Below are 136611 nucleotides of genomic sequence, written 5' to 3'. Positions count from 1 at the left end.
TATTATTATTTAGGTATTTTGTAGTTATTTTATAGTTATTTTTTTTGTTGTTATTATGTGTTTTTTTTTTAATTATACAGTTGTTTTTTAGTTTATGTATTTTTAATTATGGTATATATTTTTAATTTATTCCAGACAGTTTTTTTTGTATATATGTGCATTCGTTTTGTTATTTTTATATTATTTTTTAGTTATTTTTAAGTGATTTTTATAATATTTTTCTATTCAACAGTTATTTTTTTATTCATGTGTATTTTTTATGGTATATATTTTTAGTTTATTCCTGACAATTTTTTTTGTTGCATGTGTGTTGCTTTATAGATGTAAATACATGTATTTAGTTTATTTTTGACATATTTTCTAAAAATACAATGATAAGTTTTTTTTTTTAATTGACATGTGTAGTAGTAAATATTGACATATTAGTTATATATTGTCCATTATATTATATATTACACACTACAACAAATGTCACTTTTATTGGCGCATTTGGCCAAATGTGCCTGCAAAAGTTAACGGGATAAAGTGCCTATGGCAAAATCAAAAATTTTGAGCAAAAATTCTGTCGGCGCAATAATGCACCGATATAAGCTACCTATATCGGCACAGTTCATGAAATGCGTCAGTAAAAGTCTTGGAATTAAGCGCCTTCAAACCATTCCAATGGTTTAACAACCTTTTGTCGGAGCAATTATACACTGGCAAAAGGTTAAAAAAAAACATAGGGGGAATTTTCTCGCGTGGAAACATAGGTTGGGGGAAAATTTTTACCGGCGCAAGTCTGTGCTGGCAAAAGGTCACCAATTTTTTTTTTGACTTTTTAGCGGGGAAATTATATGCGTCGGCAAAAGTTCCAAAGAAAGAGGAAAAAATTTCGCGTGGGGAATAGGTTAGTGGGAAGACTTTTGTCGGCGTAGATATGTGCCAGCAAAAGTGTTTCAAAACGGTTCATTTTTAGGTTAATTTTTTTTTTGCCAGCGCATTATTTACTTTATCAGCGCAGCAAAATGAGCCAGTAAAAGTTCTTTAATTTATAAGGGCAGAAGCCCCCTTCCCCTTCGCCATTCTTCTTCTTCTTCTTCACCACCATTTCTAACACCAAACACCACCATCTCCACCACCAAACACCACCATCTTTCCTTCTTATCTCTCTCTCTCTCTCTCTCTCTCTCTCTCTCTCTCTCTCTCTCTCTCTCTCTCTCTTAAAATTTTGTCTCTCCCGTCGGCACCAGCGCACCACCACCAGTCCACCTTTGCCGGCACCACCGCAGCCCCACCGCAATCCCATTTCAGAAGTTAATTTAATTATTTTTTGTATTTTTAACTCCTGTTTGTAAATAAATACTTAAGTTTATTAATTTTTAGTGGTACTAATACCTAACTTATATTTCTAGAACTATGTAGGTACTTGGCCGTTAAATATTAAGTTATTATCCACGTGTCATTTTCTTATTGGTATATTTAAACTATTTTTTAAAAAAAAATAAAAATTTAATGACTTAGACCAATCAGAGATTTTCACGTGATAATTTACTTAACACTACAGTCAGGTAATTACAGAAGTTCCAAAATTATAATTTTAGTATTATTACCGCTAAAAATTAAACTTGGATATTTATTTGCAACTGGGAGTTAAACTTAAGTATTTATGCCGTAAATTACTAAAAAAAATAATGATTTTAAAGCACAAAATTAAAATTAGTCAAGAGTATAACATTACCAAGCACACAAATTTTTCAAAAAAATAAATGAATTTTTCAAATCATGCTATCTACCTACTTTCAAATTGATTCATATTAAGCAAATTGACTCACAACAATAAAAACTAAAAATTAAAAATTAGAAGACATAAAACTTCAAAACAAAAAAACTAAAAAATAAAAATTTAAGACACCCCCCAAACTAAAGTGACACATTGTTCCCAATGTGACATTAAAGAAAAATGAAAGGAAACTCACTTGAGCGCCACATCAATAAGCGGTTGACGCCCATAATACGCGTCATGTAGGACAACTTGAAAATTATTATTGTTCTTGCCTTCAAGCTTGGCAAGCGATGAGTTTGAACCAAAGTCAGCGCCAACAACATAGATGATAATGAGCTTGGAGAGAAGTCTTTCGTAGCTCGTAGAGGATATAATATGGTGTTGATGAAATATATGGATCCATTGGTGGTTTATTAGTCAATGTCATTGATGAAGTCGAATCAATGATGTCATGTGTTTCCTCATCCTCCAATGTCAAAGTATCTACTCTTTCATCTAACAACCCTTCCTCTTGTTGCGCACTCTCCACTTGGCTATCCATAACCTTACTTGTGATTTCATATTCAATGAGTTCCTGATCATGGATGGATTTATTCTATTTCATGATTTCATTCACTACACGATGTTCATTATTTATCAAGTAAGAATCTGATGTCGGTAAATTTTGAGTTAATAGCACTTCAAAAGGATCTTGATTTTCAATTGTAGGCTCATTATCTTCCTTGTATTCAACTAATGACCCTTCTTCATTGTACCAATAACTCTCATAACTTCCATTATTGGAGTTATTACATTCTGAATCATGATCCAATATTCAATTATCATATAAGGATTTCACCATGTCTATTAAGCGATTAATCTCTCCTGAAAGTGATTGTAGAAGTGATAGTAGTTTATCCTCTTTTTCAGTTTGTTGGGGTGAGTTTGGGCAATAAGGTGAGTATTGGTGACTCCAACCCTGAAGTGATGGATCACAATGCCACTCGTAATCAAAATCTGCCATATTATTCAACAGATTTATTACATCATAGCCTCTCATTAATAGAGGCGCTCCAGTGACCTCTGTTCCATAATCAACCCGACTTCTTGTTTCATCATTAAGTCTATTATAAAAGAGCCAAGTAAAACACCCACTTGAGAAAGTGGGATAACATCTCTCTCCAAGCTCTTTAAATTTCCTCCAAGTAGAATAAAATGACTCATTCTGTTGTTGGACAAAATCCTCAAGATATATCATCTGGATTTACGTTGCAGGTCAAGCTCATCAATAAAACATTAGTAAAATTAAAAAAAAAAAAAACTAAATTAATTAGTACTAAAAATAAGAATTTGAAACAACAAAATTAGTACTAAAACTGAGAAAAAAACTCAAATTAGAACAAAATTTAACTTATAATAATATTAACTAATAATTCCCGCCAATGGCGCTAAAAACTTATTGTTGTATTTTTGCACACGCAAGTGTGCATATTGTAACAAGTAGTAAACTCACCAAGAGTGAGGTCGATCCCACGAGGATTGTAGTTAAGTACTTTAAAATTAAATCTTTACTTCTATTTGGCGATATAAAATTTAAGAGAAGATTAAAACTAGAAAATAGTAAAAGCAGTAAAAGAAGAAGCAATTAAACTATTAAAGGAAATTAACAGTGAATAATTGTTAGGGCTTTCGATTTCAATTACATCTATTGATTATGGCCTAATATGATTATCTTCCTATTACCAATTTCTATGCAATAGCAGGTTTACTAAGGTAATTTATAGTCTTCTCATATATATATAAATCTCAATTACATGCAAAATTTCTACTCTCGTGATAAATTAAACATGCAACATGCATTAAACACAGAAACCCTATAAGTTATCTAAACCATACGTGTACTCTTGTCCTATATTGAAATTCAGTTCTATTTCACTATAGCATAATTGACACTCACTTCTCTGATCTCGCATCAAAATCATAGACAGTTAAGTGATCAGGCAATATTAAAAGCAATTAAGTACGAATGAAATAGAATATATAGAAACTGAGGGAAAATAAACCATATTAAAACCATAAAACAATGTCAACAATATCCACCTAAATCCTAATTAAGTGTTTAGCTAATCATGTTCATGGAAGCAAAATCACACATGTTAACTAAAGAAAAGAAAAGAAAATAGAGAAGAAAAGAATGTTGAAAATTCTCTGAAGATTAATGCCTCCAATATTGCAGTTGATCTCTGAAATTCGTACTCCGTCTTTTGCAATTTATTTCCTCCCCCAAATCGCTTGACGAAATCAATTGAAGTTCTCTCCTTACATAGCAATTGAGCGACTAAAAAGATAGAAAATTGCACATGCTAACCATCCTATTCAACTTTGAATTAGGAAGCCACAAAACCCACGTTGAGAAAAGATATGTTTTTGGCTGTTGTATAGGGGTGGGCTGCGACGCCCACTTTGCTGGGCCGTGGCCCGTGTAGCCTTTTCCTACGTCTTCAAGGCAAGCTTCGTCACGTGCACGACATGCTCCATGTGCACTCTTATCCTTTTATGCAATCTTTTATCTTTTTCCTTATCATTTTCTTCTGATATTTTTTTAATCTTCTTTTATTTTAAATCTTCAAAAATAAAATATAACAGCGTAGAATTGCTCCAAACATGAGTAAAATTAAATTAAAAATAAATTAATCTAAAATTGTTAATAAAAATAACCTAACACTTTTTGTCTTCTTATATTAAAATTTTTCGCATATTGGTTATTGTTTTGCGTTGTTACAGATTTTTAATAATTAGTACTGTTTTGCTTTTATACTCATCATTTTCAGACCAGATTTGCTAATTATGGCACTAGTTTTGAGTTAATTATGCTTTGAATGATTTTTAACTTCGTTGAGTTTTGTGCTTTGTTTTGCTTTCTTAGTTTGTTGCTACTAGCCAAAGGATAATACCTTTAGCTAGATTTTCTTTGGTTTAGTTGGAATTTCGTTCTCTTTTTATTAATGTAGTTATTTTGGGTTTAATTCAATTATATATGTGTTTAAATCGGATTTACTTCCTATTAATTTTAATTCAAAGATTGTCTTTTTTAATACTTGTTATTTTTTGGTGTTGTTTTTTGGTTTTCAGATAGCATTTCAGTATTACAAGCTAAAACTTTGGCTCTCTTGGTAGGACTCAATTGGGCTCATTCGTGTGGAATCTCAATTAGAGAGGTTTATTCAGATTCGCTTTCTTTGGTGACAACTATCAACAAAGGAAGGGTGTTCTTTATAGCTTTATTGTCTAAATTTTTGGGGACAATTTTGTCACATGTGGCTCGCGATAAGAACTTTACAACTCATGATTTGGCAAAGCATGCCATTCTATTAGACGATGACCCCAACTATTATTATTATTATTATTATTATTATTATTATTATTATTATTATTATTATTATTATTATTATTATTCAAAAAATAAATAATCCTAATGTTAAATAGGAAATATTAACGAATCAATTATATGACAGAGACCAATCATTTGTTTTTTTCATGCAAATGGAAGAGTAGAGCCCTCAATTATTTTTCTTTTTTTGTTTTCTGTTCTCATTCATGATCATGATATTCACAGAAAAATTAAACTTAGTACTGAAATTTTCATAAGATAGCATATGCATGCATTATGGACTAGATTATAACTACTAATTAATTCAAATTAAAAAGAATAATCATAAACTATATATACTTGTTACGTTTTGAATGTAATTAAGAAACTCACGTAAGTCATTAGTAATTAAATAAATGTTACGCGTGTAATTATTTTTTTTAAAAAAAAAATCTCGTAAAGTATATATTAATCTAATAATTTTCTTTTTCTTTTTCTTCTTTTTCTAACATATGGATTATATTATTGCTTAAAAAAATTGGAAAAATATCTTCTAAGACTCAGTTTGATTAAAGAAAAGTAGTAGCTGTATACATATGTGACGAAAAATTGTGTTCAATATTTGATTGTTATTTATGTATTTATATTAATTTGATATATTTATGCCTTCATTATTTAATTAATGAATGAACAAAATATAAAGGGAGAGTGATGTTTTATATTAATCCAACAAGAATTTTTATGGAAAAAAAAAAAGTTCAAGGGACAAAACTTTAGGAGGCTCATAATTAGAGAGAGACAAATCATAATTCTACTATTGAAAAATAAAGAAATAATTAAGATGATAATTAAGCTAAATTAATTTAAGGGGAAAAAAGAAAAAGAAAAAGAAAAAATAGGAGAACCAGTAAAAACCCAGCCATTATTACTACCACTTGCATATATATACACACAAAATATAAACAAGACACTATACCACTTGTAATCACAAAGGAACAATGTATTACAATGAGTGGCCATAAATATTATTCATCAACTTTATATGGGTTTCACACCCCTTAATTGTCATTTTCAAAATTGTACGGAATGATAATGCAGACTACAATAATTAAAAAACTTTAAGAAATAATTATTTACCGTAATTTACAATATGAACTATTGGCCACAAAATCATCATGGACCATAAAAAATGGCATACCTATTATTATTAGTGTATATATTTGAGAGTCATATATACATACTTTAAGGTGACAAATTAATAGCAATAATAGTAAAATTATTTTGCTTTGTAAAATGACAAAGTGATAAGAAATTATTTGAAAATATGAGTTGGACTTTTTGATATGGTATGAAATTGGAATGAGCATGATTATGCACGAAAAAATATGAGCTTAAAGGTACGACACGGAATGATGCTACACATTAGCACGACACGACACGATAAATATGAATTTGACACGATACACGTAAGCACAAATATATTAACCCAAAAAGTACGACACGAGACAAACCTAAAAACCACGACACCATACATTAAAAAACTCTAGAATTTTATAATAATAATAATAATAATAATAATAATAATAATAATAATAATAATTGATATGTATGTGTCAATTCTAAATGAGATAAAATAATAATAAAATTTAAATATAATATAGAATATTATAATTTTATAATTATAATTACTAAAAAATATAAAACTAAAATTTTATATTAAATTATTTATAAAGTATGACATAAAAATTTGAGTATTTATAAGTAAATATTTAAATTATAATAATTCTAATAATTTTTAATATAATTATCCATAAAATATTGTTGAAAAAATATATAAATATGTTTAAAATTATGAAAAATACATTATTGAGTCCAAATATGAAAATGAATTGACCCGTTTAAGAAAAACAGACTTGCAAGAGTAAAGTACGGTACGAATCTGAGTACGATACAAAAATATTCAGCCTACGAGCCATGTTGGGCTTATCCTTTTAAAATGTTAGCACGACATAGCACGACTCATATTTTTTATAGCACGACACGATACGACTTATATATATAAAAAACATGGTATAACGTGGACGAGCCATGCACGAATTTACAACACTGGACCGAGGATGAGACTAGTAAAGAACGTAATAAACAAGTAGCTAGTATGGCCAAACATGATTGTCTGATCTAATAATTAAATATGCATGTCAAAAAGATCCATTAAGTTGGAGCAGGTTGGAGCTCCGATCCGACAGATCACATCTGATCTAAAACATTCGGACACTTATTGGATCTTGGATCAGATCCGTTCTGCCCCGCCTAATTTTTTTTAGGATCGGATATGATCCGACCCGATTTCAATTTATTTTTTTAAAAAAAAACTTAATTCAAGACTCGGACCCCAGACACAGATCCCTTGGGACCTGGACCCGGACCAAGGACCCGGGACCTAGACCCAGACCCAGACCCGGACCCGGGACCGGGACCCAGGACCCGAACTCGGACCCAGACCGGGATCGGGACTCGGACCCGGTGTTGGAAATATTTTACCAGGATCTAGATTTACTACCATGTATGTTTCATTAACATCCTAATATGAATTCTAAAACAATGAAATAAACACATGTAAAGTTTAGGAAACCTTACATTAGGTGCAGCGGAATATAATGACTCCTTCCGTTCAAATCTCTAGCCCTTGATTCCTTTCTGTAGCAGAACATAATCAAGATCTGAACCTGGATCTTTTTCTCTCCTTCCTTTGATGCTGATTCTCCTTCTTGTTGGTTGGATTCTACACAATCTTCCACACTATGATTGAGATACCACTTGATGTGTGTGGGCACTACTCTATCACATAGGGATTTCGAAACAAAGAAGAAGAAGAAAGAGAGAGAGAGGTGGCGGCTCAGGAATTTTCTCTGAAAGGAATGAGATGCAATTGTATTGTGTTTCCTGAAGCCATTACTTTCTATTTATAGAATACCACATAGGGTTAGGGTTGAATTACTTGGCATTAAAATAATGAAAAAATGAAATGATAAAACCTATGCATGTGGCCGGCCAAGGTTTATGGAAAAAGGCCTCACTTTTGTAACTTTCCTGTTTTATCATTTCTGTTTCCCATTTTCTCAAAAATTGCTAGTTTTCACATTCAACCATTTAAATGTCAATTTTAACTATTTAATAACTATAATTAATTATTAAATAATATTGTCATTTATTATATTTATTAATTAGACTAACCAAAGTGTCTTAATTAATAAATATACACTATAAACTCTTTCTTTACAGTTTCGCCCTTAATAAGTGATAAATTCATAAACTAGACATAGTCTAACTTTAAAATTATAGTTAATTAATTGAGTCTTAGAAGCAGTATGGTCTCAACTAGTATGGGGACCATGGGCCTATATAACTGAGCTTCCAATAAGTCGAACTGAATTTACCAAGTAAATTCCCTAACTTATTAATTCCTTATTGAATCCACATGTAAAGCCCGCTTAGTTTAATTTGGAAATTAGCAGTTAATCATGATTATTTATGAAAATTATTTATAGCTATTTAAATAATTTATTATACTGTTATTTATGGAATTCAGAAATGCATGGTTATGTTATTCAGTAGTTTTCATATTTTGCATTTCCGGTGCCCGGTATTTTGGAACTCGGCGTTTGGCTCAGTAGAAATCACAATTTAGTATGTTAGTAATTTGGGACAGGTTTTAGACATTGGGAATTTCGGGAATGGCCGGGAATTTAGAATTTCCCAAAAATACCCCTTTAGTATGATTTATGTGGTTTTAAGGTGGAGGGGCAAAATGGTCTTTTTGCCCCATTAGTATTTTGTCTTTTGGTTTTTATGAAATGGAAAATAAATGTTTATTTGATTATTTGTTGGCTGAAATGAGTATATGTTAAGTGGCTTTATTCATTAATTCATTTTTTTACAAAAGATTACACTTAAATTTTCAAACTCTCTCTCTCTCTTTTCCTCTCTCTCTCTCGGCTGTGCATGTGGGTGCAAAGGGCTGGATTTTTGCTCTGATTTTCAAGTGAATTCTCATCCAAATCTAAGCATTCTTCAAGCTAGGTTAGCTTCTCTTGTTTTCTCTTGAAATTTGTTGAAATTTTGATGAAGATATGATGATTCATGCATGATTGTTAGTTGCTGTTGCTGCTGTAACGCCCGCATTTTATAATAATAAAACTCGGAAATTTATTTTAATAATTTATATATTAATAAACATGCGGATCGGGATCCCGAGTATCAAAATACTAGTTTAAAATATTTTACTAATATGTACATATACATTTTTTTTTTAAAGTTTAGCGGACATGCATTTCCAAAATACAGACTCAAAATAATATAAGATCGAAACCCTCCGGGTTGCACTGCCGCGATATGTACAATCATGCCGAGTTCCACCTCACTGTTCCTCCAGCTTTGCTTTTCCTTTACCTACACAAGGTAGCAAACTGATGAGTCAACAGACTCAGTAAGATATGCAAGAATTAAATAAAAGTAACACGTGACCAGCTTCATGGTTAAGCTGCCCTGAGCTTAACAACGAAGCTCACCAAATGATTAAGAACGTTCTTAAGGGTAGTACGACTACTATACCAAATGCACTAAAGTACCAACTCCGTACTTGTGTTGGTAGAGCCCTGATTGTACTCCCGAGAATTACTAAGTGTTGTACCACGAACACGACGTACCCTGGGTACTCGTGTTGGTAACACCGTACTTATAATAACATCCAAAACAAGCATAAACATTCGTATATATATTCTTACGCTATCTTACCTCGTTCCGTGCTCAAGTGTGCCGGTCAGCCTGAGTGGAAGTGCAGCTCGACGTATAACAGGGCCCTAAACCATAATATTCAAAAACCGATGAGAGACTCGCCAAAATACTTATCGGGAATATAAAATGCAAACTAAGCTTAACCCTATCGATGAAAAGGATGACAATGCCCTAAAATACCTAAAACGGGAAAAATTAAGGTTCGGGAAAAAGCCCCAACCGGCAGGCCGGTTCCCAACCGGAAGTCCGGTTCCTGGGACCAACCGGTCGACCGGTTGACACAGGCTCCCAGGAACCGGAATTCCGGTTCTGGTCTGGGAACCAAAATTCCAACCCCACAACCTCAATTCATCCCCAAATTTTCCAATACTTTCCAGAATACCTGTACACACTAAAATATACCAGTTCCCAGCAACAAATCTCAACAATTCAATCAAATTTCAAAAGCACCATTGAAGACCTAACTTAGGTTTTCTAAGCTCTAGCTTGAATAATTCATAACCTAAGGCTTAAATCCAGCTTAAAACAGTAGAAATAACCATTATTCAACTTCACAATTGAATCCAAACTGAATATACATATACAGCCCCTAAATTCAACCTAATTTCACCTAGCTTAACTCAAAATTCAACTAAAACTTCAATAAAAAGTTAAGAGGGTTTACCTTGATTCAAAATATTCAAAGCCTAGCTGAGATTAGAGAATTTGAGCAGAGAAACAATCTTCTCCTTGCTGGGGTGATGGTTCGAAAGAAAGAGAGGGAGAATTGAGGATTTTCTTGAAATTTTCTAACTTCTTTTCACCATAAACCTTGCTCAAGCATTTACTTTTTAATTCTACATAATCTATGGCTGCTTCTAGTGTCTACTACAAGCCAAAATAAGAGAAGAAAAGACCTAAATGCCCCTTAGCCCAAGTAAAATAATTATAACTCCTCAAGGGCAAAATGGTCAAATACTAATCCCCGAAAATTCTAACGCCTCTACCATTTAACGATAATACCCCAATAATAATCTAAATTATAAAATGCAACTCTCTAGGCCCAACGTCGCTTTCCACAGCTTCCGAACACAATCACAGAAATTAGGTAATTAAATATAAAATAGCATAAAAACATATATGATATATATATAAAATATATTTCTAAAATATGCATTCCATAATTATTAATACATAAACCTTAAATAATTAATAATACAAAGTACTATTCATAGGCGGTCTTTACAATTATCCCCCCGTTAAAAGGATTTCGCCCCCGAAATCTACCTGAATAACTCAGGATACTGGGCCCTCATATCAGATTCCAATTCCCAAGTGGCTTCCTCCACTTTACTGTTTCTCCAAAGTACCTTGACTAATGATATGGTTTTGGTTCGGAGAACCTTTTCCTTCTTATCCAGAATTTGCACTGGTTGTTCGTCATATGATAAGTCAGGTTGCAATTCCAATGCTTCGTAACTCAAAACATGCATTGGATCAGACTTCGTAACTCAAAACATGCATTGGATCAGACACATACTTCCTCAGCATGGAGATATGAAATACATTATGCACTGCTGATAATGCTGGAGGTAAGGCTAACCTATAAGCAACTTGCCCAACTCTTTCCAGAATTTCAAAAGGTCCAATGAACCTAGGGCTCAATTTACCTTTCTTTCCGAAACGTCTAACTCCCTTCATCGGGGATACTCGTAAAAAGACATGATCACCAGGTTGGAATGTAACATCCCGTCGCTTGGGGTCTGCATAACTTTTCTGCCTGCTTTGAGAAGTAAGCATTCGAGCTTTGATCTTGTCTATTGCTTCATTCGTTTTCTGGACTAATTCAGGGCCCAAGTATTTCTGTTCTCCTGTTTCGTCCCAATGAATTGGGGAACGACATTTCCTTCCATAGAGCAGCTCATAGGGAGCCATTCCTATGGTACTTTGATAGCTATTATTATAGGAGAATTCAATCAGAGGCAAATACTTACTCCATGACCCTCCAAAGTCCATAACACAAGCTCGTAACAAGTCTTCAAGTATCTGGATGGTTCGTTCAGATTGACCATCTGTTTGAGGATGAAAGGCTGTGCTGAACTTTAAATTAGTTCCCATAGCCTTTTGCAAACTCATCCAAAACTTTGAGGTAAATTTAGGGTCCCTATCTGAAACGATTGACTTCGGTACCCCATGAAGACGAACAATTTCTTTTACATACAAATCAGCATACTGATCCACTGAATAGGTTACCTTAACAGGTAAGAAATGTGCTGACTTTGTAAAACGATCCACCACAACCCAAACTGAATCGTACATTCCTGTGGTTCTAGGCAAACCAACCACAAAATCCATTGCAATGTCTTCCCACTTCCATTCTGGAAGTGTTAATGGCTGAAGTAACCCCGCTGGTCGCTGATGTTCAGCTTTGATTTGCTGACAGGTTAAACATTTAGTGACATAATCCACTACATCCCTCTTCATCCCGTACCACCAGAAATAGGGCTTCAAATCTTGATACATTTTGGTGGTTCCTGGATGTAATGAGTAAGGGGTAGTATGAGCTTCTTCTAAAATTTCTTTCTTAAGCTCATTAAAATCAGGGACACACACTCGTGCCTTAAATAACAGCATCCCATTGTCAGCAATGGAGAAGTCCTTAGCTTTGCCCGCTAAGACATCTTCTCGAATCTTAGTCAATTCTGAATCTTCTAACTGAGCCATTCTGATTCTTTCCAACAAATCTGACTGAAGTGTCAGATTAAATAATTCCTCAATCACCAACTCAATGTTTGCTCTAGTCATTTCCGAGGCTAGCTGTGAGGAAATCATAACCATGTTGGCTATTTGATCAGGTCCTTTTCTACTTAAGGCATCAGCCACAACATTTGCCTTTCCAGGATGATACAAGATTTCACAGTCATAGTCTTTTACTAATTCTAACCACCTTCTCTGTCTCATATTCAAATCCTTCTGAGTGAAGAAATACTTGAGACTCTTGTGGTCAGTATAGATCTCACACCTTTCACCATACAAGTAGTGTCGCCAAATTTTTAAGGCGAACACCACTGCTGCAAGTTCTAGGTCGTGAGTTGGGTAACGCTGCTCATAATCTTTCAGTTGCCGAGAAGCATAAGCTATGACTTTATCTGCTTGCATCAACACACAGCCTAAACCCTGGCTAGAAGCATCACAATACACCACAAACTTTTCTTGATCAGAAGGCAAGGCTAGAACAGGAGCTGTAATCAATCGTTGCTTCAGCTCTTGAAAACTCTTTTCACACTTATCTGACCATATAAATCGCTGATTCTTCCTAGTTAACTCAGATAACGGCATGGCAATTTTGGAAAATCCTTCCACAAAACGCCGATAATAACCCGCTAAACCGAGAAAACTTCGAATTTCAGTGACTGTTTTAGGTCTAGGCCAATTCTTCACCGCTTCAATCTTTCCTGGATCAACCATAATTCCATCTTTTCCAACAATATGCCCCAGAAAAGACACTTGTGACAGCCAAAACTCACATTTTTTGAACTTTGCATAGAGTTTATGATCTCTAAGTCGCTGCAGAACCATTCGAAGATGTTGCTCATGCTCTGCTTCTGACCGAGAGTACACAAGAATATCATTGATAAATACAATTACAAAATTATCGAGGAAATCCTTGAATACCCTATTCATGAGATCCATAAAAGTTGCCGGAGCATTTGTTAACCCAAAAGACATAACCAAGAATTCATAGTGACCATACCTGGTTCGAAAAGCTGTCTTCGGAATATCCTCTTCTCGAATTCTCAATTGATGATACCCAGACCTCAAGTCAATTTTAGAGAATACAGTCTTGCCCTGAAGTTGGTCAAACAAATCGTCAATTCTGGGCAGAGGATACTTGTTCTTAATGGTTAACTTATTCAGCTCCCGGTAATCGATACACATACGAAGAGTTCCATCTTTCTTCTTCACGAATAGCACAGGGGCTCCCCAAGGTGACACACTAGGCCGAGTAAATCCTAGATCCAACATCCCTTGGAGTTGTATCTTTAGTTCTTTTAATTCAGCAGGTGCCATTCGGTAGGGTGCCTTCGAAACAGGTTCTGCTTCAGGAATTAAATCAATGATGAAATCTATCTCCCGCTGAGGTGGTAATCCCGGCAATTCCTCTGGAAATACATCCAGGAATTCCTTAACCATTTTAACTTCTTCTGGTCCAAGTAACACAAGTTTACTGGAATCCACTACCACTGCCAGAAATCCAACACATCCATCTCGTAATAAATCCCTAGCTTTCAGTGCTGAGATTCTAGGGACACGAGAACCTTGAACCGAACCAACAAAAACAAAAGGTTCCTCATTTTCCGGTTCAAAAGTCACCATTTTCCGTTTACAATCAATACTAGCAGAGTATTTGGACAGAAAGTCCATACCAAGTATAATATCGAATTCGGCCAATGGTAACTCCACGAGATCAGCATTCAACTCTCTATCTTCAATTCGAATTATTACTGATCTAATCCACTTTCTTGAAATGATCAATTCCCCATTAGGCAACAGGGTTCCAAACCCCGTCTCGAGAATCTCACTAGGTCTAACAAACTGATCTAAAAGTCTTGATGATACATAGGACCGAGTAGCACCCGAATCAAATAAAACAGTATAAACAAAACCATTGATTAGAAGCTGACCTGCAACTACTGAAGGACTGGCAGCAGCATCTGCCTGAGTTATAGCAAAGACACGAGCAGGTGCAGGTACAGGTTTGACCTCGGGCTTTGGTTCCTCTTTCTTCAACTGAGGACAGTCTTTCCTGAGATGTCCCACCGAACCACACTGAAAACAGGCTCTCCGGTTACAAGCCCCGGGATGATGCTTCTTGCAACGCGGGCACTCAGGATAAGAATAAGTCTGACGTCCTCCTCTATTCTGGTTTCCTCGAAACCTTTTACCTTGCCCTGAACTTCCTGAAGGTGGAAAAGTTCTTTTCTTCTGTTCAAAGGTAGAACCCCCACTCTCTTTCTCAGGACCCGACATAGGGAGAGTAGTAGCCCCACCAACACCAGAAGACTCTCGGGTTTCCCGTAAAAATTTGACTGCTCCTTCAGCTCGAAGAGCCTTATCAACCATTTCTGCATAGGTTGTGGTATCACTTGTTGTAATAACCAAGTCATGTCTGATTTTGGCATTCAGCCCAGCCAAATATTTTTCTTTCTTGCTGAAATCTGTTGGTACAATTCCGGAGGCTAATTTAGCCAAGCGATCAAACTTGGTGGTATACTCAGTTACTGACATACCCTCACTTTGTACCAACTCAATAAATTCCTTCCGCTTTGCACTGCGGACCGCCTCATTGTAATATTTGGCGTTAAACAATTCCCGGAACTCTTCCCAGGTCATTCTAGTCACATCCCTAGTGAGGGATACCATTTCCCACCAAATCAGGGCATCCTCCTGAAATTGGAACGTGGCACATGCCACCCTATCATTTCCGGCTACTCCCATAAAGTTCAATATTTTCTCAATAACAGTCAACCACTGCTCCGCCTTTAAAACATCAGGGCCTCCCAGAAATACTGGAGGCGCTTGTTTTCTGAACCTCTCATACAAAGGCTCCATGCGGTTACCAGCAACATGTTGCTCAGCTGGCACCGCAGGGACTGCAGGAACTGCAACGGCCGGTTGCAGGGGAGGCTCAACAGGGGCATCCCGTTGCCTGAGTCGCCGGATCTCTTCTTCTTGTTGCTCAATTCTAGTTTGCATTTCAGCAAACCTTTGTTCCCAATCAACAGGGGCCTGAGGTGGATTCTCCTGTCCACCTCTCGGAATTCGACCGCGGCCTCTACCGCGTCCACGGGGGTTTTGGGGATTTCTACCACCCCGACCACCTCCAGTCTCAACCAATTCACCCTGCCTTCTAACGTTTCGCTGGTCGTCCATTATTTAGGACTTAGCCTGCGAACCCACAAGGCACGTAGGTTAGACAGTGGTCAAATATTTCAGGACCGCAATTAATATTTATTTAATCATATACACAACACCACATATCTTAAAACAGTTTGCAAAAAGAAATAAAGCTTACGGAACCGTGAGTTGAACTCGACACTGGCCTTGATTGTACATATCTTGACGGTCATCAGTGAACAACCCGGTGGCTCTGATACCAAACTGTAACGCCCGCATTTTATAATAATAAAACTCGGAAATTTATTTTAATAATTTATATATTAATAAACATGCGGATCGGGATCCCGAGTATCAAAATACTAGTTTAAAATATTTTACTAATATGTACATATACATTTTTTTTTTAAAGTTTAGCGGACATGCATTTCCAAAATACAGACTCAAAATAATATAAGATCGAAACCCTCCGGGTTGCACTGCCGCGATATGTACAATCATGCCGAGTTCCACCTCACTGTTCCTCCAGCTTTGCTTTTCCTTTACCTACACAAGGTAGCAAACTGATGAGTCAACAGACTCAGTAAGATATGCAAGAATTAAATAAAAGTAACACGTGACCAGCTTCATGGTTAAGCTGCCCTGAGCTTAACAACGAAGCTCACCAAATGATTAAGAACGTTCTTAAGGGTAGTACGACTACTATACCAAATGCACTAAAGTACCAACTCCGTACTTGTGTTGGTAGAGCCCTGATTGTACTCCCGAGAATTACTAAGTGTTGTACCACGAACACGACGTACCCTGGGTACTCGTGTTGGTAACACCGTACTTATAATAACATCCAAAACAAGCATAAACATTCGTATATATATTCTTACGCTATCTTACCTCGTTCCGTGCTCAAGTGTGCCGGTCAGCCTGAGTGGAAGTGCAGCTCGACGTATAACAGGGCCCTAAACCATAATATTCAAAAACCGATGAGAGACTCGCCAAAATACTTATCGGGAATATAAAATGCAAACTAAGCTTAACCCTATCGATGAAAAGGATGACAATGCCCTAAAATACCTAAAACGGGAAAAATTAGGGTTCAGGAAAAAGCCCCAACCGGCAGGCCGGTTCCCAACCGGAAGTCCGGTTCCTGGGACCAACCGGTCGACCGGTTGACACAGGCTCCCAGGAACCGGAATTCCGGTTCTGGTCTGGGAACCAAAATTCCAACCCCACACTCTCAATTCATCCCCAAATTTTCCAATACTTTCCAGAATACCTGTACACACTAAAATATACCAGTTCCCAGCAACAAATCTCAACAATTCAATCAAATTTCAAAAGCACCATTGAAGACCTAACTTAGGTTTTCTAAGCTCTAGCTTGAATAATTCATAACCTAAGGCTTAAATCCAGCTTAAAACAGTAGAAATAACCATTATTCAACTTCACAATTGAATCCAAACTGAATATACATATACAGCCCCTAAATTCAACCTAATTTCACCTAGCTTAACTCAAAATTCAACTAAAACTTCAATAAAAAGTTAAGAGGGTTTACCTTGATTCAAAATATTCAAAGCCTAGCTGAGATTAGAGAATTTGAGCAGAGAAACAATCTTCTCCTTGCTGGGGTGATGGTTCGAAAGAAAGAGAGGGAGAATTGAGGATTTTCTTGAAATTTTCTAACTTCTTTTCACCATAAACCTTGCTCAAGCATTTACTTTTTAATTCTACATAATCTATGGCTGCTTCTAGTGTCTACTACAAGCCAAAATAAGAGAAGAAAAGACCTAAATGCCCCTTAGCCCAAGTAAAATAATTATAACTCCTCAAGGGCAAAATGGTCAAATACTAATCCCCGAAAATTCTAACGCCTCTACCATTTAACGATAATACCCCAATAATAATCTAAATTATAAAATGCAACTCTCTAGGCCCAACGTCGCTTTCCACAGCTTCCGAACACAATCACAGAAATTAGGTAATTAAATATAAAATAGCATAAAAACATATATGATATATATATAAAATATATTTCTAAAATATGCATTCCATAATTATTAATACATAAACCTTAAATAATTAATAATACAAAGTACTATTCATAGGCGGTCTTTACAGCTGCTGTGATTTTGTTGTTAATTTATGTGGTTTAAAGCATGTTTAATTGAAGTTAAATGAGCTGTTTTGAAGCATGTTAGTTAGGTTGTGTAAAGCTTTGAGTTTTCTATGCAAAATATGTGATTTTTGAGAGAAAAGGTTATATTTTGTTGCTGTGATGTTGTGGAAGTTTGCTTGTGTTTCCAGAGGTGATTTTAAGCTTGATTATGTAGAATTAAGTTGGTTTGATTGCATGCTAGGTGGTTTTGCTCAAGTTTGAGTTTAGAACTCAAAGCTTGAGCTTTAATGGCACTTTTTGTATCTGAGGTTTCTTGGTGGTTTTGGTGCCTTAGAAATGTTGTTTGGGATATATGGAATAGGTCTGGAAGGTTTGAATCAATTTGGGGTTGATTTGAGCAAGATATGAAAATTTGATGTTGCTGCCTGCGAGGAACCGGAATTCCGGTTGTGCATCCGGAATTCCGGATGGGGGTCCTGAATTTCCCAGAACCGAAATTCCGGTTGGGCAACCGGTCTACCGGTTGGGGAATTTTCAGAACCCGTGTTTTTCCTCGTTTTTATGTTTTTAGGGGTATTGTCATGCTTTTTATTGATAGGGAAACTTTTAGTTCCTAGTTTAAGTCCCCGGGAAGTGATTTAGCGTGTCACTTATAGTGTTGTGATTTTTATGGTTTAGGAGCCTGTAATCCGCCGCTCAGCTAAAAGTTCCAGTCAGGTTGACCGGCACACCTGAATTCGGAATCCAGGTAAGATTAGTATAACAGTATGCATATGTAGATTACATGTTTAGCGTGCATGTAGGAAGCCTGTTAGATTACATTAGTTATGTATATTGGCTTCGAACCATCCAACCCTGTCACGTCGGTACAGGCTGGAGTATGACCAGTAGCCGGAGTATGACCGGTTTGACCGATCAGGCTGACACTTGGTTGGTGGTTCCATACTATTGACGTATCCCGTCGGTACAGGCTGGAGTATGACCAGCAGCCGGAGTATGACCGGTTCGACCGATCAGGAGGATATAGTAACACGTCGGTACAGGCTGGAGTATGACCAGCAGCCGGAGTATGACCGGTTCGACCGATCAGGTTGTTACGTGTCAATAGTACCGTCTCTATGAACGTTCAGAACTCAGTACCATGTTGGACATGGCAGTAGTGGCTCAGTACCGTGTTGGACACGGCAGTAGCGGGACTCAGTATCGTGTTGGACACGGCAGTTAGAGTTATGTATGCGTATTATTATGCTTTTCTTACTGAGTCTGTCGACTCACAGATCTACGTTTATGTGTAGGTAAAGGCAAGGCTAAAGCTGATGGGCCGTGAGCGAGCTTGTGAATATTGTACATGTCGGGGCGGTTAGGCCTGGAGCGTACGATCATCGGGACAGCGAGGCTGATTTTTATAACTGGTCGTTAGACAACTTTTATTTTATGTATCAGTTAATCAGTTAAATCTTTTCGTAAATGATTTTATAATCGGGATCCCGAGTCTTTTGTAATATTATTATTTAAGTTTAATTAAAAAGCAAAATTTTAATTAATCACGTTTTTCCATAAACCTCGTTGATTAGCAACGAGTTGCACATCATGTTTAAAAAGCACGTAATACGCCTATGTTAGTTAGGGTGTTACAATTTGGTATCAGAGCCGCCAGGTTGTCTTCCGAAGATCGTCACGACATGTACAATCATCATCAGCAGTTAGCTCGTTTCACGGTTCAGTAAGCCTTTATTGCTTTAGTAGTTTATTTTATTCAGTTATGAAAAAGAAAAGCCTGTTAGGAAGCATGTTAGTAGCCTGATAGTAGAATAGGCGCATGTTTCGTTTTTAATTTCCAAATTAAGCGGCATTAGTAAGCTCTCCTTGAATACGACCTGATATGCCAACTCTTGGTTTCGCAGGCGGTTCTAACTAGATGGACGCCAGGCGTACTACCAGGAGTCAGGGCAACTCCGTAGGGTCGAACCAAGGACAGGGAGCTCAGTTTCCCCCACCTGTTAGGGGCCGAGGTAGAGGTCCCCGAGGCAGGGCTCGTGGTCGGGGTGTTGAGAACCCACCACAGGCTGCCCAGGCTCCCCCAGCCGATCAGGGAGCCCAGAATTGGGAGTTACGGTTTGCGAAGATGCAAGCCCAGATCGAAGAGCAAGACCTCGAGATTCAGAGGTTGAGACAGCAGGGTGCTCCCGGCAGCCCTGTGCCGTAGTTCCAAAGGTGACACCTGCCCCCCGCCGCCTGTGCCGAGATAGTGGTGGCGGCCCATAGGTTGGAACCTTTGTACGAACGGTTCCGGAAGCAAGCACCTCCGGTTTTCCTGGGAGGTCCGGACGTGATGAAGGCCGAGCAGTGGCTGCCGGTGATCACCAAGATTTTGAACTTCATGGGTGTCACCGGCAACGACAGAGTGGTGTGCGCCACATTCCAGTTCCAGGAGGACGATCCACTAGAGAAAGAAGAAATGCTATTAATCCAGATGAATACATAGTGTATCTTCAAGAACATGAGGATGGCATTGGAATGATGGAAGATGATCCAATCAATTTGTTGGAAGTTATTTTACCAGGAACTTAGATCTACTCACAAGTATGTTGATTTAACAACCTAAATATGAACTTCTAAAACGATATGAAATTAAACACATAAGAGTATCAGAAATCTTACAGTGATTGCAGCGGAATATATATGTCTCCTCCCACTCAGATCTCTAACCCTTGATTCCTTTCTGTAGCAGAGTATAATCAAGATCTGAGCCCGAAAGTCCTTCTTTGTTGTCTCTGAAATCTACACAGCCTTCCTCACTATGATTGAGGTATTACTTGATGTGTGTGGGCACTACTCTAGCACTCATACATTTCGAAACAGTGAAGGTATAGAGAGAGAGAGGGTGGCGGCTCAGAGAGAATTTTCTGAGAGAAAATTCTTTCAGAATAATGCTGTGAAAAGGTTGTACAGTTGTGTTAAACTCTGAAGCCTTTGCCTTCTATTTATAGAGGACCACCAAGGGCTATGATTGACATTTTGAACTGAGAAAATCAAGGGGAAAAGGAAGGTAAAGGGGCCGGCCTAGGCAATGTGGAAACAAGGCTTGCCTCTTTTCCAACTTTCCTTTTCCTACACTTGATAGTTTCTCTTTTTGTGAAATGTTGCCAATTCCATTGTTCAACCATATTAATGATAAATCTAATTACTTAATAATTAAAAATAATTATCAAATAATATATTATCATTTATTTTATTAATAATGAAACTAATTAAAGTTTCCTAATTAATAAATATGCCCTTCAAAATCTCTATTTACTGTTTTGCCCTTAATGAGTGCTAAATTCTCAAACTGACAAGTCTATCTTGAGAATTTTTAATTGATTAATTAAAATCAATTAAATGAGTCCTACAAGTAATATCATCTCAACTAGTGAGGGGACCATGGGTCTATATATCCGAGCTTCCAATAAGCAGATCTTGAATTTACCACTTAAATTCACTGACTTATTAATTCTTCGTTGAATCCACACATAGAACTCAGAATTGCACTCTCAGTATATAGAATGCTCTATATGTTCCACCATATAGACACATTATTATTTATCCATTGTTATAATCCTAATGTGATCAATGATCCTCTATATGGATGATCTACACTGTAAAGGGACTTAGATTACCGTAACACCCTACAATGTATTTTATCCTTAAAACACTTAACCCTGTATAAATGGTATTTCAACTAAGTGAAATGAGTACTCAATCATTTATCTCATTTGGTTAAGCTCGAAGGAAATCACCCTTTGCTTACTATTCGCCATATAGAAGCTATAGACTCCATATTTATGTTAGCGCTCCCACTCAATCGCACTACCGTGTTCCCAAAATGTATGTATTGCCCAGACTAAAGTTTTAGGCTTAACTAACAAATCAAAGAACACGAATAACACTCTTGAAATTAAGCCTAACCATATCAGGATTTAGATCATGTGATCTAGGATCAACTTCTGATATTGAATTGAATAGATGTTTACGGTAAGTTTCAAAATCTAATTCAAAGTTCAATATCGGTCCATTCCAATGCATACTCCATGCATCCAACCCGAGCTTTACTTTAACCTATGTTCTGGAAAGAACATAACATTTCTCCAAATGTAAGTAAACTCTGTTGTAGATTGTCATATCAGTGAAACCCAGTGTTCTGATAAATCTAGGAATACTTTATTCACATAGTCATGTTTATTTTCCACTGTGTTGACAACACAATAAACATGTTCAAGTATGTGAAAGGGGTTTGGATGAATTTATAAATCAAATAGACAAGCAATTGATTAAGTGAACCAAAACATACACAAGTGAATGAAAAATTACTTCTGTTACTTTATTGATATAGAATAATCTGGATTACATTGAAACAGAGTTTTATTTAGGGCATAAAACCCAACACAATTTTCATCAGGCCATGAAAAGTTCTAACTCTCAAAAGTGGAATGATGCCATGAATGAAGAGAATAAGTCTATGCAAGACAATAAAGTTTGGGAAATTGTCCCATTACCAGAAGGTGTAAAACCAATTGGTTGTAAATGGATATTTAAAACCAAGAGGGATGAAAATGGTAATGTGGTGAGGTTTAAGGCACGTCTTGTAGCAAAAGGCTATACTCAGAAAGAAGGCATTGATTATAAAGAGACTTTCTCTCTGGTTTCATCGAAAGACTCTTTTAGGATAATAATGGCACTTGTTGCTCACTTTGATCTTGAGTTACATCAGATGGATGTTAAAACAGTGTTTCTCAATGGAGACATTGATGAGACAATTTATATGGAGCAACCAGAAAACTTTGTGGTTGGTGACCCAAAGAATATGGTTTGCAAATTAAAGAAATCCATCTATGGACTCAAGCAAGCTTCCCGTCAATGGTACCACAAATTTCATCAAGTGGTTCTCTTATTTGGTTTTGAGATGAATGCTGTTGATGATTGTGTGTATCATAAGTTTAGTGGGAGTAAGTGTATATTTCTGGTTCTATATGTCGATGACATATTGCTTGCCACTAATGATATAGGCTTATTGCACGAAACCAAGAGATTTCTATCGAAGCATTTTGAGATGAAAGATCTTGGTGACGCCTCTTTTGTTTTAGGAATTCAAATACATCGAGACCGTTCTCGAGGTATTCTTGGATTATCACAAAAGGGCTATATCGATAAAGTACTCAAACGGTTTGGCATGCAAGATTGTAGACCAGGTGATACCCCTGTCGTTAAAGGAGACAAATTTTATCTTAAACAATGCCCTAAAGGAAGCCTTGAAATTCAAGAAATGCAAAAGAATCCCTACGCTTCGGCTGTTGGGAGTCTAATGTATGCTCAAGTTTGTACGCGTCCGGATATAGCGTACATTGTTGGGGTGTTAGGCAGATACTTAAGCAATCCAGGAATTGATCACTGGAAAGCAGCCAAAAAGGTTATGAGATATTTGAAGAGAACAAGAGAGTACATGCTCACATATAGGAGGTCAGATCACTTTGAGATCATTGGGTACTCTGACTCTGACTTTGCGGGATGCCAAGATAGTAGGAGATCCACTTCGGGCTACATATATCTGTTAGGTGGTGGAGCTATATCATGGAGGAGTGCAAAACAAACACTCATAGCTTCATCCACCATGGCAGCAGAATTTGTTGCGTGTTATGAGGCATCCAACCATGGTATATGGCTGAGAAACTTTGTCACTGGGCTGCGTATTGTGGATGGAATTGAAAGACCACTTAAGTTGTATTGTGACAATAAGTCAGCTGTATTGTATTCCAACAACAATAGGAGCTCGACGAAGTCAAAACACATTGACATCAAGTTCCTTGTTGTAAAAGAAAGGGTACAAAGTGGGCAGATTTGTATAGAACACTTAGGTACAAACTCCATGATTGCAGACCCCCTTACTAAGGGTTTGCCACCCAAGGTCTTTCACGAGCACACTGCTCGTATGTGTGTTTTAGATTATGAGGATATCTAGATTCAGTGGGAGTTTGTCTTTAGTGTGTTTTATTTGTTTTATGAAACATGTGTATTTGGATATTTTTCTGATCAGAAATTATCTTATTCAGTTTATTTCTCTTTGTACATTTAAGCTAAAGTTTTGATCTCCATAAAGTAAAGTAGGACCAATTGAAAATTGACATGAATAGATCACCATGCATGTAATTTTCATACCACATTATCATGATTGATCTATGTCATTTGGCTATGTTGATATATGTGACCATTGATGGGTTTAGTTGTGATTGATACAACGAAAATCGCTTTGATCCTATGTTGATATAGTTAATGGACGAGATTGCACATGCCTATGGTTATGATGACAAAGTTATGAGCTCAATAAGATTAACACATTTATATGTATACATATGTGACCCAGTGGGAGATTGTTAGAAATAATTGGGGTCACAATTGTATATATAAAATGTGTGTTGGATCATCAAATAAATAAGTCAAATTTATGTGGTCTATTTTGGAATAAAGTTTATGACTTAAGGGCATGATTGTCATGATTTTAATATGTGGATACCAATTAGACAATTTCTATATTGATGAGGGGCCAAATAGAAATAGTCAAAAATATTGCCAACAGGTTTGTCTGTTGGTAATATAACGGGTAATGGTCCCCATTTGCATCGTATCTTTTCACTCTTGTATCCCCATCACCAAGAGCAAAAGTTTACAGAGAAAGGTTTTGATGCAAATTGGAAGATCATACCAATTAAAGGTCATTACAAAGTCGATTCTATGGACTCCGGTACGCTTCCGCTAATCTATATTCTATTGTTTGATTCTCTTGAATTAATTAGGGCTAAATTAAGTTTTACAGTATTCTTAACATTATATTCTTCAACTAAATGACCCATAGCCACCAGTTGTGAAGAATACATTATTTTCATCTCAAATAATAAGGAGTTTTTTCAATATTATACCTAAAATTGATTTTATTTAGAAGAATACTTTTAAGAAAATTATTTGCACAAATATCGTTGTGGCATGTCAGCATACATACCGAAATTCAAAATAATTACCGAAAATGGAAAAAATTGGAAAAATCTCATTTCTAGAAATTTTTTATTTCTCGGGAGAGTTGAAAAAAACAACTATTTAGTTGCTTTTGATGTGAATAAGATATCAATTGATTACTTTTCTGTTAAAAAATTTATTTAAGAATTTTACACATATATAAATAATAAAATAACAATTTTAATATGTGAGAAACATATATTTTTCTATCTCCAAAAAAAGGACAGCTAATATTAAAAGAAACTTTTTGTTTCCTTTTTATATTTTTAAGCTATATTATATTATTTTATTGTATAAAATATTTTGATGTTATCTTTTTTTAAATGCAACTCATGTGATGTTTTAGATACTATTTAATTTATTTACAAATTATTTTATAAACTTATTAAAATAATTTTATAAAAGAATAAATTTATTTTTATTTAATCTTGTAATGTTTAAATATAAAAATAGTGATGTCAATGTCATCAAAAAAGTTCCAGGGTTAACAGTATGTATATGTAATTTTGTTTAAACTTAATATTTGACTTTCTTTTAATTGTAACTTATATGATATTTAAGATACTATTTGGTTTATTTACAAGGTATTTTATAAATCTATCAAAATAGTTTTATAAAAATAATTTTATTTATAATTTAATCTTATGACATCTAAAGATAAAATAAGAAAATACTTCTTAGTAACTATTGGAGAACATTGTCCCACATGGATTAAATGTAAAAGTATTGAGCCATATATAAAGAACATGGACTACTCCACTCATTTTCAATTGGTTTTGAGATGGAACTCTATGATTCTCAACATGGTATCAGCAGAGCCATATCCCTAGCGGGGTTTTGATCCACACCTATCCAGATGGTTAGCCAGCCGCACAAGATCCAGACGGTGCAAAGACGCCTGAGATCCGAACAAAAATAAGCGAGCAAATGGCATGGCCTGTGATAAGGTGATTCAAGATTGGTGAGCAAAAATAGCCACCATCTTGAGGGGGGATATTGGAGAATATTGTCCCACATGGATTAAATGTAAAAGTATTGAGTCATATTAAAATGATCATCTTAAAAAAATTGATTGCAATAGTATAACTCTTAAAACCAAAATAATTATTTGTGTAGTAAAAAATAAATTTTTTAAAATTTGTAAAAGAAAAAAGAGAGAGAAATGAGTATATGAAGTTTTTTTTTTAGAGAATAAGTATATGAAGTTGGAAATTTATTTTAAAAGTTTTTAAAAAATATAAATAAAATAAAATAAGAGAGATATTTAGATGTTATGTCATTAAAAGAAAAAGTAACAAAATAATTAATAAAGTGAGGTTGATGTTTGAATGAAAAAAGCTTAAGAAATAAAATTTAAAAAAAAAAAACAAGAAGGGAGTCTCAACTTTTTGTCTAGGTAAAAGCGTACCAATTTTATTAAAAAGGTTTCGGTAGTGGCAGTATTAAATTATTGAAGGTCATTTAGGTAAATATTTTAAAAAATGTATGTATTGTGAGTCACACTTATCAATAACAATCAACTAAAAATCTTCTAATTAAAATTAAATAAAAACACCTAAATTATTCAAACTAAAATAATAAAGAATGACTTGACAAATTCTGTTCAAAATTCTTAACATTAAATTTGGAATTGATCATTGTGAATTGAGAAAATTAAATTTTGATATTTCCTTCTCTATTTGGTTTAATATAAATGGTATTTATTTATTATCTAGTCATCATTCCATCATTCTGCAAACAAAATAACTCATTAATTAAATTAACATAAATTATAAATAATAAACATAACTTTTCTTTATTTCATCATAATAAAATTTATTTATTTTACATATGATTCATATAACATTTCCATTACAATCCAAATGATTACAAAAATAAAAGATAATATAATTAATCATCCCAAATATAGAAAACATATACTCTCTCTCATATATATAGATATATGTGATCAGTTAATTATAAAACTGACCATACATAAATATATAATTATATAATAAAGCATAATACATGAGTCCCAATTATTAATTAAGCTTATTAATTGGCCACAACTCCATTTGTAGTAGTAGTTTTCCTTGGTTGAATAGTAACAGGCAAGCCACCTTTCATCCCAATAGTAAACAAAAACAAAATCTGAGGAACTCTTTCCTTATCTTCAAGACTAATCTCAAACCTCTCAATCAAAGAAGCAGCAATATATTTCATTTGAATATAACCAATGTCTATTCCAACACACATTCTTGGTCCACCATTGAATATAGGATACTTATAAGGATTCTCAGGCTTAAACACTAAACCACCACTGATATCGTCTTGCCCTAGCCACCTCTCGGGCCTAAACTCGCAACAATTCTCGCCCCAAAGCTTCTCCATTCTCGCCATTGCATAGGCATTGTAAATCACAACCGAACCCTTCTCAACAAATGTCCCATCTGGGAAAACATCGTCCCCTGAGCAACTCCTAGAAGTTGTAGGGGCGGGTGGGTAGAGTCTCATGGACTCAGAGATCGCGGCATGCAGATACTGCATGTCGCGAATCTCTTCATATGTGTAGGCAAATTTTTGTCTGTTTTCTGGCTCTCTTCGAGCCCGAATGGACTCGAGTTCTTTCAGGATGTTTGTTTGGATTTCTGGTCTTGTGGCTAAGAGCCAGAAGAACCATGTTAGGGCTGAGACTGTGGTGTCTTGGGCCGCAAGGATGACTCCGATCGTCATGTTACGATGAAACTCGGCGGAGTAGTAGTTTCCTTCGTTGTCGTGCATGGCCATTAATCGGTCAAGGAGATCGGGTGTTCGATCTTTGTTTTGTTTGGTACTTTTTTTGCTTTCTTTGATTCTTGTTTTTACTATGTTGTCTACAAATCCTTGTAGTGTTATGATTGCTTTTTTGAGACGTTTTTCTGAGCCAATGTTGAGAAACCTCTTGGTTTTCCACCAAAATGATGGGTACATGCACCTATATAATAATTAATAATTATTTATATTAATAGCAAAATTATATATGTAAGAATTAATATTTAATTGTATCACTAGCAAGAAATACACTATAAAAATCTTATTTTATTATATTAACATCCAATTTTAATAATATTTTATTTAAATAAATATCAAAAAATATTTTAATAATATATAGTTTTTATTTTTGTCTTTAATTAATATATACCTGAGAGTGCTAATTTTGGTGGCATCTTCATAAGCTCTCAAGAACTCATAACCAATGACACTTCCTTCACCCTCAAGACAACCAAGTTCGAACCCGAAAGCCACTTTGAACACATTATCGAATCCAAATCTCTCCAAAACATGTTCAAAGTCGAAAACTTCACCCGTTTTGGAAAGTGTTTCCAAAAGGGGAACCAACTTGGTTTTGAGCTCGAGAGCTACATTGTCCATCATGAAATTTCTATAAGACTTGGTGTTGAGCGCATGGTTGGCAACCTTTCGGTTAACCTTCCAGACTTCTCCGTCAGAGGTAAACAGTCCTCCGCCGAAGAAGTCCAAGAAGTAGGTGTTGAAAACATCCCCTTTCGGGTAGTTTTCAAAGTTTTCCTTCAATATGTGCTCCACACAAGAAGGGTTGGCCGTCATGACACCCTGAAGTCCTCCAGGAAGGCGGAGGACAACAGTGTTGGTGGGCGAGCTTAGGATTTTTTCGGTGGCCCATTCCAAAAATCTATGGCTATTTTTCATTAGCTGCGGTAGGACTCCAAAAAGGGTGTAGATTTTGGTGCCAGTTTTGTTAATATTTTTGGAGGTTGTGGGCTTGTAGTAGAAGAAGATGAATATTATAGAGAGAGAAAGTAAGAGTAATTGGAGAGAGATGGAAAACTCCATAGATGGAAAAAGAGAGATTAGTGAAGAGCTCATGATGATGATGATGAGTGTTGTTTGTATAATTGCAATGAATTTGGTTTCTTTTATAGAAGGAAATAAGCCTATAATATAATAAATGAAAAAGCCCTAATATAATAATAGAGTTACTATTGCATTATTATTATTTTAGTTTTATAATAAGGTTGTAATAAAATAGTAAAATACAGGCTGTTGTTATTTTAACAATGTTTCTCTAAATAATTTTTTTTCACCAAATATTTTTACATAGCGTCTTTAATTTTAAATTTTTAAGTACTAATTAATGTGATAATTTATAATTGATTATTAGCCAATTTTATATTATTTTTATTAAATAAAATTTTATGGAACCACTTTTTTTGTTTTTTTTTCAAAGTTGAAAGAGAATAGTTTAACAGATGCTCTGATGCACCTGTTTCAACATCTAAAAAAATATTTTAATTTTTTTTTTCATATGTGTATGTTATAGTTATTGAAGACATTTTGTAAAATTTTGAGAAATATAAAATAATTTTTTTAAAAAAAATCATATTCACATACGTTATAGTTATTTTTAAAAATTTTCAAAATTTCAGCATACATGACCATATGAGAAAAAATTAGGCTGATTTTTTTTAGATACCAAAACAGACAGAAGTGTATAAAATTTTATTTTTATTTAAGAAGAATTGACCCTAAAACACCTTCTTATAAAGTAATGAGCTCTAAAAAAAAAAAGAGAAAGAGAGAAAGAATACACTTTAATAGTAGCAATAGACAAAACAAACAGTTTAGGACAATAAAATACATTAGCAACGCTCAAAAGAGCAAAATTACAATCAATATAATGAAATACTATATCTTAAAAAACTATCTAAATATAATTGTTGATCTTAATTACACAGTTAGACTCAAAATGAACTGCTGCATTTTGTATATTTTTTTGAAAATAAGCGTATTAATGCATTAAATAACACAAGATAATTAGATCTCACGGTCATTACAAAGCAGGTTCTCCGGCACAGAGGAGACCAGAATACAGCCATACATCTGGTGGGTAGACGCCCACTTAGCCACATTATGAGCAACATAGTTACAAGATCTACTAACATTCATAAAGTTACAACTAATAAAAGAAGAAGAGGACTAGTACAAAAAGAGACATAGTTCTCAAGTGCCCAATGAGACTCGAAACATAATACAAAGGGAAACATAGTTACAAGCTGCATTTTGTATAAGGCCAAGGCTTTTACAATAATTTCAAAAAAGAAATAATAACCCCACTGAATATCAAATATAAGAGGCAAATATTGAACTATCTAAGGCAATAATTGTATGGAACCATTATTAAGATGGATCAATAATAATATTTCAAAACGTGCTTAATTAATTAAAAAAATCTTATTTAAAATTAATTTTGAATAAGTCTAAATTTAATTATGTTGATTAGATATATGAATAATTTAGAGGGAAATTTTTAAAAGTATTTTTTTTTATTTATAATTTTATAGTCTAAAATTTTTTAATTATAAAATTACGCTTGTAAAGTTTTAAAATTATAAAAATATACTTTGCTCAGTAAAAAGTAAAAAAATAACAAAAAATCAACATCACGACAACTATAAATTAATTATAAAACAATTTATAAAAAATAACCAAAAAAATAACATTATAATAGCTATAAAACAACCAAAAAATAGTTTATTAGTTTTATTGAAGAAATATTTTTATAAATAAAAAAATTCAAAGGGTAAAGTTAAAAAAAATTCTGGGTTAATGTATCTTTGTAATTTTTTTTTTTAAATTCGGAGTAATTTAACGTGTTTAAAATAAGATTCAAAAGCCTACGTATTTTATTTTTATACGCTTCAACGAATTATTATTTTAAATTTTATTTTTGACACTTAAATTATTTGCCATTTTTAAAAAACTAATAGAATGTCTACTATAACTAAAATTTAAATAATCACATACCAAAAATTTTATGGAACCATTATTTGACTATAAAACTCTCCTAGATGTAGAAATAGATAAGAAGTCTACTAACAAATAATATGTGAATCAATGATAAGGTAGTCATTCTTTTATATTTGTTTACTTAATTATTAAAATTAGAAAATGGAGAACTTGATTAAATAAGAGATAAAATAAAAGGAATACTTCTTCTACCAATTTTTTAAGAAATGTCATTAATGGCACGTTTACTGTACTGTATTCAGAATTGGAATAAATTAATAGAGAAATGTAACGGAATAAATAAAAAATAATCGGAATCAATATTTGTAATATGTTATTTACTAAATTTTTTTGGAAATAGAATAGGTGTAATTTATCTTGTTTACTTTATTAGAAAACGTAATCGGAATGCTTAAATTGACTAAATTGTTCTTTTGAGTTAAACTATATTATATAGTAGTTATATTGTAATATATATTTTAAATGATAAAATTGTCATTATATATTTAATATAAAATAATAAAATAAAAAATAATTAAAATCCATTACCCTTAATAGCATTTCTTACAAAATTGGTGGGGGAAGTTTTCCCTTTCTTTTCTCTCTTATTTAATTAAGTTCTCATTTTCCTAATTTTAATAATATAAGTAAATAAATGTAATGTAATGATTACCTTACCGTTGATTCCTATTACTTATTAGTAAATATGCCATTAGGGTAATAGATTTTATTTATTTTTATTTTATTTTTTAATATTAAATATATAATGATAATTTTATCTTTTAAAATATATCTATACAAAATAATTACCATATATTATAGTTTAACTCAAAAGGACAATTTAGTCAATTTAAGCATTCAAATTACATTTTCTAATAAAGTAAACAAAATAAATCATTATTATTCCATTTCTAAATATTTTTAGTAAATAACATATTAAAATATTGATTCCGATCATTCTTTAATATTTATTTTATTATATTTCTCTATTAATTTATTCTAATTCTGAATATTGTATACTAATCATGCCATTAATTAGGACTTTTAAGAAATGTACTATAAATTTATTCAAATTAAATCCTATAAAAAAATAATTTATAATAAATAATAACCTATATATATGACATCACCAGACACCACTAACACCAATTATAATTTTTTTTTTGTTTGTGCTTTCTGAAAAGATCATGATGTTGGTCCCTTAATTTATTTCTTTGTCCTCGTATGTTCATTATCATGATTTTGATAACTAAATGCACTTAATAATAATTTAATTCAACTACTTGCATCTATCGGTGATAATTTATATTTGCGGGTCATGTTCGTATCGTGTAAAGATCCATAAATAATATATATATGCTCTACTCGAACACGACCCGTTTAATAATCGTGTCAGAAAATGAAACCCGAACACAATCTTTTTATAAATAGGTTGACACGACACGATCCGTGTAACCCGTTTATATACATATATTGTTTAAACATATCAACCAATAACATGTTTATGAAGTATTCAACATGTTTATAACTCATTTATGACATGTTAAAGTACTAAAATAACTTTAAACACATCATTAACAAGTTAGTTTCGTGTTAGCCATATCAACCCGAACACGATCTGTTTATTAAACGGGTTAGACAAGTCAACCCGAACACGACCCAAACCCATTTAAGGCAAACCCAAACCCGCTAACTCTCATGCGAATTTTGAGTCATGTTATCGTGTTTGACCCGTTTTTCCGGCCCTACCTTTAGTTATTAAATTTAAATCATAGGAAGAAAATTTGTAAGAAGTAATATAATTTAAAGCATTGTTATCGAGTACTAATAGTATGTCTTATGATTAGTTAGTAAATTTTTTTAAAAATTATTATATTACGATAAATTATATGAAATTCGATACTTAATTATAATAATAATAATAATATTACATATTCTTACAAATAATAGTAATATTTGTAAGAAGTTTTTTTCTTTTTTATAGTTTAAGAGCCAATACTTTTTAGAACTCACAAGTATGGGAGTGGGGTTTTAAACTCTTTTTCTAGCAACAAATTTTTGGAGGCCTTGTGAGCTAATGTAAAAAAATATAAAATTGGAAGGCCTCTTGGGCTGCGGGGCCTTCGGCAACGACCTAAGTATAGGTCAAAAAGTCATCTTATATTATTTTGTTTGTGTGTATTATACATTTTTAGTAAAGTAATATCTTAATATGTAAATTATTTTTTTTTTTCACTAATAGACATTGATTATACAAATTAATAGGGTAATTTTTTTCTAAATATATTTAAGTGTTAATAAATAAGTTAGATATATTTTTGAAAAATGTCATTGTCAAAGCTAATAATGGGTGTTAATAAATAATTTACATGTTAGGACTAGATCTAAGCAGGACCGACTATAAGTAGTGTTAATAAATAACTTACATGTTAGGACTAGATCTAAGCAGGACTGGCTATAAGTAAAGACGGGTTAGGCCTACAACTAAGGCCCAAGGGACCTAATAAAAAAAATACTTTTTTAAAAGATATATATTTGGTTAATAATTTTTAAAAATACAATTTATTCTTATAATAAGGACTAATTTTTTTCTAAGGTCCATTTCAACTTAGGGTTGGCTCTGAATCTAAGTACATACATTGATCTTAAACTCATGTTAAATTATTAAAATTAATTTATTGAATCAAAAACATACCTTGTTCCATTATGTTTGATATGAAATGAGATTATAGGTATATAGTCTTTCACAATATGGTTGTGATTATAGCTTCTATTAATGTAAGATTGTAGTTTTGTTAGTGCAACTATAAATTTTTAGTGGAATAATTTACAATTAATAAATAATAAATAATAAGAGTTAGTGAAAATAATTAGCAATTTTGTATTTTGTCTCTGAACTTTTTACATTAAAAATTAAAGTTGTGCCTTTATGCTATATTGTTTGTTGTTAATAATATCCTTCGAAATATAAATTTTTGCAGTAATATGATCCTTTCATTATCATACTCTGCTCAATTTTATCGTAAAATAATTGATCATAAAATAAAATGTCAATTTTCTAGTTCTTTAAGAGCCCTTAATCTTCAACTTTGCACTGTTTTTCTTCCCTATTATCAACTTTAGAACTTCTAAACCACAACTACCATCTCACTCACTCTAATCCCCCTCTAGAAGAAATTATGGTAAAAGTGTAATTCTCCTTTACATTCATGCTATCAATCCTCTAAATTTACATTGCCTTAGTTTCGGTAAATGTGAACATATTATGACAAGAGGACCACAATATAGAAATTGTAATTTGTTGACAGAGGTTTTTATCAACAAATCAAAGAAGATTATAAATAAACAAGATGAACACAAGGTAATGCCAATCAAAGTAAACTATTTGTAGAAAGAAATTTAACAATAATGAACAACGAGTTTTTATAGTGGTCACCTTTTTTTAGTGGTGATAGGTTAGTTCATTTAGATTGTTATTGGTCTCAATACTAAAGAATAGTTCTCCAAGAGTTCAGTTCTCAAGTGAATTTTAAAGTGAAAGAGCGAGATGTGTATGTATATCCCTAATTACAACTGATTTCATAATCTTTATATAGATTTATATGATAGGGCTTAACGTTTCTTAACCCGATACATCTTTTTTTTCCTAACTAGAGTTAAGTTAAGTTTAAAATAACATTTCAAAATAAATATCTTTCAAAAAATGATAACTTGTAGATATTCGCGTAACATCTCTGATGCCACGTGCCACGAATGCCTACAGTTGTCTTGTTGGACTTTGAAGGTCGACATGGTATGGATAATTGTGGGTTTCTCTGGTGTGTAGCATTGAGGGTCACCCTGATGTGGAGCATTGAGTGTCCTGGAGTGGAGCACTGAGCGTCAGTCTAGTGGTGAGTTCTAAGGGTTCGAGGTGCGTGTGGTGGAACACTTTGGTCCTAGGTGCGTACAGTGGAGCACTTTAGTCTTCATATTGCCATTTTTGTGAAATCAAGGCATAACACAAGTGTTCAAGTGGTATTGTTAACAAGCAGTATATCATAGAATGCACAATTTAGTAGTGTAAAAAGTTTAGGAGGAAAAAAATTACATATTTTTAATTAAATTATTAGAACTTAAAATTATGGTTCCATATTCTCCCCATAACTAGCTCGATAACACAAGTAGAATTTTGGTATTAAATGATAATAATTAAAAATAATAAAGTAGAATTTTTAATCTCACAATATATTATTTGAGAATTAATATTTAAAATGTTAAATAAAATAATATTGATATGATATATATATTTACATTAGACTAATTAAGATTTTTGCCCCTCGAATTTGACATGTACCAAATCATGCCCTCTGAACTTTTAAGGTCGTTAAAAATACCTCCTGAACAATTGAGATTGTTATATTTAAGAACTTTTGTCCAATTTTAGTAAAAAAAAGAGTCTAACATGGATGAAAGTTCATGGAGCATGATTTAGTACATGTCAAAGTTCGAGGAACATGATTTGGTAGATATCAAAATCTGGGGAGCATGATTTAGTATATAAACAATTATTGAAATAGTAAAATTGAATGAAATTAGACAGAAGTCCTTAAATCTAACAATCCCAATAGTTCAGGGAGAATTTTTAACGGCCAGAAAAGTTTATGAGACATGATTTGATACATGTTAAAGTTTAAGTGGCAAAAATCTTAATTAACATTTACATTAATACGATCATATATATTTAATGTTGTGGTATATTGTATACTATTAGAGGTGTTCATCAAACCGCTCAAACTGCCCGCACCGCACCGCACCACACCGTAAAAAAAATGCGGTTTGAAATGTTTTACGGTGCGGTCGCGGTTTGAATTTTTTCTAAACCGCGCGGTGCGGTGCGGTGCGGTTTGCGGTTTTGAATTGTTAATATGCGGTTTAAACCGCACCGCATCGCATATTATAAAAATATCAAATTTTTATATTTATTTAGGTTCAATACGTGAAAGCCTAACCTAATAGCCCACTAATTATTGTATGGTTGAAACTTGATTTTTTTTTTTCCATATTTATTTTCAAGCCTTATGGTATTTTTGACAAGTGTTACTCAAACTTTGTTGTATTTGTCATAGTTTAATTATTTAGTATAGTCCAAACCGCATAAATTGCACCACACCGCACTATTTTTTACGGTGCGGTTTTTGTAGTTTTTTAGTTTCGTGGTGCGGGTGTGGTTTGAGAAATTAAAAAAACTGCATATGCGGGTTAGTTTGAAAAAATAGTCAAAAACCGCACCACCCGGACCGCGAACACCCTGATATACTATGCAAAATAATACGATAATGGTCGAACAAATAATATTTTATGAAAATAAAATCATTAGGCTCAAAAGCGAACCGCAGTCCAAATGAATAGGGTAGTACACGAATAGGCCCATATATACCACTCATGTCATGACGGCCCATATCCCTCCCATCGAAGATTCGTATTTTCCTTTGGCGTGACTGGGAAAGATGATCCTTGTGTCATTGTGACAAAGAGATAATCTCCCATGCTCTTTTCAAATGCAAACACCCCGGACGAGTTTAGAAGAATTCTACTTTTCATCTCGACGAAATACTTTCAAAACATATGAACCTAAAGGAACTTTTTTACATGTCTCAAATATGTGGACCTCTGTACAGCTTTTGTTTTTTTTATTATTTAAGCGTTTATATATTACATCAGCATAATCTGGGATTCGAACCCAGGACCTCCAATACACACGCACCCCCTATGACCACTTGAGCTAGCCTCAAGTGGTTAACCTCTGTACAACTTGAACAATGTGGAATTATCCTTTGAAGCATTTTGAGTGAAAGAAACAAGAAAAGGCATGGTACTAAGTTTAAACCGCCTGACATTCTTCTCTACTTTGCAATTACCTACTTGGAAAAATACCATGTTGCTTGAGTCGTGAAGCCTTTTGCATCTTCCTTTCATGCATTGTCTTCAAAGGCTGCTACGTAGGATCCACATTATTGGCATGTTTACTATATATATTGAGATTGATTTTCTCTAAGTGGTTAAAGGATTGTAATTTTCAAAAGTGCTTGTTTTTTATTTTCATTATTTGTTAACGAATGTTTCTCTTTTAGTATTCGATTTTCCTAAAGCATAGATCTCTCGTGTTTATGAATATGTTAATAATGTTGCTCATCTATTAGCTAAGTTTGTTATTTCGATAAATGCTAAATGTTCATAGTTGGAAGAAATATCTCCTTTGCTTATTGTATTATGACTCCTCATTTAATATAATAAGCATTTTATCTAAAATATATATATATTAAACTCTCTTAACTATCATTTTACTTGCATTTAACACTTTAAGCTCAAATTTTGACAGCAAAATCTTCCAAATTATTAAACTGTTAGCAAATTTAATGTGTCATCTATTTTTTACAATTAATTGTCAACATAGATTATTTATGTATAAATACTTGTACACGTAGTACATTTATATTGGTACACTTAGGATTATTATTTAAAAAATATAAAAATTATTTCATATTTTATAATATTCTTTTAAAATATTTTATTTGATTTTAAAATAAAACTTGAAAATAAGCGGTTTAGGGTAGCAGTAAATCAGATGACTTTTTAAATTTTTTACTGATTCAATAATTTAGAAAATTTGAGCTTAAGAAATTCAATGTAAGTGAAGTTAGAAGAATTTAGCCGCTAAAAATTCTCTTTATATATAAAAAGTCAACAGTTTATTTATTTTTAGTAAAAAGTCAACAACTTATTGAAGTGGTAATTTTGAGAGAGAAAATGGACTCCACGCAGCTAATGGAAGACGAAGACGAAGACCATGAGCATGAGCATGACCATGGAAGGAAGATGGAGTGGGCAGGAAGTGAAACCCACTTGGGAGGAATACCTCGAAAGATTGCCTTCATGGCAATCGGTTCACTCTCAAAGCTACTCGCTTCTTCTCTCAATTCCACCTCTGTTCAAAATCCCCAAACCCTTCTTCATCTTGTTCGATCTCGCCCTCCAGGGGTTCCTCTAATCACTGTTGCCAATCACATCTCCGTCTTGGATGATCCTCTGATCTGGGGTTTCCCTGGATTTCCTTCCATGGATTCCAATCTCGGTCGTTGGGTATTGGCTGCTAAAGATATCTGCTTTACCAATAACTTCTCCTCCTACTTTTTTCGAATTGGTATGTCCATTAATTTCTCTTATTTGTTTCTTTAAAGTTTTGTGCTTTATTCAATATTTATCAAATGGGTTTTTTCTGTATTGATTTGAATGGATTCAGATTGTTGGGTTATTGTAAATTGTGAAAATTTGGTTACTTTGGTTGTATTTTTATGTTGTTTTCTTAATCCTACAATGTTATCTTTAGCAACTATTGGAACATAGTAAAGAGTTTTTGTTTGGTTAGATTGGAGCCCAACAAGCTCCATTGATAAGAACAAGATGTTAGATTTTTGCTATTGGAAGATATTAGCTAGTCATGATACAAATATAGTCAGCATTGTGATATTAGCTTTGACAAGCTTGGATAATAGATACAGATTGGTTTTTAGAGTTATAAGAAAATTTGAACTTATATGGAATATTCAAACTTTAAACTTTACTTCTTATCATTAGAATCTTTCCCCCCTTTTCTATGCTTGTGCTTGATTTTTTGTTCAATAAATGTTTAGCCTTTCTAAATTCTTTAAAGATGTTGTGAATTCTGATAGGGAAGTGCATACCTATCACAAGGGGTGGTGGCATTTATCAAGAACACATGAATGAAGCTCTTGAAAAATTAGATACTGGAGCATGGGTGGGTATTCACTTCTATTCTCATATTTCAGAGAAAGTCATCACTAATCTCTTACTCTTTTTATTAAAAAGTAAGTTGGCCAAGTGTAGGCTAGGCTCTTATTGATAGTGATTTGCTTACTTGAGTCCTTTCTTGATCATAGACACTTAGCTCGGGCTTAGAATCTAGTTATCAATAATGTGTTTCAAAGTTATATTTTCGTGTATCGTAAGTTGCTTTAAGCATATCTTACCTGAACTGTAAAGGTTGAACTTATCACAAAAATGCATACTAGAAGATTAATTCTTGACCGAAATTTCTGTCCAAATCCTTCCTTGTCAAAGTCTCCTTTTCTTTGCATATGTAAATCCTTTGTTAAACATTTGTGCAGAATTAACTAAGGCTCTGTAATAAGAGGGAGAGAAGATAGAAGAGGAGAGTTACCTGGTCAAGGGAAGAAAGGGAGAGAGAAAGTGGAGCCCTCTTCTCTTGATCTTATAATTGGTATGTGAGGAATGTTAGAAGACCGAAATCTTTATGCTTGTTTAGTGAGAGGGAAAGTTGATGGGGTTTTTATTTCTATATCAGTTTTTAATCAAACTCCACTTGTGTGGATATTTCTCTTTAAGAAAATGGCTCAAATGAAGGGCTTGATATCTGGTCATTCTAGTTATTCTGTTGTTTAAACTTTAGACATTATTAGCTTACTATAGTTTAGAAAAAAGAAAATTGTGTGTCAATGCAAAAGAGTCTTATTCCAGCTCTTCTATTGGGCATGCAGTTGCATATATTTCCAGAAGGGATAGTTTCCCAAGAAGATGCGCCTATAAGACGATTGAAATGGGGAACGGCCAGTCTCATTGTTCGTGCAAAAATAAAGCCAATAGTTTTGCCAATTTTCCATCGCGGGTTTGAACAGGTTGGTATTTCTTTCTTTTTCCTTAAAATTATTTTCCCAGGCCATTCCTTGTTCATCAGTAGCAGAAATTAGATTACATTGCAACATTGTTTGATACAAACCATTCTGAATTGTTTTTAGATCAAGTGTCAAAGTAATTAGCAAGTTTTTACTCACATTTTACCATTTGTAGTTTGTGCCATTTTACCAATTAGGTTCACTGTTCCTTGAAGTTGGTTTCAGTATATTATGAATCTGTTGATGTGAGATTTATTAGGAGTAGGCCTAGCTAACCTTAACCCAAGCCCAACCGCGATATATATTTAGAAAGAAAGACATGATTAGAAAAGAAAAAATAGTAAGTTATTCATAATGATGTTAATTTGGATAGGAAATATTATCCTAAATTTTTCAATGGGATCAAGTTTATACTATATATGTGGATTAAAATTAATTTTTGTCAATGTTCTCTCTAATTACTTTACTATCATGTGCATTCTAATTAAACTTTGAGATTTACACAGAATATGCGTGTTTTTGCCCTCTTAAACATGATTTGTTTCGTTGGCTTGTTCATGGCGTATTCGCTTGATGTTTCATTGTTTTACCTTTTGTTAAAATTTACAGGTAATGCCTCAAAGTGCTCCTTATGGAAGAAGACCTCTTTTACCATTATGTAATAAGAAGATTAAAATCATTGTAGGAGAGCCAATCGAATTCAACCTTCCGAAAATGAGGCAGATGGCTACTACATCTCAATCTCATAGTACTTCATTGGGGTGGCCAACCGCTCCTGATGGTTTGGATGAGGCAACACAAACATGTCTCTATTCAACAATCTCAGATCAAATCCGAACCGCCATGGAAAGCTTACGAGCTCTTGGTGGTAATGATGAAAGGGTTTAACTCTCGAAATCATTTTATGGAATTGGAATGCATACAACACTTGATGGAGGAACAGAAGTTCATCGAATGAATGGTTTCGGGTGCATGATGATCATGCAATCGGGATGAGAACAACAAATTTGTTCCTGTACAGTTCTTGGTAATTTCTATTCTAAAATTGTGAATTTGTAAAGTTTAACTTCTTGTATTTGTTCATTCAAAAAAAAAAACTTCTTGTATTTGTATAAACTATTCATAAATGGTTCTTATTTTTCCTCTTATTTGGTTGGTTATTCATGTTATTTACCCATAAATAATAGTTGTCGTTTTCCTCAATAGTGTTGCTTTTCATTTTCTTCTTTATTATGTTGTTTATTTTCTTCTTAATAAAAAAAAAAAAAGATACGGTTGTTTTAGACAGCATTAGAAAAAAAAATATATATTGCGTTTATATTCTGTATCTTTTTCTTAAAAGAGCAACTGTTTTGTAATACATGTCGTTGTTTACATTTAATGTCGTTTTTGTAGTTATTGTCGCTTTTATGATTTGGTCGTTTTCCTCAATAATGTCGTTTTCTAATTTGTCGTTTTCTTATAGAGCTATTGTTTTTATGTCGTTTTTTTAGTTAATGTCGTTTTTAAAAAATGTGTCGTTTTCTTAAAGAGCTACTGTTCTTATGTCGTTTTTTATAGTTAATGTCGTTTTGAAAAATTAGTGTCGTTTTCTTAAACAGCTATTTTGATGTCGTTTTTTATAGTTTATGTCGTTTCGAAAATTTGTGTCGTTTTCTCGAACAACTATTTTATGTCGTTCTTATATTTAATGTCGTTTTTCAAAATCATTGTCGTTTCTCTTAACTCTTTTGATGTCGTTTTTTCATCTTTGTGTCGTTTTCTTAAACAGTAATCTTTATGTCCTTTATTCATAGTTTATGTCATTTCTAAAATTTGTGTCGTTTTTCTTAAACAAGTCTCTGATGTCGTTTTTTATATTTAATGTCGTTTTATTTAAACTCTTTTGATGTCGTTTTTTGTTGTTTATGTCGTTTTTTTAGATTTGTGTCGTTTTCTTAAACAGCTCTCTTTATGTCGTTTTTTATAGTTTATGTCGTTTCTAAAATTTGTGTCGTTTTCTTAAACAACTATTTTTATGTCGTTTTTCTTAAACATGATGTCGTTTTTTTGTTTATGTCGTTTTGTCAGATTTCTGTCGTTTTCTCAAACAGCTATCTTTTTATGTCGTTTTTTATAGTTTATGTCGTTTATAAAATTTGTGTCGTTTAAACAACTAATTTTTATGTTGTTTTTTATATTTAATGTCGTTTTTAAAATCAGTGTCGTTTTTATTAAACTCTTTTGATGTCGTTTTTTGTATTTTTTGTCGTTTTTCAGATTTGTGTCGTTTTCTGAAACAGCTATCTTTATGTTGTTTTTTATAGTTTATGTCGTTTCTTAAATTTGTGTCGTTTTCTAAAACAACATTTTTATGGCGTTTTTTTTTTATATACAGTAGAACCTCTATCCAAGAATACACTTGGGACCAAGGAAATAATATTCTAATTGAGAGGTTATAACTGAATAGAGTTACACTTGAAAAAAAAAATCAAAATATCAAAAAATATCAATGTAACAAAAATACCAATAAACAATTCTTAATACTATATTATATTAAAATTATTTTCGAGTACATATAATATTTATATATGTACTATAATTTGAAATAAAATTATTAATTCTACATAAATAAATTTATAAAATATATGTATAAAATTTTTTAAGATATAATTATTCTTATATAGAGGTATATTTTATTAATACGGGACTTAAAAAATATATAACTAATTACAATATAGAGGTTATTCTTATTTATAACTGGCCCAAGTTGGGACTTTATTTTTTTATAACAAATTAGAGGTTATTCTTGAATAGAGTATTCTTAAATAGAGGTTCTACTGTATATTTAATGTCGTTTTTCTTAAACTCTATGATGTCGTTTTTTGAGGTTTAATGTCGAATTGGAGTTTAAAAAAAAAATCAAACTGGAAAATATAGTGAGGTGAATAAACGTTTTAGTTGGAACTCACAAAATTATAAGAAAGGAAAAAACAAACAAGTGATACGAAAAAAAAAAATTACAAAATACTCTTAATTAAGAAATAATAATAATGTTAAAGGACACATACTAATAATGTTATGTTAAGCACTATTTGTATCTAACACCAAATAAAAAGTAAATTTTATTATTACGTAGTTAGTAATATTTTATAAAAATATTTGCAGATCAAATTCTTAATAATAATAATAATAATACAACAAATATGATATATGATATTACTTCACAAAATGAATATTCAAACAATTAGAGTATTAAGTAAGAAACTTAAACTGAACCCAAAAAAAGAACAGTAAAAAAACACTTAAAAAGAAAAGAAAAGAATTCCAAACCCTAACTTCATCTTCTCCACTCAACCAAACCAGTTGAGAACTCCTTCTTCTTCTTCAAAACCCTAAGAAGAGCTGAAACTAGTAGCAATCGGAACAACAATCACAAGAATAATAAGCAACAGAAGAATAATCCCAATACACATCCACTTCCTACTCCCTCTCTGATACTCCTTCGCACTCTTCAATTGCTTACTCCCATCCTTAACATAATTCGAAGCATTCATCACATGATGTTCAATATCATCCATCTGATCTCCCTGAGCTTCAACCATAACCGCCATATCCAAAAACACCTGATGAAGCTCCAAAAGACTCTTCTCAATTTCCTTAGCCGATTCGTGCCGATCTTGAATCTCAACCACCGTTTCCAGAACTTTCCCCCTTCCGTGTTCCTGAATCGCTCTCTCCAAAAATTGCTGATCTCCTCCATCGGAAATGATCTTCTCAATCACCTCATCTCCCGGAGTTTCCCCTGTAACGGTGTAGTATCTTCTCCCAACGGTTTCTTTATACTCCGACATCATCCTCTGCCGAAGCGATTGGAAATCGATCATCAACTCCTTCAATTTCTTCCTCAATCCACTCGTTACAGCGATTCTCGTTCGGTAAATCGGAGTACCTTCTCTCTGTCCGGAGAGTCTTTTGTTAGCGGCGTTTGCTCTGTCCATCTCCTCGAGCTTAGATTTGATAGATCTAGCCTTTTTCAGAACGGAAACGATGTCGGAATTGATTCGATCTCGGAGCGATTTTAGGGCTTCGGATTTATGAAGAGATTTGCTCTCTTCATTCGCTTGGTGAAGTTGTTCGAGAATTTGACGGAGTGTGTTCATTTCTTCTTTTACTTTCTCTGCTTCTTTGAGGAATAAGCCGAGATCTGTGTCCATCACGGCGGCGCCGGAGGACATTTGGACGGCGGCGGCGCCTCCGCCGCCGGCTTCGAGGTCGAGATCTTTCATGGCAGCTTTTTTGAGATCGATGTAGTTGGTGAAGGATTTGGTCATTAAGTCGTTCATTTTTGAAAACTGTTTTTGGATTTGGAGAAAATGGAAATGGAAATGGCGTTTTTAAAAATGGATGAGATTAGTAAGAAGATGAAGATGATGAAGAAGCTGAGTTGAGTTGGTTTGATTAATAATGAGAGTAGTGAGTGAGTGAGATTTGGATTTTGTTATGTGTTTTATTTTTTTATTTGAATGGATAACGGCTACTATTGATTTTTGTACGTTGAAGAAAAATTTAGTAGCCGTTGGTTTTAGTGGCAACGGCTATATTTTTGGGAAGAAACGTCAAATGATTTGGGAGCTTGTGATGATGATTGGATGGAATGGGCTGGGCTGAGGTCGACATGGGCCATATTGGATTGGAGATAATGGTATTTATAGAAGAAGATCATCATTATAAGTTATTAAGGCAACCCGTAATATATAGTAGGGGTGTTTACAAAGTATCCGATCCAATTCAATTCGCACGATTTAATCCAATCCAATCCGCAAAATGCGGATATCTGCACTTGTGCGGATTAAATTGGATTGAAAAATTTAAAATCCGCACTTGTGCGGATTAGATGTTGTTTGACCTCAAAACTTAACCGATCCAATCCAATCCGCACTTAATTATATATATTTTAAAAAAATTATAATATGTAATATATATTAATTAAAAAAAGACATAAACTTCTAATTTCTTAATCTTTTTTAGTAATATATTGAGTTGGTGCATTTTATTTATTTTGTAATAAAAAACACAAGAAAAATAATTCTTATTAACATAAACACATACACATAAAGTTTAAATATATATATATACTAGCTTATTTACTTTAGTAATTAGATACATATATATTCTAGTGTAAATCTAAAGATAAGTATATATATTGATATATATATATGTATATTGGTTTAATTTGTATATAAATAGAGATGGAAATAGATTATTATTGGAGATTAAAAAACAATAGTCTTTTTTTAATTTTTTTTCTAAATATTAAATAATTTATTATTAAAAAAATAACCGATCCAAAATAACCGATCCAATCCGCACTATTGCGGATTGGATTGGATTGGATTTAAACTCTTATGCGGATCGGATTGGATCCAAAATATGAAATCCGCACTTAGTGCGGATTGGATGTTGTTTGACCAAAAAAGTGCGGATTGGATCGGATGAACACCCCTAATATATAGTTTAGTGGCTGAGTGTGGATTCTCTCGTTATTAGGTTGGGAAAGATGATCATGACATGTCATTTGACTCAAATTTAGGAAAGTATCCCAATCAACTATAAAATTTATCTTGGGTTACATACTCTTTTAAAATATATATAATATTGAAAAGAAATATTTATTATTAATAAGTCAATTGAACATAGTTCATCACGAAAAACTAATATTTTTAGAGCAAAATCAACCAATATATATAAGTTCGACTAATAATAATAACTCTAATAATAAACATTGTGATAACTCTAATAATAACTTCGACTAATAAAACGCAAGCAATCAAGTTTCTAACAAGTGCGAAGTAAACTGAGTTCTCTTTCTAAGTGAACAAGTGACTCCACCAATAGTTGCTTTGCTAGCCAATAATTTATACATCTTAAAATAAACGAGAAATAACACTATTCAAACTAAAATGAAAAAAACAATGAAATAACAACCAACCATGCTCATAAATCCCAAACTAGAGAACAAGATACCACAAAATAATGGGTCAATAGATAGAGAGTATTGTTATGGGGCATTAAGGTGTCTAACACCACTATGAGGTGTGCCTCCGATATCAAATTGTACCAATAATAATATTACACTATGGACGCTCTTTAAAATTTCTTCAATAGATATCGAGGTTGTTTCCAACTCTAATAATCGAGCTAGAAAGAACCATTAACACCCTGCATATGCGAGTTGAACCATTTAATGAATCACTAAATGCTCAATAAGCATCAAAACAATCCTTTAACTAGCATAAAAAGCATTCAATAAAATTTGACAAAAAAAAAAAAAAAAAGCCATAATGCAACAAAAAAGAGCCTCTACAAAACCAACAGTTGACTGCCCTTTGTCGGATGGATATTTAATCCACCTTCCATTTCGGAGCCAAAAAAAATAGCTTACCTAGGCATAGGCAACGCCCAAAACAACACCAAAACATCATTATACAAATGAAATCAAGACATTTATTCTCTTGCTTAGGCCCGCACGCACGACCAAAGCACACAGGTCCGACCTTAGGTATAAGCGGACTAAGTCTGTGCCTTGAGCCCACCTAGCCGAAGAGCTAAAAAAAACTTTCATTTTTAATATTACACAATTTTTTAATTAGGTTTTAAAAATATTATACTTTTTTTTTTCTAAATAAGAGTCCAAAAATAATAATTTTTCTATAATTTACTAAATTTCAAAATCCGCCTTAAAAGCACACTCACCGATTGGGCAGCATGCTCAATTGAGAAGATACCTATAAACTGCTAGGTTTTGTAATATTAAAAATAAAATAATTTTATGTTTTTCTTTATTTTTTTCATACACAGTACTACTAAGCATTGTTAGTTAGAGGTTATTGAAGGGTTGTTATTTCTATTTTGTTGTTGCCCACACTCAGCCATGGATCTTGGACTCGAGTGATCCCCCACTACAAGAAAAAATAGCAACTATCTTAATATTATTAGCGGTAGGACATAAACAATAAAAAAAATAAAATTATTCGAAGTCATAGGCAAAAAGTTACATGTGCCTCACTTAAAATTAGGACCAATCATAAATTATTTCGAAGCTTGATTCTAAGTATATTTTTTGAATCTTTATTTAAATATTTTTTTAATCAAATAATAATATATAAGACTGTTTAGTGTAGTAGTAAAAATATTTTTAAAGTTTAAAAAAGTCACAAGTTCAACACTTCATATCTTTATTTTATCTTTTTGAAAAGAACTAAAATTATTATGTTGAATTTGAACCACCTAACAACTATGTATACTATGTCTTCGGTAATATTTTTAACCACCTAAAAATATATAAGACTGTCATGATTCAATCGGTGGCTTTGAGCGTCCCTATCTATACTATGTCTTCCTTCCTGATCCCTAAGAGTATCTGTACTGCCTTGGATAAGTTGGTGCGCCGTTTCTAGTGGAAAGGGTCTGATGATTCGAATAGATTTCTAGCTTTGGCAAACTGGGATTCAATTTGTGTTCCTAAGCGGTGGGGTGGTCTCGGTTTCAAGAAGTTCGAGGATCTTAACTTCGCCCTCGTGGCCAAACTTGGTTGGAATCTCGCGGCTGGGAGCAATGCAGTGTGGTGCCAAGTGTTCAAGGATAAGTATTTTAGAAGATCTAGCTCCTTTTGGAGCGCTCCGAAGTCTTCCTCTTGGTCTTATGGAGCTAGAAGTATCATGGCCACTAGAGAGTTTATCCGGGATGGATCTTGTTTCATGATTGGGAATGGTGATTTGGTGGATATTTGGAATTCCCCGTGGCTGCCCAGTTATGGGTGGGAGAGGTATGAAGCTTCCTTCAATCCAAGAATCTGTGAGAAAAGGGTGCGGGTTAGTTCCTTATTTACCCAAGAAAGTGGCGGTTGGAATCGGGAGGCCCTTGAGACTTGGTTTTTACCTGGCTTGGTTAAAGATTCCCTCGAGGTTCCTAGGCTTCTTTTGGTGGCGAAAGATGAGCTTTTTTGGAAATCAGCTCCGGATGGTCTGTTTTCGGTTAAAAGGGCATACTTGGCTCGCACTCGAGATCAGGGTCTTCTTGAGACACTTTGGAGTGCTCTTTGGAAAGTTTCGGGTCCTGAGAGGATTAAGATTTTCCTTTGGAGGCTTGCTAGAGACATCCTCCCGTTTGGGTGTAGGATCCAACGCATCTTCGGTAATAGTTCTCAATGTGTGCTCTGTAATTCTGGGGAGGACTCGGCTCTTCATCTTTTCTTTCGCTGTGATTTTGCCGTTCAGGTGTGGAGATCGGGCCCATGGGGTTTTTGTTCAGATTCCATGGCTTTTGATGACAATTTGGATTTGGTCAAGTGGTTGGTGAATCCTTGGGGTACCCCTTTGAGTGGGAGTGACATTGCTAAGTTCTCTACTTATGCAATCTCTCTTTGCTTTGTGATGTGGAGGGCTAGAAACTCAGCGTTCCATGAAGGGCATATTCCGGTGGTGCCTAAAATTCAGCATGATATCTCTTTGATGGTGGCGGATTGTTCTGTTTTTGAGCCTCCTTCTTTGGAGCAGCAAGGGCAGGCTCTTTTACAGGTGGAAGACATTTGGGGAGGACATTGGACTGATGTCAATGTCTTTGTGGATGCGGTGATCCGTGGAGATTTTGGCATCATTGCGATCTTGGTGTTGGATCGATCGGGTGTGATGATCGAGGCTGCAACTGCTAAGAGGAAAGCTTCCTCTCCATTCGCTGCGAAATTGGAGGCGTTCCATTGGGTCTGCTGCAGAATTCTGCAGTTGGGGTGGCATAATGCCTCTCTTTTCTCTGACTGCCAGCAGGTTGTGAAGGGCTTGGCTGCTGGTTTCTCGCCGGAGTGGAGAGCTCGTGCTCTGTTCGATGACACTCTCAGCCTTCTTAATCAGATGCCAAGTTGCCACTATCACTGGATCCCCCGTCGATCGAACTCCGGGGCGCATAACCTTGCTGCTTGGGCTGCTTCTTGTAGCAGTTTCAAGTTCTTTTCTTCAAGGGAAGTGTCACCCTTTGTTGCCACTATGAACTTGGGCTGTTAAGCCTTTTGGTTTTCAATAAAGCTTTGTGTTTCATCAAAAAAAAAACAACTATGTATAAAGTACTTTAGTACAATGAATACAATAAAATGTCATTATTTCATAAAAGTTATTACTTCAATACAATTATGTACTATTTTACATTTTTACTATATCTAATTTAAAACTTTTATTAAATAATATAAAAATATATAATTATCCTACTTTAATTTTATTTCTAATTTCACCATGTTGCTACTAATTAAAACTTATTTTTGTTAAACGGTTAAAAAATTATAGTGCCGTTTAGTAACACTTTTGTTTTCTAATTTTTTAATCACAAAATGAAAGTAAAATTTTTGTTTTTAAACTTTTTGTTTTTGAAAAATAAAAAAGCGTTCTGTAACCACTTTTATTTTTTAATTTTAAAAACAAAAAACAAAAGTGTGTTCTGTAAAATTTATTTTTATTTTCATTTTTTTATTTTATTTAAGTCGGGTTTAGGTCTGCGGTCAAATTCAAATCTGGGTCAGAGGTCGGGTTGAGCACAAGGGCTGTAGGAGAGAATTTGGGTCTGAGTCATGTCGCACTCCAAAATATTAATTAAGGAAAAAAACTGTTTAAAAAAATATTGAAAGTAATTTTTTTTTGTTTTTAAAATTTTGATTATCAATTAAAAAATTGAAAAGCAAAAACAGTTTTATAGAACATGTTTTTAAAAAATATTTTCACTTTTCTAATTTTAAAAATAAAAAACTGATTAAAAAAGTGTTACCAAACGCCACCTATATTTTATGTATAAAAATATGATAGATTGATATTTATTTTTATCAATAAAGAAGATCTATCATCTCTAATACATGCAGTGTTAGAGATGCATATGGCCGCTTGGTTTTTTGTTTTTTTTTTCAATTTTTTTTTATTTTGTATTTTCAGGTACAAATAAAAGATTCCAAAACTAAAGTGAAAGAGTTTATATTTAAATTAATTAAAGTTTTTTTTTTTTGAATAATTAAAGTAGTTAAAGTTTAATTAATTAAGTAAAGTCTGAAAAAGGTTAACTTTTTATTTGGTGCTTCAGCTTTCCAACTACTAAATTCGTTTTTTTTATTTTCTTTTTCGAATCTTCAAACAAACTTTAATAAAGATTCAATCACTTTTTTATATATTTTCTATATAATTATTTCTCTTTATTTTAAATACATACAAAATTACTAATATTACAATGTTAGTGTATAATTCAAACTTGTAGCCATCTCTTTTCAGTATTATTAAGCTTATGTATCATCTCTCATTTTATAAAAATTATTAAAGTATTGAAGTGTGTATATATATGACATTATTTTATCACAAAAAGTTAATAAATAAAATGAAATATGGTTTGGTATTTATTTTCTTTAAGAACAATCACAAATCCAATATGCTAAATTACTAAATTAATAAAGAGATACAATGTTACTAAATTATGCTATTTCAAGAAATAATAAATACTCATCGTTGTTTGGTTAATTATTAGATTACTTGTTGACTACGTTATTATTACATTTACATTTAATATATATATATATATGTGTGACTATGTGAGCACTTATATATATATCATTCATATTTTTTTATATAATTCTTTAGACTTCAATTAGATATATGCTCATTGTTCTTATGAAATTTAATTAGGATCAAGTTACATAGAAATATTTCATTGTGAAAATTATATCAAAATTATTATGTTTGTAGTACGTACGTAAGTTATTTATAATATTTAAGTGCCAAAATTATATTATAGCATGTAATTATATTTCAGTACTTATATATTTATAAAATATTGATATAATTTATATATCATTGTATGTTATTCTCTCATATTTATTTTCATTTTTAATAATATGCTATATAACTACTTAATAATATTTTTATACAACTATTTAAGTCAAGCCTCGCCACTATTAATTTTTGTCAAGCCTCCGTTATTGATTTTTTATTTAAAGAGTTTTCTTTGTTTGAAGAAAATATCATAGATCTTTTACTTTATTTTACTTTGAAAAAAAAAAAATCAATTGTGTATTAAGCACCTTCTTTATTTTAGTAGTAATATATCTAACAAAATTTAATTTGATATATTATTATTTAATTATATATATTTATAAAGATTTTTTTAAAAGAAAACGTTCAAAATAAGATCTCAAAGTTATTGCAGATAATATTTGTAGGAACAATTGACACATTAAGTATACTAAAAAAATTGTTTGAAACTACCTAGCAACATTGTGAGCAGCAAAATTACACAACTTAAAAAGTTACATGACAATCTATTACAAACCAAAATATAGCTATCAATCCGCCAGAAAATAGTATTTCCAATCATCACTTTAATAACAATCCTTGAATCGCTCTCGACAACAACAAAACGATGATTCCACACAGTTGCTGTGTCTGAAGCGCTAGCACACAAGCCTCCACTTCACCAATTAAGGGATCAGAAATAGGCAAAACTTAGAATCAATCCACAACACTGTTCCCACATGGTCTCAGACCGACGCTACAACACACATCGACCCATTTCTCACTTTGACATCACAATTAATTTTGATTCAATCGTCAGGAGGAGGAGACCAAAGGGGGATCTCATCATCAGGAGTAAGCCAAAGTAAAGAGGATTCATAATCTGCATAACAGTAAATGATAAAATCAATATCATGTTTGATGTTATACAAATTATTATTGTATACCTTATCATTTCGAGCTTATCAAATAGTATCCACCACAATAGAAGCAAAAAGAAACACTTCTTCGACAATAACCTCACCCTTAGAGTGAAGACCCCAAAAGAATTGCACCCAGTCCCATATGCACCCTCTGGATTCCAATACCGGAATGAGACCCCAAGGAGATGCTCTCCAAAGATGAGAGGCAAAATCACAGTACAAAAAAAGGTGCTCCATAATTTTCTCACCCACCCCACAAATAGGGCAACGTATATCACTAACAGGCGATCTCTTGGCAAGAATAGCTCATGTCGAGAAGGCATTAGACAGAATACACTATCACAGAACTTTGTGACGCTCTAAAATTTTACGATTCTAAAGTTTGTTTCACATGGCAGGGGCCACCAGGCAAGGAGGACACAATCAAGAGCTTGAACTAAGAGGTTGTAATAAGAGATTGATGATGCCCTTTAAAACATTCTTCACCAAAAAAAAAAACCAAAAAAAAAGTTTTTTTTTTTTTTACATTTTTACAAAAATACACACAGAAATCCACAAAGCAACTAATATAGAAACTTAAATGACAACCAAAATTCGCAACTCACATGGATACTACTGTAGCGTAAGCAACTAAAACCGTAAATTTAAATAAAATTTAAAAAAAATATATATATATTTATAAATAGGTAATTCCAAATATCTGTAGATTTTTTAATTTATTTATATTAATAAATAATTATATATAACTATTTAAAATATAAAATAAATAAATATATAAGAGTGGGTTATTAGTTAGCTTATTGGTTTTCGAATCACAACAACCTTCAAGCCCCAACTACTCTCCTCTCCTCTCCTGTTTGGCTCCACAGAAAATCCACCGAGAAACTGTGAGAAACTCTCTCTCACACACCAATCAAACCTACTCTTCTGCTCCATATCTTAGATTGGAAAAACAAAACTAAATACATCATCAATTTCGCCAATTCACAATGGTTGGGGCTATAAAGGCAGCCATTGGAGACGCAGTCCTAACCTTTATGTGGATCTTCTGTGCTTCCACTTTGGGTGCTGTAACTGCTGTTCTTTCCACCGCTTTTGGTGTTAATGGCCTCGTTTGGCCCTCTCTTTTCATCACTACCGTTCTCGTTTTCATTCTCGTCATCGGTTTTACCTTCGTCGGTGACCTCCTTGGCGGAGCTAGCTTCAATCCTACCGGAACCGCCGCTTTTTACGCTGTTGGTGTTGGTTCTGATACTCTCTTCTCCATGGCTCTCCGTTTTCCTGCTCAGGTCATTAATCTCTAAATCCTTTTTATGATTTTTAGTCGAATCTGATTTTTTTTTTTAATTTATGATTTGATCTTCTTAATTTGTGAAAAATTACTCTCAATCTTTTGTTTTAATATAATTATCATTCGACTGAATTATGGGTGTATCTATAAAAAAAATAGATTTTTTATTTCACTTAATTCTTAATTTGTGTAGATTATTTTGTTTTTAATGCATACGACTGAATTATGGGTTTAATGCATTTTTTATGTATTAATATCATAAAAATGTCATTGTTATGGTTTAGGCACCTAAATGTAAGATTGCTAATGGGAGTGTTAGTGTTCATGTTCTTGTTCATTTTAATGTTTGACTAAATTATCCTATCAAAATCCAACAACCGGTCCAAAAAATATATTCGAAGATAGTGAGCCAAAAGTATCATATCACTTGTGATTCGGAAATAGTAAACTAAAAGTATCATCATATTGATTCAGGAATAGTGAGCCAAAAATATCACTTGTGATTGAGCTGTTCAATATTGATGAGCAAAAATAGCCAACATCTTGAGGAGAATGTTAGAGGATTCTACATCACTCGTTGTCAATTAGTTTTGAGATAGAACCTCATGCATCTTACCATACACTTCACTCTATCCTAGTTTCTCCACCACACTTCCAAATTTCTACCATGAATAGTGTTGATAGTAATTGCATGGGAGAGAGATTAATATGATCTGAGTTGGTTTGACAGGCATTTGGTGCTGTGGCTGGAGCTTTGGCCATCAAGGAGGTGATGCCGGAGAATTATAAGCATATGCTTGGAGGGCCTTCATTGAAAGTTGATTTGCATACAGGAGCCATAGCTGAGGGAGTTTTGACTTTCTTAATTACTTTTGCTGTCCTTCTTATAATACTCAAGGGCCCTCGAAATTCTGTTTTCAAGACGTGGTTGCTCGCTGTTGCTACCGTGACTATGGTTGTTGCTGGATCTTCCTACACTGGACCTTCCATGAATCCTGCCAATGTAAGTAAATTATTCCTCCTCTTTTGCCATTGATTGCTTTCGCTGATTGATGTCGTATTAAATTCCATGTATTATGTGATTTTGTATATTGATGTTTGGCTCTAATTCGATTCTTTCAATCCTACTTGTCAAATTTGTCGGTATTCGTTGAAAAGACACGTTTCAAGATCAATTTTTCATTTGGATTTTGGATTTATATTATATTTTTGAATTGAACTTGGTATATTCTATGTGTCATAAGATTTTTTTTTACTTTGTTTCACTTCGAGTATTAGCAAGTCATATAGTTAGGTTTGAGATTCCTAGTTGTTTTCTTTCTATTTAACCATTCGTCTAACGATTGTAGAAACCCACAGGATTTAGGTACTGTAACTTATTGTGTGTCGATTGGGTTATGAATACAGTTAATCTCCTTATTTGGAAGAAGATAATAAGAACCTTTTTGTTGCTTTTGACACTATCCTGTTTAAAGAAGGTTGAGCTGGTTTAGGAATCTTGTTTTTTTGCTATTTGATGTATGTTTTCTTTGGCATCAATGGAACCTTGAGGGTAATCTTTTGAGGTAAAATTTTAGTACAGAAACCAAATGACTGTTTCCTCAACTTCAGAAACCAGGGGGAAGCTTGAAATATTAATTAGACAAGATAATGCCAATAGTAATGTTTATTGCTCTAGAGAGAAACATTTGGCTCGCATTGGCTTTTGAGAAACATTAAGATTTTGAGTTCTAAACTTTCAACAACCCTTCAATTTCAATTTGCTCTCCATTTTACCTTATGTCTGGTGTGGTTTTGAATTATGAAACAAATTGAATGGAGTAACAAGTAATAATTGAATCCTCAACTTCCTACCTCTTTCTCTAAAATACCCCAAGAAGAAAAATTCTCCTTATATAATTATACTTTTATATTACTTATAACATAACTTGAAGCTTTACTGGGTTATAGTGGAGTGTGCATTTCTTATCAAGCCATCATTTATCAGTAAATCCTTAAGAAAAAAATAAAAAATAGAAGGGTTAGGAGATATAAAAATCTAACAAAAATGATGTATTTTGTTAAGAAGAAAAGTAAATGCACTGCTTGTATATTACACTCCTTTCTTTGCTGTTAATTGCTTGTTATTGTTTACTTATTAAAATTATGAGTTAGTTTTTTCTTCTAGTAGAAAACTAGAGCACCGAGGCGTAACTTACGCTCACTATACTTGTGCCTTTGTCCTACGAAATCATAACAAGAATAGGGCCTGAGTCAGAGTAATTTTAAGAGGGTAAGTTATGGAAGGAGAACTCTTTATGCAATTGAAGTCACTGTAGTTTCAGAAGATTAAGTGATAAAAAGGAGAGCTTTTAGAATCTTACAGAAAGGTCTTCCATTTTCCATGGACAGTGTTGTAAAAGGAGAGTACTTATAAGCTGATCCAAAAGAAAAACAATGATGCTGTCATTCCGTTACACTTTGACCGGTGTTTTCTTTATTCTCCTTGGAATCATTTAAAGTATAATTGAGATCAAACTTAACATTCCTCTTCTTTTGTTGGTGTTTGTGGGATTATCAATTATCTGAGCAAGTTGTTTTCTTACTTGATATGCATTCATCATAAACTCGAACATTTTGAGTCTAAGTTAAGTTAGAATTTGTGTTATTATTAGTACTGAAGTTAGTTATCTTTCCCAAATATTTTAGAGTTATGCAGGGATCCTACTTTCTAAAAAGACTATTGTGTTATACTCAGGCCCAGTTCTGGGTTAAGGTGGGCTAGGCTCGTATTTTTGTATAAAAAAAGTTAAAATCTGTAAAAATGTAAAATTTTTGTGATTTTTGAATATTTATGAAATAATCCTTATATATTGTGTGTGTTTTATTTGCAGGCCTTTGGTTGGGCATATGTGAATAACTGGCACAACACATGGGATCAATTCTATGTGTATTGGATATGTCCATTCATTGGAGCATTATGTGCTGCTTGGTTCTTCCGTGCTCTCTATCCACCACAAATCAAACAAAAGAAGCCAAAGAGTAAGAAGGCTTGAGAGGAACCTCTCTTCTCACCATGCTCGGTTTCGGTCAATAAACCCAATAAGTAGCCTTCTCCCTTTTTTCTTTTATTTTTGTCTAATTTATTTTCTCCTTTTCAAGTAAAAAATGTCATCTTGCTTGTCAAGGATTTATATAGTCCATTTAAATTAGTGGTGCCATTTAGACTTTCTTTATTTTTGTGTTTGGTTTAGAAGAACAGTGTTTATATCTGGGTTAAGGTGCAGGTAGTTCTTTCTGGCTCCTCTTTAATCTATTCTCGATTCGCCATCCTTTTTATTGTCTCTATGGATCGTAAGGCCAATTTCGTTACGTTTGTAGCACACTTAAGTTATTTTTTTCACTACGAAATACCTAAGTTATTATTTATATCAATATATGAGGTTTGTTGTACTAAGTACGTATTGTTTTTTGGGTTACAAAGGTAATAATTTGGGTACTTTCTCTACTAAAAGATAATTTGGGTATTTATGTGTTGCAAATATAATAATTTAAGTATTTTTGCAGCAAATATTCCAATTTTTTCTTTGTCAAATTGACTTTTTTTTTAAGTGCAAAATAACTTGAGAAAGAGAAATTTTTTAGATTCATTGTGTTACTGTCTAAGGGATTTCTTGTATCCCAAAAAATGAAACAAAATCATATATAACTATTATGCAGAATAATTATTGGTAAGACATCAATTGGGGTTGTAATATCTTCTCAATTTCAAGGTCCAATTGGTGTAGTCCAACTGAGATCATATCCATTTTTTATCTCACTTACAGTGGCTTGAAAAATTATGTGTTTAAGAAGAAGATGAAATATAAAATCCAGAATTTAAAAATAAAAAAAAATGGCCCCCTCAAAATTTCATATTGGCGTTTTTATTCAAAAGAACAACACATTAGTTGCTTCAATTGAAAAACAACCTCAAACTTGATTATATATAATAACATAGACAAAGCTCATGAGTCATGATGAATGAGATGGAATAAATCTTTTTATAAGTTAAAAAAATAATCATATAATATATAACCATGTTATTGTTATGGGGTCATCTTTTGGCATCATTACGATACAATAACAAATGAACATGAATATAAGAACACAACTCACAAATCACAGTCTCACTTACTCTACCTCATTATTAATATTAATAATATATTTTACTAGGCACAAGCAAAGATTATTCTATGGACATTTGTAGGGTAGGCAAAACGGGTTAGAAACGATAACACGATTAGAAACTTGCACGAGAGTCAATTGGTTTAGGTTTGCTTTAAATGAATTCGGGTCGTATTCAGGTTGACTTGTCTAACCCATTTAATAATCAAGTCGTGTTTGGGTTGACACGACTAACACGAAATTGACCCGTTAATGATTTATTTAAAATTTTAGTATTTTAACATGTCATAAATAAGTTATAAACTTGTTGAATACTTTATAAACGTGTTATTAGTTGACATGTTTAAACAAAATATACTTATAAACGGGCTATACGGGTCGTGTCGCGTCAACATGTTTATAAACGGATTGTGTTCGATTTTCATTTTTAGACACTGTTATTAAACAGGTTGTGCTCAAGTCGAGCATATACCTATTATACATGGGTTTCAACACGACACGAATACGATCCGCGAACATGAATTGTCACCCTTAAACATTTGTACCCTCAATAATAGATTCAATGATACTAGTTTTGTGGTTTCATGGTTTTCATTTCCCTCCTCTCTTTCTCCCAAAATTTATAATTGAATCAAAACAAGTTGGTTTTTGGACCTCAAAGAAACAAAAGACGATCTTCAAGTCTAGTACAGATGTTGAATATATGAGTCTATAATAGACGTAGTTTCAATTTAGTAATTGCTTATTAAGTTTATTTCATGAATCCACAAAAACTTTTACAATTTAAGCACAATTTTCATGTCTACTAACTCAGTCTTTCATGCTCGAACCAGGCATATTGATTTAAATTTTTATTTTGTTTGAGAAAAAGTTATGAGCAAATCTTCAAGCACAAACCGGCTCATGACCAAGTTGTAGATATATTAACAAAGTTCTATTACTTTCTCAATTCCAATTACTAAAAGATTCTTTTGCCTGTTTTCTTTGTCCATTGTTAGTTTGAGAGAGAGTCAGAGCTTAAGGTAGTTAAATTTGTTATTAAAGATTAATTATATTGTTAGCCTCTTCATTAATTGTCTATAATTATCTATATGTTTACTCTTTGTAAAAATTTATCTTAATCAATAAGAATTACTTAATTCATTCATCATCTTTACCTCTCTAAGAAATAATTTTGAGTAATTAGAGTAACAAGTTAAAATTTTAAAATAAATAAAGAGTAATTTGTGATATAAATACTTAATTTTAATTTTTGGTTACAAATAAATACTCAAGTTTAATTTTTAGAAGTAATACTTAAATTATATTTTTAGAACTCCATATATACCTAGTCGTTAAATAACAAATTATTATTCAGTTGTTATTTTCTTATTGGTATATTAATTAAACTAATCTTTTAAAAAAAATAAAAAAAAATGATGACCTAAACCAATTATAAATTACCCCGTAACAATTCAAAAAAAAAAAATATATATTTCAGTATGTTATTTTAAACGTAAAAATTAACTAAAAAATTATAATAGAAGATTGTAATAATCACTACTCCTTAAGAAAAAGAATGAAAAAGTAAATTTAGGTTGGATTCTTTGGTTTCTAACACCTGTTATAACGTAACACTTGTCAATCATGAAGAAAGAAAAATGGTAACCAAAACCAATAGGTTGATCAATATGTGGCCTTCTTTTTCAACTTTTTAAAATAAGATATGTGGCCCAATCAATTAAAACCATGTAAATAATAAGCACATTTTATTATGTGACATGTTTGGTACATAGGACATCATTGTCTTCTTCAGCTTTTTCTGAGTCACCTTCTGTTTTCTGCCCTTTTTCTTCTTGATAATGTCACCATTAGGTAAATAAAAATAACCACTACCACTCCTCATGACTTGATGCCATTATCCTACATATTGAATGGAACAATAATTCTTAAATAAAAAACAAAAGAATGGAACAATAATTCTCAATCCAACAATAATTCTTAGAGCATTGTTATTGAGTATCTAATATTTTTTATAAGTGACATTTTACAATTAGATATTTATATTTTTTTAAGTTATATGAGACCTGCTACTTAATTACACTGATAATAATATAATATCAAAGAAAGTATTAAGTACCAATAATACATTTTATAAGTAATTCTCTAATTCTCATTAAAATAATAAAACAATAATTATTTTTAGAAAAATTTATAGTAGAAAAGAAAGATTTTGTTACATTTTACATCGTAAAATAATTTTTTAATCTCATATTTTTCATAATTTTATATGATAGTTATTTAAAATTAACCACCAGACATCATTTGGCTGGATCTTGCCGGTATCAACAACAAGAAAAAAACAACCAAATGGAAACAACAACTAACTATGGCTCTTGGCCCAAACAACGCCCTAGGCGTAGGGTAGATCAGAGCAACAGGGAACGCCTAGATGACGTTTTTATTCCTGGGCTGCAGGAATAATTTAAATATGTGTGTGTGAGGTGAGCAATTGTTTGGATCTTATTTTCACACTATCGATTATTAAATTTTTTTAAAAATTTATAAATAATTATAAATACTATTAAAAAATTACACTAAAATTCTCCTAAATAATAATAATATTTTGGCTGATAAATTAAGCATTTCATTATATTTATACATATAAAAAATTGGAGTAAATATTTACTTTCATTGTAGCAATTGCAAGAGTTGGTGAGTTTATGTATAAAGATCCAAATTCACTTGGACCCAATAATATCCTTGGCAATCTTTGTGTTTGGACTTTTCTCCATTATTTAAAGAAAAAGTTAATAACACTATCAATACTAATTATAAGAAAAAAATTACGTTGTATACCTATTTTATTTTACTTATTTTAAAGAAAATGTACCACGTCGTTGCCACCACCACCTACTAGACTCACCCTATCACCCCGCCACCACCACCACCACCCACACCTCCACTATCCAAACCCATTTTGTTAAGGAGATTTGTCCTTTCTATTAAGGAAAATTTTCAAAAATATTTTTCATAGGAAATTTCGTAATATACAATCACTCATCAAATAATTACATAAACTAACATGAACACATCTAAATCATCCAAACATCATTTTAAATTTATATTTTCATGAAAATAAATGATTACCATGACTTTTGAGACTAATTATTATAATTTATTTTACCAAAATCTAAATTTATTAACATGCATATTGATTATAGAATTATAATCTAACATGTTGAATATAAACTTTCTAAAACAATGAAATAAACACATTTTAAAGTTATAGAAAATCTTACATTGGTGGCACCAAAATATAATGTCTTGTTCCTTTAGATATCTAACTCTTGATCCTTGCTGTCACAGAGTATAATCAAGATCTAAACATTGATTTTCTTGTATTGTTGGAATTCTTTACAATCTTCTACAAAGGCCTGAATATTGGCTTGAATTGTATGGGCAATATTCCTCAACTCACTAAGGGTTCGAAAATTTCAAAGGAAGAAGAAGTGGGTTTCGAAATTTGAGAAGCTCTCTCTTTATTTTCTAAGTTGTCAAACAAAGTGAAAACTAAGTTAAGTTATCAGGTCTGAAAATAAGAATCATCTCTTTCTATTTATAGGATTTCATTTAGGATTAGAATTAGAATTTATAGAATTAAAAAAAATAAAAAAAGATAAAGTAATGGCTTAATTGAACCCTTAAGTGGCTGAACCTATTGTGAGCTGTGACAGTCAGTAGTCCCGTGATCCGTAAGGGGAAATACCGGGTAAGCTGTGCAATCCCACACCGCCTGGGGAAGGTCAAGTGGGATGATTCTAAGACTGTGTAGGTATGGGACTACCCAGTTGAAGAGAGCTTAAATGGATTGATTGGTACTACCTATATCAACAAGGTGCATCTTGTTTTTCGGTAGCCCATCTCGAAAGAACTCCACAGTTAAGCGTGCTTGGCCTGGAGCAATTTCAAGGATGGGTGACCTCCTGGGAAGTTTTCCTAGGAAGCGTGTGAGTGAGGACAAAGCACGCTGGAAACACTCGTGTTGGTCTGTAGGGTCAGTCGTCATTCCAGGAAGCAGCCAAAGTGGCGTACTCGTGTATAAGAGCCAATTATTCCGTGGGTGTAAGGGTCCAATGGAGGCTTGAAGCGGGGACGTTACATGAGCCCTACATGTTTTAACTTTTTCATTATATTTAAGAACTTTTTTTTTCTTCACAAATGTCATATTTTAATTCTATCTCTATAAATGTCAAATCTATCAATTTAATAATTATAATTAATTATCAAATAAAATTACCATTTAATTTATTTGTTAATTAGACCTTACAAAGTCTATTAATTAACAAATAAATCCTGAATCATCTCTTTTTTCTCAAATAAGCTCTTGTTTAGTGAAACTTTATAAATAAGACACTCTTATTTAGAATTCTAATCGATTAATTAAAATTAATTAATTGAGTCTACAAGACAATATTATCTCATACAATGTAGGGACCATGGACCTATATAACCAAGCTCTCAATAAGTAGATCCGAAATTTACCAAGTAAATTTTCTATCTTATTAATTCTTCCTGACTCTACTATAGATTCGAATTACACTCCTGATTACATAGAACCCTCTATATGTTCCAAATATAGATACGATATATATTATCCATTGTTTCAATCCAAATAATTAAAGATCCTCTATAAATGATTTACATCGAGTATGAGATAAATTTACCGTTCGATCTACCCCTCAATGTATTTTATCCTTAAGACACTTAGCTTCCTATAAATGATATTCTAGTAAACTAATATAATTACTGAAATAAGAGCTCTTCCATTTATGTTAAGCCAAGCTCAAAAGAAATCATCATTTCACTTCTATATAATTATAGAAGCTATAGATTTCATATCTATGATTAGCGCTCCCACTCAATTGTACTACCATGTTCCCAAGATGTAAGTATTGGGCTGATCCACTTGGTCAGCTTTAACGAACAAGTCAGAAATCACAAATAATACATTTAAGCCAGATCCTAACTATCTCAGGATTAAGATTTATTGACCTAAGATCAACTAAGTGATATTGACTTAGAAAGATATAATGGCAAGTTTATGATATCTTATTAACTGTCAATATCGGTCCAGTCCGATGTATACTCCATACATCTGATACTAGAATACTTGCTAATGTCATGGAAAGGATATTGACTTAGAAAGATATAATGGCAAGTTTATGATATCTTATTAACTGTCAATATCGGTCCAGTCCGATGTATACTCCATACATCTGATACTAGAATACTTGCTAATGCCATGGAAAGGACATTCTACTTAAGTGTAAGTAAATTTTATCGCTGATTATCACGTCAGTGTAAATCTAGTACACTGATAAATTATGGGACTAAAGACTTTGAATCATATATATAATCACAATTACTTTCTCACAATTACTTTCTACTATGATGACATCACTGTAATTGTGAATAATTATATATTCTGGATTTAAAATAAATTGTATATTAAAACCATAAACATAGAAAATACATGTAAACTTAAATGACTTCTAGTCTTTTATTGATAGCAGATAAAATTATATTGAAATGAGTTTTATTTAGGATATAAAATATCAACAAACTAACATAAAACTAGAAGTGCATTTTAATTAATCCATTATCTTGATATTCATATCTAGTGTAGTGTGTTTGACTATGCTCATAAGACATTATTAAACATTATTTTTCCATATGTATTATTCCTCTAGGGATGCTGAATTATTTACTGCTTGATAAGTGCATCTGAATATTCAGAAGACACAACTGTCATTCTATCCAAAATAGAATAGAGATAAAATAGTCAAGAACTTTCTTCAGTTTGAATAACGTTCTAGTATCTTTTAAAAACAACTTAGTTATTTAGCTTCACTAGTGGAACTAAATTATTATAGATGAGTTTTTACACCCATTCAGAATAATTCTTCCAACCCCAGAGTAATCACCATTAATTTCAAATATTAAGTTCTGAGTTAATGTAGATATAAGGATTCTAAATACACACCCCTATCATCTAATATATATAGGTCACTTTTAGAGATTCTTTCTTGATTGTCTCTTAATGTTCCTTGTTAGATTACATCTTTGATAGCTCCCACTCAACAGAGGAGTTTGGCTTGATGCATATGTAAGTCTACATGTAACTTCTTACTATTGGTACTTAGGGACATCTTGTTGTGACATTTATCTTTATCTGGAAACAATAGATTTCTTCTAGACTAAGTCATCAACATAACATTCTAGTACATTAATGTAAAATACTTGCTCAAGATTAAATAACCACTAGAGATACCATAAAACATTTCATAAGGACCAAGAATTATGCTTGAGTCTTTCGAATAGACATTGTAAGATTATCTATCTTATCCTTATAATTCTGATAAGTTACAACTATCCATGTGAATGGTTAGATTAACTTTTCTTAGTTTTATTTAAATAAAATTTCTTGAACATATATCATTGTAAATAATCACTAGTGTTATCTAAATAATAGTCGACTGGAAAAATCCTTCCATTAAGATAAGGTACAGTGATTCTATGTCCAGAGACTTTAGTGGCATCTATTACTATTGGAACATATACATGATCAAGAATAAGTTCTATTAGTTTACTAGTTTGTATAATATGCATATTATATATATGTCTAATCAAAATATATGTGTTATAGAGATTCTGTGATGTTTTGAATATAATCTAGAGTTCATAGTAAAAGATCTTTGAACTGCATATATTAATAACTTCTCTACTCCTATCAGATCATAAGATCTTTATTAAATCAAATCTTAATAATTGTGTAAGAAATATAATAAATGTAAACCACATAAAGATTTGATAAAGTGACAAATATAACTTTGGTATTGACATACAAGTTATAAAATATAAAGCTCAATTTCATTAAAAAAAAAAGCAACTCATAATGAAATGCTTTTAAAGAGAAAAAATTTAAATTAATACTCTCAAAAATATCACATGAATTATCTACAATAATAATATGAAATTAGAAATATAATTTCCAAACTAGATTGTTCAAAAAATAAAATAATTAATTCAAAATAATAAAATTTGAGCTTCATCTTCAAGCTTGGACAATCTTTACCCCTTTGTCCAACTATGTCTCAATTCGCTAAGATAATAAGCCAAGTCTAAGCAGCTGAAGCTGAAATAAGAAGAATATAAACATGGTTAGTAGATCTAGAAGTAATAACTCGAAGGAATAATAATTCTCTAAAAACACATGAATTCACAACAAAGTTAGAGATACCTTGATTCTTCGTCAAAAACTTAGGAACATGGGGTTTCAAGTGATCATTTTCGTTACAATAAAAGTATTTCCCTTTTCCTTTTATCTTTGAATTACCAGTCTTTTTACCTTTATTAGCTGTGTAAACAGCTTTAAGAGGTTTTTTATTGTTGTTCCACTTCTTCTTCTTTGTGGGTTTCAAAGTAGAGGCAATGTTTGTCTCAGGTTTTACCGTACCAACCGTAGCATTGTTAGAACTTGGAGCTTTGTTACCTTCTTTCTATGGACCTCCAATCAAATTCTCAAATGTCTTAAGATTGTTGATCAACTCCTGAAAGTCAAAAGTCAACTTGTGCATGACGTAGTTTGAAGTAAAGGGAAGAAAAGCTGAAATTAAACTATTCAACATCAAACTCACTTGAGTTTCTTGATCAATGATAGCTCCATGGATCTCAGCTTCCTGGAAATAACTAGCCATCAAGAGTAGGTGTTCACGCACATTCGGATAAGGTTTCATCAGTGCATTGGTGAAGTTCTTGGTCGCATCAAAACGAGCTTGATCTGACGCCTTCCTAAACAATTCAGTTAATTGGTTCATGATCTCAGCAGTCGTGAAAGTGTTGGCAAACCTTGTTTTCAAGGTATCAATAACTTTGCTAGACAGCATAAAGAAACGAGCTTTGCTGTTAATTTTGCCAATACTCAATCTTGTCTCTTACTGAAACATAGTATACGACACCCACTAAAGCTATATTTTTAATTTTTATTTTAATTATACATATTTTTAATTTTTAATTGTATATACTTAGACTTTCTTTAGATGTTATATTCACATTTCTTTGGTTATGCATAAGGGTTTAACTAACCCAATAATCATCACCCATGCGAAACACATTTCTTTTCTTTTCTTTTTTTTTTTTTTTAAAAAAAAAAAGAAAATAGAGAGAAAAATAAAAAGAAGAAAAGATTATTGGCACTATATATAAGAGAAGAAGATATTAATAAGAGAATAATAATAAAAGAAAAAGAAAAAACTCCATATAATCAAGAAGAAAAATTAAAGAGTACTAGAGTTTGAATATGAAGATCAATACAATACTATTATTATTCTTAATTCTCTTATTAATTTTTTCTTTCCATTGTGTGAACTCCTCATCATCATTATCGTCATCGAGTAATTACGTCGTTATATTTGACGCTAGTAGCTCAGGCAGCCGTGTCCACGTTTACAATTTCGATTCCAACCTCGACCTTCTCCCCTTTGGAAGGGAACTAGAGATTTTTGTACAAGTAAATATTTTTTTTCTTTAAAATACAAAGATTTTTGGTATATATAATTAATTAATATTAATGTATATGCAGAAAAAGCCAGGACTAAGTTCATATGCTAGTAATGTGAGTGCAGCAGCAGAATCTTTAATGGATCTTCTTCAAATAGCTAAAGATGGAGTTCCTCAACATCTTCATTCCTCCACACCTGTTAGGGTTGGGGTTAGTTCCATAATTTTATTTATTTAACTAATTAAAGCACCAAAATATTACAGTCAGTGATTTCTAATATTTTTTTTTTACTGTGAGTCTCATTTTAACTAGATATAATTGGCTATAAAATACTAGTAATATTTTGGTGCATTATTTATATCTATAATATTATTATTCATATATATAGTTATGTAATTTTTTTTCTATACTCTCCTATATATAATATAATATTTATAAAAATATATATATAATAAAAAAGAAATTAGAAAGAAAGAAAGAAAGATGATGATGATGGATAACAAATTAAGGCAGGTTTATATATTTATTTATTTTTGTTTGTTAAGTGAAATATTATATGTACATATATATTTTTTCTTTATATATATATATGGTAATTTTTTATTTAAATTTTTTTGACTAAAAACATAAATTTTAGTAGTCCTAATAAAACTTTTATGAAAATAAATAATTTCATGCACTACTATTATTTTCTTTTTTCTTTTTATATTGATACTATAAATATATAAATTAATGACAATTAAAATATAGGGCAACTGCTGGTTTGAGGTCATTATCTGGGAATACTTCAGAAGAAATTTTGGAAGCAGTAAGGAATTTTTCTGATCCTTGTTCTTGTTTGTAATTGTATAATATATTATTAAAAAATCAATTTATAATAATTGAAGAGTTTGATGTTATTTTTATTTGTTATATAATTTTATTAGGTTAGAAATCTTATCAAAGAAAAGAGTGACTTTAAACTTGGAGATGATGATGCAGTTGCTGTTCTTGATGGGATTCAAGAAGGATCCTTTTTGTGGGTATGAATTAATTATGATGAAATATTTACTAAATTAATTAGTTTTTGTGTTATCTTATTTGCATTTATTTGACACAATTATTGGGGGTCCCTTTTCAATTCAATTTATTTGTTTTTTTTATAATAACTTAGAAGTCATTATCATAAAATAAAGATTCCATTTTTTTATGTATTATTTTACTTTCTAAATTTTGTAGCTGGTTAGAAATGATCTCCAAAATATTGAAGTATTGCAGGGTCATTTCTAGGGCAAATTTTAAAAAATAAGCATTTTATTTAAGAAATAAAATAAAATTCAAATAAGTTTTCAAATCGTTTTTCTAGCAAAAGAAATTTATTGAGAGTCTTATGGCCCTAATGCAGTATTATAAAGTATTATTAACAAATTAGAATAATGATGTAGATATTAATACTATTAACACATTAACACCACGTGTAATTTAAATCTTTTATGGCTAAAAAGAAAATATATTTTTTTAGTCACACTCCACAACAAAAATTACTTGTTATAATTAAAAGTAATAATTATCTAGTCATAAGTACAATACAATTTAACCCTAATTGATCTACTTCATATACATATACAGTAGAACCTCTATCCAAAAATACACTTAGGACCAAGTAAATTATATTTTAATTGAGAGGTTATAACTATATAAAGTTACACTAGAAAAAAAAAATTAAAAAACCAAAAAATATCAACGTAACAATAATAACAATAAATAATCATTAATACTATATCATAATAGAAATATTTTAGAGTAAATATAATATTTATACATGTATTATAATTTAAAATAAAATTATTAATTTTACATAAATAAATTTACAAAATACATGTATATATTTTATTAAGATGTAATTATTCTAATATAGAGGTATACTTTGGTAATACGGGACTTAAAAAATGTATAACTAATTACAATTTAGAGGTTATTCTTATTTATAACTGGCCCAAATTGGGACTTAATTTTTTAATAACAAATTAGAGGTTATTCTTGAATAGAGTATTCTTAAATAGAGGTTCTACTGTATATATAATTTTCAGGTGTCAATAAACTATTTACTAGGAAATTTGGGTAAAAAATATGGAGAAACAGTTGGAGTGATTGACCTGTGGATCAGTACAAATGTGTTATGCTATAAATGAAAAAGCTTATGAAAATGCACCAAAACCAAAAGATGGAGAAGAAACATATGTAAATTAAGGACACCATTCTTAAAGGCTCACAATATTATCTCTATCTTCACAGGTCTATATATACATTCTTTCTTCCTTAATTTTTACAATTATATAATTAGTACATTTCTGATTTGCATGGCATTATTATTTTTTTATATATATCTATATATAGTATCGATCCAGCTTTTTTGGATCGATCTTGTTTTATTGTATTATAAATTATTCTATAATATGGCTTGTTAGCTGCTCTAGCGGGAATTTTAAATGTCACTGGAGATTTTGGAAGCCGCCCTTGCATTTTCAATGGCTATAATGGTATATCATTTTAAGAAGTTAAATGCTATAATGGCATTGCCCGCAACTAATATTAGTGGTGTAATTTAATATTGAGTCACATTTATTATTATTATTATTATTTGTAATAGAAAATTAACTTTTATTAATTAACAAACTTAGCTACTAAATAAGGTAGCAAATTAATTGAAACATCCTCCAACTAAAAAGTACAAACAAGATAAAATAAGGAAGCTTTTGCAAAAGCATGAACAACCACTACAAAAAACAGTTACTTTTAGTGACAACTTTTTAGTCACAACATAAATTTTTTGTGACTAAATGTGACTTTTGGTCACAACAAAAAACTACCTGTGACTAAAACATTGCATTTAGACACAAGTAGTCACTAATTTACTTTTAGTCACAATAAGTATTGTGACTAAAACCACATTTAGTCACAACAAATTATAATATTTGTGACTAATACCTTTAGCCACGGACTTTTAGTTTTAGTCACAACATAGGAATGATAATTAATAATTAGTCACAACTTTTTTACTTTTAGTCACAAGTTTTCTTGTGACTAAAAGTAAGATTTTTTGTACCCTTATATACGGATGGTTTAATAAAAAAAAAATGTTTCTCAACAGAAAGAAAAAATTTACAATCAGTAATAATGTGACCAAATAAGGAAAAGAAATCATATTGAATGAAATTCTGAGAGCTTGAACTACACCAAGACGATTTGTCTGCACACACTACTACAATGTTTGCCTTTAGAGGCAGTTTTTTCAACCCCATTTATAAAAAGGGAAGCTAAAGGGTGTGAAAATACCCGCTATGTTCGAAATTGACATTTAGAGGCGGTTTTTTGATAAAAACCGTAGGTATAAAATTGCATTATACCATTTAGAGGCGGTTGGAAATTAATTTTTATTTTTTTTTTCTGAAATACCCTATGCCGTCGGTTCCTTTATAGGAACCGACGGCATAGGGTACACGAAAACCTGACACGTGTACCCTATGCCGTCGGTTCCTATGAAGGAACCGACGCCATAGGGTCGATCTCTGAATACACCCTATGGCTCGTCTTCCTCCTTCATTTCACTCAGCCATTTCCCCACCCAGCAAAAACCAGAGAGAAAAAAACCCAGCAAAAACCCTCGCCGAACCATCTTCTCTCAACCATATCTCCCCCATTTCTCAACCATTTCAGCCCATTTTTTTTTTTAAAATCCTCCATTTTCGATACTTAATAACATACACCTAAAAAGTTTTGATTTTTTAGCCTCTAAAAGTGTCATCCGAACCCAAATAGTAAATTTTGGGTGTGAAATCCGGCCACCCATTTTTGTTGAGAAATTGTTCAATCTCAACCTCGTTTAAGGTATAAATATTGCTTCTATTCTTATTGTATTATGTATATTGTTTTATTTTTTGTTTTTGTAAATTATTATTTGAGTTTTTTTATTTTATTAGTAATATTTTTGTGTTTTATGTGTATAGTGCCGGGATTTTTTACGGTGGTCGTCGGATTGCGGTTATTAGGTAATAATTTATATATAGTATATATATGTATTTGTATATTTTATTGAATATTTGTATATAATGTGTGTATATATTGTGTGTGTATATAGTGTGTGTATATTTTTTATGGAAATAAATTTTGTAATTGTATTTTATTTATTTTTTGCAATATATATTTATTGTGAATAAAATGACATTGGAGGGATTTCATTAGTTTAGAAATAAAAATTTTAAAATTGAATTAGTGTGTGATATAATTTTATTTTTTTGAGATAATAGTGTGAGATATAATTGATTATATATATGTATGTATAATTTAGTAACTAAGTAACTTGTTACAATTTTTTATAACTAGTTATAAGTTATGAAATAATTAATTTTGTAATTTCGTTGTATTTCTTTATATTATAGGGGTTCGGCCTAATTTTGTGTGTAGCGTATTTGGGCTTGCAATTATAGGTATATACTTTAACTAACTTTTTCTTAATATATAATTAATTATCAATGCATGTTAGTTGAGTTTGAATATCTTAAATATTCATCCGTAGTGAAGTAGGTTCTGCGAATACATGTACTGCGGTCGGATGGGTGGATTAATTTTGTATTGTTTATCTGTTTTGTTTGTTATTTTAGGCACTTGTAAAAATTTTGGGAACGTCCAATTACAGCCGTTATGCTGCCGAAATTTCGGTAGAATTAGGATAAATCTTACTAAAACCATTCATAATATAGTTAATTATAACATAGTAATAAGAAGTTAGGTCACATAAAAAATAATAATATTCACATTTATGTAAACTTTTTAATTTTACCAACATTCTAATCAACTAAACAACCTAATAACATGAACTAATCTAAAACGAAAATTTGAGTAATTTAAAAATTAATATGAATAAATTGTGTGAGAAACTTAGTTAGTTACATTGTGTAATTAGTAACTAGATATAATTAGTTACTAAATAAATTAAAAAAATAAACATATAAAATCCTTCTTTTTTTATTTTTTTTTTCTTTCATTTGAGAGGTTCAATGTGGATTTTTATTTTTCAAAGAAAATAAAGAGCAAAAGTTAATTAAAAGGGGAAAATATTAGTTAATACCTTTATTGCTTTACCAAAAAATTTTCCCCTCAATTTTATTTAATAAAAATATTTAACATTTTAATAACATTCTAAATAACAAAACAACCTAATAATATGAACTAATCTAAAACGAGAATTTGAGTAATTTATAAATTAATATGAATAAATTGTGAGAAACTTAGTTAGTTACATTGTGTAATTAGTAACTAGCTATAAGTAGTTACTAAATACTGAATTTTTTTGGATAGGATTTTTGTTATGGATAAATCATGGATGCGTGAGGAGAGAGACACACTGCGATTTCAAGTAGGGTTCGATGCATTTTTAGAGTTTGCCTTAAAGAATTCTACAAATCACGATCGTATTCATTGTCCGTGTGTAGATTGTTGTAATGTATCTAAAGGGAATATTACAATGATTAAGGACCATGTGTATTTACGAGGTTTCAATAGAAGTTATACTAATTGGTATTACCATGGCGAACATTTACCTAATGATCCATATCCATTAGGAAAGCAAGGGTAGATGATATCGAGGGTAATGATTTCGATGATTATCCATTGGACTTGCTTAACGAAGCACAGGAGGAATTTCTTAATGATCCTGAGAAATTCGATAATTTTCTTAGTGATGCTGATAAACCTCTGTTCGATGGTTGTAAAAAACTAAGATTACCAACAATGGTAAAGTTTTACAACATAAAAGCAGAAAATGGAGTGAGCGATAAATGTTTTACTCAATTTTTAGCTGCTTTTAAAGATATCTTACCATTTGCCAACTGCTTTCCGGAATCTACTTATGAAGTGAAAAAAACGTTAAACTCTATAGGATTGAAGTATGAAAAAATTCATGCATGTCCGAATGATTGCATTTTATATCGTAAGGAATATGCAGACATGAATTATTGCCCGACTTGCGGTTTATCCCGCCATAAAGTAAACAAGAGTAAGGAGAATAGGAAACTTATCCCCCAAAAAGTGATGTGGTACATGCCTTTGATTCCGCGACTGAAACGATTATATCGTAGTGCGTAACATTCGAAAATTTGATTTGGCATGAGACCAAGAGAGTGAAAGATGGAAAACTTAGACATCCCGCATTCCCAAGCTTGGAAAAAAGTAAACTACATAAATCCCGAATTCAAATCGAACCAAGACACATTCGTCTCTGTCTGTCCGCTTGATGGAGTAAATCCACATAGATCTCTAAGTAGTCGTCATAGTTCATGGCCTGTCTTCCTAGTTATGTACAATCTTCCTCCCTGGTTAGTGATGAAGAGGAAATTTAACATGCTTTCTTTAATGATATCAGGCCCGCAACAACCTGGACATAATATCGATGTATATTTGGAACCATTGATTGACGATTTAATAGAATTGTATGAGAACGGGGTTCAGGTCTATGATGGTTTTAAAAAAGATTGAAAAATTAAAAGCCGAAGTCCAATCCCTTAAGCAGCAGAGGAACGCTGCCGAACAAGAGGAAGAAGGAGAGGTGGCTGGTGAGGCGTATGTTCCACAACCATACGCTCCTCAGGATGAGGTACAACCACAAATTTATGCTGAGGAGTTCATTTCCCTCAACGACCAAGGTATCCTATACAATTTTGATGACCATGCGACCCTTAATCAGCAAGTACATCTCTGCTCTGACAACATCGACAATATTGTGGCCCGAGGGTATTTGTACGAGCATGTGGGTACGATCAAAGTTCACTGCCAGGATTACGATGATTCACATGCTCGGATCATGGTTTCGGAAATCCTGCAAGAGGACGCTGAAATCCCAGTCCCAATTGAAGAGTGCAGATATGTTAGGGACGTGAACCAGATGTTCCTTCCTTGGCCTAAACACTTAATTTTAACAACCGAGGTAACTTCTCAACTGAAATTAATTATTAATGATTAGTGGAGTTTGAATATCTTCAATATTCATCCGTAGTGAAGTAGGTTATGCGAATATATGTGCTGCGGTGGGATGGATGAACAAACTACTGTTATATATGTGTTATTTGTCGTTATACAGCCATGTTCAAAATTTTTGGGGTCATTCAATTACAACCGTTATGCTGCCGAAATTTCGGTAGAATTTAGATAAAATTTGATATATATATATATATATTATGTTCTGTTTTGTTTAGGGTCCACTCGCTCAACCGCCCTCAAGACGTGATGCGTCAAAGGGGAAAGCTCCGATGCTTTCTCCACAAGGCCGTGGTGCACGGGAAGATGACTTGTTCACGGAAGAGAAGATGGCGTTGATCCCTAATTCGCTAAAATGGATGATTCATGAATTCCTAAGGCTCAAAGATAAACGTGATATAATCACAATTTCTGTCCCACGAGGATTCATTGCACCGCGTACCCAGATCACGTTATCTGGAGAGGATTTGCAGCAGGTTGCTACGTGTGACTACATCGGCAACCTGTGGAATGCCGTTTGGAATGATGTATACTCTTCTTTAATCTAATTAACCTTATATCAAATTATAGTTAAATTATTATAAGGCACTAACACTTTTTTTGGCAGGCACATATGGGAGAGCATCAACGGTCTGAGAAAAATTTTCAAGTTTTACGACCCGCAGCTTCTCACGGCATGGGATCAACGATGAAGAACGTAGTCGCCTTTTGACGATGCGGCAAGACGATTGGCTAATTGGTTATCATTAATGAACAACAACCACCAAATGTTCTTTATTCCTTGGAATATCGGGTAAACTTTATTAAATTCTTTAGTGCTAATTGTTCATTTCTATATTATGTCTTCAAATTATTTTTATACTATCTTACTTATATTCCAATATAATTTTCTAGGATGCATTGGACGCTAGTGGTGGTTGCGCCAAGGAAAATTATCCATTTAAACCCTGTAAAAGGCCGCCCAATTCCCGAAGAAATAGAACAAATGATCGGAAGGTAATAATTTAATGACTTCTTATGTAACGAATTTAAATTAACTAACGAATTGAAATGCTAATATAATTTTCCCAAACAGTGGCATTCATGTATATAGGACGCACATGAGTATCTTGGCCCGTGGCAAGGAATTTCACAAGCAAACTGTCCAAGACAACCTAAAAGCCAAGAATGCGGTTTTTATGTTTTGAAATATATCACTGACATCGTCGCACGTGCCAACCCCAACCGTTACATACAAGATCAAAAAGCTGTAAGTTTTAATTATTGATTATAGTATATAAATTTTATAATAACAAATATATAATATACATATACATAAACTAATATAAATTTTTAATTTTTTTAACAGTTTGGGGGTAAGAAGCAATACGATCCAAAAACAGAATTGTTACCACTACAGCGAAAGTGGATCGAACAATTGATGGCGGTGATTCACGGTGACGATTGAGGTTCAAAGGTCGAAGAATTTTTCTTCATTATGTAATTTTTATAAATTAACTTGTAGTTAGATTTATTAACTTATTAATATTTTTAACTAATTTTACATGTTTGTGTAATATTTAATTACTTTTATGAAATCAAATTATGTTTTTACCCAAATTTAATTACTATTTAATTTAAAATGTAATTAATATATAATTAAATTAAATAAATATGTAATTTAAAATTTAAATAAATATGTAATTTAAATTAAATAAAATAATATATAAATTAATAAATATAAAATTAAAATTATATAATTAAATTAAAAAAAATGAAAAAAACTGAAATCTGCTCACTTTTGGCGTCGGTTGCTACGCCACATATGGCGTCGGTTATTGGCTAGAAACCGACGCCATATATACTCCTATGGCGTCGGTTCCTAGCTAGGAACCGACGCCATAGGGGTATATATGGCGTCGGTTCATATAAACCCTTTAGCGTCGCCCTGATCAGCGTCGGTAGCGAATTTCGCGAAAACCGACGCTGAAAGGGCTTAAAAACCGCCTCTAAAGGGTGTTTTTGTAGTAGTGACACTAGCTTGCTGCCATTCTTTAAATTTGATCCAACTAAAAATTTCCTTAACCCCCAAGTAGAGTCGGCCCTGAGAATATATGAGCATAAGAGGAATTAAATTTTGGAGCCCGACCTCAGAAATATATATAAAAAAATATTAAAAAAAAAGAGTGTTATAGAATTAGAACTCATGACATTATATAATATGTCATATACCTCAATCAACTAAATTATGAATATTTTTTATTTATAATACACTTAATTTTACTTAAATAAAAACCTAATGAAATTTTTTATTTTTTATTTGTTATTTAAAATTAATTAATCTCAAATTACTATGTTTATTAATGTCATTGTTTTTTGCTAAGAGAACATATATTATAAGCTTAAGACTTATTGTTTTCTTTCTAATTTTATTTTTCTCATGAACTTATACATACAGCAGAGTAACTTACAATGCTACATCAATTGGATCAAACATTAACAATTGCAGAAAAGTGGTTGACAATGCTCTTAAAATATCAGAAAAATGTTCATACTCAAAATGCACATTTTTGGTGGGATATGGAATGGAGGAGGAGGACTTGGTGCAACTAATCTTTATGTTGGTATCATTTTTCTTTGATAGGGCAGCTCAGGTATACATTTATATATAAATATATAATTCTTCTCAATGCCTAATAATTGGTTACTAAAAAATAACAATAAATATTAATTATCAATTTTATAAATATTAAATTATTAAATTTTGATATATTAGACGATATTAAAAGATTTCACTTTCTATGCTTTAATTTAATTAGTTACTTCATAGAAAAAATATACTTTTTATATTATATTAAAAATATATTTATATCAAAAATATCTAACTCAAAGTGAACTTTTATATTATCTTTTTAAACTAACGAAACAATTTCAATTCATATATTAATGTAAAATTAAAAGTTTTTTTTTATTTATTTGTTTAGATATTACATAAAAATTCATTTTTTTAATTATATATACTTATTAATAAGGCACACCAATTAAATTTAGAAGGCAAAATAAATGTTACACGCTTATAATTTATAACTTCACATAATTATTCAGGTTGGCTTTATTAAAGAGAGAGACAATGTCGCCAAAGCTTATCCCTTACAGTTTAAACAAGCAACTAATCTTGCTTGTCAAACTAAATTTGAAGACGCGCTATCTATTTTTCCGGGTGTAAAACAGTCTGACTTACCATACTGTTTACCAGTATTCCTTACTTGTTGATGGTTTCGGTAAGTTTCACTTCTATTAATTCGCGGTTAAGAAAATTAAACTAAATGTAACTTCTTTAACTAGCTTCATTACAAAATTTTAATTACTTATGACATACTAAGAAGTATATTTTTTGTATTGATCAAAATCACACATGATTAATAATGCAGCAATTTACAGTGATAAAATTGTTTAGTCATAAATTACTTTTAGTGTAGTTTTAGTCTGAACTTATTATATATAATGATAAAATTTGTTGTGATTGAAAATATAATTAGTCACAAATAATTATGTTTTGGTAACTAATAGTTTTTAGTGAAACCTTTTAGTGATAATATAGATATTATATGACATAATTTTATAGTCATAAGGACAAATATGTAGTGTATTGTAACAAACAACAAAACAATTTTCATTTACTTTTATTATATTATATTTAAATATATATTATTTTATTTGCATTGATAAAAAAAATTAATATTAATATTTTTTTAGTATGATTTTTGGTATTATAGTTAAAATGAAAAAGAAATATAATAGTTAATTTATAGTGTGGGTGTAACACCAAAATATGCTTAATAATAGTGAGATGAGTTTATTGATTTTGTTGTTGTAATTAATAGGCTTAGACCCAACACAAGAGATTACTTTGATGAAGCAAATCAACTATCAAGATGGATGGGTTGAAGCACAATGGACACTAGGAAGTGCCATAGAAGCTATCTCATCAGCATCATTAATAGCTAAACTTTGAGCATGAATTTAAACACAAAAATTAGCCTATATATGATTAATAATATGTTTGGTATGAGATCTATGTGTGTAGTGATACAATTGGGCTTGTTAATTAACTAATTAAAGACTATTGCTTGATGTAACTATCTATCTTGTGCAAATCTCCTATAAAATTATTGAGATGCATTTCTTTTTTTTTTTTTTGAATGAAAATAATAACTTTATTAAATCATCATCTCTGTTACCAAACTAGGCAACAAATCAGTTGGAACAGACTCCAAACTGAAACTGCAATCAGGATATAATATAGAGGCTCTAGCAAAGTTGTGAGCCACCATATTAGCTGATCGTCTAACAAAGTAAATAAAAACATTATTTGAAACTTTAAGCATATCCTTAGAAGCTTTAACAATTTGACCAAACATTGAAATCATTTCAATTGGGCTTCGTAAGGCTTGAATAACTGTGAGACAATCGGATTCAATGTCAACATTCATCCATTGTCGCGTCTTTATCCAACTGAGGGCCTCCCGTATTCCCATAGCTTCGGCTGTGGCTACGGGAAAATTGCCTAGAAAAGTCTTTGTACATCCCTCAATTAGAAAGCCCCTACTATCCCTTGCCACCAAATCGATCCCAACCTGATGAGGATTCGAAAACAAAGCCGCGTCTACATTAACCTTAACTCTACCATCGATTGGGGCAAACCAATGCTCAGCCGCATCTCCCGGTATCAAACCAGAAAAAAGTGGTCTCAATGACAGTTTTTTGAGCATTTTGCCAATGATTAAGGAAGTTTTTTGCCGACGAGACAATGCCATATGCTCCCACACTTTTACCTTGCCACACCTTGTCATTCCGTGCGTTCCACAAAGCCCAACATACGGCCACAACAGTTTCTTTTCCAGCCTTATCAACCTACTGGAACGCCTCCATGCACCAAACCAGAAAATTAAAATTCTGGTGCAAAACCGTGCCTATACCCGTTCTCTCCCAGCAAATTGCAGCAGTCGGGCACTCCACCAAGGCATGAAAAATGGTCTCCTCTGCACTGGAACAGACAGGACACAACGAGGGAACCTCCACATGCTTAGATCGCAACTGAACCATCGTGGGAAGGCAGTCCATACAAGCTCTCCAAACCAGATTTTTCATCTTAGGTGGAACTTTTAAACACCAGAAAAGTTTCCAGAACTTGCTCACCACGGTCTCTTCAAGCTCAGCCACTCCATTGAGAATTTGAAGTTGATTATAGGCACTCCTCACTGTATACATACCTGAATTTTCCAAAGACCAAGTCAAGCAATCCATTGTTGAAGACGGCTGAAGAGGGATTTTTAAAATAAGCTCTCGATCTCTCAGTTCAAATAGATCATTTAGAATCTCAATATCCCACTCCCTACCATCAATCGACAATAAGTTCTCCACCTTAGCATTCGACAGACTTGGATGTGTAGATATGACCAATGGATTTACATTATCGGGCAACCACGGCTCTCCTAAAACCCGAATATTTCTTCCATTGCCAACCGTCCATCTAACTTCACTTACAACCAGTTTTTGGGCTTCCAAAATGCTGCGCCAAACATAGCTCGGGTTAGAGCCGAGAGATGCAGTAAGGAAAGAGCCATTAGGATAATATCTAGCTTTGAAGATCCGCGCAACTAACGAATTCGTGTTAACACATAACCGCCAGCCTTGTTTCCCTAAAAGAGCCATATTAAAATCCCTTAAGTTCCGAAATCCCATTCCTCCCTTGGTTTTGTGATGGCAAAGACGTTTCCAAGACATCCAATGGATACCCGAATTAGATGAAGCAGATGACTTCCACCAATAGCGAGCCATTAAACTCTCCATTTCAGTTGTTATTTTTGTAGGAATCATGAAGACGTTCATAGCATAACTTGGTAAAGATTGAGCTACTGCTTTAATTAGCACTTCTTTCCCCGCTCTAGATATGAATTTGGCACTCCAACCTTGCAACTTCTTTCTAATCCTTTCCTTCAAATAACCCAAAGCAGCAGTCTTGTTTCGGCTCATTGAACTAGGAAGGCCTAAGTAAAGGCTTCCCGCTGGTGCAATTCCCATAGCCAAGCTCGTGCAAAGAACACTCCGTAAGTTATCCTCCACATTGGAACTGAAAAATATAGAGGATTTTGCAAAGTTTACCTTCTGACCCGAAGCTAGTTCAAACTTATGAAGGATTTCCTTTATACGGCGAGCTTCAACTTCATTAGCTTTGCAGTACAAATAACTGTCATCGGCAAACAACATATGAGAAATCCTTGGTGCACCATTAGTTACTTTGCACCCATGAATCAAACCCCTTTGTTCATATTTACGAAGTAAAGCCGCGAGGCCCTCCGCACAAAGAATAAAGAGATATGGTGAGAGGGGATCTCCTTGACGGATCCCTCTTGATGGTACAATCGGCCCCACTTCAAAGTTGCCATGCACAAACTTGTAACTTGCAGACTTGACACACCGCATAAGAAGCTGGACCCAATTCTCCATAAAGCCCATTTTGCGTAGCATAGCTTCGAGAAACCCCCATTCCACACGATCATAAGCCTTGCTCATATCTAACTTCAAAGCCATATACCCCTCCTTGCCTCTACGTTTTCTTTTCAAGTAATGAAGAATTTCAAAGGAAACCAAGACATTATCAGAAATTAAGCGCCCCGGGATAAAAGCACTTTGATTTTCAGAGACCACGACATCCATAAAAGGCTTCATTCTATTAACCATAACTTTAGTAATGATCTTGTACAACACATTACATAATGCAATAGGACGCAAATCAGCCATAAACTCAGGATTCTTCTTTTTCGGAATCAGAACAACATTCGCATTACCACAACCATTATCAAAAATACCTTGTTCGAAGAACTTACGGACACAGTGGATCACATCATGCTTCACGATAGGCCAACATTTTTGATAAAAAGCCGGAGTCATGCCATCAGGTCCCGGGCTTTTGTCTGGATGCATTTGGAAAACTGCTTTCTTCACTTCTTCTTCAACAATCGGCTGCGCCAACTCTAAATTCATCCAATCCGGAACAACATTCGGGACGTAGTCAATTATCTCTTGACAACTTGTATTTGATGAAGTGAACAAAACATTAAAGTAGTTTGCAACAACCTGAGGAAGACCATTTTCCCAAGAAACCCAGTTACCATGCTCATCTCGCAGCGTACTTATCATATTGTTGCTCTTCCTTGTACTCGCTGCCTTATGAAAATAATTACTATTTTGATCACCTTCCTTGAGCCAGAATTGCTTTGCACGCTGCTTCCAATAGCACTCCCTCTGGTCAAGAGCCTTGAAAAGATTTTCCTTTGCTTCCTTATAATTTTGGATCGAAGCTTCGTCCCTACCATGATTAAGTCTCTTCAAATCCGCTTTGAGTCTCTTTATTCGATGATTAAGAGTTCCAGTGATCTCTTTGCCCCAACTACTCAACTTTTCAGCACACAACAAAAGCTTCTCACTAAAGCTTCGGTCATGTCCCTCTTCCCAACAGTCCCTCACTATCTCTACACAAAGTGGTTCCTTTAACCATGAATTCTCGAAACGAAACCGGCGAATAGGTGTAACATTAGTCTGCGGTTTGGGCTCAAGAAAGATGGGCGTATGATCTGAGGTTGAGTAATCCAAATTGGTGAGAGAAGCAGTTGGAAAAATCTGGTGCCACGTCGAAGAAGCAAGCGCTCTGTCTAGTCGGACTTCAACCCAATTATTCGATCCCCTCCCTTTTTCCCAGGTAAAAGGATGCCCCTGAATTTCGATGTCCACCAAATCACATTGTTGAAGAGCAGTATTGAACCCCGTAATGAGTCCTTGAGGGTACGGCCTACCCCCTCTTTTATCCTCTTGTCTTACCACATTGTTGACGTCTCCAATAACACACCACGGTAGATCGGATTGTCTTGCTAAAGTATGCAACAAAGCCCACGTTTCATGCCTTCTACTTCGAATAGGTTCTCCATAAATCCCCGTAAGTCGCCAATTACCAAACTGAGTTGAGTGAATAGCCAAGTCAATATGATTTTTGTTATAACCCAACAACATGCCATCATCTTTATTCTTCCATAAAAAAGCAACTCCACCCGACAACCCAATAGAGTCCACAGTAAAGACTCCTTCAAAACCCAAAAGATTAGCTAAACTAACCACTTTAGATTTTTGACATTTTATTTCATAAAGAAAAATAAAATGAGGTCTCTTTTGAGAAACAATTTCTCTTAGGAATTGAACAGTCCGTTGGTTCCCAAGCCCCCGGCAATTCCAACTTAAAACATTCATAATGATTGGCGGGCTTGGAAACCAAGGCCCGCCCCAACGAAGTTTTTTGGACTACCCGAAGAGCCCACTGCCACTTTTCCACTATCACACACAACATCCATTTCAGCATAAATGATGTCTTCATGGGCTCTATTAGTTACCTCTAACTCCTCTTCATTCACCGGCCCACTACCATCAACCAAGCCCATTCTCCTCCTTTTATTAGCCACAAAGGTCAGCCCTTCATTTGAATTGTTTTCCCCTGGCGCCAACTCACCTTCTTCCCCATTCAATTCCCTTATTTCAAGGGATTTTTCTTTCCCTAAATGTCGTGCACCTCTTAACTCCCCATATAGATTCTTATCAAAATTAACAGAATTATTGGGTAATAAAGAGTCACCCGGATTTTGTGCGATTGGGATTTGATGATGATCGGCTCCTCTTGTCCCCTGAGACGAACTACCGCCTGATCTGTTGCTGGTAAAGACCCTTGCCGCCGGGATACCAGTTTTCATAGCCAGACCCGACTTCAACCACTTCGATCCATCAGCATAACGTCGTCGTCTAGGAACCGCCCGCAACTCCTCGTCATAGCTTTTGACTATTTGATCTCTGGGAGTATCGAACAACCTCTCACAAAACCTCTCGGTGTGGCCGAGGATACCACAAATGTAACAAAAAGTTGGCAAATCCTCATACTTGAAAGAGACATGGCAAACCGGCCCCCCCTGTATCTCCAGTTTTTTCTTCTTTTTTAATGGCTTGTCCACACGTATCTTGACTCGAATGCGAAGGTAATCCCTCCAAACACCCAGAAATTATTCGGATCGGACTTGACAAACCTTCCAATATAGTTACCAATCCCTTGAATGATTCTTTCCGACATAAAACCAGTCACCATGTTGTGTAATTGAACCCACAATTCAAGGTGTGATAACACAACCTGCCTCGGATTTTCTCCTTGTTTCACCCTCTCAAAGATTAATGGCGCTCTATCGAACGTCCATGGGCTTCCTTCAATAACCCTTTCAATGTCCACTTCATGGTAAAATTGAAACAAGAATAAATTCGGCTCTAATTCCTTCACATAAAGTCCCCTTCCTGGTTGCCATAGAGTGGCGATTTTATTTTGCATTGCCTGAAAATCGATAGCACGATTTGTTAAAAACGTTCCCACCAAAAGCCATCTATCGTCTATTTCCGAAGAATCCTCAGCAACATTGTCAAAAATCAGTCCTTCCTCATCCTCATCGTCAAACGAAAGCGCAGCAGCCATCCTCTCCACTGTATCCCCTTGATCCATTATGGCCAACTAAAAATAATCTTGAGACAAACACGACAAAGTAAAGTGATCAAACCCAAAAGACTGTCAACGAACAAACAACCATGTCAAAAAGACAGGACTCACTAATTACATTGGATGTTAATGATTGAAAATTTTCAAACTTTATTATGCACGCCTCTTCATGTGCTCTTCCTCCTAAACCCCTAAAATGTTTTACCCCCAAATAAAAAGTGAAAATATGCTCTCTAGTCTATAATGATGATGATTTGAGAGATGTATTTCTTAATCTATTAATTCTTGTACCTTGTTATTTTTGTGTTTTTAAAAAGAGGACACATGTAATTTCACAAGCTTAATTATTTTAATATAGGCCCTGATGTCGCTTGATTAGTTACAGTGATGTCGTATTAGTAAACAGGTTATCTCATATCTATAAGGAGATAAAATCATACTCGAAAGGAGAGTTAGTTAGTCGAGAAAAATAAAATAAGGAACTTGAAAATGATGAAATACGAAGAAGATAATTTTGAAAAATTTAACAAGTAATTAAAATGAGAAGTGATCAGAAAATAAATATAGTAAGACACAAGTTTCATCTATGTAATTATATTTTCCTAATAAAATTGATTCTTTAAATACAACTATAATTTTACACCATTAATTATAGTTGAAAAATGTGTATGATAAAGCTCACTTGAAAAATATGTTCTTTAATTAAATCAACACTATCTCTAAAAATACTATCATATTATATAATTTAAATCTATAAAATATCACTGGCATAATGCAGTACAAATTATATATATAATATAATATAATAAATACTCTAATAATTAATAGCTTAATTTACATAAGAAAAGTATGACTGAACTTATATAAAAAGTATTATTAAATTTAAAGTGCAAATTAGAAGAAGAGAAATTTAATATAATAAATATAGAAATGAAGAACAAAGAGAATCAATATATTAAAAAAAAATAAAATTAATATGAACTTACACTTCAGTCTTGTCAAAAAAATTAGCGAAGAAAAATATTACTTTTACACAAGAAATAATAATAATAAATAAAAAAAGAAGAATGAGCTATCCTGGTTTGGCAAAGCATGCCCTTCGGTTAGACGATGAGTTATCCTGCTCCGATGAGGTGTCTCCGCCGATTGTGGATTGCTGCTTTGTTTAATCATGTGTGATTTTGATCACCACGTCAAAAAAAAAAAGAATGTGAGAAAAAGACACAAATTTAGTATACTAATTTGTTGCTATTTATAGTGAAGGTTTGCTCTTAAATGAGCGAAAATTCATGCTTAAATTAGAAAAGCTCCAACGCATAAAATATATGAATTGCTAAGTGGTAGCTATTTGAAAGAGTAGTTATTACATTGGAGAGATTTTAGTGAGCATCTACTATTGATATACAATAGCAATGCTAACATATATCCTTTACAGTTCAAATAAGCATCTACTCTTGCTTGTCAAACTAAACTCATAGACGCGTAGATGCGCTATCTATTTTTTCGAGTTTAAAACAATATGATCCACCTTACCTTGGATCTTGTTTATCAATATTTCTTACTAGTTGATGGTTTTGGTAAGTCTCACTTTAAATTAAAAAAAAAGAATTATTACTTTTAATCACAATAAAAAATTTTATTACTAACACTTTCCTTACGACTAAAAAATTATATTTAGTCATAAATTATTTTTAATATGGTCTTAGTTTGAACTTATTTGTTAGGACTAAAAACACTATTAATTATAAATAAATTACAATTTTTGTGACTAATAATTTTTATAAAAAAAATTTAGTAAATGATATAAGATAAATGTTAAAAGGTATTAGTGATGTTTAACTTTTTATTCGTTATCATGTTACTATTAATGTAATTAAGTATTAGATCCTATATAATTTAATATAATAATTTTTTAAAAAATATCGATAATTAATTGTATAGTGCTATTTTTAAAAGATGCCACACCAATAGTACTTAATAGCAAGATATATGTATTAAATATTTCGTTAATTAGTAATTTTTCTCCTGAACTTTAACATGTAGTAAATCGTGCCCCCTGAATTTTTTTGGTCGTTAAAAATTCTCCTGAACTATTGAGATTGTTAAGTTTAAGGACTTTTGTCTAATTTCATTCAATTTTACTGTTTCAGTGATTGTTTATGTACTAAACCATGCTCCTCAGACTTTGATATCTACCAAATCATACTCCTCAAACTTTGATATGTACTAAATCATGCCCCTTGAACTTTCATTCATATTAGAATTTTTTTACTAAAATTAGACAAAAGTCTTTAAATTTAAAAATTTCAATAGTTCAGGGGGAATTTTTAACGGCCAAAAAAGTTCAGGAAGCACGATTTAGTACATGTCAAAGATCAGGGGAAAAAAATTACTAATTAGCCTAAATATTTTGTTATTAAAAACATATATCATGATTTGTGCTGTTGTAATTAATAGGCTTGGACCCTAGACAAGATATTATATATATTGATGAAGCAAATTGAATATGAAGATGGGTGGTTGAAGCACAATGGACCCTTGGAAGTGCCATAGAAGCTTTCTCATCAAAATCATTAATAGCTAAACTTTGACCACGCATGGTCCCCCAAAATAAATCATAAATAAATGATGTTGGTAAGATATGTGGATGTATTTTTTTTTATATATATATATTAGATGTGATTATTTAATAGAAATTATTAATTTAGGTGCCGTTTGGCAATACTTTTGTGTTTTAATTTTTTAATCACAAAATGAAAGTAAAACTTTTGTTTTTTTAAAAAATTAATTTTGAAAAATGAAAATGCGTTCTGTAACCACTTTTGTTTTTCAATTTTAAAAACAGAAAATAAAAATGTGTTCTGTAAAATTCATTTTTATTTTTATTTTTTGATTTTATTTAAGTCGGGTCTAGGTCCGGGGTCGGAATCGGGTTCAAGTCAAAAGCCGGGTTCAACGCCAGGGCCGTTGGGAGGGGATTTGGGTCCGGGTCTGGTCGTAATCCAAAAAATTGATTAAGAAAAAAAAACTGTTTAAAAAAATATTGAAAGTGATTTTTTTTTGTTTTTAAAATTTTGATTTCTAATTATAAAATTGAAAAGTAAAAACAGTTTTATAGAACATGTTTTTGAAAAATATTTTCACTTTTCTACTTTTAAAACAAAAAACTGATTAAAAAAGTGTTACCAAACGGCACCTTAACATTATTTTTTTCGGTTAAAATTAACAAAATATCTAATTAACACTGTTAAGTCAATTAATAAATTATTATTATTTTTTTAAATATTTAATTTTAATTTAAAAGTATTAACAAAATTAAATAATTATTTTTTATATAAATTATAATTTAAATTGAATTAAACGTTAATTCAATTGCATATTACTAACACTTAGTAAATATATATATGAGTATTGTTATTAGATATCAGTAGTACCTAACATTTTTTATAAGCCGAGGTGTCCTATTATCAGTGTAACGTCCCCGCTTTGGCTTGAAGCAGGGACGTTACATTAGACAAGAGAAAATATCACAGGTGAATATAAAGTGGTTTGAATCTTTGTAAAGGGGAGTTCAACAAGCTATTGGCAGTCCTATGTTTAGGATGTAAAAATTTTATTTGTTTGTGAAAATACAATATAATCTCATTCATCAAAAAAAAAAAAAAAAACTACAAGATGGATGGGTTGATGCACAATGGACACTTGGAAGTTCCATAGAAGCTATCTCATTAGCATCATTAATAGCTAAACTTTGAGCATGAATTTAAACACAAAAATTAGCCTATATATGATTAATAATATGTTTGCTAAGAGATGTTTTTGAAAAAATTACATAAAAAGCTTTTTGGTTTTATATTTAGACAACAACATCTACATTTTTTTTATTAAGCTATTATGTTGTTGTCTAAATATAAAACCAAAAAGCTTTTTATATAATTTTTTCTTAGATATAGTTATTCCTAAATTAAAATAAGAAATTATTGTTTGTTGTTATCTTTATTATGCTAGTTACATTAATTAAAAAATTGAAGATTACAATCATTTTGAATCTTGTGTTTTCATAAAAATTATGGATTGAGCCATTTGTTTTATTAAATGATAAAATAAATATTATATTTTTTAAAATAATATAAATAGAACTTTGAGCTCAATTTTTGTTATATTTTTTAGTATAACCAATTTGAAGACAATTTTTAACATGAACAGATAAAAAATATAATCAATTTTGTCATAACATCTCTAGATTGAGTTATTATTAAATTATATTTTGACAAAAAATTATTTTAAGGTACTATATTTATTAAGTAATATTTGAAAAATAAAAGGTCAATTTTATTATTTAACAAAATAAATATACTTTAATTAATAATTTTTACAAAATACAAGATCTAAAATAATATTTACCTAAAAATCAAATCAAACTACAAATTCTAAATATTATAGCAAAAGCACGTGCATTCACGTGTTAATAATTCCCACTAGTATATATATCTTTATATATTAAAAGTGCCTATCTAACGGCATTTCTTGGTTTAACAGAATATACTTAAATTTTTAAAAGAATATTCTGTTAAAAGATTAGGTTTGATCTCCCGTTAACAAATAAACCCAATAATTAAACCAAAAAATTAAACAATCTTTTAAATATTAATAATCTTTTTTTAAATTAAAAAAATCATCTTAGCCACATATCTCTCTAACAAACCTATCTTAGGAGAATATTAATAATTTTTTTAATTTATTTTTTAAAAAAGAAAAATCTTTATATATTAAAGTTAACCTCACGTTATCTAATGTTTTTTCTGGATAAGCATAGGAAGCAGAAATACCACTTCTATCTTTGTGTGATTGCAGATATACCAATTCTGTCATTGACTCACTTTTTAGCTTTATAAATGGAGATGTTCATATTATATTAATACTTTACAGAATATTTATCGATATAAACTTACATTACAATGCTATGTTAAAAAAAGAACTAAATAGAATAATCTACTACTCCAATAATAAATTTATTTACAATTTTATAATTACACTAATATTATTTTTAATACATTATTAAATAATATTTCAAATATAAATATTTAATTTTTTCAAACAAAAAATTTGTGATCTTTAAAAATAAAATACATTCAAAATCTTAAATGAAACTAGCAATACGTGGCTCGGCACGTACATTCACCTAGTATATATAATACTATTGTAAACAAAATATAAATATATTTAATGAATGTATTTGGTGAACATTTGGGACATAAAATAATAGGCCATATTTTTATCCAAAAAAGAAAAATAATAGGCCATATATCTAGCTATAAGCATGCCAATTAATTAGGTATTTTAAGGTATTTAATACTATCTTAATGTAATGCGTTGTAAATAATTACCAGTTTCTTACGTTATTTATTAAATATTTATTAAATCATCAAAATATATGAGACTTGATCAATATTGAATTGCACCAATAATGGAATACTTCTTGTAGTGCTTGGCACTTTAAGGCCGGTGCTCCTCATAAAGTGCTAATTATAAAATCCTATTACAACCTTTAATTAACCTCCACACCTAAAATCACATACCGATATATTTTTTTCAATTTTTTTATAGCAGTATTTGTTATATGTACAATATTTTTAAAAAATTCCAAATGATTTACAGTACTGAAAACAGAGTTCCTGATATTCTAATTTACCAAGCGTGTTAAAAAAACTTCAAACTTATTTTCGGCACTGGAAACTATTCAAAAATTTACAAGGATAATATTGTAATTATAACGAACACCACCATAAAAAAAATTAAATAAAAGATTGTAATAAAAAAATTAATGGTAACAATCATTCCTCCAAACGTATAGGTTACCTATTATATTAAATATTCTATTTTTAAAAGTATATATTATTTGGTAGTTGGAGAGTTAGGACAATTTAAATTCACACATGCTAAACTCATTTTCTTTTTGTAATAACTTTGTCGGGACTCAGCTACACTATATAGTACTATAATATTTAAAGACACGAAGAGTAGAGAAGAAACTCCATAACCTAATGAGCTCTTAAACTAAAAAAAATTGAAGTATAGAGAGAATTATATTGATGATGAAGAAGAAGAACATAGGAACTAGTTTGATTCTTCTCTTAGTGCCTTTGGCATTATTACTAGTTCTTTATGTGAACCCACCTCACTATTCTTCTTCTTCTTCTTCGAAAACCTCTCTTCATCTCTACACTATTAATCCTCATCGAAAGCTCATTTCTCATATTCTCTTAACTTCGTCTTCTGAATCTTCAAGTAGTTACGCGGTCATATTTGACGCGGGTAGCTCTGGTAGTCGTGTCCATGTTTACCAATTCGACTCCAATCTCGATCTTCTTTCTATAGAAGGCGAGTTGGAGATTTATGATCATGTAATTACTATGCTGTGTAATTAACTAAATTTCGATATTTTATACATATTATATATGTTATAATATTTTTGTGTTTTTTTATAGGTTGAACCGGGATTGAGTTCATATGCTAGTAATGTTACTGCTGCGGCGGAGTCTTTGATTGGTCTCCTCCAAATAGCTGAGGATGCAGTTCCTCAGGATCTGCATTCCTCCACACCCGTTAGGGTTGGGGTGAGATTTTTTTTTTCTTAATATAAATAAATATAATGTTATTGTTATGAGCGGACACACTTAGAGAACGATATAATCTAACTCTGAATTAAAATAAGACAATGAATGAGTATTAAAATCAATTTTTTTTAACAAATCTCATGTACCATGTTGTTTTTTTAATTTTTTGAAAAAAGATTATGATATAAAAATAACAATAAAAAAAGAAGAAAACAAGAGCTTTTGTTAATGACAATTTTTAATTAGGGAAAAAAATGAAGTGCAATTATTTAAGACATGTGAGATTTAATAAGTGCACTACTCAAAAGGTTTCGGCCACTACAGATTTTTATAATATGATAACATTAATTATTTATGATTAAAGTTAATGTTTGTACTATTTTATTATTATACAAATGTGTTTTTTTAAATAATTTTTTCATACAATTATTTTTTTAATTTCTAAAAAAAATGTGAAAATGCAGGCTACTGCTGGGTTGAGATCTTTATCTGGGAATACCTCAGAAGAAATTTTGGAAGAAGTAAGTAATTATTTTCTGAAACTTGTTTATATATATTATGAATATATGCATTTTTTTTTATTATTATTATTATAAATTGAAGTGTTTGATGAATTTTTTGTGTGTTAAAATTTAGGTTAGGAAATTACTGAAAGAAAAAAGTGACTTCAAACTTGAATCAGATGACTCAGTTGCTGTTCTTGATGGAATTCAAGAAGGATCATATTTGTGGGTATGATCATCCTATTAATTAATTATACTTATTTCCATTAAAAGTGCTATCACTAAATAATTTAATTTTTTTTACTTATTTTTATTATTGTTTTCAACCTACTTTCTGTTTTTTTGTCTTTGTTTTGTCATACATATTTCTAAACAGTTTTTTCAGAAGAAGAAGACAAAATGAGAAAATAGAAAATAGAGACCATCCAATCAATTACTCTCTCTTATCAACTAATATAGATAGATAGCATTAAATTATGGCCATATTTAGTAGATTGAGAATGGACCATATAATAAAATGGTACCATTTTGGTAGGGTGTCTTTATTTTTTGATATTTTTTTTAAATAAATTATAATTTAAATTTTATCTTATAATAAAAATTTTTGAATAATGTATGATATTAAATCATTTAAATTTATAGTATTAAAAATAAAGTTTAAATATTCAGTTGTATGGGTGTTTGATTTTTTATTCCCGTATAATTGACTATTTTGAATTATGTTTTTAATATTATAAATTATTTAAATTTTTTAAAATTATCAAGATGTCTAAATACTATATAACTACAATATACACTATCATATACAAAAAATAAAATTATAATTTTTTCATATGTGGGAAGAAAAAAAACACTCATATACACCCTTATTATGTTATCAAAATAATATTAAGAGCTAGTAAAGATTTAAAATATTATTTTAGTAAATATGTACTTTTTCAAAATAATCTTGTCAAAATATATATACTCACTCAGCAGGATATATGTTGTTGAATATTTTAGGAAGAGGAATATTATTGTCAACCCCTTATTACATTTTCATAGCTAATTTTCGTGCTAAAAAATATATTATTGCCAACCCTTAGATTGGGGTTTGGGTCGGGGTTTGGGGTTTAGGTCCGGGTCTGGGGTCAGGGTCTAGTGTCCAGGGTTTCGGTTTGGGATATGAGTTGGATCTAGGTCCGTGTTTCGAGGTCAAGTCTGGGTCCAAGTCCGGGGTCCAGGTTTGGGGTTTGGGTTTGGATTCGGGGTTTGGGTGGAGTCCAGGTCCGGGGTTCGAGTCCCAGGTTCGGATATGGGTTTGGGTTCAGGGTTTAGGGTCTGGGGTCCAAGGTCCGGGACTTGGAGTTTGGGGTCTAGGTCCGGGTTCCTACCAGGGGTTTGGGTATGTGAGCAAAAATATAAAATATAATATGTTAGACAAAAAAAAATATTTTTTGAAAATGAAAAACTACATTTTGATGCTTTTTGTTTTTTAGTTTTTTAAAACTGTTTTTAAAAATTTAGCCAAATGACCCCTATTAATTTTTAAAAGTTAATTTTTGTTTTTAAAAACTAAAAATAATTTTTAAGTTATGAAGTCAAACAACCCGTAACTTTTTCTTATTTTTTTGTTTTAAAAAAAAAATTGTTAAGTCATCTACAACGAGACACTAAAAATTCAAAGTTAGTGTTGTTTAATTCTCACTAAAATTAATCCAACCAAACACTAAAAGTTATCCTATATATAGGATTGTCTACAATATCTCACTATTATTATTGGGACACTGTATCCTGTAGACCACACTAAAATTATTTTTTTAAAAAAGTTTTTAATAATTAAATATTGGTTAAATAATTATATTTTCTCAATATAAATATATATGTATTATTTTTATTTTTATATAAAAATAATAAAGAATATACCTTTTAGTGTAATTTATAAAAAAAAAATTAGTATTAAAATAGTAGTTTTTTTTTATGTTGATTATTGAAATTGCCCGTAGTTAAATTCTAAATAAAATAAAGAGCATATAATAAAAATCATATTTTTGCTCTAAAAAAAATCATATATGTTTTTAATGTTTGATTAAGCCTATAGTTCAACATTAATTTAAGCAAAATGAATTTCATTATTTTTTATAGGTAGCAATAAACTACTTACTTGGAAATTTGGGAAAAGAATATGGAGAAACAGTTGGAGTGGTTGATCTTGGAGGTGGATCAGTTCAAATGTCTTATGCTATTTCTGAAAAAGCTTATTCAAATGCACCAACTCCAAAAAATGGAGAAGAAACATATGTCAAGGAAACTTATCTCAAAGGCTCCAAATATTATCTCTATGTCCACAGGTTTAATTCTCATTCATCTATTATTAATCTCATTCTTAATCATCATTAAATATATATATAATTATATTGACATGTTAATGATGTATTAATTCTTATGTATATAGTTACTTAGGTTATGGTTTATTAGCTGCAAGAGCAGGGCTTTTAAATGTCACTGGTGATTATGGAAGCCCTTGCATTTTGGATGGCTATAATGGTAATTAATCTTAATCACTTTCACTATATATACTAATTAATTAGTTATTATTATATCCTTCTTTTGCTCATCTCATGATAATAATATGTTCTAAAATAAATCTACATTGAGTAGCTTCATTAATTAGAAGTTGGTATTAATCAAGCTAATCTAGTTCTACCAATGGCATAAGACACATATATAAGAGTAATTAACGATTAAACTCCCTTATATTTTAATTTTAATACAATTAACCCTTTTTTTTTTTTTTGTAGTCATACCGGCCCCTTAACTTTATTTCTATTTACAAATTTGAAGTGTTGGTTAAATTTCACAATTAAATTTTTATTTGTAGAAATATCTTTTTAATTTAATTTTTGTTTACAAATCTGAAGTGAAGTTAAAATTTACCGTTATAATATTTTAGATAGTTGGCGTATAACGTTAAACTTTTACCGAAACATTAGATTTACAAACAAAAGTAAAATTAAGAGAGTATTGCCAAAAAAAAAAAGACAAATAATACATAAATACTAGAAATCTTTTTCCTTTTCTCTAATTTTTCAAGTTAGTACATTTAGATACTTTATAGTATAAGACTATAAGTAATGTTATTGGACACTTTAAGGTGTCTAATTTCACCGATGTGACACATTGTGATTGGTTAACGATTTTCTATTTATTTATTAAATCAGAATATAGGATCTAATATTAATTTACACCAATAATAATATATTATCTCTTGTCCCTTACCACTTTTCCTCATAAGTCATAGCATATGAGTAAGAAAATAAATATTTTTATTTGTTCTAACAAAAAAAAATATTTTCTTCTTTGCTTAGAAAATAGAAACGTAACTAAGACATTAATTTTTTCTTTCAGGTGATTATACGTATAGTGGTATAACTTATAATGCATCAGCATTTGGCTCAAGCATCTACAAGTGCAGAAAAGTAGCTGATAAAGCTCTTAGACTATCAGATTCATGTTCATACATAAATTGTACATTTTCTGGGATATGGAATGGAGGAGGAGGAATTGGAGTGAGTAATCTTTACGTCGGTTCCTTCTTTTTCGATAGGGCGGCTCAGGTATGTTAATTCCCTCATTGTTATTGTGTTTCACTTCTAAATTACAAGGATTAATTGAAATTTTGTTAGCTAATTTGTTTAACTACATAATTTAATTAGGTTGGCTTTATCAACAAGAGTGACCATGTTGCCAAAGCTTATCCAGCACAATTTAAAGATGCAGCTACTCTTGCTTGCCAAACTAAATTTGAAGACGCTGCATCTGTATTTCCAGGTGTAGACAAGTCTGATTTACCTTATATTTGCTTGGACCTTGTTTACCAGTATTCCTTGCTTGTTGATGGTTTTGGTAAGTTTTATTTCAATACATAGCTATTATTTGATTTAATTTTCTCTAAAAAATTTCTTTTAGAAGTTAGAGTCTCAGTATTTTACTCGTACATAAGCAATGTGGAACAAAATACACAAACACAAATTTCTTTTTTTGATGAATTAATCACACTAAACATTTTATCCAATTATTAAAACTCTATTATGGGATCACTTGTGCTTTATTATAAGAGAATAATTCTTAATTACAAACACATACACACTAACAAATTAAGTTATTGTTGTTTTGTGATAATATATATAGGTTTGAAGCCATGGGAAGAGATTACTTTGGTGAAGAAAGTGAAATATCAAGATGGTTGGGTTGAAGCTGCATGGCCACTAGGGAGTGCCATAGAAGCTGTCTCATCATCATCATCATCATCAAAATCTCAACTTTGATGAGCATGAGCATGGCTACACCTAATTAGTGATTATGTGAAGAATTTGGGCTCTGAATAATAATTAATGTTAATTATTGGTTTGTATTTGAGTTAGTTAATTTAATTAGAGACTGCTCAATTATTGTAACCATCTATTCCCATATAAATAATCTAATAAATTTATTCAGAGCCATTTTCAAATTTCTCTCTTTGACACTCTCATTTGCCTTACATTTTTTTTTTTATTATTATTTATAGGAAAGTAAGTATCTAAAGAACAACTCTAAGGTACCCAACACTCCAGAGTATATGACAAGGCCCAGCCCAAGTGTGGAGTAATTTAGGCTGTAGCCCAAGATCTTCTACCTTAATCCAAAAAAAAAAAAACATTTTTTAATAGTTTATATTTTAGATTTTTACTAATGCTAACTAACACATTTTTTCTTTTTTAAAAAAGGGATTATTTCCCAAATATACAAAAATAATAAAAAAAATTACAAAATATCAGTTGTACGGAATTTAAATATTTTTTACGATTTTTATAATTTTATTTACAAAAAAATGGTCTTTGAATGTATTTTTATGTTGTACTTTTGTTAATTTGCTGTTGATTTTTTATTATTTGTATGTTATTTTTTGTTATTGTTTTGGTGTTATTTTTTTGTTACTTTTATGTAACTTTTTTTATTGTTTTCGTGTTGTTTTTATAGAACATTAAAAAAATGTAAAAAAAATATTTAAATGTAAAAATTTTACAAAAAATTGTGTTATATGTAATTATTCCTAAAAAAAGACTTAATTTATTTGTTAGAAATGTTATATTTTTGTTAGCATGAAAGACCCAACTATTATCATATTTTAGATTTTTACCTTTTTTATTTGTTAAAAATGCTATATTTTAAATTTTTGTTAATATGAAAGACCCAACTATTATCATATTTTAGATTTTTACCTTTATATACTATTAAAAAAAAATGATTTTTCAATATGAAAAAAGGTTCAATTAAACTAACGGAGCAACCTAAATCGCAACAAAAATTCACATAATAACCCACATAGAAACCGACAGAAAAACTACCCGAACAAGTAAATTAAAAAAAAAAATAATATATAGAATAATTCTCCTTAAATTTTTTTGGCCAAGACCCCCAATTAGCTTAGGTCCACTGGACATGACACCCGCTACTCTCTCTTAGCTAATTATCATATTTTTTTAAAAAAATATATAATAATTAATTAATTATATTTAATCATGTTCATCACTCATATAATTAATTAAATAATTAGTCTGTCGTTAGATTTACATTTCCATATGATCAAATGGCTAATCAGATGAAGTGAGGAACTAATCATTAATAATTAGTTCACTAGTTATTTATTAACGTAAATAAGAAGTTTATTTTCATTATTTTTATTTTTAATTAAATAACAAAATTTTAACGTAGAAAGTAGAAAAGGAGAAAGATCAAAGTGAATATTAATTAATTTGTACTCAAAAGAAGAAGAAAAGGAAATAAAAAAGTGAAGATTACTTTAATTTTGATCATTTTTTTAGTTTAATAATATTATTTTTGTCAAGCTTTTTAGAATCTTCAACAGAGTTTAGATTAGTTATTAAGCTTTTAATACACCCCTTTAAAATGATAAATATTAAATATATAAATATTGTGAAAAACAAATTGTCTCCTTTTGCAATATCAAAAAATAAAGTTTCTCCTTTACTTATTATTATTATTTATAAAAAATATTAGTATTATTATTCATTAGCAAAATAGTTCTTCAATTGTTTTTTTAATGGGTCTTTAAATTATTTCTAAACAATTAAAATTAAATTCATGAATATGCTTATTTTGTAGCAATATAATTTTTGTATTAAGAAAATAGTAATTTGGTCACGTGTTTAACGTAAATATGCAAGCATTATATTTTGTTAAATGATAATTTAAATTCTTGTATTTTGTAAAATATAAAAATTTGAATTCTATTTTAGTCAAATAATTTTTTTAATACAAGATTATCTTTCGATATAGATTAAAAAAAATTCAAACTATCAATTTATTTAAAATTATTAATAAAAATTATATAGTATCAATTTGATTTCAATTATCATGTTAAATTGTGTACTTGAACTATTTTTTCCTAAAGGATCATTCCAGTAGATCTTTTGGTATTCAAAAGAATTTTTTAATTTAATTTTTCCATAATCGTGTTGTAATTATTTAAGATCACTTATAAATTGTTAAAAAAATTTATATAATTTATAGTGTCAAAAACAAAATTTAAAAAATTACTTAACACGCATATAAAAAAAATAATCGTACATGTAATAAAATATGTAAATTTTATTTTCAACATTATAAATTACTCGAAATTTTTAAATAGCTACAACTAATGTCATCATTTAAAAATATATAGAGTAAAAAACTCTCTTAAATGCACAAATAAATAATTTACCGAAACAACTCATATAAGAGCAGATGGTGTAAAGTCGCCCTTAAAATTTTTGAATATTAAATTTAAAAATATTTTTTTGTTAGAATTTAAATTTACTCGATTCTTATAAATAAAAATAAAAAAAAAATCAAAATCATATAGTACTTTTATAGATTTTTTTTTTAAAAAACATACTACTTTTATAATTTACAAATAATTCAGGGGCAAAATTGCAATAACATTTGAAAAATACATAAACTCAAATTTACATAAAGAGCCACAAAAAAAATTGAAATTACAAAACTGGAACTATTTCTCCAAAAGTTCCGAATTTCTTCCCCCATTTTTCTACAGATCTCTGTCTATATATAAATACTTTGTCTGAAAATATTGGAATGTGGAGTTTTTGGGGGTCTGATTCTGACTCTGACACTCTCTCTCAGAAAATTCTTACATTTTCACAATCAATTCTCGATTCCGATCAAACAGTTCGCCGCCGGCAATAATCGGCGACGGTGTAGTGAAACTCGGCGGCAGTTTATTCCTCGGAGTAGAAATTATCTCAAGATCTGGTTCGTAAATTTCCTAAACTTGACTTGTTTTTTTTCTTCGATAATTCTCTCTACATTGCTTCGTAAATTTGATGAAATTGTTTTTCGAAATTGAAGAATTAGATTCTATAATAAAGGCGTAAGCCGGAAATTAACGAAGGAGAGAGCTGGAGACCGTACAGGAAGGGAAGCAGAAGGGTCCGCCTGCGGCCACCAACGGTCAGATCCGGTATCGATCGCCGTCATCTGCTGAGCTTCTAGAAGGTCAGACGAATTCTCCGCCGTCAGATCAAGATCATCATCTTCATAATCATCATAGTCAGGGCTTTTTTGAATCGGAGAAAATGTCGAAGCGTCCTGGTGGAGGTCGGCCTCTGGGTCATGATTCTATAGGGGATAAGATCCAGAGGTACAGAGGGATTTTGTTGCTCATTTCTGTGCCTTTGCTTCTCGTTACGTTTATTGTTTACGTGATGCCTACGCGTTCTGAATACTCCATTGCTAATCGCAAGGTTTCGCCTACAGCACTTAGATCCAAGGCTTCTTATGCCGTTATTTTTGATGCTGGTAGCTCAGGTAGTCGCGTTCACGTATTTAATTTTGATGGAAACCTTGATCTGGTCCCCATTGGTGGCAATCTCGAGCTTTTCTTACAGGTCTTTCTTTGTTAGTATTATTATTGTTGTTTGGAAATTAGAATTTATGTTTTTAAAATATTTATATAGTAAATTTCTCAAATGCAGATTAAACCAGGACTAAGTGCATATGCTGATAATCCTCGTTCTGCTGCCGAATCTTTGATTGGTCTTCTTGATAAAGCACAAGAGGCAGTTCCCAAAAAGCTGCGTTCTTCCACTCCAGTTCGAGTTGGGGTAAGTTCTATGACTACTAATCCATAATGGAATTTATGTTATGTTTTCCACATTTGAATACTTACGAGATTTTTCACTGAAATGCAGGCAACTGCTGGCTTGAGATCTTTGCCTGGAGATACGTCTGAACGCATTTTGCAAGAAGTAATTTCTGCTCCTTGTTCTTATTTGTCTGCTTATCTTTATTGATTGTGTAGTTTACTATGTGTTCTACTGGTTTTTCCATTGCTAATACATCAACCTTGTTTTCTAAGGTTAGGGATTTACTGAGAGAGAGAAGCAGTTTCAAACTTGAGCCAAATGCAGTGTCTGTTATTGATGGAACTCAAGAAGGATCCTATCAATGGGTACGATTTATCTATTTCCTATGTGGTTTACTTATGGATTTTTTTCACCAACACTTGTGTTATTTGCACGAGTTTGACATGTACACTTATTGCTTTCTTTTGTTTTATATGCATTAAGAAAAAAAGAGAGAGGCAATTCTTTTTCTTTCTTTTTTTAACAAGGTGAGGATTAGAGATTACTGGAACTTAAATTATAGTACAGAGGTTTTTTTTTTTGAGATGAAGGTAGAACTCTATTTTGGTACTTGGCATTATGGCATTGAACGTTAAGAAAGTGCCAATGAGTTTGGAGAAGGGAATAAAAGATCCATGTTTTTTAAAACATTTTTTGCCTCTTGCCCCCAAGATTGGGTTAGTGACTAGTTAGTTGGTATAAGGTAATACTGGTGAATTGTTGATGTGATTTATGTGAACAGTTACCGTATGTAAATAATTAAAAAAGATGCTAATCAAGAATCAGCTGATTTATAATCCTCTATTTCATTGTTACTGTATCGAATGTATCTGCTTAACCAGAGACTAACTTTCACTTTAGGTGCTTGAATCTCAAAAGAATATTATCCATTGGCTGAAAACAAATATAGGCTTTAACAAAAATGAAAGCAAAAGTAGTAGATTTAGAAAAAATGGTCTCTTGAAGAGTCCTTTACTATCTGGGTAATAATAATCCAACACCTCCCAAGAATCAACATTTAACATTTTAGTGAGATACCAAAATCTTGATTAATGAAGTGCATTGCCAACAAGGGTCTTAATGGTTCTCTTTCATAGCTGGCTATGTGGACAGTATGGGACTGCAAATCTGCACAAAACATGGATTGATATGATTTACATTATCCTTCTTGGAGTTAAAACTTTGATGTATAACATAAGGTATCTTCTTGTTTGACAGGTCACAATAAATTTCTTGCTTGGCAATTTGGGGAAGAAATATGGAAATACAGTTGGAGTTGTGGACCTTGGAGGTGGATCGGTTCAAATGGCTTATGCTATCTCCGAAGCAGCTGCTGCTAAGGCACCAAAACCAACAGAGGGAGAGGACACATATGTGAAGGAAATGTATCTTAAAGGCAGAAAATATTACCTCTATGTTCACAGGTTAGTGTTTTTTTCCCACAGTTATAAAATATGTCATGATTTTGTACTCCTGATGCTTTTAGATATCTTACCTCCATCTCTCATAATTTTAGTTCTCTTAGTAAGTTTAATTTTTTGTCTTTACATTTCTTGTACAGTTACTTGCGTTATGGCTTATTAGCAGCTCGAGCAGAGATTTTGAAGGTTTCTGGAGATTCTGAAAACCCTTGCATTTTGGGCGGCTACGATGGTATGTCATCTTCCATAATTTCTATACTAACTAAAGTTGTTTTATTCCTTTAATGTCATTCTGTTGCTCATCTCATGTTAAATAAATCATTTACTGCTTTTCCACAAGATAAAAACCTTTTTTGAGAGGTTTTCCTCTTCATCATTGAAGGAGTCAAGAAATTTCAGTTTATAATGTCTTGATTTGCTTATAGAATTTGTTTCCGGTATGCCATTCAAATCCCCCCAATAATAAACATCATTGCCATTTTATCAAAGTTTCAGCAGTTTTTCATCATGGACCTAACTATACAGTTGAATCTCTTGGTTTTGTTATATTGTATTTTTCATTTTCATTACAATTTGTCAAGATAATATTTTTATTTCCAGGGTCTTTAAAATATGGAGGGCAATCCTACAAGGCTTCAGCTCCCTCATCTGGCTCAAGCCTTGATGAGTGCAAGACAATAACTGGAAAGGCTCTTAGAATAAGAGACACGTGTTCACACATGAAATGCACATTCGGTGGGGTTTGGAATGGCGGAGGAGGGGATGGCCAAAGGAATCTTTTCGTTGCTTCATTTTTCTTCGACAGGGCTGCTGAGGTATTTTCTATTTATTTTGCCCATAGTGGAGAGCAATAATTTCGTTAACCATGTTTAGAAAGTTTGGTCTAATAAACACATTTGAACACATTCAGGCTGGTTTGGTCAAACCCAGTGACAATGTTGCTAGGGTTCGTCCTTCAGATTTTGAAGACGTAGCTAAGCGAGCTTGTCAAACTAAACTCAAAGACGCAAAAGCTTTATATCCACGAGTCGACGAGTCTAACTTGCCATACATTTGCATGGACCTCGTTTACCAGTACAGCTTGCTTGTCGATGGTTTCGGTGAGTTTATTTCTCGGTTTGAATCATCCAATCTGTATTCTGTCATATTTGAATTCGTTAGGTATTTATTACTTTCATCATTAAAACAGGTCTGGATCCATGGCACGAGATTACATTGGTGAAACAAGTTAAATACAACAATGACTTCGTCGAAGCAGCTTGGCCTCTAGGCAGCGCCATAGAGGCGGTATCATCATGAACATAATTGGCGAAAGGATGACACGATCAGCAGCTAACGCAAAGTTGAGCATCATCTTCCCCCGAGCAACACACTGCCCCGGAGGTCAGCCTCATAATATTTTGGTATAAAATTGGATTCGGAATTTGATTTTGGTATATAGATATCAAATAATTGGAGATTTGTAGTTAGTCTCATTTTTTTTTCTTCTTTAATTACCATTGAGAGAATTTGCTGAAATTAGTTCATTTAGATTTATTTAGTCGATCCTTCGTGGTCGAAAAATATTGGCGTATTCTTATTCCATTTATGTCACTACTGCTCATTTTTTTCCCTATATATTTTGTTTTGGGTCTTTAGCAAAAGGCTATACTTAGATTTATGTCTCGAATTATGATTTATAGATTATTATGTCAAATTATTCAGTATTATAAAATCACATTTAATGTTTTTAAGTGTATTCAAATTCGATCCAATTGTATATTTAATTTTAGATTTTACCATTCGATCTAATTAATTTTAATCATCCCATCTACTCTAGAAAAAAAAGTCAAATTTTAATCTTAATTGTCATGTATGCAAATAACGTTCAATCTGATTCGATTACAATTGAATAATCAATGTTTGATGGTTGGTTTTAATTGGAATAGTCACTTGTAATTAAATTGGATCGACCCTTATAAAATTATTTTTTCAAATAAAATGGTGATAGATGTTTAGACTATTATCACGTAATTTAAAATAAAATAATTAAAAATTTATAACATGTATTTTTAAAAAATCAAATTAAAAATTAATTCAGTATTAAAAATACGTACAAAATATTAAGTAAAATTAACAGATTTGCATCCACATGAGCATTTTACATGTCACACTTGATAAAACTTGACACACATACTGAATAATTAGAGGACATAAAAATAAATAGATTATATATAGTGACAAATATTACAAAATAGAACGTGGTAAAGATACATAGATGATATCATATTTTCCAATCAATTCGATGTATATCCACAATAAGTAAATCTCATTCCCCACAAAACTCAGTTGGCCTTTACAACATGGCAACAACCATACTACAATCAGAAGAAATCTAATCTTGCATTGGTCCAAAGATAATAAACCAGCCAACTCAATCTCATGTTTAATAGCTAGCAACTCAACAACAATAGGAAAGAAGAGCATTCAACAAAATACCTTATGCTGCAGTGATCACCCCCAAATGATTTTTAACCACCCCACCAATACTACGACAACTATCAGTCTGACCGACAGCAATATCAATATTAATCGTCCCCTTGTTAATCCTCGAAGGTTTCCACCTGGCACCCACATTTTGATTTATTCACAACCAAACGCCCCCGTAATTTTTATTCCAAAACTCATGTAAGTAATCAGTAACCCAATCCAGAGCTTGTTCCATCGAAGGAACAAAAGAATAATACAATGCACAATTATGCATATACAAAGCCTGCAAGACCAAATACAACAAAACAAATCAAACTTGTCATTTGGCAACATCCTTGCAATACGGCTAAGAAAGTCAATTCAAATTTAAAATCTTTTTTTGTGAGGAGAGAAGTAAGTAATACCACTTGTTGAAATAAATCTCCACATGTACTGTCCAGATCAGCATTGTTTAACAAGAAATACAAAGCATTAAACCTAAGTGGCCTTCGGCCTCTAACAACCTACTGTGACAGAACTAGTAGTTAGTTGCAAAGTTTGTTAAAACTGTTGCAACTAACTCCCAGCTTTCTCTTCTACCCTACAGCTATAAATACATGCAAACCAAACTGAAAAATAGAGATCATATCAAAAAATTTGGAGAGGAATAGATTTACAGAGGTTAAGTCTTGGAGCCCTAGGTTTAGGGCTCAGAGATCCAAACCAATAGGAGACATACACAGAAAAAGAAGAAGAAGAAATTAGCAGAGAAAGAGAGAGAAAATAAACACTGTAATATAAAATGGATTACCAATCGTACCTGTGATTTGGAATCCTACTTTGTAACTTTTTTATCTTGAAAATCTACTAGTGGAAAAGAGCTTTTCTGAGGCGAGCTCTAAGAGGATGTACCCAACAATATTTGGGGAACCTCTATAAATCTTGGTGCACTCTTTCTAATTTTTTTCTTTTGCTCTTACTATTGTGTTTATCTGTTTGTGTATGAATCTAGGGTTTATTTTTGATATGGAAAGGTTTGATTGGGATTTTTTGGGTTGTATGCAGTCTTACTCTCAAGAAACTCGAAGCTCTGCTAGGGTTTCGATCTTTGGCTAAGAGTGTGTGTGAATGAATTGGTTCTAGAGGGTAATGTTTTTAATTAGGGTTAAGCATAAACGACTTGTCGTTTGGGGTTGATGCTTGTCGTTTAGCCCTATAACTATTCGAGTCAACTGAGGTTTGACTAAGGGTGAAAGGTCAGTTTTGACCTTGGGTAATGCTTGATTTGTTTCTATTGTGTGTAGGGCAAAATAGGCAAAATTCCTACACCACTAAATGATGCCACTTCAAAATTTTTATTCAGTTTCATATTAAAATTTTAATAATTGAATAAATACTATATTAGGTTAATTTTATCAAATATATAAATATATAAATGCACAATTTATTCATACCTTATTAAAACATTACTAATTATTTCATAAATTTGTATGATTATTATTAAAAGGAGAATTACTCTATATACTGTTTTTTAATTGTTTTTTTCAAATTTACAGTTTGGGTTTCTAAAGTGGTTACAGCGTTAGTTGCAATAGGGATTTATATACGATTTTTTGTTACAATTTGAGTTACAACGCTAGTTGCAATAGGGATTTCTATGTATAATTCCGTAAAAATGCAAAAAAAAAAAAAAAACTGGTTTAAAGTGTAAAAATGAAAAAATCCCTTATTAAAATTATGTATTTTGTATAAAAAATTATTATGAAAAAGATAATTATTTTTGTTAAATATTCTTTACTTTCTAGTAATGTTTCTTATAGAACTAATTAAATATTATATTTTCTAACTCATAATAGTATTTTCAACATGACAGCTTAATATTTCAATTAATTTCTTGCCACCGGCCAATATATCTGAAATTAATAATTGTGTTATAAATAAATTTGAGTATTGAAGAATCTAAGTTATGCAAGCTTTTAGTGATAAGACTAATTAATTTCAGATATTCAAAATCAAAATCAATCACTTATATGTTAGTGTAACCACTAACAAAAGAAGATATTACAAAACTTTCTCTTAATACATACATAAAACAATTGAAGAATATATAATAATAATAATCATCCTCATTAATAAATACATCTATAATCAAACTTGTAATAATAATAATATATAGTCAAATATTTAAAATACATCTAATCAAACTTTGTAGTAATAATAAGTAATACATAACCTAAATGATATAACCCTTAACAACCAACTCCAAGGCCAATCACAACCATTGGTAATTTTTGTACCTCTAAATATAATAATTTTTATACGAGTATTTTTATTAAACACTAGTAGTATTTAATATTTTTGTATAGGTATTGTCTTACGATTACTTAATTAGTAATATTTTTTAAAAATTATTTTCTTTTGTTATATGTAACCCAATACATAATTATACCAATAATAATGATACTAAACAAAATACTAAACACCAAAAATATATTTTAGCAATTCTCTTTATATATATATATATATATATATATATGTGTGTGACTCTATTATTGTTTTGATCGTAAACAAGATTGAATGGTATCATGGTAATTTACAAGACAAAAAAAACAAACGTTGTTCTTAAAAAACTATACGTATGACATGCAGTCTTGTTTTTAAAAGTAAACAACTTTACTTAAAGTAAGTGTTTTTTTTTTTTTTTTTTTTTTTTTGGATTTTTCACTATTTGATTATGTTGGGCCCTTCTTCCACTTCATTTTGAGTTCCACACAAATATGATATTATCTCTTTTGGATTTAAGTCTTACCATTTTGTTTTTTAGAAACTTTTCTAAAAAATTTAATACTAATAAAGTAGTGAAATATTTTATATTCAAGATAACTACTATTACTCATTTTCTCAATGCGAGACGTACTTTGGGGTTAATATCCCAACAAATTAATTAAACAAAGTTTAATAACCAAAGAAAAAATGACTTTTAATTTAATTAAAAAATAACTAAACTAATTCTTTTTAATAATAAATGGTAGCAATATATAATATATGAGCAAAAGTGTAAAATCAATCTCTAATAAAATCATTTGAAACTATATATAGTACAATTCTACTTGATGAGTAATGATCTTTCATATTTTAATCTAATATATTAAATTAACACCCTTTTTTACCAAAATATTTCCTATCCAAACATTCCTCTTTCTAACAACATAAAAATCTCACAACAACAACAAACATGTCCCTACTTACCCTTCTTCTCATCAATATTTTTCTTAATCTTGTGTGTTCTTATTCCTAATTATTGTCTTATCCTTGAAATTGAAGCTCAGGGCTCAAAAACAATTGCTGATTATTCAACAACAAGTACTGATTCATATAATTGTACTCAGCTGATGATTGAACATTATTGCAACAATTATTGTTCACCATGCATTTTTTTGATGGTGGTTGTGGTGGGCATTGCATCAATTCATCCGAGCTCGATCTTTGGCGCTTAAATCGATGATTTTCGACACTTATTGGTGGCGGCGGTAGTGGTAGCTGCTCAAGCTGAGGAAGCTTATTATTATTGTTATTATTATTATGACAATTTCGCTGAACCATGTAATTACCGGTAAATGAATCAGTAGGAGTGTTAGTAACACTATTATTGAAGAAACTTTGTTGTTGATTTTGGTCTTGAATATTACTAATCATTGAGTTGTTGTAGTGATTATTATCATAATCATCATTAACACCAAACCCAATTGATGATGAGTTGTTATTATTTGGACAATCTGATAATAAACTACTTAGTATAGAGTAATCCAACAAGTTTGAGAATGAAGAAGATTTTTGAGGCTTGATAATGGAGTAGTACTTTTCTTGGTCCCCTTTCAAGCATGATGGTGAAGAAGATGACAAAAGGGCTTCTTGGATAAATTGTTGTTGTTGTTCTTCTTCTTCTTCTTGATGATGATGATTAAGATAATCACTTGCCATAGTTGTTGTCGTTTGATGATGTTGTTGTTGTACTACATTTGTTTTTTTGTAGATACGACAAAGTACCCAATCGTCCAACTACAACAACAAAAAAAAAAAAAAAGTCTTCAAAAATGAACAGAGTATATATACTATTCTTGATAAGAAAGTTTCAATCTTTAATAAAAATAAATTGACCCAATTGACATAAACTAATAAAAATCCAATCTTTAACTGTGACACGTGTTAATCACCCTCAAATTTAGAATATTACTTTGTGACCATATTTTTTAAAAATTATTAAATTAAATTATATAAAACTCCATAATTAATTAATTACACTAATAAAAATATCACCCATAAACAAATACTACACCAATTATATTCAGCATTTCTATTTAGCTTGTTATTGTTGTTATTGATGAGTTTGGAGTTATATGCGCATGACTATATATTATATACTATTCATGATAAGAATAAAAAGTCTCAATCTTTGATAAAAATAAATTGACCCAATTGACATAAACTAATAAAAAACCAATCTTTAATTGACACGTGTCACTCACCCTCATAGAAGAATCTTTAACCTTGTTTATGTTGTTGAGTTTGGAATTATAAGCATAGGTTGGAGATTCAGCTAGACGATATTCATGCATAATCCAATTGGTCTTAACACCCTTTGGAGGCCTTCCTTTATAGAACACAAGAGCTTTTTTAACACCAATATTTTGATGATATGAAGAAGAAGAACATAAAGAAGAAGAGATTATAGTTTTATCAGTCCCTGTGGCTTTCCAATACCCAGATGCAGCTGCCCTATTTGGCCTAGCTCCATTTGGGTATTTTCTATCTCTTGGACTAAAAAAGTACCATTCTTTCTCTCCAAACAAAGCCTTTTCTGAATAACAATAACAATAACAAAAGGAAAAAGTTAGTTAATTTAGTTATAATATACTATGTTATATATATGTTATAATAAAGTTTTGATTTTTTTTTTTGACCAACTAACCTGGTAATTGCCATGGATCAAACTTGTAAATATCAACCTCAGCAATTATGGAAACTGGTAAAGGTGTTGAATTTATTCTTTTTCTTAGGTAATGAAGAATGAGTTCTTCATCTGTTGGGTGGAATCTAAACCCTGGTGGAAGATTTGATTGTGGGTTCTTCATTTTTTTTTTTTTGGAAAATTTTTAATTGAAAAAAAAAAATGAAAATGAAGAAGGAAAGATAAAAAAATATTTTCTCTCACAAAGATAGAATTTAATGAAAGAAAAGAGGATTGAAATTTTAGAAGAGGAAGTTGGGAACTCCTTTTATGGTTGTGGAATTTTGTCGTTATTCGGAAAAAACAACAACAAAAAAAGTTAGATTAGGTCTTAGACTAAGGGGGATGAAAAAGCCAAAATAAAAAAAATAAAAAATAAAAAATAAAAAAAGAAAGAAAGAAAAATTATTTATAAATGTATAATTATTATATTAATTATTATTATTGTAATTGTTATCATGAGTTAGATATGTGTGGAAGGATTATCTCAAAAAAAAAAAAAAGATATGTGTGGAAGGAAAGGCATAATTGAAGAGAGGAAAAAATGTGGATATAGGGCTTGGATTTGGTTGATGATTTTATTATGTGATGGTACTTACAAATTTGGAAGGAATCATTTTTTTGGATTGGACATATTGAGGTCCTAGTTTAAAATAAATTGATGTTAAATAAGGTAATTGTTATATTTGGGTTTTAGTGTGGATATAAATGATTTAAGCTCATTTGTTACACCGTGTTGTTGTGTACTGTATAGTATTATGTTAAATTATAATGTAAAGTATTAAATAATAAATAATTTAAGCTTATTTAGTACATTGTATTGTATAATGTATTGTATTATACTGTATAATATAATATTAAATTGTAATGTATTATATTAATATTTGGTATTAACTTTGGTATTTGGTATTAACTTTATTAAAAGTTTATGTAAAATTATACTATCTCATAACTTGATCCTAACTCCAGACCCGATCTTCGATCTGTGTCAAGGTCCATGTTCGAGATTCGGGTCCGAGATCAAGGTCTAGAGCCCAGACCCTTTTCTAAATATTTTAATACAAATTATTTGTTATGTAGTAAATAATATAATTCATATTTAGCATGCAAAAAATATGATTCATATTACATTAAAATTTATGGTTATAATAATTAATACAATACAAAATTTTATTCAAACATAGTGTTAGTTGTTATTTAATACAATACGATCCTTACGGCCTATCAAACTGAGCCCTTAGAGCATCTCCAATAGTAGCATCTTAAGTATGCTAAAAATTTATAAATCATCTAAAAATGTAATATTTTATTTTATCTTTTTTTCATATCATTTTGCCACTCTTACTTCTAAAAATACTTCAATGTATTATACTATTTAAAAATACTATAATTATGATCTCACATATTATTATTTAATATATATCCTAATTTTTAGCTACAATAATTTTTTAGCTTCAATTTTTTATTTAAAAAAAAAATGAATAGCATTCATATAAATTTATAGAATGACATTATTTTTTCTCCAATGGTATAGTATCTCAATATTTTGCCACATAATATGTCCACCTCACTAAGTAATCTCTAAAGTTTTATCATTAGAGATACTCTTAAATGAGTGTTAAAAGGTGTACTTTAATAGCATCATTATGAAGTATTATATCTTTATTTGTGTAATTATGTATTTGAGTTTTATATATTTTAATTTAATAATTATTAGGCTAATTAGTAATTTTTCCCCCTGAACTTTGACATGTAGTAAATCGTGCCCCCTGAACTTTTTTGACTGTTAAAAATTCCCCCCGAACTATTAAGATTGTTAAATTTAAGGACTTTTGTCTAATTTCATTCAATTTTACTGTTTCAGTGATTGTTTATGTACTAAACCATGCTCCCCAGACTTTGATATCTACCAAATCATGCCCCTCAAACTTTGATATGTACTAAATCATGTCCCTTGAACTTTCATCCATGTTAGAATTTTTTTACTAAAATTAGACAAAAGTCCTTAAATTTAACAATCTCAATAGTTCGAGGGGAATTTTTAACGGCAAAAAAAGTTCAGGGGGCACGATTTAGTACATGTCAAAGTTCAGGGAGAAAAATTACTAATTAGCCTAATTATTATAAAAATTACTTATCATTTGAGTCAATAGTTTTACATATCGCTAATACTTAATAACAATACTAAATAATTTAAGATGCAATATTAAGACTTGAGCATAATATTTAAAAAAATATATATATATACATTGTTAAATAATTCAATAACTTGAAATTAAAAGTGTCTTATAGAGATCAAAAGTAGCAAACTTCAAAATTATTTATAAGTTTATTAATAACTTTTTGAATATATATATAGGGCAAGACTATGGTAGGACCTAACAAAAGTTCCCTACCGGTAGGGAACTTTTTTTGACCATTGATTTTAGATCATGTGGTTATTATGATGTAAGGTGTATACTCTTACGATAAGACTGCTTGTATACGATTAAAACTTTATACATATTATAATAATATTTAATTATATTTATTTTTTTAAAAAAATAATATTAATAACTAAAAATTTTATTAATTTTTATTTTGAATTATTTTTTTAAAAGTTATTTTGAATTATTTTTTTTAAAAGTTATTTTGAATTATTTTTATATTGGTATTTATTTTCAAAAAAGAATTATTTTTTCTAAACTCATTTTTTTGGCTTCTTATTTTTTTGGCTTTTCATAATTTACTAATGGTTTTTTTTTTTTTTTTTTTTTTTATTTTTTATGTTTACACCTAGTCTTTTCTTTGTTTTTCTTTTAGGCTGTGTGTGATTCTGGTGTTATTGACTGTTTTTTCAGTGGTTTTTATTTTTTTATTTGGCTGCTCTTTTGAGACGTCACTTATAAAAAAAATTAATTAATTCGGTTTGATATTATTTTTTCTGCCAAAAAAATTGAGTTTAAGAGAAACAAGTTGGTACGGTTCCAATTAAAGAGCATATAAAATTATTCAAGCTATCCGATATCAGAAGAATTTTTGAAAATAAATATCTATATAAAAATAATTTAAATTAATTTTAGAAAATAATAATAATAATAATTAAAAAATAAAAATTAATAATTTTTTAATTATTAATATTATTTTATTTTTTAAAATAAATATATTATTAAAATATTATTATAATATGTATAAAGTTTTAATTGTATATAAGCAGTCCTATAGTAAGAGTATATACCTTACTTCATAATAACCACAAGATCTAAAATCAACGGTTAGAAAAAAAGTTTCCTACCGGTAGGGAACTTTTACTAGGTCCTACCATAGCATTATCCTATATATATATATATCAAATTATATTGTTTTTCATATTTTATTTAAATGAGATGCTATCTAATACTAGTAATAGTATAATAGAATAGATATATGACAACATAAAATATAATAAATTATAAAGAAAGAAAAAAGAAGTGTAATAGTCATAAAATAACACTTGAAAGAAAGCATGGAAAAGGAGAGTAGCAATTAATGACATAGGTAGGGGACTAGGATTGGCCATGGTCCCTCATTTTGAAAATGAAAATAAGTATAAGAAATTTCAAACAAATAATAATCTAATTTTGGAAAGAAAAAAAATTAGTAGGGCATCCTTTGGTAGAATCATTTTCGTTTTTTATATTTGGAGAAATTATAATTCAATTTTTGTTTTTTATATTTACTATATTAACAATACGAAACAATGTATTTTCATGTCTATTTTATAAGCACTCGTGAAGTAAATTATTTTAAAACTTATTATGGGTACCATATATAATTTAGAATTTTATATACATTTAATTTTTCCCTTTGCCAAAAGAGGACACTCTTAATTTTTCAAAAAAAATATTAAATTTTTTAAAAAATTCTAATAATTTATAATGCTAAAAATAAAATTACTAATATTTTAATTTATTACGCGTATTTAAAAAATTTTAAATCTATTTTTCGATACTGTAAGCTATTTGAAATTTTTTAAAAATTTATAAGAATAATATTGTAACTATAATAAACATCGTCATGAAAAAAAAAAATTGAATAAAAAATATTTCGATATATATTTTTAGGCATATGAAAATTAACTAAAAGACTATAATAAGAGAATGAAGATAATACATCTCCTTGTTTCAATATAAATTGGTGTTAGTATTTGTCAAAAACAAAAAGAAACAAATACAAAACCAAATAGTAATTTAATAACTTTACAATTGGCTCGTTCATCTTTTCTTTTGGGTAGCACTATTATTATTTGTCCTAAGTTTCAAAAAGTTTTGATTCCAAAGTGTAGTAGTACTTTTAGTAGTGATGGGTCACATAGAATAGTGTTGTGTGTACATACATTTGATTTTTTATTTATTTATTTTTAATAAAATATGTGTTGTTAATAAATTAATAATAATGTGAGTAATTTGTAATATAAATACTTAAATTTAATTTTGGTTATGGATAAATATTTAAGTTTAAATTTTTACGGTAATAATACCTATATTATAAATCTAAAACTTTTGTAGATACATAATCTGTCAAGTCAATGCCCACATGGTAGTCCTTGATTAATTCAGATTATTAAATTTTTATTTTTATTTAAAGTTAAATTAAATATACCAATAAGAAAATGAAGCGTAGATAATAACTTGACACTTAACGACTAGACATTTACAGAAGTTCTAAAAATATAATTATTTATTAATATCGTCAAAAATTTAACTTAAGTATTTATCTACAACTGAAAGTTAAATATAAATATTTACGTCACAAATTATTTTAATAAAAATAAGAAAAATAAATAAGAAATGTGGTGGTTATGTAGGGGAGTGAAAAAAAAAAGATGGCGTCGTAGGAATATTTTTTATTGGTATCTTTTTCCATTTAGGTCAAAGGTTCCAAACTCACTACACGGTTCCTCCCGAAATGGATTAAAGGATTTGCCCTTCTGAAAGCTAGCTTGTTGTACGTGGTGTTATCTATTGATGACTCAATTAAAATACACTGAGGTATAAAATCTCTATAATTGACACATAATCCCTAAAATTATTAAAAGAATAATTATCTTTTTTACCCCCTGTACTTATGACAATATACTATTATGCCCCTTAATCTATTCAGCTTGTTACAAATAGTCCTTGTATAATTTTATATGCATACATTTAGTCCTTCTGTTTATTTTGTTTAAAAATACTGTTTGTATTGATGATGTGGTATTATAACAAAGGATAGAGTAGTAATTTCATCTCTTTTTAGAGGGAAAATTGACTATGAGGTGGCATAATAACTGACAATGAAAGATGATTAAAAAATGATTTCATAACCTTTTAAAAAAAATTAATAAAAATAATTTTATTAAAATAATTCCAATCGTTTTTTAGCCGTTGAAATTAGAAAAAGGTGTAAAATTAGGATTCTACAGTATTTGAAGAGATGGATATCACTAGAAAGAACATGGGATTTTTGGAAAATTAAGGTAATGATATTCTATTTTTTGGGATGTTATTTTTCTTTTTTTTTCCTGTGATTGTAATTTTTATGACTTGTAATTTATTTTCCTAATGGTATATAATTTTTCAACTACTATCTATGTATAATGCCACATTATTAATTTAACAGTCAACTTTAGTCAATTTTAACAGAATTAGATAGAAGGATTATACTATTCCAACTGATATATTTTAGGGGGTATTTTTAACTACACTTATAAATTAAGGGGCATCATAGTATAGTGTCATAAGTAGAGGGACTAAAAAAGTTAATTATTCTTATTAAAATGGCCGAAGAGGTAGGAAAAAAATCTGCACCACTTGATCCTCTTATATTATAGTTAGCAAAGATGAAAAAAAAAAAAAGATGGCGGCTGGCTAAATTGGTTCATTATAGTCTTTTTATTGTTTACATTTTTTGGTTTAAAAATACAATAATGACACGTGTTTTTGACAATGGATCTTCAATTTAAAATATTAAAAATAAATAAATAGAAAAGGGCAAATAAGAAGGAAGGTAGTGAGTAGTGTGAGAGTCGTTGTTGATGGTCACTAATATTATGATCCCATGCCGTAACTATTCATCTCTCTTCAACTTCAACCTTATCCTCTTTTCTTTACTTTAATTATAATATAATTACTTAGCTAATTAAGGTTTTTATCTCTCAAATTAATTTTAGAGAAATGTTAAAAGGTACCAGTAGTATTTAGCACCCTCCTACTTGTCAATATCTAACTAAGTATCGAGTCCCGTATAATTTAATATAATAATTTTTAAGGAGTATCGCTAGCTAATTGCAACGCGACATGTCGAGAAGGTGTTAGGCACCATTAGTGTCTAATAGCAATGCTCTTAGTTTTAACACTGTTAAAAGTTCCTCTCAAAGTATTAACAAGACCGGTATAAGCAGACTACGCCCGTGGTGCTTAGGGTCCATATTCTTTGGGGCTTAAAATAAAAAATAAAAAATTTTATCATATTTTTATTTAAGTAAAATAAAATTTTAATAATATATTTTAAAGGATAAAAAAAATTATTAGAAGTGCTCTAATGTGATTATTTGGAACAATATAGTAGTGTTAGATTTATGAGTCATGACAATGTTAGGTTGTGCATGAAAATGTTGTAACTTTTCATTTTTACTTTTAAAATTAAACATGTTTATATGATTTTTATCCCTTTGGAGGGGAAAATGTACATCTTCCCATTTCTTTTTTCCTTTCTAAGAATTAAAAAAAAATCTTATATATTTTCTTTTTCTTTTTTAAGAATAAAAAAAAAACTAAAACTTGTAAGAAACAATGTATTGTTTTGAGACCCTTTTTCAGATACTAATATTACTCCATAGTCCATACCAAACATCCACTTATTTAGAATCATTCTATTTTTATTTAAGTCTTCCTATGTAGTATTGACTTGACAAAATTTTATTATTTTATATATTATTTTATTATTATTTTCATGATGCATTATTTTACAAATGAATTACTCATTCTTTTTCTACTTTTTCTTAAATAATATAATAATAATAATTAATTCAATAATATCTCTACACACCACCTTAATAAATTCTCTTGATCAATAGTACTAAATATTAATACGTGTACATCTTCCCTCCACAAAGAGTATAAATTTAGTAAAATAAACTAAAAACCCAAATACAAATATGATGCCAAAATTTATAGTATATTTAATTTATGACAAATGCTAAAAATATCCATAGTTGTTATTTAAGCAATTAAAATCTCACATAATTTTAATCTAATAATTATTATAAAGGCTAATTAAAATTTTTATCACCTAAATTTTAATATGTATTACATCATGTCCATTGAATTTTTTAGACTGTTAAATTTTTTTCAAACTATTAAGATTGTTAGGTTCATGAACTTTTGTCTAATTTTACTAATAGAAACCTAACATTGATGAAAATTTAGGGGGACACAATTCGATACATGTCAAAATTCAGTGGAAACGATTTGATAGATATTAAAGTTTAGAGATACTATTTAATACATGAACAACTGTCACGTCACGCTAATAAAATTGAATAAAATTGGACAAAAATTCTTTGTTCCAACAATCTAAATAGTTTGGTGGTAATTTTTAACAGCTTAAAAAGCTCCAAGAGTATGATTTAATACATATCAAAATTTGTTGATAAAAATTATAATTAGCCTATTGTACAATATCATTAATTATTTATAAGACACCACCTTTGTCTATCACTATTGCCCAATAACAATACCTTTGCGGTTCGTTTAGTAAATAGTATTATATTTTGAATTGACTTATGTATGCATACACATAATATTTTAATATAAATAAAAATTTCATAAAGTATTTACAAAAATATGATATATTTATATCATACAACTTCATATAAGTATACCAAACCAACCTTTAATTTCTTTACTCTAATAATAATAGAGTAATTTGCGGCAAAATCCCCCCAACTATCAATTTACTTGCAAAAAACCATCCAACCTCATATTTTGGTGGGAAAACCCTCCAAAGTACTGTTCCGTTTACATTTTTAAGGTGTAATCTGTCCAGCCTCGTTAAGTTCTAATTTTGTCCACGTGGCAATGACAAGTCACTAAAAAATTATCCTATGTGGCCATATTTTACAAAATAAAAATAAAACTTTAAGAGTAATTTGCGGCAAAACTCCCCCAACTATCAATTTACTTGCAAAAAACCATCCAAAAAACTTTAAGGTTAGATGGTTTTTTGCAAGTAAATTGATAGTCGGGGGAGTTTTGCCGCAAATTACTCTTAAATTTTTTGTTTTTATTTTAATTTTATTTTGTAAAACATGGCCACGTAGGATAATTTTTTAGTGACTTGTCATTGCCACGTGGGCAAAATTAAGACTTAATGAGGCTGAATAGACGACACCTTAAAATGTAAACGAAACAGTACTTTTGAGGGTTTTCCCACTAAAATATGAGGTTGGATAGTTTTTTGTAAATAAATTGATAGTTGAGGGGGTTTTGCCGCAAATTACTCATATAAAACATTTTAATTCACGAACCATCACTCATTAGTCTTCTTAGCATTTAAAGCTCATTAATGAAGACCACTACCCCAATAGTTAACAACAAAATTAAATAACCTACGTTTTATATATTCAACTTTTTAAAACTAGTGTCATGAAAATTTTGACAAGAAATTTCCATACTCTTTCTTAGAATTTCACTTAATTTTTTTTTTTAAGGAGTTAGTTACAATGTAATCTAATTAATTAGATATGTGAAAAGAGCACGTTTTAGTAAATGAGAAGTGATTCTCTTATCCATAGTACAATGCCCATATTTAGACTTAGTACACCCACAAATAAATTACCACAATTTTAAGCTGTTTTATTTAAAATGGATAGTGTCAGTAAACTCCTTACTACATATTTTTGGCTCTCAAATAGTTATATTACGAATTTTTTTTATATTATTGTGTACATTATAATTATAATAAACACGTTTTTTTTTTCAAGAAATTCTGAATAATATACAATACCATAAACAGTGTTGAAATATTAAGTTGCACGTTTATCTTTTACGTAAAATTGTGTGTAAAAAAATTTCAAAATATAATTTGTAAATAATCTTATACGAAAGAGTACACCGATATATTTTTTTTCAATGGGAGTACTAGAAAATTGCCCAATAATTGATTAATTATCAAAAACTTCTAAATTTAAGTAATGGAAATTACTCCTATAATTAATGTAAACCTTATTACTAGTCAACTAAGTAAAGCCCATGAGAGACCATTTCTACTTTTTAAAGCATTAGATAAGATTCATTTCTTTTTTCCTTTTTAGAGTAAGTTACAACTTAGAAAAAATAAGTTCCTATCCAATTAGAACCATTGATTAAAAGTTCAACCTTTATCAAAGCTTATCCTATTTCCTATCCAATCCACAAAACAACACAAACCCAAATGATCAATTCATTATCTTTTAAATCTATTTTTAGCAAAGTTATTAAAGCTTGAGTGGACAATTCTTTTTTAGCCACTTTCACTTAAAAAAAAAAAATAATAAGTGTTCAGATTAGTCATTAGTTGAGGTGATCTCTAATAAGTCAATTACAACTTTCAACCAATAATCTTTATGGGGTCTTATAGAGATGACCTAATTGAAGATCATTATAACAATTTTTAAGTATACTCCTTTACAGATGTAGATTATTATATACACACAAACACAACAAACAGAGAAAGAAACTTGTCCACAGCCAGAAAAAAACATCAAACAAATAATTGATGAACATTCATATTCAGTTTTGGGAATTTGGGTCAGTCCCAATCATGAAAAAAAAAAAGATACCCTTTACTGGTTTAGTCATCAATTCAATTATACCAATCTCCAGAAACTTAGAAGAGAGTCATTATCCTATGCATAATAATATGATGCTCTTTCCTTTAAATTATTATGTAGCGTGGAGAACCCACCAAGTAGTTTCTTTCCATATCTCAACCCCCATACTTGAAAAGAATCCACAAAAGAAAAATTAATTAATAATGAAAGTTATGAACAACAACATCAACAACAATAGTAAGGACTTATTTGGCATTGTTTTGGATAATTGTTTTTAGGTGTTTTTATGGTGCACCCCCTTCGCGCTATCGATATCTGATTAGTTGTAATCTTTTATATTATAATTATTTAAGATACTTACAAAATTTTGAGAAAATTTTTATTAGGGTATTTCACACGCTTGCAATAAATTGTTTGAATTGAATCTTGTTTTTTTTCAAAAGAATCCACTAAAGAAAAATAAGTAAAGAAATAATGAAAGTTATGAACAAGAACAACAATAGTAAGGACTTATTTGGCATTGTTTTAGATATTCGTTTTTAGGTGTTTTTATGGTGCACCCCCTTCGCGCTATCGATATCTGATTAGTTGTAATCTTTTATATTATAATTATTTAAGATACTTACAAAATTTTGAGAAAATTTTTATTAGGGTATTTCACACACTTGCAATAAATTGTTTGAATTGAATCTTGTTTTTTTTTCAAAAGAATCCACTAAAGAAAAATAAGTAAATAAATAATGAAAGTTATGAACAAGAACAACAATAGTAAGGACTTATTTGGCATTGTTTTAGATATTTGTTTTTGGTTGCTTCTATGCTGCACCTCTTTTGTGTATTTTTTTTATTTAAAACATTTTACAATGTTTTGAGAAATTCCAATAATTTAAAATACAAAAAGTAAGATTCTAACTGTCAATTAATTTCACATGCGTATAAAATAAAAGAGACATGTGTGCATTAGATTGTTTGAACCTTAGTTTTTGCTCAAATTTTTTAAAATTTTTCAAAAATTTTACAATATGTTTTAAACAATTACATTGTATATACAACAAAATTAAGATTAAAACTATCTGAAATCAAACATACACCATAAAATTTTTCTTGGCTTTTTAGTTTTTAGGTGGAAAATATGGGATAAAATTTAATGGTAAATAGTAGTATGTGCCAGCCTAGCATTCATACTTGACCAATCAAATATATCAAAGCATGGCATGTCATGAGTAATGATGTTACTTCTTATAATAACTTTGATCATTATTATGTAAAAATAAATAAATAAATAAATAAATAAAAACTCTCTCACTTCATTATGGGAACATCAACTCAATTGTCCTGTTTATCAAATTTAAAAAAGTCTTTGATAAAGACTTAATCTATCTCTAAAGTATTAATATTACTACTACAACACTCTACTACTACGTTCATTCATATCCTCTCATTGGTTTTGCTTTCTCTTTTAACACGTGGAATTAGAAAAAAGGAATTTAGCATAATTATATGCCCTTTCTTTTTTATATTTTTTACTTTTTCTTATATAGCTCGGAAAGAACAAAAAATCATGTGATGCAGATTATTTTTCTATATTTTCGGTGTTTTGATAGTTTTAGAGACTACGTGCTAACTATAAGAGCCTCATACTTCATGCTATTTATTGGGTCATCAGTAATTGCATCTCCGAGAATTCTCATCCAATTAAAGATGGTACCGCCACAGTCAGCTAGCCTCCCTAAGGGCCAACATATAATCCCTCCCATTGAGGAGCTGTGGCGGGATTTGAACCCTTAACCTAAATAAAAAAATGATGCCAATAAAAGCTTTCTTACCACTACACCACACAACTCGTAGTTTTTTCTTATATACTTTGTTTTGGTCAGAATGCATATACCAATAATAATAAATAATAACACAAAAGAACAGAATCTTCCTTAACTAAAAATCTAATCCACAAAAAAAATAATCATGTGTGTCACAATCTCTCTTTATGTTTTGGCCAACTCAACTATTACTCAACCATTTATTAATCATCATCATCATCAATATCATCATCATAGAGATTTTAAAGATCTGAGGAGAATGAATTACCAACCTCTTTAGTAAATGTTGTGCATGGATTGAAACTAAAGCTTTACTTTACTATTACCCTATTCCATGCAGAAAGCTTAAGACACCTGTTCAAAAACAACCCCATAAAAGGAGCCTTAATCAGTGTGTGTTAGTTACCAACAAAACAACAAAAAAAATGCATAAAATATTTGAGGTGATATATATACAAATATAACTAATTTGTTAAGTCAAAACTTTGCTTTGAATTCATCTCCAAGAAGACATGGATACACGTGTGCATGCGTGCATATGTGAATAAAATCTAAATTACTGTTTAATTTTTTATTTATTTTCCACACAAGTGACAAGCTTTCAACATTTAGATTGATTGAGCACGGCAAAGTTAAGATCTTTTCTTAATTATTTGTTTTATTTTTTTTACAGTAAACAAAAAATAAATATATTAATTAAGAAAAAACTATCAGATAATAAATATATATATAGGGATATGATTTTGTCCCGTTATTGTACTTTCACGGATTGTAATCCGTGATGTACGGCAACCGTCAGATGAGGGAATTATTTGATCTGACGGCTGAGATTGATCTAGGGGTAATTAGGGTTAAAAGTAGAAACGTACCCTAACACTCATTTAATGTACCCTGAAACCCATCTAATGTACCACGGAATACATTCCGTGAAAGTACATCACGGGACAAAATCATATCCCTATATATATATGGTATTTTGTAGATTTGGGGGACTCCCACTATATATAATACAGCCAAAATGGTGGTTGAACAATGAGGTTTGCATAAAAGATAGAATGAGACAAATTTGGTTGAATAGGATGATGATGATTATGATGATGATGATGATGATCAAATGGGGTTTGTTCCCATGGCTTTAGGAACATTTTACTAAAAGAAAAAAGAACAATACTAAAAAGGGGTTATGATTATCCTAAATTTATTCTTTTATAATATACTTTTATTCCACCCATAATGGGGCACTAACTTTATCTTTGGTCTTATATTACATTAGGTGGCATGAAACTCTTGTTATTCTTATTCCATAATATATATTAAATAGGATTGTTCAAGGTTTTTCCATCCTCTATTTTCCTATGTACAAGGTTAGCTTAGCTTGTGTACCTAAATTTTCAAGTCCTCACAAGTCAAATATAAAAGATTTGAATCAATATATAATAATAGATATTTCAATGACAAAATCAAGATGAACAAAAACAAAAAGAAAAGCCCATTTCTTTATGTCTATAGAAACATGCATAGACCTTTTTATAAACAACAATACAAAGATATGGGCATTGTTATAAGTGATAATATTTAAAAAATGAATACCCCAAGACTCTAATTATCCAATATTCCTACACATAAACACACCAGATAATTATATAATGTTATTATTATAACTTGACCCAACCCCCAACACTTGCCTAGAACTCTAAGCCAAGACCAAGATTTTATTGATTGTCACCTTCAGTTTGTTAGGGAAAATTGACTTGGCGTGAGAGAAGAATGAATAAAATTTACAATAAAAACTTAGACCAGTCAAAGGCATTATAACAAAGCAGAGCTATAATGGCTGATTTTCAGGGTGAAAAAATAAAATAAAAGTCTTGATTGTGACCACCAGTAGTTTTCCACGTGTAGTTCACCTAATCTAATAGATAGATTAGATGGATATATAGAGTAGAGAGAGAGAGCTCTTATCCAAAAGTCAAATGCTAATGAACCAGATTTTCCCATTTGAAAATAATATAAAAACTAGTTAGGCCTTAAGAAATTACTCCAAAAAGAAAAAGGGGTTATGCTTTACACTCTCTTTTATCAATATTATGTGGTAAAAAATGTCATGGAAAAACATCATATATAGGATTTGAAGCTAACCTGAATGTTTAAGTGGCATCTAATTTGTTGGTGCAGCATCCACTGTCAATGAAAATCATACAAATAAATAAATAATTGAATAAGTATATTGAGAAGAAAAAATGGATAATGACAAATATTTAGAAGGAAAAAAAATACCAAAATAAGTCAAACAAACAAAAAAAAAAATGCATTATTTCATACTTAATTGGCAATACTATTTGCACCAGTAGCAAGTGCTTGGTTTTCAATTCTTAATCCAATGAAAATGTTTCATCATTTTGTCATTTAGAGATAGTTTTTCTTCAGCAAAATATCAACTTAATTAGTCATCAAGCAATAATTGTATTTATAATCTCTGTATTAGAAAGAAGAAGCAATATAAATCAATAGTGTGGGAACTAGATATGCAGCAGTTCAAAAAAGTAAACATAATTATCTTTTAAAATGAACTTTTACTTTGTTTATTTTCGGTTAATTTTTGGTATTCGGAATACAGAGCATCTTCCACACAGCAAATTGATCACTAAACAATAGTATGTTCCATGTAAATAACACCATAAATTGATGTAGATTGAGCTGAAAAGATGTTGAATGGGCTACAAATAATCACTAATGATGACCCTATGAGATTGTCCTATGACTATTAGGCCTGCAATAAATAATGCTCAGAATTCAGTTCTTCATGATCACACCAAACACAATGAAAGTATAATTTAGTCCAATCATACACTTGCAATGAACTAATGTCAACATATACCTACTCAAATTGAATGTTAAAGCCTTCCACAAATATAAAAATTAAAAAATACACAGTAATCATCAAAAGAAATTTTATGTCAAGCATGGCAATCATTTTCCAGGCAATCACTACAAAACATTAAGATACTTATATCTCTATTGATAAAAATAATAAATTGCAATAATTATTGAGTTTAATAAAACACAATGCATAACCCCTTTCCCTTAAGTTTTTTTTTTTCTTTCTGGCTAAGGTATCATCTTTAAGTACAAACCCCTAAAGAGTTTATTTTTATTTGTTCTGAAAAAGTTAATGAGATATATTCTGTATTTTGAACAATAAATTGAAATCCATAGCTACACAATCACTTTCATCATCAACAACAAAAATTATAGAATATATATATAGCTCAATTCTATGGACCCACTAAGGATCTTGTATGTTCATAAGCCTTTTCTAACCTAACTTTTCTTTTTATTGGGTCCTCACTTACTGCTAATTCCCTCAATCATAGTCTTTCGTTCACTAATAGGGCCTTTATACCAACCTTAACAATCCTCAGATGAATGTCAGTCATTAAAGTTAGTCTTGCACTGTATCTATGGTCACAAATTAATTGAACCTTTATGCATATCAATAGTGCTTGTGAAAATTCTGATATGCATTACACATTTGACTTGATCCTAACAAAATAATTCAATGTTGTGCTCGAAAGGAATCCCGCCTAGATTTTCATTGCCCGCCTTCTGAATTATAATCTTTCGTACTAAAGAGAATCTATTCTTGAGTCCTTATGAAGAGAAAACATCCCTTCATTATTGAAACTTAAATTCACATACAAATACACCAACAAAGCACATAAGAGTGTCCCTATCCTTCAATCCAATGACTAAAACAATCTTTAACCTTTTCATCTTAATATCTCATCTTACTAATTCAATTTTAAACCCTTGATAAACTTTCTCAGCCAACAAATTTCAAAGATATTAAACTACATGTTACATATTGTAGACAACAAATCTAGTTTATTAACATGTCCTAAATCATTTGTAGGCAAGAAATCTTATCAAATCATATCACTGAGTCCAGCACAATGAAACCGTAATACAAGAATAGATGTTCTGTACATTGTCATTGTCATTGTCAACGAATACTTATATGAGCTAAAAATAAATAGTTTCTTTTATATCTGTATGAGAGAATTCCTCTGATACACACTTGTGCACAATTCAGTTATTGAAAGAAATGTAGTTTATTGATAAGAGCAAGAACAATTACAAAATCCCAAGTTATTCGAGAAACTTGGTAAACACCGTGAGTAATATTTTATTCTAAAAACTAAATATTTCATACAAAATTCACTCCTCTCTCACAAGGCTAACTCTCTGTATTTATAGGCTAAGCTAACAAACAAATTAGAAGACACAAACTTAGAAACACTGAACACAGCCACAAAAGACTTTGACAACTCGGCCTCCATAATTCGAAATCAGTTAACATCCCCATAAGGTTTTCACATGTAAATGTAAAGCTTCAATTCCGCTTTTATTTTTCCGAATTTTCTAGATGGAGGCAGCTGGATAAATGTTCAACACTAATTGTAAGGAATCCATGATGAAATTTGAACTAACAAAGCAAATGAACTACAAGAACTCGGTTTTACAGAATTCAAAACACATAATGAATTAAAACATCAATCAGTAGAGTTAACGAGAACAAAAAATCTTGGTGTGTGTGTTTGTGTGATAGAGCGGGATAAAAGAAAAAGGCCAAAGTCACTATTGTAATTACATAAATGATGAGGTTGGCAGGGAGAATGGTGTGCACCTGTATGGTATAGCCTGTGAGAAACATGTCCCGTTGATCACTGGCGAAATTTATCATCCAATAATTAAACAAAAACAAGGAAATTCTATTTATCCCAAAAAGAAAAACCTCTTTCTCTAACAACACTTCTAGTCTCAGGTTCCCGAAGAAAGTGTGTTTGCTGATCAATTTTCTTTGTGATAGGAATGGTTTTCCCGTATGGCTGTCTAGATCTTAATTGATTGTCTTCTACGTCTGCCATCTGGTGCTTTCCAGTCACCCATGCTTGGAGCATTTCCTCAGTCCTGGGCTCTGGCAAATACTGTCTTTCCTTCATTTCCATGTAGTATTTGTATGCTTCCTCCAACTGTCCATTCAGGAAAAGCCCGTGTATCAGCACTATATACGAACTGCGATCGGGACTAACTCCACTATCAATCATCTCATTCCACAACTTAAAGACATTATCCAGCTGCCTCCATCTAGAAAACTTTCTTATCAACATTATGTAAGTATCAGAAGTTGGTTCACAGCCCATTTCTTTCATCTTTTCCAAGAGCATGAAGACTTCTTCCCCGGTTCTTAAAACACGGAAGAAGGCATGATAAGTCTGAACAGAGGTTGAAATTTTGTGCTGCAACATCTCATCAAAGATCTGTTTAGCTTCATCGATTTTTCGAGCCTTACATAGAGGCTTGATCAGTGAGTTATATGTGACAGCATTCGGAGTAATTCCTTTCCCTTCCATTGTTCTCAAAAGATTGATAGCTTCTTTCACAAACCTACCCTTAGCAAGAGCATGAATGATTGCATTATAAACTTTCCTATCAGGAACAATCTCCATTGCTTTCATTTTGTTAAATAGCCTTAGAACCTTATTCAAGTTACCTGATTTCGAATAGCAAGATATAATACTTGCAAACGAAACAACATCGTGTTGAACGCCTCTCTTGCTCATCTCCCACCAAATTCTCTGTGCCTCGCGTGGACTACCAATTATATTACACCATCCATTGAGGACAATGTTAAAGCTCTTGGTATTAAAAGGGAAGGTATCTTTGTTGCAAAAGAGTAAGTGTTCTGCATCTTGAACGTTCTTGTACCGGCAAAGAGCAGAAAGAAGTCCTTGGAATTCACCCATTCCCACAGGAAACTTAAACTGTTTGTAACCATAGAAAGTATTTATAGCTCTCCCAACATCATGGACTGCACAATATCTCCTAATCATGATCAAAAGTGTCTGTGGAGTGACAAGAGATTGACCATCTTTTCGAGTTCTCATTTCATCAATCAAGGCCCACGCGGTGTCAAACTTTCTCATTTTCCCAAGAATGGAAATCATCGAATGGTATTCGCGGAGGGAATGAGAATAACCCGGCTGCTTTCCTGCCCACAAAAAGAAGGTGAATGATGCTTCCCAATCATTGCGAACTTGTGCAAGAACCTGCATTACTAACTCTGATGAGGCTGTTATACCACATTCGTCGAGCTTTGTCCTCATTTCACAGCGAGACAGTTCGTCCCGTAGTATATGCACAAGAGTTTTTATATCTTGAGCAAGACCCTCATGTTCTAACGAATTCAATTGTTGTAAATGAACATCTTCACAATCACTGTCATCCTCATCCTTCTCTTCCTCATTGTCATCACCATCATCAATGAGAGCATTTTGACTCAATCCCACTACAGACAAATCTAAACTTTCACTTTTTGAGTCTGAAGAGACATAAGTACAGAAAGGCAAGACTTGCCAATTGGAACATATTGGAGCTGAAGATAGAGACTGTGTGGCACTATTCCACAGGCCAAAATGAACAACAATAGGAGTTAAACACCTTACAGGTGTAAGTTTATTCAGATGGTCTTTAACCATGATTGAGCACAAGGCTCCAACTCTTCTCATGTTGCTATAACTCTCAATGGACTCAGAACACCAAAACTCTCATAAAATCCCAAAGCAATCAAACAAAAATGAGCTTAAATAGTTTATAAAAATAAATAAACGAAACCCCACAAACATAAAGGACTCAAATCCCACAAAAACATCAACTTGAGCAGCCTAACATCAATGACCATAAGGTGTTTGTGAAAATGACTGAATGAAAAAAGCAATCACAAAGCATAGAAGTGAATTGTAGAGTCATTACCAATAACAACCAAAGCCAAATTGAGAACCAAAGAATGAAAATTACTGGAAATTCTGGTTCATAACCATATCAATGATATCATACCTCTGTCCTTGTCTTCTTCTAAGTCCAGTTTTTTTAAGTTAACTGCTATGGTAATTGGAGCTCATGAACTTCGACTCATGCTCAACAAATTGCATAAAATCAAATAAAAGGAAGGAAAAGCTTTTACGATTAGATTTGGGCTGTAATCTTAAAGCTTATGGGCTCGGGGTTTTTTAGTTTGGGCTTTGTTTTAGGCCCAACAAGGACTTGTTAAGTAATTAAAAGGGGTAAGTTGAAAAATACCCCTTTTATTAATCAATTAATCAAATTTACCTCTAATTTTATATTTATTTGAAACATACCTCTTTTTATATGTATTGCACCCAAAATACCCTAACATAAGAGAGTCACATGGAGAGAATCTTGAAGTGACAGGGGCAAAATTGGTACAATGTTTAAAAAAAGAGATAAAAATGATAGACTTTAAAAAAGAGGGTAAAAATAAAAGAAGACAATATAAAAAGGGTATAGAGTGTAATTTCCCCTAATTAAAAAGGATAATTAGATAAGGTATATTTTTTAAAAAAAAAAAAAAAATTACATAGATTTTTTTTTTTTTTTTTCTTACATTTTTACAGTTTTTCATAAAAATAACAAGAAAATTATATAAAAATAATAAGAAAATAACATTCAAATAACATCAAAACAACAATAAAAAATAATATACAGATAACAAAAAAATCAACAACAAATTAACAAGAATCAACATAAAAAGACTGGATTTTCTGTAAATAAAATAAAAAAAATCATAAAAAATGTTTAAAATTCTGTAAAACCGTATTTTTGTAATTTTTTTATTATTGTATATTTGTGTAATAATTCCTAATTAAAAATAGGAATAATTATATAAAGGATAATTATATAATACATTATTTTTCGTACATTTTTTATATTTTTACGTTCAATTTTTTTGTTTTTTTTTTATCTAATTAGAGATTTTAAATTTTTAATCCCAAATGTCAATTCCCTGCAAATTTTGACCAGCTGTCTCCGGTCAGCCGCTCCCACCACTTACATTGATTTTCCCCAGATCTGAAACCACCAAGACGTCTGTTCGTATCCTCTCTATGTCTAGATCTAACCTCCATCGTCCACATCTAACCTCCATGACCATGCTTCCCATAGAAGAAGAAGAAGCTGACGTAGAAGGAAGAAGACCGAAGTTGTCGTAGATGAAGAAGAAGAAAGAAGAAGAAGACAAAGAGTTTTCGTAGAAGAAGAAGGAGAAATAGAAATTAGGTTTTGTGTTTTTTATTTTAGGTTAAGTATTTAAGTGGTGGTAATAGTGGTGGGTGGTGGCAAAAATAGTGGTGTTCGTAGGAATGGTGGTATTGTGGTGGTAGTGGGTATGGTGTGAAATGATAAACTAACAGAGATTGTGAAACGACACCTTAAAAATACAAACCGAATATAAATTTAGTAAGTTTTCTCACCAAAATTTAAGTTTAAAAAATTAAATACAAGTTAAATGAAAGTTTGGAAGATTTAACTGCTAATTACTTCATATATTATAAAATGAAACATATAATAAATTAATTAATTAACGGTGTATAATTTTAAACTAATATTACATATATGCAACTTAATAACTACTTAATAATTTATAATGTATTTATTTTCAATAATTTCAAGTCTTAACACACAACAGAATATATTGACATTTGTATTCTCTTGATTGCACCAAAAGTCCTAATGCAAATGTATCACACTAGAATTTAAGATAATATATATACACACCATAAACACATGCAAAATACTATTAACAGAAAAAGTAAAAAATGGTTGAGCTACTAAACTATAATAATAATAATAATAATAATAATAATAATAATAATAATAATAACATGTTAATTTTAAGAAGCTAGGAAATTAATAAGGTAAATTTAAGTAGTTAGTAGCGACTACTCATTTCTCCTTTATTATTTGTCACTAAAAATATATCTGTTTGAACTATCTATTGTCCTTAATATTTTCTTTGGAATTATCTATAGTTTACCAAAATGAGATGGTGATATCTTTTCTAATATTAAAGTTTTATATTGTTTAACGTTTTGGGGCGGACCCACGTAGAAGCAAGGTAGAATAGTCATTTTCTCTGAAAAAAAAAAATTGAGGAAAAAATATATATTTATTGGACTACTTATCACACAGGGATCTTCTCATATTCGTTATCTTTAATGTTTATTTTAGAATTGTTTAACATTTTAGGAGTATCGAATCGACTAAAACATGCCCTTAAAGATAAAGAGTAAGTTTGATTAGATAAAAATAATCCTTGTACCTTTTAGGTGATGAGATTTATTTGATGTAATTAATAATGTGGTCAATGCATGAGAGTGAGAGACTTGTGTAGTGAAACTTCTTGGAAACTTCTCATATATATATATATATATAAATATATATATATATATATATATTTACAGTCATCATCCAAACAAAACAATATCCTTCCACAACTTTATTGGTTTTTTCTATATCATCGATTTATATATATAAATAGTGACATGAACACATGCTGCCTCGACCTATATATATATATGTATATCTATATACATGACTTATTATCAAGTAGTTGACATTTTATCGTAACCATACTTTGACAAACCATTCTTATTATATTATCATTAATTAATTTCTTTTCTCTTTTTTTTTTTTTTAACATTTTCATATTCACATGTGAATGGTGGAGATAGACCGAAATTTGGCGGAAATATAAAAAAATATATATATTTAATTTATTTCTTTAATTATCTTTTAATTTTTTAAAAAATTAGGGAACTGTAAGAATTAATAATAATAATAATAATAATAATCAAAATCAAACAGAAGAATAAAATAATCAAAATGTATATTTTATTAATTAATTAATTAATCAATAATAATATGTATCAGCCACAGAGAGTACTGGTCAAATAAACTGCTCGAATTGACCAATATATATAAACATTATTAACACCAAATTATATTATTTTTGAGAGAGAAATAATTGAATTAGTTAACAATAATGTTGAAGAGTATATTTAGTGTGTTCCCACCTATTCCTTGGTACTATCTAGTATATAGTTAGATAAAGTACTTAATTAATTATTAGTGATATAATTATATTGTACAACACAAAATTAATATTAGCACTAAAAATTTCAAATTGATCCCTTAATTTTCACTAATTAGATAAGCTTAATTAGCTATTTTTAATCATGACATTTTAAAAATGAAAATTTGGCTGATACTCCAATTCTGGATATATATATAATATATATAATATCTCTTTCTCTTAATATTTAATTAGTCTACTACTAATTGGTATATTTAATATATTAATTAAACAAAAATTAACATCATGATTACGTATATATGTACGTAGTATGTATAAGTAAGAATATTCCAAATCTACACATGAATATACTATGTATATATTATAAATAAAATATATATATATAGCCGAAATTAATGACAGCTAAATAATTAATTATTATATAATAATAAAGTTTTAACAACGTCTATAATAACATGTGGAATTAAATTAGAAAAATAATAAGATTATTTACTTTCAAAAATTTACGGCCAAACTATACTTTAATTAATTAATTCCATGCATGTTACACCTTATTATCTTATTTCAAGAATAATAATATACTTCATAGTAAATTAAATAATAAACGGTCGACATATTATTAAGAAACAATCATAGTTACTATAATTCTTAACTGTTAATACTAGTCATCTTTTTTTTTAAAAAAAAAAATGTATATATATAACAATTTAATTTAATTTTGATAAAATCTAATTAAACAACAATACATTAAGTTATTATTTAAAAATATTAAGTACTAAACACATCAAAATATTAAAAAAAAAATAAATAAATAATAACCACATATTAATAACCATAAATTTGACGGAGTACTTCTAAGCAGTAAATTAAAAATATGATATGATAACTAATAAATAAAATAAATTAAATATATTTATTTTATATGTGATCAATTAATTTTTTTATAATTATTAAAAAAAATCTAATTAACTTACAATTAATAATTAATTAGAGTAAAAATTTCTAAAGTTATTTATAATTTGTCATATTTATTATATATATAGAATGACGCAGCAGTTATATATAATCATAATTAGGTAATTTTTTTTTTGAATAACATAATTAGGTAATTATTAATTAGCTAGTTAAGCTCAATTATTTAGTCCACATTTCCATTTAAAGTTAATTAATCATGGCATTAGAAATGGCAGACTCCTAATTATAATTACTCTTGATTACTACCCTAAACAAACCCTAAAAAATATTGATTATAATCGTAGGGTTTTTTTTCTGAAAGATATATATAGTAGTAATAGAATATATATTTATGTGTATATATATATATATAATAACAGCATGTTTACGTAGATGTGTATTTAGGTGCCCCAATATTATTATTGATACAAAATACTATAGTAATAAGAACATTATTCTGAAATTTAAACATGCATATGAATAAACAAACTTAAAATTAATCACATCTAATTAATTAAGAAATAATTATATATAAATTAATTTTAACAGCCCTAAAAATTTATTAAAAACATGCTAACCCATAAAATTTAGTTAATATTAATTTTGCATTTCTTATTTTTATTTTTTACTAAAAATTTCTCAATATTATTTTGTTTGAATCTAATTCAACATCAAAAAAATAATAATAAATGAGTATTTCTCATTTTTGTTACATATTCAATCAAAACTAATCTCTCTAAATTTTGCAATGCATAATGCACATTATATTTTTATAATTTATTATACACAATGTGTTGCTAAATAATATTGTACTAGGAAATATATATAATGTTACATATATAGTGATAATAGTATAGGAAATTATGTATTCACCCCATTAAAGGGTTGTGTTTGATAGATCTATTATGCATTCAAAAAAATTTATGTGTATTTTTTTTTATAACTATTTAAGATCACCTATAAATTTTTAAAAAATTCTGAATAATTTATAATGTTAAAAATAAAATTTAAACAATCACTTATTACGTGTGTATAAAAAACAATTATATATAATAAAATATTTAAACCTTATTTTTATTATTGTAAATTATTCACAATTTTTTTAAAAATTTACAAATAATTATTACACGATCATAAGAAAAAATAAGTTAATTTTTTTTTGAAAATGCTGAAACAAATAATACCGAAACACTTATTTAGGGTGTACTATATACTTATAGGAATAGTATATTCATAAGATTGGTTGGTATGTATTTGAAATTGTATAATTGGTTGCTGAAAGAGGCCAACTGCCCAAAGAATATAAACATCTTTAATTTTTTGTAATAATGATAGAAAGATAAGTGATGACATAAACATGAGCTTATATAAATATTTATATATAAATAAATATATACATATATATACCCAATAATAAAAAATAATAATAATGATAATAATGTGAAGAAGAAGAAGAAGTATAGGGTAATTAAGCTTCACTTTCATATTCATTCTTCTATTCCCTATCCCTCTTATAATTATATATATTGAAGCTTATTATTATAGTTGAAAGTGATGTATATGGATATGTGTATATATATATATATATGTAATCATATATATATAAGATAAATATTATTTTGAATTTTGTGTTTTGCAAAAATTACAGATTAGACTCTTTATTTTGTTAAATAACAAAATAGACTCTGTATTTTTCAAAATTATAAAAATAGGACCTTGAGCTTAATTTTCGACAACTTTTTTTTAATATAACCAACTTAACGATAACTCCTAACACAAACAATACAGAAAATATAAACAGTTTTTTCATAAACACATTTAAATCGGATTATTATTAATTTTATTTTGACAAAAAAATCAGTTTAGGGTTTCATTCGTACTATTTTGAAAAATACAAGCCTATTTTACTTATATATATATATACATCTATATATATATGGGGTGGAGGGTTCTTATATATATTTGGTTGGTCCACCCTCCCTAGCTATCTCTTTCCCCATGTTTTCATGCAGCAAATCAGCCTCTTTTTCAAGCTTAATTTCATCCTTTATTTCTATATATATTTATATATATTTATATATATATATATATACATTCATATTTTGTGGTCAGGGATTTTAACCTAATGAATTGCAATGTCATATTCATATCTTTAATGTTGAGGTTTACGATTCAATCCCCTCTTTATTATTATTATTATTAAATAACATAACTTTAAGTATATATTTTTAGATTGCCACAAAAATAAAAAGTATATATTTTTGGATAATATCAGTTTTGTATTTTGTTAAAAGAAAATTTTCCTTTTTTTTTAATCACAATTATTTCATTTTGATGCTATTTTTCTCAATATTATAAAACACACAATTTTAAGCTAGCTAGAATTTATATAGTTATATACTTCATAGAATTGTTTTAATATTATTCTAAAGCATATTATTACAATTTAGAAAATATATATTTACTTATAATAAAGTCATTCAATATTTGATTATATCAAAACATTATATATGTATATAATTAAATAGCATTAATTAAGCGATCCCCAAAAAATCCCCATGTTAACTAGCTAAAGAAGATATTATGTATATATATATATATATATATATAAATAACAAGTGATTAATAGTATAATTGAATTTATATTGTGATTATATATATAATATAACTTATTTTGAAATATAAGTTTCAAAAAAAGAAATACAAAACACATGTTTTATTGTAATAATAATGTTTGAAGTGTAAAGTGTAAAACAAAAGAAAAAATGGCCAAAAACAAGGGGATTATATATATATTTATATGAGAGAGGGGTTAAGTTTTTCTCAAGCATAAATTTCCAAAGGAAGCTTTGCTTTGAATGGAAAGTATATATCAAACTAAAGCTTTTTTCTTACTTATTTTCTTTCCTTTTTTGTTTAATTTCTTCCCCTTTAATTTTTTTTTATAACCATCATCTCATATTAATTATTTTCAATTTTTGTTTGAAGAAAAAAAATTCATTAATAAATAAACTAGATAAATTAACACAAATCAGCCTAACCAAATCGTTTAAATTAAATAGGACAAAAACCCTAAAAAATCAACTTTAACTAAATAATTTTCAATTTTAATCTAATAAAATTTCCCATTAATTATTTAAAAATATATAAAGATTTATATATATATATGGACATTTATATATATTAATTTCTTTTTCTTTTTTTTTTCCATTATTTAATAACAGTTACTATCTTATCTTCAAAAACTGATGATGATACATAAAATTCATGCATACTTCTCTTTTCTTTATTTTCTTTTTCCCAATTTTCTACCCCAAAATTCTCTCTTTATGATCGGTACTCCTTTTTAATTATTAATAGTGTTGAAACTCGAAAATAAAAAAGTTAAAATAAATTTATATATTAAAGATAATTATCATCATCATCATGTGTGTACATATGGACTATATATAGAGTTGTTTTGACATTTGTAATTGTATATATGTATATATTTCATATTTATTTTGTATTATTATATGGCAATAATTTAATTGGACCACAATATATATAGCTAATAATAAACAGTACAATTTTTATAAATATACATCATTAATTATTTATGATCATGAAAACAAATGCACAATTCGTACAAATAGTATTACACATACATTTTTACTTATATATTTTAAATTCAATATATAATATATTTATATATTAAAAATTATGGTTGTACTTGTATTTGAAACATAAACATAATTAAGTGATATAAACAGCATTAATTATAATTAATACACAGTACTTTGCAGAAATATTTTTTATATATATAGTTGGAATATATACAAAATTAATAAGTTGTAATTTTTATATGCATATAAATATAAATTATGTCAGAAGTAAAATTAATAACCGGAAAACAAGGTTATATATTATTAATTAAATTAAAAAATAAATAAAACATAAGATATTATGTATAATTACATATAGCTAATTATTTAATTAATTAAAAATATGAGAAATGTTAAAGGGCACCACTGGTGCCTAGCACCCTCCTACGTGTCAATATCGCTATTGGTGCAATTAAGTATCGGGTCCCATATAGTTTAATATAATAATTTTTATAGAGTATCGCTAGCCAATTGCAAGTCGACACATTTAGAAGGTGCTAGGCACCACTGGTACCCAATAGCAATGCTCTAAAAATATATATAATTTCCAAGGAAGACATATGGAATAATTAAGGTGACTTTGGACACAAGACTTAGGATTTGATTCATTCAAGAAACCAATGATTAATATTAAAACTCATTTTGTCATTTGTATTTATATATGTTTTTTTTGTGTTTTAAAAAATTGGAGAATATTAATATTATTATTAAGAGAGGCATATTCTACTGCGTAGATTCAGGAAATGATTCACATGATTCATCACTACACTCTTTATTAATTAATATTCCATTAATAATAGTTAAATTTATCTATATATAGTTTATCTAGTTTTTGAATTTATCCCCTTAATTAATTTATTATAACTATAGTTCTTCTACTAATTCAATGAATTGTCCACTACATAATTTTTATTATTAGTATAGTTTTTCATTTTTATTAATTTCAACTTCTATATTAATTAATTATATATATTACTTAAGCCCTAAGGATTTGTATTAAGACTAATTTTTGTATTTTTTATTCTAATTTATCAGTTATTAAAAAAATTGAAAATTTACTAAAATCCTTGGCTAATAATTTATTATAGGCACACTTCTTTTTTCTTCAAAATATAAGGTAATGTGTTGTTATATATATTAGGACCATATTACATGGTATAAATCTAATAAATGATTTATAGGTTAAAATTAATTATTACAATAACTTACACTTTCATAATGTTAAAAACAAAATCTTTTTGCTTCTTAATTATATTTCATTTTCACAACATTTGATACCAATAATAAATTCCATCTCTCTATATTTTTAGTTTTTGTAACAAATTAATTTCAACTAGCAATAAATACATATCTAGAAGCCATGGCTTTCAATATATATATATATATATTATTTAATTAAAATTACAATTACAATTAGAAGAAAAAAAAATACCAATATTTTTTTTTTGGTTCTTTCTTCTTTGTTAGATTGGCTAATTAATTACTAGATACAAAGATAAAACCAAAATGGTTGCTATGAAAATTATTTCCTAAATGTACTATAAAAATTAGAATATTAGATGGAGATAGAAGAGCAACATTATTGGATAAAAACTAGCTAACATCCAAAAATCAAATTATATAAAATATTAGATTAAAAATAAAAGAAAAAAAAAACACGAGATAAATCCATGGTGAAAAAATCCAAACATATATATACTCTTGTTAATTAATTACATAAAGCAACATAATATTACAAAAAATAAAATTTATATATATAAAAAACATCAAAGTAAATAGATTTACATGAACTTGATAATAATATTCATGAAATCTTAAATAATAAAACTCAAATAATAAAAATATCATAATAATGATCATATATATATAATATATATGATATTTACAAGTGTATGTATGTATATATAAATTAAGTCATGTATAATGATCCAAATAATCAAAGCAAAAACTAAATATATATATATACATATTTATGATCATCATCACATGATAATAAATCATAAATATATATATAAATCCCCTAATAATAATAAAGAAAATGAAGTAATTAATTAAGCAAAATACACATCAAAATATATAATATTATACGACCACAATTAATTAATAATTAACTCTACGTGTTAATCAATTAAAAGAAGAAGAAAGTAATAATTAACAATCTTGTTCATCATAAGTCATCCCAAAACACATCTTGACCATCAAATCCCGAGATTAACCCATCATGATGAAACGACACCGTATGTTGTTGTTGTTGTTGTTGTCGTTGATGATGTTCAGAAACGACAGAAGAAATCTCTGTGGTATTGTTGATGTTGTCCGTACTCAATCCAGTATCATCTTGAGACACGCTAACCATTGAATCATGATTAGAGAATTGCTCCACCTTACAATTATTATTATTAAAATCATAATTTTGGATTATTGGATTATTAGAAGAGTAGAAACTAGTATAGTAATAGTTAGATGTCGTTTGGTTGAAATTGGTGTCGTTTTGGTAGTTGTTGTTGTTGGTGGTGGTTGTGGTGTACGGCGGAGGAGGAATATCATCGGTGAGTGGCGGTAATGAATTTGAACAATCTAACATATCATCAACTCCAAGTGAATTGATTCTTAATAACCCATGATTAATATGATGATTACTATTATTATTATTAATCATCATCATCATATTATTATTTGGGTTCATTATTTTCTTCTGTATATTATTATTATTATTTCCAATATTCTTGTGAAAAACGCGGCATACAACCCATTCATCCTGAAAAATTAAATAAATAAATAAATAATTATTAGACTTTTTCTAAATAATAATTAAAAAATAAAGACCAAACATTTAACCAAACACATAATAAACTTGTCAAAATAAAAATCAAAACTTTATTACCTTAGCAGATTTGGGAAGATTATAGTAAGAGAATTTTCCTTCGAGTCTGTATTCATGCATAACCCAATTAGATTTCTCTCCTTTTGGGGCTCTTCCTTTGTAAAACACAAGAGTTTTCTTCATACCAACAAGATTTGTCGAAGACGAAGAAGATGATGATGATGAAGAAGATAATAAAGAGTTTTTAATATTTCCTTTATTATAAATCTCTTTATCTTTTCCGGTAGCTTTCCAGTAACCTGATTCGGTTGCCCGATTAGTTCTCATTCCGGTCGGGTATTTCCGATCTCTTTGACAGAAGAAGTACCATTCCTTCTCACCCATTTTTGCTCTCTCTGTAAAAAAAAAAATAATAATTAAGATGAAGATTTAAAATGGAAGATGATAAGATGATAATTAATATATATGACTTACTGGGTAAATCCCAAGGTTCGCACTTGTTTAAATCGGCATCTGCGATTGCAGAAGCGATGAAATTAGTGTTCAAAACTTTCTCGGTGAGATAGTAAGTAATGATTTCTTCATCTGTTGGATGAAACCGAAAACCAGGTGGTAGATCGATGAGGTGATTATGATTATGATCTGATGATGATGATGATGATACTTTCTTCATAGCTATACAAGTTGTTTCTTCCATATATAGATGATTGAGACTATGAGTACTGAATCTGAAAAGATTTAGAAAGAGAGAGAGAGAGAGAATCTGATTTGAATTTTATTTTTTGATGGGTAAAAAAGAGGAGAGAAGTGTTAAAAGAAAGTGGAGAAAAGGGAAGAGAAGAAGTTTATATAGAGAGAGAAAGAGGAGAGAGAGAGAGAGAGTTGTTCAGTTGAGACAGCTAATTAAGTTGTGATGATATATTCTTCTATGATGTAAGATCCGTGGTCTGCAAGGCATCTTACTCATCAAGCCATATATATATATATATTTATATATATATATTATAGGGTAACTCTAATGCATTTTCTAAAGGTGTTTAGGTAGATTTTCAATCTGTTGTGAAGTACATGAAATTTTTTGTTTTTTCTTACGCGTGATAAGTATTTGTTTAAAATTTATTTTCGACAAATGATCTTAAATCTCTACGTAGACGATCATGAAAAAAAATTGACTGAAATAGATAAAGAGTCTAATTGAACAATCCTTTAAGAGGGGTTTACAACAGAAATTTTCTATAATATAACAAGGTCACTCTGCAATAAGATACACTAAGCTATATATTTTTTAAAAGAAAAATGATAAAAAAATATCAATAGTGTCTAGTACCCTTTAAGGAATGAGTAATATTCCTAGTGAAAGAACGGGTGTCATATATAATTTAATATAATGACTTCTTAATTATGAAGTGTATCACTAACTACTTGTAAGGCGTCACTTGCTTAATAGCAATGCTCTTTCTAAAATGATACAAAATGTCTTGAACTGATTTTTTATTTAATAAAACTTAATAATAATCTAATTTAATTACATCAAGACTGATTATATTTTTTTTGCATCTATTTATTTATGTAAAGAATTATAGATTAAAAAAATGTTAAAAATTGAGCTTATTGAGCTTATTGTAATCAAGACTTATTAGTTTTATTAAATAAAATATCATTAATAAATTAAATATTCAAAAAATAACTAATAACAATATTATAATTAAACATTAATGTATGCTAAATCTTATCAAATTGATAACAAAACTGTAATTGAA

The 136611-nt window shown here is 30.5% G+C and overlaps 12 protein-coding genes across 22 annotated transcripts; 5 read left to right on the top strand and 7 right to left on the bottom strand.

Moving 5' to 3' along the window:
* Positions 1-26717: 26717 nt before the first annotated feature.
* Positions 26718-118588, bottom strand: LOC115722892 (cytochrome P450 CYP94D108). Of its 2 annotated transcripts, none has more exons than XM_030652248.2 (3): positions 118570-118588; positions 28106-28823; positions 26718-27898 (listed from the first exon to the last, which is right to left on the bottom strand). In XM_030652248.2, the coding sequence occupies exons 2-3, from the start codon at positions 28807-28809 to the stop codon at positions 26980-26982; spliced, it is 1623 nt and encodes a 540-aa protein (XP_030508108.2). In that variant the 5' UTR covers positions 28810-28823; positions 118570-118588; the 3' UTR covers positions 26718-26979. The 2 variants fall into 2 exon arrangements, with proteins under 2 accessions (XP_030508108.2, XP_060959544.1); XM_061103561.1 differs by lacking the exon at positions 118570-118588 and adding an exon at positions 80814-80818.
* On the top strand, positions 37474-40619 carry LOC115724193 (N-acylphosphatidylethanolamine synthase). The gene is made up of 4 exons (XM_030653669.2): positions 37474-37912; positions 38442-38527; positions 39288-39425; positions 40032-40619. The coding sequence occupies exons 1-4, from the start codon at positions 37519-37521 to the stop codon at positions 40308-40310; spliced, it is 897 nt and encodes a 298-aa protein (XP_030509529.2). The 5' UTR covers positions 37474-37518; the 3' UTR covers positions 40311-40619.
* On the bottom strand, positions 42595-43988 carry LOC115723213 (syntaxin-related protein KNOLLE). The gene has a single exon (XM_030652649.2). It carries the CDS (start codon positions 43745-43747, stop codon positions 42797-42799), a length of 951 nt encoding a protein of 316 aa, XP_030508509.2. The 5' UTR covers positions 43748-43988; the 3' UTR covers positions 42595-42796.
* On the top strand, positions 51899-55865 carry LOC115722965 (aquaporin SIP1-2). The gene is made up of 3 exons (XM_030652357.2): positions 51899-52427; positions 53160-53432; positions 55303-55865. Exons 1-3 carry the CDS (start codon positions 52128-52130, stop codon positions 55462-55464), a joined length of 735 nt encoding a protein of 244 aa, XP_030508217.2. The 5' UTR covers positions 51899-52127; the 3' UTR covers positions 55465-55865.
* LOC133030745 (nucleoside-triphosphatase-like) lies at positions 64842-72617 on the top strand. 6 transcript variants are annotated; one of them, XR_009684281.1, is made up of 7 exons: positions 64842-65126; positions 65199-65327; positions 65868-65925; positions 66044-66139; positions 69104-69145; positions 69536-69583; positions 72347-72617. XR_009684281.1 is itself a non-coding variant. In XM_061103566.1 (5 exons), exons 2-5 carry the CDS (start codon positions 65281-65283, stop codon positions 69143-69145), a joined length of 243 nt encoding a protein of 80 aa, XP_060959549.1. In that variant the 5' UTR covers positions 64842-65126; positions 65199-65280; the 3' UTR covers positions 69146-69527. The 6 variants fall into 6 exon arrangements, 4 of the variants coding, with proteins under 4 accessions (XP_060959549.1, XP_060959548.1, XP_060959547.1 ...); XR_009684282.1 differs by lacking the exon at positions 72347-72617 and adding an exon at positions 70455-70743; XM_061103566.1 differs by lacking the exons at positions 69536-69583; positions 72347-72617 and having other exon boundaries at positions 69104-69527.
* Positions 76328-76960, bottom strand: LOC115724001 (uncharacterized). The gene has a single exon (XM_030653458.2). It carries the CDS (start codon positions 76958-76960, stop codon positions 76328-76330), a length of 633 nt encoding a protein of 210 aa, XP_030509318.2.
* Positions 80408-81693, bottom strand: LOC115720344 (uncharacterized). The gene is made up of 2 exons (XM_061105071.1): positions 81233-81693; positions 80408-81191 (listed from the first exon to the last, which is right to left on the bottom strand). Exons 1-2 carry the CDS (start codon positions 81691-81693, stop codon positions 80408-80410), a joined length of 1245 nt encoding a protein of 414 aa, XP_060961054.1.
* On the top strand, positions 87619-93298 carry LOC115721690 (apyrase 1). Its single transcript, XM_030650754.2, has 9 exons — positions 87619-88091; positions 88176-88304; positions 88769-88825; positions 88941-89036; positions 90932-91137; positions 91242-91333; positions 92195-92403; positions 92503-92692; positions 92978-93298. Exons 1-9 carry the CDS (start codon positions 87780-87782, stop codon positions 93112-93114), a joined length of 1428 nt encoding a protein of 475 aa, XP_030506614.2. The 5' UTR covers positions 87619-87779; the 3' UTR covers positions 93115-93298.
* Positions 95912-100128, top strand: LOC115722262 (apyrase 2). Of its 2 annotated transcripts, XM_030651423.2 has the most exons (10): positions 95912-96100; positions 96197-96735; positions 96823-96951; positions 97039-97095; positions 97206-97298; positions 98191-98396; positions 98534-98625; positions 98994-99208; positions 99304-99493; positions 99583-100128. In XM_030651423.2, the coding sequence occupies exons 2-10, from the start codon at positions 96424-96426 to the stop codon at positions 99690-99692; spliced, it is 1404 nt and encodes a 467-aa protein (XP_030507283.1). In that variant the 5' UTR covers positions 95912-96100; positions 96197-96423; the 3' UTR covers positions 99693-100128. The 2 variants fall into 2 exon arrangements, with proteins under 2 accessions (XP_030507283.1, XP_060959545.1); XM_061103562.1 differs by having other exon boundaries at positions 99304-100128.
* LOC115723252 (NAC domain-containing protein 2) lies at positions 103886-106098 on the bottom strand. Its single transcript, XM_030652694.2, has 3 exons — positions 105811-106098; positions 105368-105699; positions 103886-104900 (listed from the first exon to the last, which is right to left on the bottom strand). Exons 1-3 carry the CDS (start codon positions 105971-105973, stop codon positions 104148-104150), a joined length of 1248 nt encoding a protein of 415 aa, XP_030508554.2. The 5' UTR covers positions 105974-106098; the 3' UTR covers positions 103886-104147.
* Positions 117567-124476, bottom strand: LOC115723483 (pentatricopeptide repeat-containing protein At5g15010, mitochondrial). 4 transcript variants are annotated; one of them, XM_030652977.2, is made up of 3 exons: positions 122165-124476; positions 119617-119658; positions 117567-117860 (listed from the first exon to the last, which is right to left on the bottom strand). In XM_030652977.2, exon 1 carries the CDS (start codon positions 124044-124046, stop codon positions 122250-122252), a length of 1797 nt encoding a protein of 598 aa, XP_030508837.2. In that variant the 5' UTR covers positions 124047-124476; the 3' UTR covers positions 117567-117860; positions 119617-119658; positions 122165-122249. The 4 variants fall into 4 exon arrangements, with proteins under 4 accessions (XP_030508837.2, XP_030508834.2, XP_030508838.2 ...); XM_030652974.2 differs by having other exon boundaries at positions 117567-117831; XM_030652978.2 differs by lacking the exon at positions 117567-117860 and adding an exon at positions 119239-119389.
* Positions 124477-134078: 9602 nt separating this feature from the next.
* On the bottom strand, positions 134079-135781 carry LOC115724173 (NAC domain-containing protein 87). Its single transcript, XM_030653646.2, has 3 exons — positions 135326-135781; positions 134912-135246; positions 134079-134785 (listed from the first exon to the last, which is right to left on the bottom strand). Exons 1-3 carry the CDS (start codon positions 135546-135548, stop codon positions 134195-134197), a joined length of 1149 nt encoding a protein of 382 aa, XP_030509506.2. The 5' UTR covers positions 135549-135781; the 3' UTR covers positions 134079-134194.
* Between the last annotated feature and the right edge of the window lie 830 nt (positions 135782-136611).

The sequence above is a fragment of the Cannabis sativa genome, chromosome 9 (genome assembly GCF_029168945.1).
Source record: "Cannabis sativa cultivar Pink pepper isolate KNU-18-1 chromosome 9, ASM2916894v1, whole genome shotgun sequence".
Classification (NCBI taxonomy): domain Eukaryota; kingdom Viridiplantae; phylum Streptophyta; class Magnoliopsida; order Rosales; family Cannabaceae; genus Cannabis; species Cannabis sativa.
Note: the sequence above shows the minus strand (reverse complement) of the source record. Positions and strands in the feature narration are given on the sequence as shown.

Coding starts and splice junctions, on each gene's coding strand:
- LOC115723252 (XM_030652694.2), bottom strand. CDS start 105,973: ATGAAGAACCCACAATCAAATCTTCCACCAGGGTTTAGATTCCACCCA. Junction 105,700..105,810: donor TGATCCATGGCAATTACCAG/GTTAGTTGGTCA, acceptor ATTGTTATTCAG/AAAAGGCTTTGTTTGGAGAG. Junction 104,901..105,367: donor TTAAAGATTCTTCTATGAGG/GTGAGTGACACG, acceptor TTGTTGTTGTAG/TTGGACGATTGGGTACTTTG.
- LOC115722262 (XM_061103562.1), top strand. CDS start 96,424: ATGTCGAAGCGTCCTGGTGGAGGTCGGCCTCTGGGTCATGATTCTATA. Junction 97,096..97,205: donor CTGAACGCATTTTGCAAGAA/GTAATTTCTGCT, acceptor TTGTTTTCTAAG/GTTAGGGATTTACTGAGAGA. Junction 98,626..98,993: donor CATTTTGGGCGGCTACGATG/GTATGTCATCTT, acceptor TTTTATTTCCAG/GGTCTTTAAAATATGGAGGG.
- LOC115724001 (XM_030653458.2), bottom strand. CDS start 76,960: ATGACAAGGTGTGGCAAGGTAAAAGTGTGGGAGCATATGGCATTGTCT.
- LOC115723483 (XM_030652977.2), bottom strand. CDS start 124,046: ATGAGAAGAGTTGGAGCCTTGTGCTCAATCATGGTTAAAGACCATCTG.
- LOC115721690 (XM_030650754.2), top strand. CDS start 87,780: ATGATGAAGAAGAAGAACATAGGAACTAGTTTGATTCTTCTCTTAGTG. Junction 91,138..91,241: donor TATTATCTCTATGTCCACAG/GTTTAATTCTCA, acceptor TTATGTATATAG/TTACTTAGGTTATGGTTTAT. Junction 92,693..92,977: donor CTTGCTTGTTGATGGTTTTG/GTAAGTTTTATT, acceptor TAATATATATAG/GTTTGAAGCCATGGGAAGAG.
- LOC115720344 (XM_061105071.1), bottom strand. CDS start 81,693: ATGGATCAAGGGGATACAGTGGAGAGGATGGCTGCTGCGCTTTCGTTT. Junction 81,192..81,232: donor ATTGGTAACTATATTGGAAG/GTTTGTCAAGTC, acceptor GGGTGTTTGGAG/GGATTACCTTCGCATTCGAG.
- LOC115724193 (XM_030653669.2), top strand. CDS start 37,519: ATGGACTCCACGCAGCTAATGGAAGACGAAGACGAAGACCATGAGCAT. Junction 37,913..38,441: donor CTCCTACTTTTTTCGAATTG/GTATGTCCATTA, acceptor GAATTCTGATAG/GGAAGTGCATACCTATCACA. Junction 39,426..40,031: donor TCCATCGCGGGTTTGAACAG/GTTGGTATTTCT, acceptor TAAAATTTACAG/GTAATGCCTCAAAGTGCTCC.
- LOC115722892 (XM_030652248.2), bottom strand. CDS start 28,809: ATGAGCTCTTCACTAATCTCTCTTTTTCCATCTATGGAGTTTTCCATC. Junction 27,899..28,105: donor ACCAAAATTAGCACTCTCAG/GTATATATTAAT, acceptor ATTATTATATAG/GTGCATGTACCCATCATTTT.
- LOC115724173 (XM_030653646.2), bottom strand. CDS start 135,548: ATGGAAGAAACAACTTGTATAGCTATGAAGAAAGTATCATCATCATCA. Junction 135,247..135,325: donor CGAACCTTGGGATTTACCCA/GTAAGTCATATA, acceptor TTTTTTTTACAG/AGAGAGCAAAAATGGGTGAG. Junction 134,786..134,911: donor ATCTTCCCAAATCTGCTAAG/GTAATAAAGTTT, acceptor TTAATTTTTCAG/GATGAATGGGTTGTATGCCG.
- LOC115723213 (XM_030652649.2), bottom strand. CDS start 43,747: ATGAACGACTTAATGACCAAATCCTTCACCAACTACATCGATCTCAAA.
- LOC133030745 (XM_061103563.1), top strand. CDS start 64,917: ATGAAGATCAATACAATACTATTATTATTCTTAATTCTCTTATTAATT. Junction 65,127..65,198: donor AACTAGAGATTTTTGTACAA/GTAAATATTTTT, acceptor ATGTATATGCAG/AAAAAGCCAGGACTAAGTTC. Junction 65,328..65,867: donor CCACACCTGTTAGGGTTGGG/GTTAGTTCCATA, acceptor ATTAAAATATAG/GGCAACTGCTGGTTTGAGGT.
- LOC115722965 (XM_030652357.2), top strand. CDS start 52,128: ATGGTTGGGGCTATAAAGGCAGCCATTGGAGACGCAGTCCTAACCTTT. Junction 52,428..53,159: donor CTCTCCGTTTTCCTGCTCAG/GTCATTAATCTC, acceptor TTGGTTTGACAG/GCATTTGGTGCTGTGGCTGG. Junction 53,433..55,302: donor CTTCCATGAATCCTGCCAAT/GTAAGTAAATTA, acceptor TTTTATTTGCAG/GCCTTTGGTTGGGCATATGT.